Source organism: Brachyhypopomus gauderio, chromosome 19 (genome assembly GCF_052324685.1).
Source record: "Brachyhypopomus gauderio isolate BG-103 chromosome 19, BGAUD_0.2, whole genome shotgun sequence".
NCBI lineage: Eukaryota > Metazoa > Chordata > Actinopteri > Gymnotiformes > Hypopomidae > Brachyhypopomus > Brachyhypopomus gauderio.
This window is the reverse complement of record NC_135229.1, coordinates 15,644,998-15,789,176: the sequence shown is the minus strand read 5'-3', so window position 1 is coordinate 15,789,176 and position 144,179 is coordinate 15,644,998. Positions and strand designations below refer to the sequence as shown.

Below are 144,179 nucleotides of genomic sequence, written 5' to 3'. Positions count from 1 at the left end.
GTTTAGAACGCAATACTGCTCCACTCTGCTCAAGCAAGTGAATAATATAAAATATTTGGTCCCTCAATCCCGGGCAATCAAGGGCTTTTCGTGAGAAGGCGCAAAGATATAAGGCATTAGGAGATTTTTTTCAGAAAGGCCCATTAAGATAACCTGTTAAAACTTTGCAATATATAGCAATAAGTTTGCGGAGGGGGGTCAGAGAAATAGAGAGAGAGAGAGAGAGAGAGAGAGAGAGAGAGAAGAGATCGACCCATCCATACGTTCATCCATCGGGAAACAGATCAGCAAACAGTTCTGTGTGGTGATTGGACAGAATCGTGGGTGCCTGGTCTGTTCAGCCAATGAATGCCGAGAATCACTAGTTTGAATTTGAGCGCCAGTTGCCTGGAGACGTTACGTTCAGTTATTCAGAGTCGCAGGTAAAGACGAGACCGACTGAAGCACCGAAGCACCATTTCACGCCAAGTGTCTGTGTTCATTATCAACTGAAGGTATGTCTTAGTTTTATTTTATTTTTTTTAAAAATCGCTGCTTTGCCGGGAGTGTTTAATTATTTTATTATGAGTAGCATTCTGCCGACAAGTTGTTGTCTGACACGTTGTGTTATAGTTTTCAAACGTGTTTTAGCCAGTTTATTTTAATCTGTTCGTGACGTTTTTTATCACATTATTTAATGGTTGTTTATTTTCAAAACGCCCGATCTTAACGTCTTCACGTTTTCTCATGTTTCGTCCTGGAATTACAAGAGGCTCGTATTTGTTAAGGTAATACAAGGGAACTGTTTGGTCAGACAGTTGTGAAACGAAGTAGTTTCAATTTCAAGCATTTTCAAGTACTTTAGCCTAAATTCCAGCACTTTTCAAACCTGAAACACAAAGCAACATTAAAATTGGTCAGGTAAATGTTCCTTCCCGATTTTGAGGGGTGTTTCTTTATAATTCACATATCTACGGACAACACTGCAAAGAATGTGACGAGAGACGTGAGGAGTCGCGCGCTACGGTCAGTCTCGAAAGTATAAACATAGTTAAAATGAGCACAGCCAGGCCAAGTGTTTAATCAACTTTAAATAAATACTTTTAATGTCTTTTTTTTAGGTTGTACAGACAAACAGCATTTTACAGAGTATACCTAACTTTTAGAAAAAACTGCAAGTTTTTGTGCTTTTATGTTGGCTATGTTGCTTCTGTGATGCTGAGCTCTAGCTATAAAAAGTTTGTGCTATTACCAGAAAAGAGAACTTTTGTTTGTATTTTATTTTTTAACCTTATTTTTCTATTATTTACTTATGTTTTATTATTATTTATTACTAAATGTTGAGAGAACACAGCCTTGCACAAAATGTTTGCACTATTATTACTTGTACACGTGTTATCTAGTTTTAGATTTTAATCTATTGTTGAATAAACCTGCAAACTATTTGGAATTATTCTGGATTCATTACACAGTAAAAAACAAAACAAATTAACATGCTGCTGTTCAGAGAGACATTACATTTCTGTATTTGAATCTTAATTTATTGTGTTTCACATCGATATCAGGATATCCAACAATGTTAATGTGTTGAAATGTAAATTAATTAGACCGGCAGCCTCCTTAAAAATAACGCAAACCAGTATCCTTTGCCAGTGTGGTAGTGTTTTTTCCATGTATGGAATGAGGGAATATAAAAATAAGTCAGATCTTTCCCTTTTGTTCATAGCTTGCTTTGACAAGCTCTAAAAGCAGACAGCACTCAGTGGAGTTCTTTCTGACCCTACCGGTACTTGTCCATCCTCAAAGCAAAGTTGGCATCTGTGGTGCTCTTTCTTGGCATGACACCCTGCTGCTCACAAATAGTTCCCTCTTGTCTAAGTCTAGCTTCTACAACTCTCCCAGATCTTCAATGTGTGGCTCATCAACTTAATTCCATTGTAGCTGTTACAACTCTGTACATCACCCTTGTTCTTAAAAATGGGTACCAGCACACCTCTCCTCCATTCCTCTGGCATTTTCTCGCTCTCAACCATACCATTGAATAGTTGAGTCAAAGACCTCACTGCTATCTCTCCTAGAGATTTCCGTACCTCCACTGGTATGTCATCAGGTCCATCTGCCTTCCCTTCTTCATCCCCTCCAAAACTTTCTAAACTGTACTCTTCGTTCCATTTCATTCTCTTCATTCATTAGCTCCTCAAAGTACTCCTTCCATCTTCTCATCACACTCTCCTCGCTTGTTAAAACATTACCATTCCTATCCTTAACAAGTCTAACCCAGCGCCATTAACAGCTCCTCTATTAACTCTTTACCACATTCCTTCCTTCTTCAGTTTCCACCATTTGGTCTTCTCTGGTTTGACGTTTTTTTTTACATCATTCTACACACCACCATACGATGCTGTTTGGCCACGCTCTCTCCTGTCACAATCTTATAGTCTCCAATCTCTGTCGTGTTTCGTCTTCTACACAGAATGTAGTCTACTTGTGTACTCCTCCCTCCACTCTCATAGGTCACCCTATGTTCCTTTTTGGAAATAAGTGTTGACTACAGCCATTTCCATCCTCTTGGCAGAATCCACCACTATCTGTCCTTCCTGGTTCCTTTCCTTGACACCAAACCTACCCATTGCTTCCTCATCATCTGTTTCCTTCACCATGTCCATAAAGGTCTGTTACAATCACCACTCTCTCCTCACTGGAAATACTTTCACTTCATCTAGATCCTTCCAAAACTTCTCTTTTTCCTCTTCCTCACATCCAACCTGTGGAGCATAACCACTGGCAACATTCAATGTCAGACCTTCTACTTCTATCTTCAGACACATCACCCTATCTACACTTGTTTCACCTCTACTATGTTCTTTGCTAACTCCTCTTTCAAGACTAGTATGTGCACACAAATAAAGGCACCAGTATGAGTAATACTATTTCACTACTTAACTTGATAAACAGCTATGTTTTCTGGTTATGTATACAAACATTTGTATGACTTTTAAATGGTCCCATGATGAGCTTATGTGCAGACACTTTGAAAGTTGTTCCACTTTAAGCAATCACAAACTCCAATAAAAGCCTGGTCAGAAATGGATGGGTTTACTTTAGAAACTGAATAATGGGGCAAGAACTCTACAGCTGCAAGCCCTGTAAAAATGTCAAAAAGTCAAAACCATACACAGCTGCCAAAATCAGGCTCAATTCTGACCAACATGCCTCGTATCTTCCTGGATGTCAAACAAAACTGTCTGATATTTGGGGTTATTGTGATTTCAGAATTGTTTTGCATTTTACGTTACAATGTTAGGCATTCTAAATTGATTAAAAAGTGCACACGATGTCCCAGAATTACTATATAGCCTACAGGTTGCAGGTTAAAACAGAAACATTTGATTTTCTCTTTTCACAGATGCGGCAGTGGGCACTGGTTTAATGATGCTGTAACGATCTGCGCAAGGCAGAACAGGGAGGCGGACACAAACGCTGAGGAGAGCGAGATTTATTCTAAGGAATTCCAAAGACGTGGTCAAGGTAACAGGTGCGGGTCAAAACGGGCAGGCAATCCGGACATGAATTACAAACACAACTAGGAGGACTCACGGACCAGGCAGGAACACACGGAGATCATGGGGAAAACAACGAGATATGAAATGGAAAACTACGAACGTTAGAGATCACAAGGAACATGAATGCACAAAACAACCGATAACCAGACATGGGAAATACAAGGACTATACACAGGACTAGACTAGGACCAGGTGACAACACTGATACCAAGGGCGTGGAAGACAATGGGAAACCATAGAAACAGACAAGCTGGGCGGGACTAACGGGCAAGGAACTACAGACATGAGGAACAGGGAAACTGGAGTGACAGCTGGGAGAGGGGGCGTAGCTAGGCGCAATTCTTAAAATAATTTCAGCACCCTTACCATCTTACTGTTACTGTTGAAAATGCCTTAAACAACTGTGTGTAAGCCCTTTTATGATCTGTAACGATTATTGAAGTATTAGATTCTGTGATTGGCCCTTGTGCTTTGTATTAGCCAATTAAAAGTTCTTGTTGTAGAAGCATATTCAGTGTAGCTAAATTTTTCAAGTTGTTGATTTTTCTACTGGGTGTGTAAATGAAACAAAGAAACATTTTTCCCAAGCAATCCTAATCTGAATCTTTTAATTGGCACGTGCTGCTACAGTCCATACTACAAAATAAACTGAGAATGATATAAGATAACTAGTGCTGTTAGTTCACATTATTGTTTATATTTTAGAATCCCATTTAATATAAATCTTTTAAACTGCGAGAACATTGTAAAAATCCATAGTAACCATCTTTTTGTGTTTTTTATGTATTTTTTTGAGTCAGTTCAGTTGTCATGATTGTTGAAGTTCAACTGTCAAAATAAAGAGATTGAAAGTATGTATTATGGCTGAGCTTTTATTATTGCTTTTATTGTTTTGGTTAATGTTTTTACACTGTTTTAAATGTTTGTTAATTTATGTAAGTACACCATTCTTTTATCTGCTGAAATAAAAGGTAACTGTAAAATGTTCATGTAAGCGGGAATTTAAAGACCAAAATAACCACAAAAATATTTATGTTTACAGAAATGTATTGTAATATTGGTAGTTTTAACAGAAACTTAAGATGTTAATACATCCCAAGCACCGTAAATTAATAGGAAAGAGTAGCATATTTATTGGACCATTGGATGTTAAATTAAACACATAACTTTTGAAACTACTTTTATATAGGGTTAAAAATATATAATTTTACATTATTTTTGTGTATTTAAAAAGCAGAATCCAATTATTTTAATGTTGAAATCTCATTGATAAACAGTACATTGTAAGAGTTTGTGCGTTGATCAACCAACATTTAACAGTTATCCACTGTAAGTTTATAGGATATGAACATATATTCACAGATTACCTCTGTACTTTGACAAGTTAATTTGTAGATTGTTTAAATAATACCATGAAGTAACCTAATTATGCTGTTATTTTAACATTCTAGCTGTGTTTTCTTACAACGAAAATTTGTAATTTTACTCAAATTTGGCTGTGAAATTACAAAGAATAAATACAGGGGAAATCTGTAATTTTACAGTAATTCATTGTTGAATTATGTGTGGTATTTTACTGTAATTTTACGTTAACTGTTTGGCAACTTTTGCTGCCGGACATGTTACCGTTTTTTTTACGACTTTTTTTTTTTACAGTGTAGTAATTAATTTATACCTACAGTTTGAACTTGCTATTTTACATTGATATTTATTTATTTTTTATTTATTTTATTTAGCTGACACTTTTATCCAAAGCGACTTACAATACTACAAAATAGTAGTTACAATAAAATTCAGACTTGGCATAAAATGGATGATGATGCAGTGGAGTGTTTAAGGTCGCTAGAGCAGGTGCTCACTGAAGAGTTCAGTTTTTAGGAGTTTCTTAAAGCAACTGAGAGACTGCCCTGCTCTGATGGTCGAAGGCAGCTTATTCCACCATCCGGGAACTACAGAGGAGAACAATCTGGATTGCTTCCCACGAATGTTAGGTAAATCAAGGCGACGTTCAGTGGAGGAGCGTAACGGTCGGGCCGGAACATAAGGCTTTAAAAGCAAGTGCAAATAGGAGGGAGCCTGCTCTGTCATCACCTTAAAGGCGATCGTGCAGGCTTTGTGTCTGATACGAGCACTAACTGGTAGCCAGTAGAGCTCAACGAGCAATGGTGTGACGTGCCTGTTTTGGATAGTTAAAAACCAGACGGGCTGCTGCATTCTGGACCATCTGTAGTGGTTTTATGGTGCAAGCTGGCAGGCCTGTTAGTACAGCATTGCAATAATCAAGGCGTGAGATTACCACAGCTTGTACCAGAAGTTGAGTGGCGTGTTGCGTTAAAAATGGTCTGATCTGTCTGATATTATAGAGCGCATAGCGGCAAGACCGTGCAACATTAGCCACATGATGAGTGAATGAAAGCTGGTCATCAAGCATAACCCCAAGGTTCCTCACAACCTTTGATGGAGAAAGAGAGGTAGAATCAATCTTCAAGGTGAGGTTGTGCTGAACGGACTGTTTTGCAGGGAGCACCAGTTGAAGAGGTGATGTGTCTTCATGAGGATATGTCTAAAAGGCAATTGGATATCCGCGCCGAGATCGATGAATCGTCAGGTGGGAATGACAGATAAAGCTGAGTATCATCAGCGAAGCAATGGTAAGAAAAACCATGCGAGCGGATAACTGAACCCAGCGAGTTGCTGTAAATGGAAAAAAGAAGGGGTCCCAATACCGATCCTTGGGGCACTCCAGTGGACAGAGAGTGCTTAGAGGACAGTTGCCCCAGCCATGATACCTTGAAAGAACGCTCAGCAAGGTAGGACCTGAACCAAGATAGTGGTGTATCCAAGATTCCCATATTTGAGAGCATAGATAAAAGGAGGTCATGGTTGACTGTGTCGAAAGCTGCTGATAGGTCCAGCAGTATGAGCACTGGGGACTGTCCAGTAGCTCGGGCAGTTTTCAAGGCTTCAGTGACGGACAACAGAGCCGTTTCAGTGGAATGCCCCTTTTTAAAGCCAGATTGGTTTGGATCCAGGTAAGCATTCTGGGTTAGGAAATCAGAGACTTGATTGTACACTGCCCTTTCTATGAATTTGGAAAGGAAGGGTAGTAATGACACTGGCCTATAGTTATCTACCTGAGCAGGGTTAAGAGAAGGTTTTTAAAGTAAGGGTGTTACCTGGGCCTGTTTGAAGGCAGACTCACCACTGGAAAGTGAGGTGTTGATCATATGTGTAATAGCCGGAATAATAGTAGGTGCAATAGTTAGTAGAAGATTCGTGGGAATTGGATCAAGCAGACATGTAGTGGGGCGACTACATGTTAGGAGGGCTAGTGCTGCCTCCTCAGAGAGAGAATTAAATGAGGAGAGTGTATTTCCCTTGATCAAATGAGATGAAACAGAAACAGTGGATGGGTGTGTAAACTGGCTACTGATGGCTATCACTTTCCCAGTAAAAAACGAGGCAAATGTTTCAGCTGAAAGGCAGGTAGGCAATGGAGCAGCTGGAGGGTTCAGCAGTGATTTAAAGGATGTGAATAGTTTCCGACAATCAGTCTGTGAGTTGATTTTGTTGTTGTAGAAGTCGAGTTTAGTAGCTGTTAGGCAATCTGAGAATGAAACCAAGAGACGTTGATAGTTTGATAGATCAGACATGATATGCTTTTTATGCCATTTTCTTTCAGCGCTACGTAATTTGGAGCGTAGCTTCCGAAGGGACTCATTTTTCAGCCATGGCTGTGGCTTGTTAGTGCGGATGACTTTAGATGTCAGCGGACAGAATCTGTCCAAGCAGGAGCTCAACGAGGAGCAGAGTGTATCAGTGGCAGCATTCACACTGAGAGCAGTGAATGAGTCCAATGGAGGCATAGTATTGATAACCAGTGATGAGTATTTATCTATAGGGAGGTCACTGAGATGGCGACGGAAGGTGGTCATGGCTGGAGCAGCAGAGGCTGTTTGATGGATATTGATACTGAATTGAATGAAGAAGTAATCTGATACATGAAGAGGTGTGAGTCATTGTGTGAGTTGCTGTTATTGAGTCAGCAACACACCGACGTGTGAAAATTAAGTCTAGGGTTTTTCCAGCTTTATGAGTTGGAGGGCTGTGGACCAGCTCTAGATCAAAGGATGACTGTCAGGGTGAATGTTCATGTCTCCTAGAACAAGTACGGGACACTCATGGTTTGGAATGGAAGACAATAACATGTCTAATTCATTTATAAAATCGCCTAGTTGTCTCGGAGGGCGATAGATGACAATAATACCCAATTTGACTGGTGAGCTCACCAGTGTAGCGTGATATTCAAAAGAGGTGTATGTGGTTGGTGGTAGGAGAGTAGTGAATTGAACGCCACTAGCAATTAGCAAACCTGTACCTCATCCTGATGGACGAGGGGTGTGACTGAAAGAATAGTTATTGGAGAGTGCCGCCAATGTAGCAGTATTTTCTGGTTTGATCCAAGTTTCAGTCAGAGCCAGTAGTTGCAATGATAGATGATTTGCATAAGAGGCAATAAAGTCGGCCTTCTTTACAGCTGACTGACAATTCCATAAGCCCACAGAAAGAGTGGTAATAGTAGGAGGAGTGGACTGCGTTATTGCGTTACTGCCTAAGGTTCGCATGGTTTTGTTGCCTATTTGTTATTTTCCGCTTCCTGTAGGACCCGGCGATTATTGGAATGTGTTGATAGCACATAGCTGAGATAGTAAGGCTGCCTGCCTAGTTGGTGGCCTTGCTCGGTGGACTCGCAGGTCTTTACACAACAAGGTCTTCACACGAGGGGATCTGCACACAGCAGCTGACGCCTCAGCTGACGCTTTGGCGGTTTAGAGTGTGTAAATATGCCGTGAGTTACCGCCCCTTAGTTCAGCTTACTGTGAAAGCGTTTTTCAAAAAAATTGCGATGGAAGTTGCGGTGTGTTTTTGCTTTTTTGTGAGTACATTACAATAGGGAGTAAATGTTGTATGGTTTCCTCTATTTAGTAGTCCATTTTAATTATCTATTTACCTATTTATTCAGGGTTGCCAACTTTTCAAGATCGCTTAGAGTGAGATTTGAACCTGGAGGGGGTGGCGAACATTAATTGTTGACGGGCGGGGTTAGCGAACATAAGTTGTTACCGGGCGGCCTGTAAAATGGACACAAATTAAGTATTATATCGAGATTGATCGCCAGTGGTTGGCGCCAGAGCGAACTAGTAACTCATAGATATGGATCAGAGATAAATAAACTTTATCTCAGTTCAAAGTTTAAACTTATAAACTTTATCTCAGACCCTCGCCGCTTGCGTGCGCTGCAGTGACTTCGCGGGCTACCGTTGCATTGTGGGGAATGTAGTGTTTGTGCGTGCAAAACACCATCGGGCGGCTGTGGCCTGCGGGCCGGTTCTAATAGTAATTAAATATCATCTAGGGGGCCATAGATAATCAATTCGCGGGTCTGATCTGGACAGTTTATCCTCGCTTTCATGTAGTGTACCAGGATACTACTTTTCCCGATCTTTTTGCCGTTATTTTCGTCGCTGTTGCTGCTTTCAGTCTGCTCCTCTTGAACGTATATACGGAGGTAAGGCGGGAGTTTGTCGACGTCACATCAAGACGACATCAGTGATTGGTCAAATTTGTGGGAAAGTTGCGGTGATTGGCTGAAGTTGCAACACCGACCTGAATTTGCGGGATTTGCTTGAAGTTGCGTTGAAGTTGCAAATCGCAACATCGCGACTTTCTGGGGGGTCTGGACTATATATACACTATATATACACTATATTCATATATACACTATATATACACTATATTCATATATACACTATATATACACTATATTCATATATACACTATATTCATATATACACTATTAGGGCTGGGTATTGATTCAAATTCCAAGAATCAATGCGATTCCGATTCTGAAGATTAAGAATCGATTTATTCTTATTAACATTATTTAATCGATTCGATCCAATTCAGTTCGGGGTTGTTATTAAAAATGTATTTGAGCTGTTTCCTGACTGTGTACAGAAGCAGCATGTTAAAACTAGTATTACATCGATATTAATCAGCAAATAGTTACTGGTATTTGGTAGTTACTGATGGCTGGAAGACTGGTGAAAAGGGTCATCATAATTCTACCTTCAAGAAAGGTAATCCAGGACAATAAACAGAGGACATCTTTGAGGTGTCTATATCTGCAACAGTGGACTCCTACTGGGACACTAACCAGTGCATTATTATTATGATTGAAATAATTAAGAATTCACCTAAAAGCTATTGCTACCAAATGCATTTTTATTTTAAAAGTGCTCACACTTAATAAACTGAAAGTATAAAATGTAAACGTGTATTTTTCTTTAAAGTGCGAATATAAGAACAGAACTGTCACGTTACAGTCCCCGGCCCCTCCCTTTTGGGCGTGTTTACGTCGTCTGCGTCTGTGGATCTCCGTGGGTGCGGGTGCGTCTTGTGATAATCCATCTCACCTGGGGCTCGTCTCGTCATCACGTGGGGTTTATGTGGTTTGTCTATTTAATGTGCGTTCGCGCAGTGTCCTGTGCTCGTCGTTGGAGTAATACATGTTCGTTGTTAACGTGTTTTATATGCGCTGTCTGTGCTTCGGTAAATGTAATAAACGTAATGATTTGGAAAGTGCAAAGGATTCTGTCTCGTCCATCGCCTTGCGCCCAATGTTACAAGAACTGTAAAAACACTGGGTAAAATGTCAGTGACATGGACTAACTGTAAATAGTCACCGACACTGGATAAACTGTCCTGTTTTTAGATTGCCGATTTGACTATCATCGTTACCGTCACTGTCCGACGCCATGTTGTTTTACAGTTAGTTAGACCGAGCACGCCTGCATGAATTCAGTGACGAGGCGGGGGTAAAAGTTCACAAAAAAATCGATCTTTGGACGTACGAATCGATAATCAGATCATCATATGCGAATCGATTCTGAATTGGAAAATCAATTTTTTCAACACAGGCCTATACACTATATTCATATATACAGTGTATATTTAAAGTTGGCATGTTTTTTAAATCTTACTATAACTCTAGCTTAATCACTGATCATTCTTTGATAAGCACAAACATGTCTGAGTACTAAGATCATCAGCAGCAGGTGTGCAGACCCTGACCCTGTCACTTCCTACATGAAGACTGTTGTCTTGTTGTCCACTGAATCATAACTGGTAGTGATAATGTAGTCACTCCTCTTGCCCAGACAACAGTGAGTCTTTCTGGGCAGTGTCTCAGTGACTGGTAAAGGTGACCTGCTATGACTGGGTCTTCTATATTCCCCTGTGCGTATGCGTGTGTGTGTGTGTGTGTGTGTGTGTGTGTGTGTGTGCGTGTGTGTGTGTGTGTGTGTGTGTGTGTGTGTGTGTGTGTGTGTGTGACGGGCTTGGTGGTGGACAGGGAGACATGTCCACCTTCACCCAGAAACTGAGCTCTTGTGAATTGCAAAGGTCACTTGTGTATCAAGCAGATTCTACAGGGGAGAGAAATATGTTCTCAGTGTGACACATTTCCTTTGGAAAACATCCTTCAGTCAGACAGGCTATTTATTGTGTCTATATGAGACTCAGAGACTCACAGTGGAAACGTAACTGAATAAGTGCCTAACAGGGAAAGGTCATGTCCCCAAGGACAAGACTTCAGCTGGACTGTATGAAAAGACAAAGCTACAAATCAGAACTCTGTAGGCTTCACTCCGACATGCCACAAACACCAGACTGGCACATATCCCAACCTGCTTCATCACGCCACAGACCTTCAGACCATAGCACTTCAAATTACAACATTCCATGCTTTAAACATGCCAACACAGTACCTTTATTACGATAAGTCTGTGTCCACTGCACTTTGTATTGCTCTTGTCTTTGGAAACAAGTCTGGAGATTTGGCCTCAACTCCTGGGTGATTAGCAGAGGAGATTCACCTCCAGGAATCTCCCAGTCTTCAGTGGCTTTCTGAAGGCCAGAGCACCACCACACAGAGGAAGTATGTATGTGTGTGTAGTTTGTGTACTGTATGTGTGTGTAATGTGTGTACCACCATACAGAGGAAGGCCAGATTCAACCACAATCTCTCCTGTAAAAGCTCAACCACACATTTTTCTTTTATGTCAGGAATAAATGACCTCTGTATTTAATTACAGATCCTTCACTGAAGGATACATGTTCAAAAATAACAATATTTGCAATTTTTGGTAAGAATGTAAAGAATTGTAAATTAAAAGTATACTGGATCATTAGGAGAATGGCCTAGCAGTTTTGAGAACTTGGGAGAGAACAGAATTTGAATTTTGTGTGATTAAAATTTTAAATCCAACAATAGTCACACAAATGACACACATTCACTCACACATTCACACACACACTCACTCACACACGCATGCACACACACACATACACACACACACACACACACACACACACACACACACACACACACACACACACACACACACACACACACACACACTCCCTTCAGGGAGATCAGAAGACCAGCCTGCCAAAAGTGGAAATCAGCTAGCTTTCAGTTGTATTTTTGTGGCTAAGGACGTTTCTCTTTTTTGCAGTTTCTTTGGTCTTCATGACTTCATGACTGGGTCCCTCTGGACAACATACACTCACTGGCTACTTTATTGGGTACACCTTTCTAATACCGGGTTAGACCCCCTTTTGCCTTCAGAACTGCCTTAATTATTCATGACAGATTCAACAAGGTACAGGAAACATTCCTCAGAGTCTGGTCCATATTGACATGATAACATCACGCAGTTGCTGCAGATTTATCGGCTGCACAGCCGTGATGTGAATCTCTCGTTCCACCACATCCCAAAGGTGCTCTATTGGATTGAGATTTGGTTACTGTGGAGGCCAATCGAGTACAGTGAACTCATTGTCATGTTCAAGAAACACACTGTGTACACTGGGTACACTGTGGTCATAAAGGGATGGACATGGTCAGCAACAATACTCAGGTAGGCTGTGGCGTTGACACGATGCTCAGTTGGTACTAATGGGCTCAAAGTGTGTAAGGAAAATATCCCTTACACCATTGCACCACCACCACCAGCCTGAACCATTTATACAAGGCAGGATGGATCCATGCTTTCATGTTGTTGATGCCAAATTCTGACCCTAGCATCCGTATATTGCAGCAGAAATCAAGACTCATCAGACCAGGCAATCATTTTCCAATATTCTATTATTCAATTTTTATGAGGCTGTGAGAATTGTAGCCTCAGTTTACGGTTCTTAGCTGACAGGAGTGGCACCTGGTGTGGTCTTCTGCTGCTGTAGCCCATCCGCTTCAAGGTTCGATGTGTTGTGTGTTCAGAGATGCTCTTCTGCATGCCGTTGTAACGACTGGTTATTAGAACGACAAACCACATTCTGTGTTTGTTCAACTCAGTGTCCAGGCTGACATTCATTCAGGCAGCATCAATCTATCCATCTTTTCAGAATAAAAGAAAAAGAGAAAAGCATAATGAGAGAATAGTGAATAAAATGATGACAGAGGATGTTACGAAGAGCAGAAACTGACTGGATGTGAAACCCAACCACCTAGGGGCTATGTTGAGCACAGAAGAGCAACTGATCCCATTAACATAGCATGTTAGATATATGCGGCATGATCTCTGTCAGAATCTGTCAGCATTATTAGAATATGTTAATTACTTATTTCATTAGGGACGTTCATTATGGTGTGAAGATGTAATCATGCAGACCAGAGACACCTGGAAAAAGACCATTCGTGCCTGAAATTCTGACAGTTTAATTTCCCACTCTACCTCTAGATCCACCACCCAGCTCTCACACCTCAGCCCAGGCAACACTATCTCAGTTGGACTTCTTCAGGGCCTTCAAGAGAGTCAAAATAAGATAAAAAGTTATATATATATATATACACTACCGTTCAAAAGTTTGGGGTCACTTAGAAATGTTCTTATTTTTGAAAGAGAAGCAGTTTTTTTTTTCAATTTAGCTTACATTAAATGCATCAAAAATACACTCTATACATTATTAATGTGGTAAATGACTATTCTAGCTGTAAACATCTGGTTTTTAATGCAATATCTACATAGATGTATGGAGACCCATTTCCAACAACCATCACTCCAGTGTTCTAATGGTACATTGTGTTTGCTAACTCTGTAAGGAGGCTATTGGATATTTAGGAAACCCTTGAAAACCCTTGTGCAAGTAGGTTAGCACAGCTGAAAACAGTTTTGCTGATTAGAGAAGCTATAAAACTGACCTTCCTTTAAGCTAGTTGAGAATCTGGAGCATTACAATTGTTGGTTCGATTAAACTCACAAAATGGCCAGAAAAAAACAACTTTCAATTGAAACTCGACAGTCTATTCTTGTTCTGAGAAATTAAGTCTATTCCATGCGAGGCATTGCCAAGAAACTGAAGATTTCCTACAATGGTGTGTACTACTCCAATCAGAGGAGAGCACAGACAGGCTCTAACCAGAGTAGAAGGAGAAGTGGAAGGCCCCGCTGCACAACTGAGCAAGAGGACAATACATTAGAGTCTCCAGTTTGAGAAATCGACGCCTCACAGGTCCTCAACTGGCAGCTTCATTAAATAGTACCCGCAAAACGCCAGTGTCAACGTCTACTGTGAAGAGGCGACTCCGGGATGCTGGCCTTCAGGGCAGAGTGGTAAAGAAAAAGCCATATCTGGCTAATAAAAGAAAAAGATTAATACGGGCAAAAGAACACAGACATTGGACAGAGGAAGATTGGAAAAAAGTGTTATGGACAGATGAATCAAAGTTTGAGGTGTTTGGATCACACAGACGAACATTTGTGAGACGCAGAACAACTGAAAAGATGCCGGAAGAGTGCCTGACACCATCTGTCAAACATGGTGGAGGTAATGTGATGATCTGGGGTTGCTTTGGTGCTGGTAAAGTGGGAGATTTGAACAAGGTAAAAGGGTTTTTAAATAAAGAAGCTATCACTCCATTTTGCAACACCATGCCATACCCTGTGGACAGCGCTTGATTGGAGCCAATATCATCCTCCAAAAGGACAATGACCCAAAGCACACCTCCAAATTATGCACAAACTATTTAGAGAAGAAGCAGGTAGCTGGTGTTTTATCGGTAATGGAGTGGCCAGCGCAGTCACCAGATCTCAACCCCATTGAGCTGTTGTGGGAGCATCTTGACCGTATGGTATGAAAAAAGTGCCCATTAACCCAATCAAACTTGTGGGAGCGGCTTCTGGAAGCATGGGGTGAAATGTCTCCAGATTTTCTCAGCAAATTAACAGCTAGAATGCCAAAGGTCTGCAATGCTGTAATTGCTGGGAGCATTATTTGACAAAAGCAAAGTTTAAAGTAGAAAATTATTTCAAATAAAAAAATAAAACATTATTTCTACCATGTCAATGTCTGGACTATATTTCTATTCATTTTGCAACTCATTTGATAAATAAAAGTATGAGATTTCAGGGAAAACACAAAATTGTCTAGGTTACCCCAAACTTTTGAACGGTGGTGTATATATATATATATATATATATATATATATATATATACACACACACAATATATATATTGGAAAAGTCAATCAAAACTCAATCATAATCATTTGAGTCTTTGTGTTACCTTTGAACATTTAATTAAGTCCTGGATTGCAGTCAGGATTCAAACTACATTAATTCAAAATGCTTAAGACTGATCATGAGTACAGTGATAAATACATTTAAAGACACTTTCTGAAATACTAACAATATTCTTCCCAGCTGTCAGTGCCTATTGTTGTTTGGTACTGATGTTCCCAGTATCGTTGTATCTCTTTATTTCATTCCCAAAACTGTTCATTCAATCTCCACATCTCCTTGTCACTTGTGCAAACATCATTGCATTTCTCAATGTGTTTCACATTTTGCAAATGCTTTTGTACATTTAGCAAATAGTCATGATCAATTGTCTGTTATCCATCCATTCTCATCCGCTTATCCGGGTCCATGTCGCGGGTGCAGTAGTCTAATCAAAGAGGCCCAGGTTTCCCTCTGCCCAGCCACCTCTTCTGGGGGGATACCAGGCATTCCTAAGACAGCAGAGAGATATAATCTCTCCAGCGTGATATGGAACACCCCCATATCAGTATCACATTATAAAACAGTAGATGGACTGTTGCTAAATGCCTTTATTTGCTTGCTCACTTCATCGCAAAAAATTGCATAATCCTCTCCTTTGCTGAGAACAACAAACATTTCTCGACCTATCAGCAACCTCACAGCATTGTTTTACATCATCTGTCCTCAAATCTGTCTACTCTTGAATTCTGTTGTTTTCATTGGACCGCGGAGTGCTGGTGGCTTTGAATGACAGGTTTTCATTCAAAATATTCATTCTAAATATTAGATTATAAAGAGTATTAGAACATTTAATAAGTACTGTAGTACGTCCTCAGCATTGTTTAGGGTCTTAGCTAGCATGGTTAGCTTAGCTCTTGAACCCTTGGACATCTCTTGTCCTATTATTAACTTTTATGTTATATTATAAATTCATTTGGAATTTTCAAAAAAAATAAAAATAAATAAACCTTTGTTTTGCATGTTGATGATGGGCCAGTGTCTTGGGTCAGGGTGTGCCACATTTGGACAAGGGTGTGGCACTATGGACATTTAATGTGCAGTGTTGTGTAACTTCAATACTTACATGTATGGGCTCAATATTAATATATAATATAGGCCCTATTGAATCATAGATGGTATAATAGAAAACATTCTACATCACCAGCGTACATATACATTTTTGTTTTTTTTATATTTTTGTCTGTATTAGAGGCTCTCAAATGGATCCAAAATGATAGAAACATAAGCCTGGAGGTGAATCAATATGTTGGCCCAACTGTCTACTTCAGTTTCCTGAATGATAATTTTCCTCTAAATACACCTTGAAATAACTAGTGTTAAAGTGTACTAGTACAAATGGCTCAAAAATGTCCCAAAATGGGCTGAAAATGGCTTCCGCACAAAGAGGCTAACATAGTGTTAGCTAGGTTAGCTTCCCAATAGTGGTAGTCTGTTCCAAAACAAGCTGCTAAAGTCTGCTCAACTGCCATGTTCAGGGGCAGCTTACTAACACAATACATTGACATTACAAAATTTAGTTGGGATTTTCTAGCTGGTTCTAGCTGCTTGACTTTCTTGGCTCCCTGAAGCTTTTTTCACTGCAGTTGAACAACTCCCCTTGAAGTTGTTGCTGATTGCATAAATGGTTGAGTGTTGGTGGTCGGGGTGCATCATACAAACAGCACTGTCCTATGAAACCCTTTGGATGCAATGATGACTGCATGTGTATCAACCAGTCTGCTCTTCTAATCAGCATAACAGTGTGATGTCAGCTGTCCTCATTAACCTTTTCTTTTGATCTAATGAGATAATCATTGATAATCTTAGTATGGCTGAAATTCAGTGGAATTAAATCATTTTGTGATAACTTGTGCCATTCACAAAACTACAGCACACACCAAACAGTCTCAGCATGGACCACTGTGTTTGTGTTTCCTGTGATGTTGGTGTCGTTATCGTTGTTAGCTTGCTTTCTGTTTCACTGGTTTCGTTTTCCCTTATGAATGTGTGTATTTAAACATCTGTGTTTTGCACATGTCTGTTTTCTTTGCATTTGTTATTGCCACAATGTCTGTGTATGTATTCACATGAAATAAGTGTTGGCTGTCACCCCACTCTCTCAGCTTCCCCAGCCTTGCACTGTGACAGAAAGACCGACCGTTACAAAGGGAAGCAGAGAGCTCTGCTCTTCTATTGAACGTGGATTGTTACCGGGCCGGTGTAAAATGGACACAAATTAAGTATTATATCACGATCGCCAGTGGTTGGCGCCAGAGCGAACTAGTAACTCATTGATGTGGATCAGAGGTAAATAAACTAGATATTTTTTTTCGGCGTGAGAAATCGGAAGTGTGGCGTGAGAGCGTGTGAAAACGGTCATATGCGTGTGTCTCACGCTCAATCCGTGAGAGTTGGCAACCCTACACACACACACACACACACACATACATACTTACACACACATACACACACACACACACACACACACACACACAAAAACACATATCTACACACATACACACACCCCTACACACAAACACACATATACACATACACATACAAACACACACACATACATACACACGCGCACACACACACACACACACACCTACACATACACACACACACACACACACACACACACCTACACATACACACCAGCAATTACAATGACACAGAGGCATGTTATTGTCTACTTACAGTTTTTTACAACTGCTAACATGCGTTTGTCCAATCTGTAGTCACATTTTCAAAACTCTAAACACAGTAAACACCACATCACCACATCACATGGCTATACAAATAGTACAATTCATCTTGTTTTTGCACAAAATTTAACATGTTTCTATAATGCTTACATTTTCTATACACACAAGGTTACCCAATAACAAAATTCTGCATAACTTTTGTTTTATTTACAAATGTTTGCACACAGCATGTCAAAAATTAAAACCTAAAGTTCAAAACCTTAAATATTGTTTAAAATGTTTAAGTTCTGCAAAAACAAAGGCAGCTGAAAAGCTATTACTGTAATATACATTTTTTGCACATATAGATAAATGCTATTAAAAAAAAGTACAGTAATGTACCAGGTCAGAGTGGAACAAATATAACATTTGTCCTGCAATCTCAAGTGCTGGTTTGGTCCTTCACAAATGCCAGATTGGTCCCTATAACAGTGACCTCCTTCTTTCGTTTTTGAATGAACTCTACCAACAACTGGTTCCAGAAGCAGAAAGGGAACAGGTGGGAAGAAACACGAGGACATTTGTGATGGGACGATGTAGCATTCTGTCATTCTCATGTCATCACAAACTGGTTTATAGACCATCCAAGAGTGATGTCCCTTTTCCTCCCGCCCATCTCGCCTTTCCTCAACACCACTAAGGAACTTTTTTCAGTCTGGAGGTGGAAGGTGTATGATCATCGGCCCCATGACTAAATGTCCCTCCTGGATGCAATGGATCCCGGCTGCAGAGACATTTCAGCTGAAGACTGCCAGGGGTGTATAAGGCATACCAAGCTTTTCTATCCCAGATGTATGGCAAGGGCCAACATCAGATGTGATGTGGATGAAACATGTGGCCAACTACTGAAGACCGTTTAGATTACACATAACAAGACTGTTCAGTTTTGTATTCTGTTTTTTCAGAATGTTACTATAAAATGTCTGTTGTTTGCTGGGAGAGAGGTAAAATATTACATGTAATACTATTTCTGTATTGCCATCAAATGTTAGTTTTGTTTACAGTGGTTGTGCAGTGATTGACTATGTTCATCTCGAATAAAGCATCTGTGCTAGTGTTTGAATGAATGATTGGATACTGAACAAGGTTTGCTGTGTTTTAACAAAGTTTGCATTGTGAAATGCAGAGTTGGTATTTAGTTAAGAAAATGCGCTTTTGAACATGATATTAACTATTTGGCTATTTATATGAGGTAAATGTGTTGCTGTGTTTAGAGTTTTGAAAATGTATCAGAAGTATTGGGCAACGCATATTAGCAGTCATAAAAAACTGTAATAAAGTCAGCAGCTCCTGAATTAAAACATGTTTTTAGTTAATCATACTTTGAGTAATCTCATCACAAGGTGGACAGACCTGTTTTACCTGAACATAGAAATGCCAGCCACATGCCAGAGTTGCATGAGACACAAAATACATGTAAATAGTCTGGAAATTAAGCTGCAAAACACACTTGGACTGAATATCACTCATGGATATCACTATATAAATATATATTTCCACTGCATGCTGTCTTTCTCAAAATATTGTGTGGGGTAATTTGCTTCTGTCTAAGAAATGAGGTGTAAGAAAAGGGGCAAAAACATAGAACATAATCTTCCCTCTGAGTCTGTGGGGGATAAAGAACATCGCTACAAAAAAAAAAAACTGGAAGACAAATGGTTTTGTTCAGTGGGAACCAGACTCCATAAATCCCCACTTAATAGAGAGTGTGGAAGTCTGGGAAAAACAGGCAGATTCTCTGTGTTTGTCTCTGCCCACTAAGGGAAGTCATTCATTATGTGTCATAGTGAGTCAGATGATATGAAACCATTCCCACTGGACCCACCAGTAACCCACATCTACTGGGGCCTGGTTACCAGCAACAACATGGATATGATTTTACCAGTTATAATGTGCATATGATTATGTATTATGTTAAATGTTTATAAAAGCAGTGCAAACTGCGCTTACTGATAGGAAGCTATCATTTTGTTATACCAGACAAAAATAAAGAGAGTGATGTCATAGTGTAGTCCAGCAGAGTCCTGGGCAAATACCAGCATTCTACAACCCAATTACAACCCAATTACAACTCAAAAACCAAGGGCAGAATGGAGAGAACCACTCATATAATCACAAAATTTGATTACAACATACATTCTAGTATTAAATTAACTTGTGTTAAGCACAGTGTTAATTGAACTGTACAAACATACCACAGAGATACACCACATGCACCATTCAACAAATACATGCTTCAAAACACACAAAGAACTGTGCAGATGGAGACTGTACCTTATCTATGAGAGGAGCGGAAAACAAACTTATATACTCCATCATCTCAACATGGTGAAATCCCAGACACACAGGCCTTCTGGGTGGAGATATGAATTGTTATTGTTTATTTGTCATGGTCTCCCCTTGACCATCGTTATGTCCATGGCAACAACTTCCATGTTCATTTTTTTTTCTTATCTTAAATTGTTAGATTGTTGTCTTAAAGTCTTAGTTTTGTTCAGGAGTAAAATGTCCTTTCAGAAATATAAGCAATTAATACACAAACACAGTCACTGCCCACATTCTTTATGGTTTTATTTTTATTAAAACGTGTTCAGAAACAAGAAATTGTTCTTAAGGTTCTTAATGGAGTACTAATACTCATCACTGCCATATCTGAGGGTCTATTTTTTATCATTCCCATATTTTCTTTGTTTATGTATCTTTCTAATTGTTGTTATGGTGACCGGCGTCGGCCAGAGGAGGATGGGTTCTCCCCCTGAGTCTTGGTTCCTCTCAAGGTTTTTTCCTCATGCTCTTAGGGAGATTTTCCTTGCCACTGTCACCGTTGGCTTGTTCACTGGGGGCTAGGACTCGGACACTTGTAAAGCTGCTTTGTGATAACAACTGTTGCAATATAATTGCAATATAAATAATTTTTTATTGATATTTCAGTGGAACTGCATGTAAACATCAATTCCTTTTAAGGAGTTAACAAAGAATGAATATGTATTGTGATTTAATGTAATGCTTGCTTAATGCAAGTGCATGATTCTGGTAGTATAGTACAATACTTTAAAGCAGCATCTTGGTGTTTACAGTAAATGTTTATGCTCTTTGATTAAAAAGAGAGTAAACCATATGCCAGTGGTGCAAGAGTACACAGACGGTTTTTAACTTTATTATCTCTAAATGAAAAAATTAACCTCAGCAACAGTGTTCATCTTCAGACAATTTTGAAGGCATCTGAGGTCCTGACAGAATCTTGTTTTTGAAATGTTTAACATATTTGAATTTCTTTTCAATTTCTCTCTTTTGCAGTTCTCACGTCCACATATCCCTGTATCTTTATGAAAATGGAAGACGCTTCACAGCTATTTTGGAACCATCAGTTTGTTCCGGTTGCCATGGCCTTGGTTGGTGACAGTAAAATAATAAACTTTAATAATCATATAACACCTTTACGAGTAACTAATTGTTCTTTATAGTGATGAAAAATAAATAGAAGAATTAATAAGAATAAATAGAATAATAAACCATAGAAGAAACCATAACTGTAACTGAAGCTGAAGTAATAGATAATGAAGCTGTATGTTATAAATTAGCTCTTCCGATGCCAGTTTTTTTGCTATGGTTTTGCTATTCTTGCTCCTGAACGGGCAAGAGTTTGAGCAGCTTGTTTACTTGTAACCCCACAAACATGTACAAACACAAACTCTGTAGGGTCCATAGGAGAGTTCTGCAGACTTCTGCAAGGTTGGGAGGGAGGAACAGTTTGTGGGGTCTGTAGAGTTCTGCGAGGTTTATGCAGTAAACTCCATAATAGAAGAGAAACCTTTGGTTTTCACAACAGTGGGGTGAAATGAGATTTGTTTAAAAAAATATTGGACTAGGCTGTGATCTGGAGCTCCGTGTTGTTTCATTTAAAAGACACCAATCGAATTTGAAGTCATTAAGAAATCATTAATTATAAGAAGCTCTGAAAATTTTTGAATAGATGGACATTTACCTCACCACCCCAAGAGTTTAATTATTGTAATTAATTAAACTTATTAAAATGAATGAATTATAATAATTTAAATTATTGTAACAAACAGCTTCATTGAAACAAAAAAGAGCCTGTGTGTAGGTATGTTTTGTGTGTGTGTGTGTGTGTGTGTATGTGTGTAGGTAAGTTTTGTGTGTGTGTGTGTGTAGGTATGTTTTGTGTGTGTGTGTGTGTGTGTGTGTGTGTAGGTATGTTTTGTGTGTGTGTAGGTATGTTTTGTGTGTTTGTGTGTTTGTGTGTGTGTGTGTGTGTGTAGGTATGTTTTGTGTGTGTGTGTGTGTGTGTGTGTGTGTGTGTGTAGGTATGTTTTGTGTGTGTGTGTGTGTGTGTGTGTGTGTAGGTATGTTTTGTGTAACTGTCTTGCCTCTGCCCTTGTCAGTACTTAAGAATCTATAGCTTCTTGTTATGTGTATTCAATCCATCCCCTCTGTAATTCTTACCTTTCTAGCTTTACCTTCATTGTAGTTTTGTTAGACCACTATTAGCACTATGTCGTAACTCGCCCACTGAAAAGCTGCTTTTAGTTTTCCTAGTGATTAAGTTAGGTTATATTCCTTGGTGTTGAATCCTCCGGCGTAAGTCTACCTGTCTGTTTGTTGTGTCCTAGTTTCGCCTTTTTCCCATGGTTAATTTAAGCTGATCTGTTTGGTTGTTGGTTTAACGATTGCTTCTTTTCTTAGTTGTTGGTTTGTGTTTGCCTATCATTACCTGCCCCTCGCAATCTTCTACGGTCAAAGATTATGCGAAGTTGCTGTTAACTTTGTCCATTGCTTGTTATTGAGTTTCGGTATTATGTATCTTGTAACCTGCGTTTAAGATGCATTTTTTGTCTTGGTTGTATTGATGTGTCTCTGGTGCCTTGGTTTGTTTGCATCTTTGTTAGTTTAATTAGATTAATGTTTTTATTGCGTTTATATCCGTAGCCTTGTATTTTTAGCCTTGGTTTGTTCTTTTGGTTTATTTCTATCTTGACTCTTGTTTGTTTTGTTAGAATCGATTTGTTTTCCTTGCCTGTTTAGATTTTCTTATTGTCACGGTGACAGCTCCGGACCCTTCCCTGTGGTTGTGTCGTTGTGTCGTCTGCGTGCAGTTATGTCCATGTTTGTAGTTCCATGGGTGTGGGTCGTTTGTGAGCGTGTTCGTAGTCGCACCTGTGCCTTGTCTCGAGATCACGAGGGTATGCGTCAATCACCTATTTAATGTGCGTTCGCACAATGTCTTGTGCTCGTCTTTGTCTAAAGTTCCGTGCCTGTGTAAGTGTCGTGTGGATGTGCTTGCGCTCCGCACTGAGCTTATCATTGTCTGTGTAATTAAACGTTGTGTGTTGCACCTTTTGACGCTCGTCGTGCCTCCTTCCTTCAGGCGTCACACTTATATCCTGGTGTCTGTAGTATTTTTTATAGTTTTGTCTTATTTGTTTTGTTTCACATTAAGTCACTGGGTCAGCACAGTTAGCCTATAGGAGGCTCCAAGTTGTGAAATGTTGTTATCCAAGAGTTGTCCAGTCATGAATATGCCTCATCGTTCCTGTGTTATACGGGTTGGCGCGGTTAGCCTCCAAGAGACTCTGTTAATAAATTGAGCTTTCTCCAGCATTTGCGTCCGCCTCCGAGTTGTAAAAGGTTACAGATAGACTACCTTTTAAGGACGGAGTGAGTGAGTTTCCTCCTCTTGAGGAAAGAGTTTGAAAGAATAGAAAGAATGCTTCTATGCTGGTAGCTGTTGGCCCAGAAGTGCAGCCTACGAACATGAGCCTGTATAGCTTGCCAAGAACCTGTAGCTGTTTTTAAGCCCTCTGCCGAGGGCCTGTTCTTAATCCCCGGCAGAAGACTCCTAAGGCTTCACAACATCCAAAACTAGTGTCAATGGTGTAGCTCTGGAACCCTTACGAGGTACCATGAACTCCACAGCAGAGGATGCTCCTAGAAGTATCCCCACCGTAAATGGGTTTGACCCTAAAACGATGCCCTTGTTCCTTGGCCTTGTTCCTGAATATGTATTGGTCCCTGTGTCTGTGGTAGTCTCCTTACCTGTACTGGAGACTTCTCCGTTTGTTCCTTCTACACCCAAGTCTTTTACACCTGATTCTTTTCCGGTGTATAGTCAGTCCTAGTCAGGGTCTAGTCTAGTCAGGTTTCTGTCTGCCCCAATGTCCTACAGGTCCCCTTCAGCATGTTTTTGCATGCCCCAGAGGGGGGGGGGTACTGGTACTGGCACAGTAACAGAACGCCCCATGAATACCACATTGTTTGTCACGGATACAGCGCGCCCCATACTGGTCGCCCCCATATACAGTGGCAGTTGTCCTGTTGTTGTTGCAATGTGTTGATCCCTCAGGTGGGCGGGGCCTATGTTCCGCCTCACCTAACGGTCGTTTGTTTGTCTATATATGTGGTGTCCGTGCGTGCAGGTTGCCTCCCTGGGGTGCACGGCTACACCACCCACTAACCGCTCCCGGCTACCCTACCTCTCGGGGCTGCTAGGGCCTTCTGCTAGGGGTCACCCCAGCCTCCTGGGGAGTCAGTCCCTGGCGGGGGCTGCTAATAGCCAGGTGGACTCCTCCACCCAACCCAGGAGCGCCAGAGACTAGGGCCCTGGGCACCCCTTCAGGCATGGAAAATCTGCCACAGGAACACCCTAGTCACCCCGAGCCCGAAGGGGAGGGTCTCCGTCAGGAGACCCCACGCTGGCCGGGAGAGCCGCCTTTTACCACCAGGAACCTGCACACAACAGCACATTAACACACCAACACAAAACGCAAAAGTGATCCCCCTACCATGGGGGAGAGATCTCCTCACAGCACACCCAAGGCCTCCTCTCTATTTTGCCTGGGGGCTCCAAGGCAGGCCCCTCATGCAGTGAGAGGAAGGGGCACCCACCGGTTCGAGAGAACCCCCCACGTTCCTGGTCAGGGGCTTCCTCAGGAGCTTCGCCCGGACCACCATTGGTCCCCCCCCCAACACACATTTAAGGGGGAGAAGCATGTGTGGAATTACATAAAACAATTCATGCAACATGCTAGGACAAAACGAACATGAAAAGACAAACAGGAGATGCACTCACGCACTCGCTCACTCTCGTCCGTCATCACACACAGTTCTCACACAAACACACACACAAATTCGATGACTGACAAGCACAAATGCGAGGCAGTGCAGTCCCGCTTGAGGAGAGCATTACCAGAGTCGAAGGCTTTCAGTCACTGCCGTGCAACACACAGTGCACACACAAACGAACAATTACGCATGGCAGGACGAGCAGTAAACGACCCTGCTTCTCCTCTGCATACATACAATATGAAGAACAAACACCACACAGACAAACACCACGAGACATGACCATGAACGAAGGAGAAAGTAAAGGAGACTGGCGGCTTCTGAAGGGTGGCTGGTCATTCTGTGATGGGCAGGGAGAGCGACATAAAATGGAAGCGATCACGCCAAGTCTCAGGGAAAAAGTATGGTTTAATGAAGAAAGTGCGCAAAACCAAAAACCCATGACACAATCCGAATGAAGGATACAATGACCAGCGGTCAACTGGTACAAAGACAAGACATATATAGGCAAACAAACGACCCTCAGATGAGACAGATCGTAGGCCCCGCCCACCCGAGGGATTAACACAATGCAACAACATCAAAACATCAAAACTGACGCTGTGGACAGAGGCGACCAGTAGGAGGCCTGCTGTACCGAGACATCTATTCAATCCTTCCCCTCTGTAATTCTCTGTAATTTCTAGTTTTACCTTTGTTGTAGTTTTGTTATGCCCTATATATATAAATATTTATATATCGGATGATCCATAAAAGAGAGGAAAAATATACCAGGATTATTATTAATCATGCATTTAGCAGTGTCATGGTACAGCCCCTGACCCCTCCCCTTTGGGCGTGTGTTTATGTTGTCTACGTCTAGACGTCTGCATCTGTGGATCTTCGTGGGCGTGGATGTGTCTGAATGAGTTCATCTGTCTCACCTGTGGCTCGTCTCGTGGTCACTCTGGGATTATGTGGTTTTGTCTATTTAATGTGCGTTCGCACAGTGTCCCGTGCTTGTTTTTGTTTGAGTCAATCGAGATTAAATGTGTGAGTGTTCCACGTGCACTGTCTGCGCTATTTGTATTGTAAATAAAAGTGACGTTTGTGCAAAACTGTTGGACTCGTGCCTTGTCCATCGCCCTGCGCCCATCGTCACAAGCAGAGGTACTTGTGAAATTATTATGTCATAAACTTCCAAGCCAATCCAAGAAGCCTTAGTGGGAAAAACTAATCCCATAGACTGTATGTCATGATAATGAATGAAGTTCATCATTAACACAAAAGTCCCCCTGCAAATTATTAAAACACATCCAAACTTGAGTAATTGCAGAGTATTAAATAAAAAAAATGTCTAGACTGGGTTATACAGGTTTTTCCTGCATCAAGGTCATAGCATACCTTACTGAAATGTGATATGATGAACTCCTCCAGTGTGTATATCTGAGATAAACTGTGGACAGAGGCGGACGGAGTACTCAATTTCATTACTTGAGTCAAAGTACAGATACCACTGGTCAAATGCTACTCCGATACAAGTGAAAGTTGCATGTTCAAAATCTTACTTAAGTGAAAGTACTGAAGTACTTGCTTTTAAAAATACTTAAGTATTAAAGTACACCTTCCGTCACATTTGTAAAAAAAAGTTATAGTTTAAAAGTATTATACATCCTACCAAATCCTCTTTGGGCATTATAATCATACAGTCTTTGATAATAATCCATAAGGCATATTCCAATGATGTACATCATTCAGGTAGTGGTAGCAGAAAAGTTTTACCTACACTTTAGTTTAAGGAACAAAAACATTTTCTAAAACCACAATTCACTGATTAGCCTAGCCTAACCTGTTTAAGCAAATTATGTTACCATATTAAAAGTCAATAATAAAATGACGGTTTTCTCTCTTTGCTAGTTAGGTATTCAGTCATCCAATACAACATTATGCTACAGTCAATATTAACAAAGAAAGTAAAATTAGCAGTGTGGCATCTTGGTAGTCTAACCTTGCTACAACCTTTTGCAGTATGGCTAAAGCCCGCCAACTCCATGCCACCCAACATGCTAACAAACTCTTTTCAAACTAGAAATCACAGCCACATTAGAATTATTGACATTAATTCTACACTGACATTAGAATGGAAACATTATTTGACAAGATTCGATTAACCCACACGGTTTCCCTTATTGATGTTTCCGTAGTTTGAATTACTTGCCAATATAATGTTAACATTATTTATAGTGATCCTAGCAGACCTAGCAGTGGAGTGAGCAGGCAGTCATGTGCACGTGTGTATGTGTGTATGTATGTAGTGGTGTGTGTATATGTGTGCGTGTGTATGTAGTGGTGTGTGCACGTGTGTATGTGTGTATGTATGTAGTGGTGTGTGTATATGTGTGCGTGTGTATGTAGTGGTGTGTGCACGTGTGTATGTGTGTTTGTGTATGTATGTAGTGGTGTGTGTATATGTGTGCGTGTGTATGTAGTGGTGTGTGCACGTGTGTATGTGTGTGTGTGTGTGTGTGTGTGTGTGTATGTATGTAGTGGTGTGTGTATATGTGTGTATGTGTATGTAGTGGTGTGTGTATATGTGTGCGTGTGTATGTAGTGGTGTGTGTATATGTGTGCGTGTGTATGTAGTGGTGTGTGCACGTGTGTGCGTGTGTATGTAGTGGTGTGTGTGTGTGTGTGTATGTATGTAGTGGTGTGTGTATGTAGTGGTGTGTGTGTGTGTGTATGTAGTGGTGTGTGTATGTGTGCGTGTGTATGTAGTGGTGTGTGCACGTGTGTATGTTTGTGTGTGTGTATGTATGTAGTGGTGTGTGTATGTGTGCGTGTGTATGTAGTGGTGTGTGCACGTGTGTATGTGTGTGTGTATGTATGTAGTGGTGTGTGTATATGTGTGCGTGTGTATGTAGTGGTGTGTGCACGTGTGTGTGTGTGCGTGTGTGTGTGTGTATGTATGTAGTGGTGTGTGCACGTGTGTATGTATGTAGTGGTGTGTGTATATGTGTGCGTGTGTATGTAGTGGTGTATGCACGTGTGTATGTGTGCGTGTGTATGTATGTAGTGGTGTGTGTGTATGTGCGCGTGTGTATGTAGTGGTGTGTGCACGTGTGTATGTGTGTGTGTGTGTGTGTGTATGTATGTAGTGGTGTGTGTATATGTGTGCGTGTGTATGTAGTGGTGTGTGCACGTGTGTGTGTGTGTGTGTGTGTGTGTGTGTGTGTGTGTGTGTGTGTGTGTGTGTGCGGAGATGAGAGATGCTCCTGCTGGAGTCAGATGGGTTGACAGGCATGGCTCTAAATCAGCATCACACTCAGCTGCATGGCTGACACTCATAAACAGCCCCCACCCTCATTCCCCTGTCCATCACGTTCCTGTTGTTCCTCCCTCCCCACCACCCAGCATCCATGACACTGCCATCATCATAAGCAAACTTCTGTTCTCCTGCAAGATCAGAACAAAGACATATTTGTTAAATTAAATGGGTTTTTATTTGTTTGTACATGACCCGCCCCAGCTCTTGAATCAATGGTAAAAGTTTATGGGAGTGTCAGAAACACAGTGGCTTAAGCTGAACAGTGGTGTGGTACATCTTTCAGTGAAAAATCACTTAACTTTTAAATATATGGATCACTCCAAATGGTGCTAAAAAATGAACCAACTCTAAACCCCAGTGGAAGCAGCTAGGATCATGCACTCATGTCACTCTACATGGAGCCTCTCACCAGAGTCTTCACCTCCAGACTGTGGAGGTCTGCCATACGCTGCTCTTATATAGATGCTTGCTAGACGCTGTAACATTTCAAAGGTTTCTGCCTCAGGAACAGCCTGCATTGTGTTCCTGCCTAATCAGGGTTAGTGTACAACAGGCAGTATGACAGTAACATTGCAGATCACTCTAAAAATATATATTGATGTAGGTGTTATATTATTTAAGTTTGGCTTCATGCCACAGTCAAACCTTGGAAGAAAAACAGCTGCAGTGTTAATTCTGCAGAATGTAGAACCTGAACTCGCCCAGCAGGAGACTGCAGCAATCATGAAATTATTCAAAAATGGACCTATAGTTTTAAAGCAGTAGTGGTAAATGTCCTAATATAACCTTCTAATAACAAACAGAATCTAGAGCTATGATTTAAAGTCCAGCTAATGCTTCACGAGTCAGAGTGTTTTACTGAACTACTGATACTAAATACTACAGAATTAATAGATCAGTCCTCTGGACTTTTTCTAACCCTATGATTTACTTGATCCCAGGATTAGCAGGGAGGCTAATCCTGGTAAGAAATCTCAAATGAGGTGGATCGTATTGATGCTTAATGCAAATGGCCTGAAAAGAAGGGGTGGGTAAGACCATAACACTCCTGAAGGAATCCACTCAAATACACAATGTCAGTCACACAGTATGTTGTCCACTCATACACATGTTCACTGAAATCAATTAAGTAATTTGAATGTAATTGTACAGGATCTGAAGGCTTGTTGTGTGCTGATACAAGCAGGTGTGAGCAGGAGACATGCTACTTTACTTCCTGTTTATGACTGTTCCCACTCAGTGGACATGACAAATGTAAGACTAGCATGGTGCACACCCCCAATCTGTGTCTCTCTGTCAGAGTGGTATAGCTGTGGCCCCCTTCCACCACAAACAAACACACACACACAAACACACACACACACACACACACACACACGCAAACACAGTAACAACCCACAGCGTCTCCTGACAGCACCCGTGTCCAGGCCCAACGTGGCAGATCAAGGGTTTTGCATGCAGATTGTGTTGAAATTATGCGTGGCATGTCAGATTGTTGCATCGGGGTTTGGCGTGCTGTCCATGACATGTGTCACCGAGCCCCTGAATCTCTGCACATGCTAATGATGTGCGTCCAGCCTCCTCCTCCATCAGCCCACGTTAGGCGTGTGTCACAGCCCTCGTGTCTCTGTGTCTCTCGTACGAAGCCACTCCACAGAGAGAGAGAAGGACCGCACTGTCTGGCCTCACCAGAGCTCCAAGTTCACACTAGGAGTGGATACAATGTGACACACCCCAACCCCTTCCTTCTGTTACAGGCAACCCCACCACATATACATACACACATATGTACACACACACACACACACACACACACACATATACATACACACATATGTACACACACACACACACACACACACACACACACATATACATACACACATATGTACACACACACACACACACACACACACACACACACACACATATACATACACACATATGTACACACACACACACATATACATACACACATATGTACACACACACACACACACACACACACACACACACACACATATACATACACACATATGTACACACACACACACACACACACATATACATACACACATATGTACACACACACACACACACACACACACACACACACACACACACACACACACACACACACACATATACATACACACATATGTACACACACACACACACACACACACACACACACATATACATACACACATATGTACACACACACACACACACACACACACACACACACACACACACATATACATACACACATATGTACACACACACACACATATACATACACACATATGTACACACACACACACACACACACACACACACACACATATACATACACACATATGTACACACACACACACACACACACACACACACACACACATATACATACACACATATGTACACACACACACACACACACACACACACACATATACATACACACATATGTACACACACACACACACACACACATATACATACACACATATGTACACACACACACACACACACACACACACACACACACACACACACACATACATGGATGCAAGCATGTACACGTTTGCTTGTGTGCACACATACACTCATGCATGCACATGCAGAATGACCCGCACATGCACACACACCCACACACACTCTTCAAACTAAAGTGCATTTCTTATTTATGGCGCTTTAGGCTTTTTATGCAAATGCTGTATGACTTGTTAGAACATGTGTGTCTGTCCAGCTGTGTGTCTGATTGTAAATGACGTTACGCCTCAGCCTGATCTGAACCGTGTCTGAACCATGTCCACCGCATGCAATCCTGACCTTGCATAAGTTATTGAGATGTCAGAATTCTCTCATTGTGAGGGGGAAATATACTCTTTATATACATATTTATATTACTAAATATACTCTTGATATACATATTTATATTAAATATACTCTTTATATACATATTTATAATACTAAATATACTCTTTATATACATATTTATATTAAATATACTCATTATATACATATTTATATTACTAAATATACTCTTTATATACATATTTATATTACATGTAATCTTTGATGATCAGGATGAAATAGGATGAAAATGTCAATGACCAAATTCAGCCATTATCATCAGAACCAAAAATATTCAACGTTTTCAGTTTTGTGAAGTTTTATATTTTGCATTACATTATATAGCACTTTGCAAGTGACAATAACCATGAAATTCACCCATTTAACTACATAGTGAATCCAGCAAGTTTGCTTTATATATAAAATGTGTTAATCTACTGATGCATTAATCCCTTTTGTTAGGCTATAATCATCAAATAAAATGTATTTATGCAGCATTTTTCTAAGACAATGGCTACAGCATAAAATATTCTAAGGACATAAGAATAAATGCAATATACAAAAGAAATGTGGGAGCAACAGTGCATCAGGAATGCTGAGGCCAAGATATTAATTTGTATAAAAAAGAATGAGCACATCATTAAACAAGATTTTTTTTAATGTAATTTGAAATGTAAGCCTGTTCAATATATAAACCTACATGTTTAATTAAGCATGTTTTTGACATATAGAAGACTCAAACAAGTGCTGTATCAGAGCAGCAGACCTACACATATTACAAGTTTCAGAACTTGTCATCTTCACTGATTTGTCAATTTCATGGTTGTTATGGCAGTGAGGTGAGAAGAGAAACTCAGGCCGCTCTGTCCTGAGTGCTTCATCTTCCTGGACGGGACCCTCGGGTGTAGGAGCTCTGCCAGGACTAACACCTTCTGTGTCCTGTGTCTACCTTGAAAACTCCTCCCTGTTTATGCCTGTTCTACCTTCAGAGGGAAGCAGGGTGTATTTATCATTTATCATCTGCAAACCTGCAAACAGCTCTGATGCCCCACCAGAAGCCCTCATTTAGCTATTCAGCTGTGTCTTGCCTGTCCATGAATATTACAAACAGAAGTAGAGACAATGTGCACCTTTGGTGGAGCCCAACGGTCTTTTGCAGGTATTGTATCTGGGTGTTACAGTAATGTAGCAATAGTATGCTTAGGAGGACTCACATTACAGAAACTCATTGGACATGGGAAAGATCTTGATGGAACCAGTGTTTAGAAATAACAGAACAACATCTAGACATGAGTTGGCAGGATACACTTCTCACCCAAAGAACACTAAAGGTTTTCAATTACATTTATTTTATTTATTTTTGACATATATGTCCTGTCAGACATTCTGTGCATTTTCTTGGCTAAATACAATAATTCAGATCATAATGAATGAGTTCTCTACATCCTGATGTTGTCAGTTAACCCTCCAGATTCTCAATATTAGCTGCTGAAATGTCCTTTAAAGCACTCTTGGAGTCTGGGTATCCAGTTGGTTTCCGGTTTTCAAACCATTTTTGAATCCTACTGTTTTCCATACTGATAAATGAGTTACTTATTCATTTTGAAAATCTTCTTCATATTTATCTTCACATCCTTACTGGATATAACTTCTCATAACTTCGATACCAGCAACCTCCACAAGCCATCGGAAGACATTTTCCACCTTCAAAAACATTGATGTACATCTTAACTCATTATGTCTGAGTCACTTGTTGCTTGTGCTGAGTGTGGCATCAGTAATGGTAATTTTATATGAGAGAAGTGTAGATTAATCATTAACCTGATGGAGAAGATTTTGAATGAATGAATGAACGTTCAATTTATATAGCGCCTTTCAGAATACCCAAGGCGCTTTACAATCGTTAACACAGGTACAAGTCTCAGACATCCAATCACACACACCGGTGAGAAGCGACAGCCAAATGCGTACAGCGTACTCCCTACCGGGATCCACAGCCCCCTGGGGGACTGAATGGGGTGCAGGAAGGGGAGAGAGGACAGACCCTAGTGGCAGAGCACCATCCACCACTGGGCATACAAGCACACACACACACTCAGACACTACTTTTTATTGAACAGAGAGACACAGACACACACTCAGGGAGAATTTGTCAGGGAATGCCAATTTACCTAACCTCCATGTTTTTGGACTGCGGGAGGAAACTGGAGACCCCAGAGGAATCTCACGCAAACACAGGGAGAACATGGAAACTCCACTCAGATAGGGACTTGAACCCAAGACCCCAGTGCTGAGAGGCAAACGTGCTAACCACCAAGCCACCGTGTCGCACCGAGCCCCAAGTTCAGGCATTAGAGCCCTCGCAGCGGGGCGAATGGGTGATGTCTCGGCAGTATCGCCGTAGGGCTGAGACCGTTCAGCTCAGGTTCCCGTGTCAAACAGGTCACAGCTCTGACACATGAATGTAGCGACCCCCTTAGAGCCATTGTCAAGTGTATCCCGGGAGCTAGAGCGCCTGACATCAGGGTTAATCTAAAGGTGCTGGCTAAATGTAAATACTCAAAGGTTAGCACCAATGATGTGGGATTGAGACAGTCTGAGATCACAAAGGATAAGATTAAAGAGGTGTGTGAGTTAGCGGTGACGATGTCAGATTCCGTAATATGCTCTGGCCCAATTCCAGTTCAGCATGGCGCTGAAACCTACAGCAGGTTATGGGCACTACACTGTTGAATGCCTAAATGGTGCTCATAAAACAAAGTGGGTTATATAGATAACTGGACACATTTTGAGGGCAGGCCTGGCCTTTTGAAGCGGGACAACATTCACCCCTCTAGGGAGGGTGCTGCTCTCATTTCCAGTAGCATATCTGCTAGGATTAATAGTGGTAGTGTAGGAGTAGTTAATGGGGATTAATAGTGGTAGTGTAGGAGTAGTTAATGGGGATTAATAGTGGTAGTGTAGGAGTAGTTAATGGGGATTAATAGTGGTAGTGTAGGAGTAGTTATTGGGGATTAATAGTGGTAGTGTAGGAGTAGTTAATGGGGATTAATAGTGGTAGTGTAGGAGTAGTTAATGGGGATTGACAAACCAGAGCCAAGGTCAGGCAGCAGACAAACAGGCTAAACCGACTGTCTGCGCGCTGCAGGGAGACGTCACCTAGGTCACATCGGATTGTTTCCTGTTTCACCGGCGCACGGCCTCAAGCACGCACGCAAATGCGGACTCACGTATCGTATTAGCCTAGCTTAGCTATAGCCTAATACATCTACCTTAACAATAAATTTCTAAATTAGTGTAATATATTTACCGAGATTCATTTATTTTATCTCATTTTTCTGTTTTTTCCCTCTGCTTTTGTTTTTTCTGTTTTTCATGGCTAGCGCTGAGGAACGAGCTCTCGTCAAGCTTAGCTCGAAGCTGGAGAAGTTGGGTCGGTAGATTTGTAACAAAGCAGCTTTACAAGTGTCCCACCTGTGGGAGACATAGTACTAGGGGTTCATTGCTTAGTGGATTGGGGAGTGGCCAAAGGCGGAACCCTTGGCGTACCAATCCTTGGTTACTGAAGCTGGCTCCTAGGACATTAAACATAACCTCTCTGGTTGGGAAGGAGCCTGAGCTGGTGTGCGAGGCTGAGAGATACCAACTTGATATAGTTGGGCTCACCTCAACACACAGTTTGGGTTCTGGAACAATTTCTCTCGAGAGAGGCTGGACTTTATTCTTTTCTGGAGTTGCTCAGGGTGAAAGGGGGAGGGCTGGAGTGGGCTTACTTACAGCTTTTCCCCGGTAGACAAGACGATTGCTTACCTGCGCCTTCAGGTTGGGGAACGGGCTCTGACTGTTATTTGTGCTTATGCACCAAATGGCAGTTTGGAGTACCCGGCCTTCTTGGAGTCCTTGGAGGGGATACTGGAAGGTGCCCCTTCTGGGGATTCCATTGTTCTGCTGGGAGACTTCAATGCTCATGTGGGCAATGACAGTAGGACCTGGAAGGGTGGGATTGGGAGGAATGGCCTCTCCGATCTGAACCAGAGTGGTGTTCTGTTATTGGACTTCTGTGCTTGTCACAGTCTGTCCATAACAAACACCATGTTCGAGCATAGAGGTGTCCAAAGGTGCACATGGCACCAGGACACCTTAGGTCACAGTTCGATGATCGATTTTGTAATCATATCGTCGGACTTGTGTCCGTGTGTCTTGGACTCTAGGGTAAAGAGAGGAGCTGAGCTGTCAACCGATCACCACCTAGTGGTGAGTTGGATCAGATGCCGGGCGAGGATACTGGACAGACCTGGCAGACCCAAACGTATTGTGAGGGTTTGCTGGGAACGTCTGGCAGAGGAACTTGTCAGAAATGTCCTTAACTCCCATATCTGGCAGAGCTTTTACCGCATTACGTGGGAAGCTGGTGACATTGAGTCTGAGTGGACTTCCGTGCCTCCATTGTCCTTGGATTTCTGGCAACCACAGGGTTCCCGCGGGGTCTTAAAAAGTCTTAAAATGTCTGAAATTCAAAACTTTAAATTTAAGGCCTTAAAAGACTTAAAAAACAGCCAGATTTTCATCCAAGGTCTTAAATTTAATTTAGTCAGGTCTTAAAATTTTACCTTAGTTAATTTTAGAAAAGTGTAGTTTAATCGAAACGTCCGGAAGTCAGTTCTGTGTTGTCTGTGTTTGTGCGCGGCTACAGGTGTTGGTACGTGTTAATTAATTAAACTACAAAACCCATAATAACCGCAGGCAGGAAACGGCCCTTGTCGCGAAAAGCCTTCACGCAATTTTGTGCCTCATCCCCGCCGTCTTCGCTATCGTCAGTGCCGGGTCCCGCCGGACTCCACCGCAGTATCACTAGTGCTTCGGCTAATGATATTCGGGCTACATTAGGATAGAGTGACGGCAATGTTCCCTGGTTCGAATATCGCGAAAAAGTTTTCGTGTGGACTAAACAAATCGCATATATAGCTAGATTTGGCTTGGCAGACTTCATCAAGAGAGAGTTGATACGCTCTTACCGGGCCGTATGTGTTAATGTTCGATGAAAGCTTTAATTCAACCACAAAATCCAAACAGCTGGATCTTCATGTTCGGTTCTGGAGCAATGGATATGTGCAATCGAGGTACATGGGCTCTCATTTCATGGGCCATGAAACAGCGCAGGATCTACCAAAATTTATCAAAGTAAGTGATCCTTACTTATGCTCCACAGTCTTCTTTTCAATGTGTTAACCATTTATTATACAATTAGGCTACAATACAAAAACATCTCAGAACCATGTACTGTCCATGGCATTGAGTTAGAGAAATGTTTCAATGCATGCTAAATCCCAGCTAGAGGAAATAAAAATATATTTACTGTGTTAAATCATGTAAAATGTAAAAAAAAAACTATGCCCTGTAGATGGGTTATGTCATGTTTTGAAACATGTTCCACTGTCCCATGCTCTGTTTCATGGATTGCACATGGTTTTATTTACATTGTACTGATGTATTGCCTTTTAGTGGGCATATATACATAGGGTAAAAACAGGTAGTGTCCCAACGTTTTCAATGTTAACATTCAAATTCATATTCAGCATGGCTAGACAAAGTAAGTTGGTTTCATCGGGATAATAAATAGAAAAGAAGGTAGGGGGTTAAAAAAGTTTTGTGTGTTTTAAGATACAGATGGCCTGGGGAAAGAAAATTCTGAGCCTTTATTTAATTAGTTAATTTTATAATTTCATTTATTTCAGTAATTTAACCAAAATGTAACATTTAATAAATTTTATCAGCTGCAGGGTGTGAGGATTTTGGTCAAACCATGCCTTAGACATACTTGAAGATAGGCTGAGTCTACATGTTGTTAAATGTATAATGTGTGTATGATTATTTAATTTGATGGTGTACGTCTATCTTTTTATTTCTTATTTTCCAACAAGGAGGTGGAGGCAGAAAACATGCAAGAGGACACAACTGGCACACACAGACTCATATGTGACTGTCACAATGCATGGAGGTGTCACAGGTTCCCCTCACCAAGGAACTATTAGCATCTGTGGGTGCAGCACGGTCAAAATACTGACTCTTTCTGGATCAGGAATGAATCAGGAAAGAAAAGGAATCCCAGAGCCAGAAAAGAGAGCTGACTGAGCAGTCTTTAGAGGACCTTAAGAAAAGGAAGAAAAGCTTGGAAGACGTATCCACTTGTCTTGCTAGAGTGGCAGATTCTCTTGCAGAAGAAGCTGAGGGCAAGGCTGGATCCAAGATGGCTCAGCTCCTTTCCAAGTCAAATGCTGAGATTGGTACTGAAAAGGAAGAACTCAGAGATATGTAGGGTGAGGTTGTATGTAGATATGCTAGTGTTGTGTTGGTAAGGTTGCTTGGGTTGAGAATGTTACTATTTTGATTATCTGTTTTAATATTGAATTAATGTAATCCTGTAACTAAATTAATCAAAATAAAATGTTTTAAGAGTATCTGGGATCATTGGATTGTTTGTGGTAATATGTTGTGTTGGTCTTAAATTTCACTGAGAATGGTCTTAAAAGGTCTTAAAAAAGTCTTAAATTTAACTCACTGAAACCTGCAAGAATCCTGAACCAGCAGCATTCAGAAGGAATTGGCTAATAGGTCAAGGAGACCCAAGCCTTGCTTGAGTTCCATTATGCCAAGTGCATTGGGCAGCATGATACAACAGACTCAAAGTGACATCAAGGTTGACAGGTGGATAGGTGCGGTGGCTGCAATGTTGCGGATGCTGTACTGGACCATTGTGATCAAGTCAAGTCAAATTTATTTATATAGCGCTTTTCACAATACATGTTGTCACAAAGCAGCTTTACAATCGTATGGGCCCAGATCCCTAATGAGCAAGCCAGAGGTGACAGTGGCAAGGAAAAACTCCTTATGATGGTGGAGATTAGGAAGAAACGTTGGGAGGAGCAAGACTCAAAAGGGAACCCATCCTCCATTGGGTGGCCCGCTGGTGAAGAGAGAGCTGATCTAAAATGTCAATCTCCGTTCCAATTCTCACCTATTGTCACAAGGTTTGGGTATTGACCGAAAGAATGATATTGCAATTACAAGCAGCTGAAATGAGTTTCCTCCACAGGGTGAGGAGTACAGTCATCTGTGAGAGACTCGGAGTAGAGCCACCGCCCTTCCATGTAGACAGGAACCAGTTGGGGTGGTTCGGGCATCTGGTCTGGATGCCCTCTGGACGCTTCCTTACATGGTGAATGAACAGGTCAACATCACAGCGCAGTTTGCAGCAGTGGCTGGTTTCCCAAATGTGATGGGGAGCAGTTGACTGCACTCATACTGCTATAAGAGCTGCTTCCATCAGTCGAAAGCAATTTCATTCTCTAAATGTCCATTCTCTAACCATCACATTCAGCAATGAATGGGACATTCCCCATTTAAGTATTCATGATATAATTTGCATGGACCATTTATGGATGTGTGGGCGGTAAAGAGGTGGAACATGAGGCTTGTTCACTTGTGTACATTTTGAAGATTGTGGTGTATAACAGAAACAGCATTCAGGTGTGTGTATGCAAGGTTTTATAAATCGTATTTTTTTTTGCGTGCACGCACACATTCATTCCAGTGCCCGAAAAGACAAATGCTACATGGTCATGGAACAAAGCAACTACTTTAAACAGTAGATCAGCGCGACTATGTTAATGAGCTCAGCTGGTTTATTCCAACGTGGTCAGAACAAAGAGTAATGCAGCTGGCTTAATAACTAAAAATTTATGTGGTGTGTCTGAAAACGGGGAAGACTACAAGTTGTCAATTAATTGGATAAAGAAAAGATGGTGGCATGCACAGCAAAGAGAACTTCCTAATTTTATGGAAAATAATTGTAAATATTTCAATGTAGTTTAACATTTTTTCCAATTGTATAAAAAACTTTGTAAAATTGCAGACATTATTTGTAATTTGACAAAATATCTTTTATTTTAAGTATGATAATTTCAAGTTACACGCTTTTCTCTTTTTTTTTACAGAAAAAATACAGTATTATTTATACGGTATTTTTTGGCTTTTTAAAATTATATACAGATTCATGCACAATTACAGCAATTATCTGCAATTAAGCATTACGTTGATTATATAAAGGTTTATTTTTTTTGTTTTTTTGTCTGTAAAAACAAAAAAGTTTTTTTCTCTGTTATTTTAATCAAAATCTTATATTATCTATTGTCTTTTGGCGATGTGTTTAGTTGTTTGGCACTGCTTGTTGTTAGGCGTCCTCGTAATTCAGAGGATCCATTGATGTACAGGAGAAAAATGTACACAGATCAAAACATATAGAGTATATTAATATATTAATTTGCCACAGAACGTGATGGTAATTGATTTGACAAAAAAAAACATTTCTGCAATTGAAAATCATGATTATGATCATTTTTATGATGACTACAGAATGAAGAGTGACTTCCTAATGTCAGTTCAGAAATTAGATTTTTACATTGGCATATCTAAAGTATGTAACTGTAGTAATGGCTGTAGGAGATTTCTGTTGATTGTTCCATCTCTATTGATGTCTGTTCTCATTTTAGTTCTTGTGCAGTCAATGGCAATAGAAAATGTTTGGGTGCTGGACTTTTATAAGAAACATTTCTAAACACTGGGTCTATACTTGAAAATAACCAAGGAAATAACCTGTAACACACTGAGAGACAGATGAACTGATATACTGGTAGACGTACATTGTAATGGAACAGGCTTTTAAACTTAAAAAATGTGTGTGTCTATAGTTACACACTGGAATGAAAACACAACTTGAACAACCACTTAAATATAAACGTTATCTAGGGGCATAAACGTGATGTGAGCTCAACGTTAGTGATGTGTCGTTTGCGAGCCGGCTCTTTGAAGTGAACGATTGGATGGGAGCCGTTTTAGGGATCCTATTTGGGAGCCGCTTTTTCCTTCAGTATTGCACTTGTGCTCTGCAAGTGCCACAGTGCCACAGGTTTTTATTTGTCCTTCGGTGCCTCGCTGTCTCTCCCTCTCCTTGTGCGTATTGCTCTGCTTCTGCCAGTGGTAGAGAGCGGAGAGTTTATTTCCTCAGTCGGTGCCTAAGCTAAGTTTATACTGGGGTCTGTGCACCGAAAATGATGCAATCGCCCCTGCGTGAGGACCAGCGCAATGAACAAAGTTATGTATGCCGGGTTCATACACCTTTACAAGGTGGAATTCAAGCACTTGTACGTCACTTTTCAATATTGAAAAAGGCCATTTTCAATATTTCCCAGCACCTTAAACTTAAAATACAGTTACATTTTCAAGCACTTTTCAAACCTGGAACACAATGCAACATTAATTTTCGTCAGGTAAATGTTCCTTCCCCTGTTTTTGAGGGGTGTTTCTTTATACTACCACATATCGTTTCGGAGGACACTGCACAGAATGTCTCCACTGCCCGCATGTCAAGCGTGTGCTCCACACATCTGACCAATCACACGCAGCTTTCAGTTAATAATGAGGTGGGAAAACACTGAAAAAAAAAGTTTTTTTTTGTGGAAACGGCAGGCAATTGGCCAAGCTGTATTGCGTTCTATTTTGGTGCTATTTTGTGATAATTTAATAATTGGTTATAATAAAAGTTTTATTTATAAAGCATTGTTATGCAGCATTTTTACTCATCACAAGTGCTTAACAATGTCAATAATGAAACAAAATGTTGTAAAATTAGGTTTAAGCTATTAATTAATAATGTAAAAAATATATATGGGGAGCCGTTTGGGAGCCGAAAAGAGCCTGCTCTCCACAGTAAAAAGAGCCATTAGAGCCGCATCTCAAAATAGAGCCGAAAATCCCATCACTACTCAACGTGTTGTTTTTAACCATAATTGGTTAATCTGACTGTCATTCAGGAAACTGGCCAATGACAACTGTTTGCACCTCTCAGGTCATGTTTAAAAATTTCACTGAGTGTGCTGACGGTGGACATTACGGTCGGTCAGCCTACGATCTACTGTGGCTAGCTAGCTACCTGGATTATTTTACATCTGCCTGCCAAATTATTATTTTGAACGGGTTATCGTTGGATGATTCCACAAAATAAGATGGAAACGGGGCACAGAGGAAGAAAATTTAAGTCAAGCATTATTGGTGACATCAGGTAAGAAAACGTCCTTAATTTATGTAAGCCAACATTAGCTAGTTAACTAGCTAGTTAGCTCAGTCTAAAAACACATTTCACTTGAATGTTTCATTTGATAAAGATGTAAACAATAAAATATTAATATCTAATGCATTAAAATACTTTAATTCGGTCACTGTTAGAGCATTATTTAACCCATTATGTATTTATGTGGTAAATCAAGTCTTTGTTATAAGGTTAATTGAAATTTAGCTAACTAGCAACATAGCTAGTCTCAAATTCGGTCTCGGTCTCATTTTGAATTGGTTTCAAGGTGAGGTGAACCTTGAAATAGTTGAACTTTTTTCTGAGGTAACGTTAAGTCTAATTTGCTAGGAACGTCGGCGACTATTCTATCTGTAATGATTAATAGTCACATTAAAGCACATTATGTGCTTAACAGTTCAGCTTTCTCCATAGGCTACTATTCTATCTGTAATGATTAATAGTCACATTAAAGCACATTATGTGCTTAACAGTTCAGCTTTCTCCATAGGCTACTAATGTCGCATTTTGTAGTTGATGTAATTTCTACAATTTTTATCACTCTGGATCTGGATTTTGAGTGGCAGACATTAATGGGGTTTAAAAAAAAATCCGCCTCACGGATCTGCAGTGGCTGAATATTGTACCGTCCGCCAATGGGCAGCGTCGAGGGGTGGACTCTACAGGCCTCCCTGCAGGCCCCGCGGTGAGTTCCCTGTTTACCTGGATGTGTGTTGTATGTGTGTTAGTGTGTTAGTGTTCCCCTCCCTTTCCCCTTAGAATCAGTGTATTTGGCACTTGTTTATGCTTTTAGTGTGTTGCTTATAAAATAACAGTTCGCTAACGTTGGTGTCATGGCTCATTCTTGTCTTTCTGACTCGAGGCCGTTACAATATGTAATGAATATGAATAGACTTAAAACTGCAGTATTTTTTTTCAAAACCTTTCCAGATTAATGGAGAAAATCCTATGCAATTAAAATTCATGTTGCAGCTGGACCACTTCTCAGTTAAGCTAATGCAGATCTGCACTGAAGAAAGAAAGGGTGAAGGAGACCATTGGGATCATTGTGAAGATTTTGTCCATAGCTTTTTAACCCTTAGGGAATAAATGTGCTTTCTCATATGTTAAATATGTAAAGCAAAAAAATAATATGCACCAAATCTCTCCTACATTTTGTTTACTGTACAGAGCTAGAGCGCAGCACAGCCCAGAGCAGGAGCGCAACACAGCCCAGAGCAGGAGCGCAACACAGCCCAGAGCAGGAGCGCAACACAGCCCAGAGCAGGAGCGCAACACAGCCCAGAGCAGGAGCATCACAGCCCAGAGCAGGAGCGCAACACAGCCCAGAGCAGGAGCGCAACACAGCCCAGAGCAGGAGCATCACAGAACAGAGCAGGAGCATCACAGCCTAGCTCACAGTACAAATCAATCTGGCCATTATGTTGAGGTGAGTGACTCTCCCTGCTGCATCACTACACTGGATCTTCGGGATCTCCCACCTCCTGAATCCCTCTTCACTGTTTGTTTTGGTTTCCAAAGTCATCGTCATGATTCAACATAACAGAGAAGTCTGATCCCTTTTTGATGAAAGGGTTCATTTGAGTTTTCTTGGATGAAAACTGATGTCCAGATGTATAAACTTAACAAAGCTCTGTAGGTTTTCAAAGGGACTCAGATAAGGTGAACGTATCACATTTTTGTCTCTTTGAAAAAGAGTTTTGTTAACCTGCACACTTGTGCCCCTAGACATCAATTGTTTTCCAAGGATGAACTTTGAGTAGTAATTTCAATATAAATACATTTTCTACCTGCAAAGATTCAGAATGTAACCAAGTAAATGATGATTCAAAGACTTATCATTTATTCCAAATCATGGTAAATATTTCAGCTCATAAGAACTATAATATAATAAAATATAATGGCACAAAATTAACAGCAGCTAACTTTGGATTTTGACTGCAAATTTTAAAAGGGAAACTTTTTAACAGGCAGACTTCTGCTTTTCACTTCTCTGAGTGGCCAATGACCAGATCCTGCAGATTTCTTCTCTGCAATATATGGAGAATACGACCCTTTCTTTCACAGGAAGCTACCCAGGTGCTTGTACAGTCTCTCTTCATCTCAAAGCTGGACTACTGCAACTGCTTACTTACGGATCTTTCTCTATGGGTCATCAGTCCTCTAAAACTGATCCAGAATGCAGCAGCACGACTGGTCTTCAATCTTCACGTCACTCCAGTGCTGCATACATCAGATCTAAAACCTCGATGTTTGCCTGCAAAGCCAAAAATGGACCAACCCCTCCCTACATGATGGCCATGGTCAGAGCCCCATCCAAACCTTGAGTACTTTGAACCTCAATTACGGCTTGGCTTAAAACGCCATGCTTAAAGTCTCACGGAAAACAAACTTCAAGACCTGTCCTGGCTCCGAGATAGTGGAATGAGCTTCCATTGGTTGTCCAGACTGCAGAGTCCCCAGCAGTCTTCAAATGTAGACTGAAGACTCATCTGTAGAACAGACTAAAACTCTAGCACTTGTCATAATACTTTCCAATGTATGATATAGTACCTATGTGAATTTGCATTTCTTGTAGGTATCCATTTTAATTCCTGTAGTTTTGCAATATTCAGCCTAAGTTTTTGTGTACTTCTAGGTTTTTGCATTGATTTCGGTAGTTTAGTAGTATTCTGGTTTGAGGGTACCTTGAATTCTGACCTATCTTATGTACTATTTAGAATTAATTCTGTGAACAGATGGCAAAGCACTTCGTAAGGCGCTCTGGATAAGAGCGTCTGCTAAATGCCCTACATGTAAATGATGAGTGTATCTTTCATTTCACATCAGTGTTATGTGTTTGTAGTTGTGTTCAGGCTACTGATATTGGCGATAGAGAAAGACACTGAGTACAGTCCTGGGGATTTAAATGATTAAAAGTGATGATGGAGGACATTGAGGTGCTCAACATTGGTATAATATACTTTTTCCATTTGTATAAAATAACTTTGCAATTGTAACGTATTGACCAGACAGAGAGGGATCCAACTGCTGAAGTATACCGCTTTTATTCAAATGAGTCACGTTTACATAAAACGGCACGAGTATCACTAGCGCTAGGTGCAGTAACAACAGCAGCGTTTTCTTGGGGTGGTCGGGAAGGTCCAGGGTCATAATGAGAGGGCAGAATCCGGGAGGTACAGGAGGGCTAGACAGGAGGCGAGGTCTGAGGAGAAAGCAAGGGTCAAAGCACAGGAGATCGAACAGGTAATGGAAATGCTTGGTATGCTGCATGGGAACGGCAATACTTCGCGACGAGGAAGTGGTGGGAAGGTGTATATATGTGACTGAAAAGGGGGCGTGGTAATTAGTAGCAGGTGTAGCTAGGAGGGACATATCAGACGGCATTCCTTACAGCAATTTGCATTGCACATTTGAGTTTGTCCTGGAAGTCATGATGAATATGGACAAGAAAAATCTGTAAAATTACGGTATTTCTCTGCATAATTTTTTGTGCTGTCACTTTATTGAATGTGCTTAATCATAATAATTCAGGGAAAAGTTGTAAAATAAAGCTATTTCTCTGCAAAACTATTAGTGCTTTCACTTTACTGAAAGTGCTTAATCATAATAATTCAGGGAAAAGTTCACGTTATCAAACGCCGTTAACACGGATAACAGCCCACCACTAATATATTAGGGGTGGGACGCGATTAAAAAAATTAATCGGAAGCTTTGTAATTAATTAATCGCATTTTAATCGCATTTCAGTATTTAACATGAGAAATATTAATTTAAGTTTGAATGATGAATGAATCAATGAACATAATCATAAACTTCAACATAACATAAACATTGTTTATTTTTCCACCAGTCTACTACACAGACCAATAGATGAGTGCAGAAAACAGTTCAGAACACTGGAAATTCTGACCAAGATGAGCTGTGACACCAAGATAATTCTTGTTGCTAACAGAGGTCCAGTGATCCCCAGTCAGAGCCACATTTGTGGCGCTCTTCACAATAACCTGTTTTACTTCCCTTTCCTCATCATACAGCTGCTGGATTTTCTTTGACATTGTCTTTCTGGGGTGAGTTTCCCAAAACGTTGTTAGCGCTAAGTACTTCTTAACCTCGTACGTAAGAACGAGGACGGTAGTTCGTAACTTGCATCAGTTGACGCAATGTGCAGCGCTTCTTGTAAGCGTTTATCTTCGACCACAGAGAGCGAACAACACAAATAATGTGACGCGTCATGTATAAACGCGTACGGAGTCGCGCGCTACGGCCACTCGCGAAAGTTTTATCCAGTCTTAATGGTCCAATGAAGGCAATTTAAAAACCAGGACATTTCCTCACTTAAAAAAACCTGGGACAGGATGTGAAATACGGACGTTTGGTCACCCTATCGTACTAGGAATACATTTAGCAGCTAAGTTATCATTACTGACCTGCGCGTTAGCCCCAACATGCTTGCGTTGAGGTGGTAATGAAGGGTGGAAGTGCTCCTGTGATAAGTGAACTCCTTCCTACATAAAGTGCAAATAACACTATTTTTGTTTGTACTTCCATCTGGAAGTTTCTTATATTTAAATTTCCCATCCACCAGCGTAGCCTCTTCAGTCATCTCCATCATGCTCATCTTATTGTGCGTCCATATACAGTTGTGATCAAATTTATTCAACTCCCAATGCTGCGAAGGATTTTATGGAATTCAGTGCACATTTGTAATTGTGTTAATAATGAAATCTTACAAGGACTTGTTAAAGAACTAAATGCAACTAAGATAGCATCAATTTTTTTTGTCATAAAGTATTAAATGGCCTTTTTGTGATTTCTTCATTGACACAATTATTCAACCCCTTTACGACTACCACTCCTAAGAACAGAGGTTCATTCCAGTGTTTTCCATCAGGTATAGAAAACATCTGTGGATGTCAACGAGCAGCAATCAAGCATGATAAGCACCAATTAGGCAGATTTAAAAGGACTGTGATACTCAGCTCCTTCTAGACATCTACTGGTGTGTTTCCAAGCATGGTGAAGGCAAGAGAATGGTCCCAGAAGACAAGAGAAGAGGTTATTGCTCTTCACAAGAATGGCAATGGATATAAAAAGATTGCGAAGTTGTTAAATATTCCAAGAGACACTATCGGAAGTATCATTCGCAAGTTCAAGTTAAAGGGCACAGTGGAAACGTTACCTGGTCGTGGCAGAAAGAAGATCCTGACCGCGACTGCTGTGCGCTACCTGAAGCGTAATGTGGAGAAAAATCCCCGCGTGACTGCTAAGGAACTGAAAAAAGACCTGTCAGATGTGGGCACTGAAGTTTCAGCTCAGACAATAAGGCGCGCACTGCATAACGAAGACCTCCATGCCAGAACGCCCAGACGCACCCCCTTGCTGACTCCAAAGAACAAGAAAAGTCGACTGCAGTATGCCAAAAGTCATGTGGACAAGCCACAAAGGTTTTGGGACAGTGTACTGTGGTCAGATGAAACTAAATTAGAACTGTTTGGGACAATGGACCAGCGCTATGTTTGGAGAAGGAAGAACCAGGCTTATGAACAAAAGAACACCTTGCCTACTGTGAAGCATGGCGGGGGGTCAATTATGCTTTGGGGCTGTTTTGCTTCTAATGGTACAGGAAAGCTTCAACGTGTGCAGGGTACCATGAATTCCCTTCAGTACCAGGAGATCTTGGAGGAAAATGTGATGGAGTCAGTCACAAACCTGCGGCTTGGGAGACGTTGGACCTTCCAACAGGACAATGATCCGAAGCACACATCCAAGTCCACTAGAGCATGGTTGAACATGAAAGGCTGGAACATTCTAGAGTGGCCATCGCAATCACCAGACTTAAATCCAATTGAGAACCTCTGGTGGGACCTAAAGAAGGCAGTTGCAGTGCGCAAGCCTAAGAATGTGACTGAACTGGAGGCTTTTGCCCATGAAGAATGGGCTAAGATACCCATAGGTCGCTGCAAGAGACTTGTGTCAAGCTATGCTTCACGCTTGAAAGCTGTCATAACTGGAAAAGGATGTTGTACTAAGTACTAAAAAATAATGTCACTAGGGGGTTGAATAAAACTGATAATGATGTGAGAACAGTAAAGACATTTGTGGTTATTCCATCATAAATATTATGTTATGTTTGTCTAATTTATAAGTGCCTCTTTGATATAATTGTAAATAAGATGACTGAAATGATAAAAATCAATGTCAAACTGGCCAAAACACTTTATTTCAGTGGGGGTTGAATAAATTTGATCACAACTGTAATTTATCTGTCTGGATGTCGTGCACTGAGAAACATTCCACGGTGCAAAAGTGTCTCATGCGTAAAATGCGTAAATTTTTTTGTGCGTTAATTTTCCTGTAATTAATTAATCGAAATTAACGCGTTAAAAGTCCCACCACTAATATATATATATTAGTGGTGGGCCGTTAACGACGTTAACGGCATTCGTTAATTTGATACTCTTATCAGTCGATATAAAAATGATTGCCGTTAATCTATTCTTAAAGTTGGGTTGGGAACTGGGTCAAAATGGGTAAGCAAACTATGATGACTTTCAACTTGATAGTTTAGCTCGGCTGTATTCCTAACCAAATTGCACAGTAGGGGCAAGAACGAGTTTTCAAACCTGTGAATTACAAATCGTACGTGTGTTTACATGGATGCAGCCACGAAGTCGCCAGGTTTGCTTCATGGAAAATTCATTTTTAGGAATGTAAAGTGTTTCCGGAGCGGAGCTCGGAGTGGTCGTTTTCTGCATGGTCCTAGCGCTAGATTCGTCGCTATTGAAATATTTCTTTTTAACCGTTAAAACTGCAGAGGATGAAAACTGGCTTTTGAAAAAGTCCCCCCCAAATTACGTCCGTGAGGTTAAATGTACTAAATGTTGGCTTACATTTCAAATATCATGTTTAGCTGAATAAACATGTTATCAACCCCTTTTAATGTACAGTATGTAGGCTTACAAATTCATGTTTAACTGAATAAACCGTTGAACATGAGTAGCCTACATTTTATTGAGCATGTTTTTTTTCTTCAAGTATCAAAGTAGAACAGCTTTCTTAAGCAGTCATTGATGCATTTTGGAAACAGGAGATGAGCCCCTGGTCTAATGCACCCCTGGTCTAATGAGATTAATCTAGATATATATATATATATATATATATATATATATATATATATATATATATATATATATATATATATATATAATATATATATATATATATATATATATATACCTGTCAGGATCAATCCTGCCTCATTTAAAATAAAAAAAATAATCCAGAATGTCCAAGTAGTATAATACACATTTGCTTCGCCACTGCCCTACACGCCACGTCTACATGCTATTCAGTCTGGGTCTCTTTTCATGTATAATCTGGATGAGTGTTTGGGGTTTATATGAAAAACATTTTTTTGGAATTTGTTTTGGGCCTAATCTCCACTTTCATGTCTGCTGTGACTGAATTAATCTCCTAGATCAGGGGTACTCAACTGGCGGACCCGAACGCAGTCCTGTCCGGACCCAATCTCATTCCTGATTAACTGGATACGGACCAAAAAAAAGCATTTATTTCAGGGCTATTGAAAAAAACACTCCGTCATGAGTGTTACGTCCTCCCCCCAACAACTTACGTTCGCACCCCCCCGCTCAACAACTTACGTTCGCCACCCCCACCGCACCGGACCTCAGGTCCCAGGTATCTGCCGAAATTGGACCGCGGACAAATTTAGTTGAGTACCCCTGTCCTAGATTAACCCTAGGATTCCTTTAAATCTTTACCCTTGTTAATCTCACTGCTCTTCTCCTTGTTTATAGGTCCTGTGTCCTGTAAACCATCCTTGGTGCTATAACCTCTGATTATTAACTTTATTATTACACTGCAGTGACATGTTCAGGTGACAAGGCAAACAAACCATATATATACATTCTAGTATTGAGAATATGGCAATAACACACACACACACACACACTGTCACTGCAATGTGATGCATTAATTCAGTCACGAGAAATGAAAGTGGACATTTATCACACACTTTTTCTGTTCTATTATACATATGGAGTTTCTAAAGTGTAGTTTTGTTGATAAAATGTTACACTAAATTAATTAACATTAAAGATAGTAATGCAGTAGTAAATATATCTTACTATATGACAATGTGGAAAGAAGACAATGCATGCTTTGTATAATTTGGGTTTATTTTACAACTGAAGAAAATAAAACGTAATTGGCTCTAAAAAAGTTTTTTTTTAATTATTTTTTTTACAGTATTATTGATAAAACATAGAAATGTATCGCTATTGTGCTCACTCACACAACTTCATGCACCGAAATGGATGTGGGTTTAATTCATGTTTTTGTAAACCAAGTCAGAGAAGCTTTTAAAAAAAATTCTGTGGATCTACATCATATAACTATTTAAACTATGTTTTGTATTATATAAAATGACCATAGAAAAACTCAAGATTACACACATCTTACAATATAAAGATGCTAAGCTGGGGCAAATAGCAAGGATGTTATGTGATTTTAAATCAGACCATTGTACCAAGCTGTAGTTTCTGCTATGAGCTGAAATCCAAGTGGCACAACACCAAAATATTCTAAAGTGATAAACCAAAGAGGAATCCATGTGTTGTTCTTCAAGCATCTTCGCATACTCGAACACATCTCTGTTAGTTCGACAGCCATGAACCTGTTACGCTTATGAGGTTCAAAATGCAAGAAACATAGCAAACTTAGGTCGCCAAAAGATAAAAAAAACTGGTCATGCATGGATTCCAATTATTTTTAAAAAGCTCTGTTTATAAAATACGATTGTACTTAAGGTGCTATTTCAGTTTTCGGAATATTTCAGTCTCCATTAATATTTTCTATCAAGTTTCCTCTGTCCAATTTTTATGCCAAACTTGTCATAAAAACAGTAGTCATTATAAGAGCATGTAAAATGAAAATTAGTTTACCATCACTAAAAGACATGCACATATCAGACAAATTTAAATACAATTTTAAGAGTTAGAAAGCTTAGCAAAAACAAAAAAAAAAACTTGAGAAAAATGATCCAGTCAGGCAGTTTCACAACAAAAATTAACATTTTTGATGGCTCATTTCAGGCCCAGTGCAGAAATGTAGTCAGTTTTAGTTTAGTGCAACAAGATGAGTCAGTCCCAGCTGTCCTTTAACCCTGAGCACCTCACTGTTGCTCCTTTCCTAGTTTTTCTAATGGTGTGACAAACACCAGGTTGTCATCTGATGTCTTTCCATGTGTCTTGCTCAGATGTAGCTTGATCGCGTGCTTGTTAACAAATGTTCGGTTGCAGAGTCTGCACTGATATATGGAGTCAGGTGTAGAGTCGTCATGGAGTGGTGTTAAGCTCAGCAGAGGTCTGCATGGGGTTTGGTCTGTCATCATCATGGAGGCAGCCTTCTGCTCCTGGAGGTGCTGCACAGACAAACTGGACAAGTCTTTGAGATTGAAACCCAGATGAGACTCCAAATGGCTAATATAAGAAGAAGGTGTCCTGAACTGGGAAGCACAGTCTCCACAGAGGAACACAGGCTGACTGGAGTCCATGTTCTTCAGAAACTTTGTCCCACCTGTTCTTCTCAGCTGGTATTTCACATTGGCCAGCCAGTGGGAGACAGAAGTCATTGATAGGCCTGTAAATTTGCATATGTGCACACGCTCCTGAGGACCAAGATCTGTCATGGCATAGTGACCTTCTGGAGTCTTCCTCAGGCTGGAGGCAAACTGCGCTTGGAGAATGAGCAAGTGCTGAGGACTCCAGTTGGACTGACGGCCTTTCCGCTTCTGTGCAGAAGAGACGTCATCCAGTGGCTCCTCAAATGCACTGCTGTCTGCATCAGACTTCTCTGAGATGGATGAAGGAGTGGAGGATTTGGGAGTTAGGTGACCAGTGAGGTTCTTCACCATATCTGAGATGTCCATCAGGGCATTCTCCCGCAGGAAAGATACAGAGTCTGAAAGAGGTAAGCTAGGATGAAGAGTCCTGGGTTCATTGATAGTGTTGTTCATTACTGCGTGGCTACTGCTGCTAATGCTTCTCGGATCACTGTTGTTACTGTTACTGCTTCGGCTTTTGGACTTCCTCAGATCTATGGGCTGCTCGTTGTCTTCATAGAAATAAGTATTAAGTGGCTCATTTTGCTTATCATAAGCAGAGTGGTATGGAGACCTGTCCATTATGCTGTTGCTGATCCTGAATAACATTGATAAAGGATCAGAGGGAGGGTGGACTGGTTTGGAGGCTTTGGTGAGGTGGGAATTCATTACTGACTGTAGTGCACTAAGAGGGCTAATAAAAGATGCCTCAGGGAAGTGATCAGTTATGATCCCCAAATTGTTCCCATTAGTGATGGGCAATTTGCAGGATTCTGGGACATGTTTTATGTGGTTATGACTTTCTACTAAAGTCTCTTTAGGCTCTATTTTACACACAAACTCTGTATCTGTCTTTCTAGGGCTGTCGCTCCTTGCTGTAAGAGCAGGAGACACAGTACCTTTCTTACCTTTATTCTCCGTGTGCGGTAGTGACGGTGATTTGGCTGCACATGCTGACCTTCGGTCCACACTCACTATTTGTTCTTCTTTCTCTTTTTTCACAGAAACCTTTCCGGTGACCTTCTCGACCAGCTCCTCCATTGCTGACACATTGTTAAGGGAGGGAGGTGATGAGGGGCTGCACGGGGCATGGATCACTGACACAGGTTCAGACATTACTGTTCTGCTGCCACTAGTGATGGCTGGTTGCACCTGAACACTCTGAACTGTTGAGGGAGGTAAAGGTGACTTTAAAGATCCCTGAAGCTGATAGGCTGCGTGGATACTTGGGTACCCTCCCCAGGTGGGTGTACCTGTCTGTGCCTTGCTGATGGCACTGGACACTGTGTTCTCCAAAGACTTCAGGATGTCCATCCCACCTTTGGGAGTCCCCTCAAGATCTTCTTCTCTGAGGTACTTGTATGTTGTGGTGTCCATGTCTGATTTATCTTCAGACTCCTCTTTCTCCTCCTTGATGTTTTCCCCCACAAGTTCATGAACCTCCATCTTTTTCTCCTCTGTCTCTTTCTTTATCTCTGAGCCAGAGAAGGGGGGGGACACAGGTTGGGACGTAAGGCTGGGGACAGGCAGTCTGGTAGTAGTGGGAGGTAATGGGATTGACTGGACCTTCTCCTCCACCACTGCGTCAAATACAAGCTGCTTTCCCTTTTTGGAGGCAGTGTTTGTGACTTTAAGGAAGTGGCCGGTGACCATCATGTGGGCAGTTAGCTGCTGCAAGGTATCGTGGGAACTCCCACACTCCATGCACTTTAGAATCTGTGCCTTACGTGCCTCAAACTGCCATGTGTAACTAGCCCCATTCTGATATCCATATCTATTGTTGGGTGTAACATACGGATTAGCTGTTCCCTTCATATCTTTTCCAGCCTCTGTGGCTGATACAGCCCCACTGGAACCTGTGAGTGTCTCTGGTGAACAAGGGCACAGGGGATCTTGAGCAGGTCTTTTTTTGGTTGATGGTAATAGCTTGGTGGCCAGGGGCACAGGCTCTTTGAGAGGCACTTTCTGGTAATGCTTAGTCTTTATCATGTGAACACTCAGGTCCTGTAAAGACTCAAAGGAGTGCCCACAGTACATGCACTTCAGGACTTTCTGGGCATCCTCTTTCCCCTCCATCTCCATCAAGGAACGTTTGCGGGGCTTTGACCAGCGCTTACCACTGTCCTCCTCCTTGTCTTTGTTGTCGTCACGGTAATGGCCAGTCTCGTTCATGTGGACAGTAAGCCCTACTAGTGTGTCGTATGCTGCACTGCAATCTTTGCACCTGAACTTGCTTGCTCCAGTAAAAACAGAGCCATATAGTTTGTTGTTTTGCCGGTAGAGCTGAACTGTACTGAACAGACTGGGTTCTGGCAGTAGGTGGTAAGGGCTTTGTTGTAGTGTTTTGGCTAAAGCAGCCTGATGCCAGTCATAAGATACACCACCACCATTACTAGCACCACTGCTGCTAACTGGGGTGCCAGTGTTGCATTCTGAATTGCTCCCTGGAGTCCCATTAACGCTGCTGGCAGTAGAGGTGTTTTGATTGTGGTGGCTGCTCTCACTGGTGATGTCAGTGATGTTGGTAGGTGTGCTACTGGCTGTCTGTGTGGTGACACTACTAGAGGGTACAGGCTTGGTGATGTCCATGGCAAAGCTGGACCAGGAGGCATCAGAAATGAGGTTTGCATAGACAGCTTTCATCTGCGCCAGGCTGTCCCCTAGCACGTTTCTGTCCCCTAGTACGTTTCTGTTGTCCTTGTGTCTGGACACTTCTTCTTTTTCATGGCCCTCTTTTGATGAGGTACTCTTAAAATCTGGAATGTGATCGCTGGTGTCACTGAGTGGGGAAGCGTAACCTGCATCTGGGTTAGTGCCATTACTGTGTGAGTCACAACATGTCAGAGGACCTGCCTCACCATCTTCCTCTTCTTCATTGCACATATACTCTGCATCTTGGCCATCCATTGAGAGCCCATCATCTTGAAGGTGCTCTTCATCTAAGGTGGCGACCTTTATCTCGGCCTCTGGTACATAGGCTGAGGAAAGGAAAGAGGGAAAAGACATGGGAATCAGTCTAGCTACTGTATTAAAACATGGTAAAGACACCATAAATGTTTTCTAGATGGTAGAGAGAAGATGCAGACAATTAGCACAAAGCTTTCACTACTAATCAACCTCTGTGCATGCAAGATCCAGAGTCCCTCTGGTGCTTAGTGAATATTAATTCACACACAAATCAAACAAGCAAAAATGAACTGAAAGAGCAAAAGAGAAACAGAGGGAGTAACAGGGAGAGAGGAAAAGAGGGACAGAGAGAGATAGGAAAGAAGGAGGAGGGAGTGGGAAGAGAGCCCCAAGGTTCTTCCTTTATCTTTTGCCTGCATAGTGGGAACTGTGTCATAGATGCCAGCATTAGTACATCTTGATGAAACAGATGTGCTGTCAGCTTCAAACAGCCTGCTAAGCTGTCATATCATAATCTACTTGATGTATTTCACTGGCACCATTTCCTGCTGCCAGAATACTGGAGCAGCATGAAGAGATTCAGCAGCTGGATCTGCACACTACTGGTCGCCTCGCATTTACACACAAGTGTTCTCTATCATTTCAAAATGCTCTTCCATTTAAACATTCATTTATTAACATTTATTATTAACACACAGGACAATGAATGTCAATAATTAGACTTCTCAGGGAAACGCTTTATTTATTCAAATGCATTTAGTTTAAAACAATTGTATTACATTTTTTAGGACAAAACTCACCCCAATCACGTTTTGAATGTGTACTCTTAAAATATTTTGTGTAAATGCTTGCAACAGATGCCTGCAGAATCTATGAAGATGAGGGAATTAGAAAACATTCAGGAAATATTTACACTGTACTAGGCTTGTCCCGATCCGATATTTGGACTGGATCGGCCACCGATATTTGCAAAAAATGCGTATCGGTATCGGATCGGCAGGCACGAGAAAATGCCGATCCAGACTCCCGATCCAGTTTTTTTTTTTAAGTCCGATGCTGTGTTTTCGCCAGTGAGAGTAAAATCCGGTTTGCATTTTCCAGCACACCTTCAGCACACGAACATAGCATCTCCCCAATTTAGCTCAGTGGCGTCTCCTAACCATTAAGACGGCCATGTAAATTTGAAGTTATCGGTAAAAATGTCAGTTATGTGGGATTATTTTACCTTAAAGGTCGACAAAGACGAAGAGGTAGAGTGCAACATATGCTACAGTAAAGTCAAGCATTGTGGTAAAGTTATAAGAACTTTTAATACAACCAATCTAATCAAGCATTTAGCGAAATACCACCATAAATAACATGAGTTTCTAAAGAAAACCGACGACAAAAAGAAAGGTCTTACACAACTAACACTGGCAGAAACGTTTGCGAAGCGTGACAAACTGCCACTTTTTAAAAATACAATTTACTTTTATTTTTATTATTTGCACTTATGGCTTTTTAAGCCTTGGTTTACTGATGACATTTCTGTTTGTTATTTATTAGTGTCACGCTACGGTCCCCGAACCCTTCCTTTTGGGGCGTGTTAACGTTGTCTGTGTCTACTCGTCTGCGTCAGTGTAGCTCCGTGGGTGCGGGTGCGTCTTGTCATTATCCGTCTCACCTGTGGCTCGTCTTGTCATCACGTGGGGTTGATGTGGTCTGTCTATTTAATGTGCGTTTGCGCAGTGTCTTGTGCTCGTTGTTGTCTATGTCTGGACGTCGCATTGTATGTTGAATGTTTATCGTGCGCTATTGCGCAATCTAAGTGTGGAATAAAGCGTGACGTCTGTCGCAAACACGGATTCTGTGTCTCGTCCGTCTGTCGCCGCCCAGCGTCACAATTAGTATGTCTATTTTGAGTTTATTAATTGCTAAATAAACAGGTCATTTTCCTTACCAACCATTGTGTATTATTCAAACACACCTAATTCAGCTGGCTACTTGTTATCAAGAGTAAAACGCTATTCAATGTGAGTTTGACAACAAAGTAAGTTGGCTAAATAACTTTAAACTTTAATACATGCTCGGATAGGCCAGTATTGTTGTTGTCATGGTGACCGGTGTCGGCCAGAGGAGGATGGGTTCCCCCCCTGAGTCTTGGTTCCTCTCAAGGTTTCTTCCTCATGCAAAAAACTAGGGAGTTTTTCCTTGCCACTGTCGCCTTTGGCTTGCTCACTGGGGGCTAGGACTCGGCACTTGTAAAGCTGCTTTGTGACAACAACTGTTGTAAAAAGCGCTATATAAATAAAATTTGATTGATTGATTGATTGAGTATCGGAAGTGCAAATAAATATCGGTATCGGATCGGAAGTTCAAAAAGCTGGATCGGGACATCCCTACACTGTACATTTCAAAGGTCAAAAGTAGGCTTTATTGTCAATTCCTTCACATGTTCTGCACATACAAAGTAATGGAAATTACGTTCCCCACTTTTCTTCGGTGTTGACACAACAAACATTTCGACATATTTAGGACATAAAAGACAGTACGCAGGAATACAATGTAACAAAATAAACAAAAATAGATGCTAGAATTCCATTTTCTCACAATACTAATTGTAATTGTCACAGTAGGCCGGACCCACTTCACTGCATTCCAGCTCTCGTATCTCCCCAGATCCCAATCACATGCCTACTAATCATTCAATCATCACCGCTCATTATCCCGTCCCTCATAGCACCTGTCCCTCATTCCTCTAATTCCCTATTAAGCCCACAGGTCCTGCTGAACGTCGCTGTGCATTGGTTGCACCAACCTGGACCCGCTGTTGCACTTACCAAGTTAGAAGATAGAAGTGACTGCTGACTGAGTTTTAAGCACACTACTGCCCCAGCAACACTGCCCCTGTAACAGTGCCCCTACAACACTGCCCCTATAACAGTGCCCCTACAACACTGCCCCTATAACACTGCCCCTATAACACTGCCCCTACAACACTGTCCCTATAACACTGCCCCTATAACACTGCCCCAGCCACACTGCCCCAGCAACACTGCCCCCACAATACTGCCCCTACAATACTGCCACTACAACGCTTTAAGTTTTCTCCTTTAAAGCTCCTCAGTTACGGAATAGCCTTCCAGCTACGATCCGATATTCTGACACTGTTTCAATCTTTAAATCTAGACTTAAGACTCACCTATTTTATCATGCTTTCAGTTAATATTCTACTTGTGAAGGTGTGGGGGGCCCCCAGGCATTGAGACTTCTGATAATCTGAGATGTTGATGCTGTCATCCAGTTGTGTCATGGCATCACTCTAGTTATGACAATGACTTGGGTGTAAAGCAATGTCTCAGTGAGCCCCCATGACTGTGGTCACCTCCGAACCCCTCCCTTTAGTTATGCTGCTATAGATTAGCCTGCCAGAGCCACATGCTAATCACTGGCACATGAGCTATATATGTTTAAATCAATGGTGGTTTAAATTGATGTCCACACACTCAGTCTTGTATTGTCTATCTTTTTGCATGCTTCTACCTAAGACGATTCCATGCAAGCATCTACAAACACCTGGGAGATGGTCTGGCTTGCCAGTGGATGTGCTGATGCCGGGGTTGGATGTGCTACAGTATTACTGCACGAGGATGTGCTGATGCCAACTCCTACTTAAGGCTCACCATCTGCACTGATGGGACTGTGAATACTTGGCCTAGGAACTAGAACCACAACTATAACTATAGAACTAATGTTGGACCACAAATACGGACTTATGCTAACGGGCTGCTCAATGGAGGATGGGTTCCCTTTTGAGTCTTGGTCCTCCCGAGGTTTCTTCCGATTGTAAAGCTGCTTTGTGACAAGATGTTTTGTAAAAAGCGCTATGTAAATAAATTTGACTTGGACTTTAGCAATGCTCCTACAACACTGCCCCAACAACACTGCCACTACAACACCACCCCTACAACACCACCCCTACAACACCGCCACTACAACACCGCCACTACAACACTGCCACTACAACACTGCCACTACAACACTGCCCCTACAACACTGCCCCTACAACACTGCCACTACAATACTGCCCATACAACACAGCCCCTACAACACTGCTCCTAAAACACTGCCACTACAACATTGCTCCTAAAACACTGCCACTACACTGCCACTACATCACTGCCACTACAACACTGCCACTACACTGCCCCTACAACACTGCCACTACACTGTCCCTACAAAACTGCCCCTACAACACTACCACTACAACACTGCCCCTACATCACTGCCCCTACATCACTGCCCCTACATCACTGCCCCTACAACACTGCCCCTACAACACTGCCCCTACAACACTGCCCCTACAACACTGCCACTACATCACTGCCACTACAACTCTGCTCCTACTACACAGCCCGTACAACACTACACCTACAACACTACACCTACAACACTGCCACTACAACACTATCCCCTACAACACTGCCACTACAACACTGCCACTACAACACTGCCCCTACAACACTACCCCACAACACTGCTATTATAACACTGCCACTACAACACTGCCCATACTTGCCCCTACATCACTGCCACTACAACACTGCTCCTAAAACACTGCCACTATACTGCCCCTACAACACTGCAACTACAACTCTTCCCCAGCAACACTGCCCTTACAACACGGCACCTACAACATGGCCCCTACAACACAATCCTCTACAACACTGCCCCTACAACACGGCACCTACAACATGGCCCCTACTAGGGCTGAACGATTTTGGAAAATAATCTAATTGCAATTTTTTATCTATAAATTGCGATTGCGATTTAAAATCGCGATTTTTTTCCATTGTTCCACTTCAGGCCTGTGGTTGGCGCCAGAGCGAACTACTAACTTTTTAGTCTAAGACGCTCAATGCGTGAGAGTTGCCAACCCTGCAGGTATAGCAACTTGGCTAAAATATGTGCATGAGGGCATTTGGTAGCGCATATCCAGTGTGTTTAACAAAGCCATGAAGCCGGGCTTGTTCACTACATTAACGGACATCATGTCTTTCACTATGAACTCCGTTACTGCCCGAGTTATTTCAGCGTGCTGCTTCCAATTACATCCATAAGGAGTTACACTTTCAAACGGTTCGGTCAGTGAACCCTGTCTGCTGGGCCGCGGTCAAGCTATCCGCGCTTTCGCGATTCATCCGCGCTTTAATTCTTATTGCGCCTATATGCGTGATTTTACGGTATTTCGCTGCTCACCGCATACTAAAGCTGTATAAGCGCAGAGAAACACTTTTGCGTATTTGAAGATGCAGCACTGGTCGTTGGCATTTTAGCCTTACAAATATCATACGAGACTTTGTGGTGTTTTTTTTTTATGCTGAAGAAGGTTTGTAGTGTTATCTCGCGTCGTAGCAACAGTAGCAAGGCACGTTTTGCAGGGTACCTGACGTTGAGCAGCATCTTTTTAAAAGCCAAAGTAATTTCACACAACTGATGTGCTGCCCCTCTTTGGTATTAGACTTTCAGTTGTGTCAGCTTCTGTCGAGCCTGAAGCCATTGTGCAACAAGTTAAATTGCGCTGTGTTAACTTCACTTCTCCACCTCCCTGCCTCCTGCTCAGGTTTGCTCCGTTCGTCCTCGGCTCGGCTCGCTCCCAAGTCACGTGACCAGTTTAAATAGCAGCCTGTGCGATTAGACAATCGCGTTTTAAAAAATCGCAAAATTATCACAAATGCAATTAATCGTTCAGCCCTAGCCCCTACAACACAATCCTCTACAACACTGCCACTACAACACTGACATTTCAACATCGCCACTATAACACTGCTCCTACAACACTGCTCCTACAACACTGCCCCTACAACACTGCCCCTACAACACTGCCCCTACAACACTGCCATTATAACACTACCACTACAACACTGCCACTACAACACTGCCACTACAACACTGCTCCTACAACACTGCCACTACATCACTGCCCCTACAACACTGCCATTATAATACTACCACTACAACACTGCCATTTCAACACCGCCACTACTTCACTGCCACTACATCACTGCCACTACATCACTGCCCCTACAACACTGCCACTACATCACTGCCACTACAACACTGCCACTACAACACTGCCCCTACAACACTGCTCCTACAACACTGCCACTACATCACTGCTCCTACAACACTGCTCCTACATCACTGCCACTACATCACTGCCACTACATCACTGCCACTATATCACTGCCACTATATCACTGCCCCTACAACACTGCCATTATAATACTACCACTACAACACTGCCATTTCAACACCGCCACTACAACACCGCCCCTACGTCACTGCCACTACAACACTATCCCCTATAACACTACCACTACAACACTATCCCCTACAACACTGCCACTACAACACTGCCACTACAACACTGCCCCCACAACACTGCCACTACAACACCGCCACTACAACACTGACATTTCAACATCGCCACTATAACACTGCCCCTACAACACTGCTCCTACAACACTGCCACTACATCACTGCTCCTACAACACTGCCACTACATCACTGCCACTACATCACTGCCACTATATCACTGCCCCTACAACACTGCCATTATAATACTACCACTACAACACTGCCATTTCAACACCGCCACTACAACACCGCCACTACAACACCGCCCCTACGTCACTGCCCCTACGTCACTGCCGCTACGTCACTGCCCCTACGTCACTGCCACTATAACACTGCCACTACAACACTATCCCCTACAACACTGCCACTACAACACCGCCACTACAACGCTGCCACTACAATGCTGCTCCTACAATACTGCTCCTACAACACTGCCCCGACAACACTGCCACTACAACACTGCCCCCACAACACTGCCACTACAACACCGCCACTACAACACCGCCACTACAACACTGCCACTACAACACTGCTCCTACAACACTGCCCCCACAACACCGCCACTACAACACCGCCCCCACAACACTGCCACTACAACACCGCCACTACAACACCGCCCCTACGTCACCGCCGCTACGTCACCGCCGCTACGTCACTGCCGCTACGTCACTGCCACTATAACACTGCCACTACAACACTATCCCCTATAACACTGCCACTACAACACTATCCTATCCCCTACAACACTGCCACTAGAACGCTGCTCCTACAATACTGCCCCGACAACACTGCCACTACAACACTGCCCCCACAACACTGCCACTACAACACTGCCACTACAACACTGCCCCGACAACACTGCCCCCACAACACTGCCCCCACAACACTGCCACTACATCACTGCCCCTACAACTCTTCCCCAGCAACACTGCCACTACTACACTGCACCTACAACACAATCCTCTACAACACAGCCCCTACAACACTGCCTCTACAACACTGCCTCTACAACACCACCGCTACAACACTGCCATTTCAACACCACCACTACAACACTATCCCCTACAACACTGCCCCTATAATACTGCCCCTACAACACTGCCCCTACAACACTGCCACTACAACACAGCATAGATTGACCGACTCTCTCACCCACTTCTCAACACACTATTGAGGGTTATTTCAAATACATTAGTCTCACATGTCTTGTAGGACCAAAATCAGCTGCAGGTTCCTGCTGTCCAGCTACTCAAAAACAACGAAACAAACTAAACTGCAATTATATTATAGTAGTATATAGGAACCATAAAGGAAAATGAGAGATCAGAATGCCATAATCTCCTGTGTGCTCAGTTGTCATTCCTGTCCTCCGAACCAGGGGGCGGAGGTAATGAGAGAGAGGTTTAATAGAAAACTGACAGCTTTATTTCCTATTTTATGTTAATCAGAGAGCACATTACAGTCCTGACACAGAAGGCAGGTGATGAGGGTGGAGCATGAAGAAGCAGGTAATCAAGGGAGGCGGGGCATGAGGTCTGTAGATGAGATGATTAGTTTCTCTAGATATAATGTAGAAAAACCAATTACATTAAGTGAATATTTCGGTGTCCTTGGGGAGAGAAGGACAAACTGCATCTGTTTCCTAAACCTGAAGACTGCAGTGCTACACACTACATGTCTCAGTGTCATCATGTGCTCATGGTTCATTGTGTTTTGTAGAATATACCACATTATACACTATTTAGTGTAAAGAATATACCACATAGCACAACACCAAAGAAAACACAGTGCAGAGGGCCAGTGAATGAGAGACAGAATGAGAGAGGGAGAGAGAGAGAGAAAGAGAGAGAGAGAGATCCCTCATATTGGTAAGAAAAGGACATGAGAGGACATTTAGGTTATTATTCGTGCTTCTTTCACTCACTTAATACTCACATGCATGCATACTACACACACACACACACACACACACGTATATTTTATATATATATATATATATATATATATATATATATATATATATATATATATATATATATATATATATATATATATATGTATATGTAGGGGAGTTTCTCTCTCTCTCTCTCTCTCTTTACTATGTGTAAAGTCTAAACTGCATACTTCATTACACTTTGGTCTCCATTTCCTTTATCTAATTTAATTGAAATGTTTTGTTCATGTTTTGTTCAAACCATTACAAACATAGTATAGTATAGTTTGACCCACACACCAATAATAACACAGGCATCATCTGTACTGTACAAAATGTCTCATTTTGATTAGAGTTCTACATGAAAAGGTGAAAAAACTATATTCAGCATATACAGTGCTACTATTTATACAAGGCAAATATGCACACACACACACACCCTCACACACCTGGTTTTAAACAGTTTTTTTATATATCCTGAATGTGTGTGTTACCTGACCACAACACAGTAGCCTAGACAACATCTGCAGCTGCCCTCATCACCTAGCAACAGTCTGACTGATAGATGACCCCAAAGACGGATAATTACCGTAAATCACAAGAGCTCATGAAGAGGAAGGAAAAGAAAGAGATGAGGAGAGAAGGGAGGGAGGGGGGAGGGAGGGACAGAGGGAGGTAGGGATAGAGGTTCCTGAAGAATAAAGGACTTGTAGCTGTAACAAGACACCATGAGACCCACCCAACTGGCCATCCATCAAAAGTCACCTTTGTACACAGGTGCCAATCAAAGGCAAGACAACTCCACCCACCCACAGCATGGGGAGAGTGTCTGTAACTCACCACAGCAGTGAAAAAGTTGAAAAAAAGCTGTTTTTAGTAGAATCTACAGCTTTAAGTGGATCCAGCAGGCCCACTAGAACCATACAGCTCTGACTGCTTCTCTCGCCTCTCTCATGTACCACCCATTTAACCCTTTTGAACCCATTTCTCAAGTTTCCTAATCAATTTCACTTTTAGTCTTTTCATTTAATATGTGAATGGCACCACGTGTGTGGGTGTGAGAGTTCATGTGAAGAGTGATGTGTTTTCTATAGGTTAATATACAGGGTGGTCCACACTAATTTATATAATCTTTGAAAGCGCCGTGTGTGTCATGCGCGACTGACGCAATTCAAATTATTCTAATTAAGCGTGTTATTCTAATTAAGCATGTTATTCTAATGAAGCGCGTTATGTGTGCAAGGGGATGAAAAAAGGTGCGAATCATGAAGATCGTTCCATATCAGTGATTGAGTCTAGAAGAGAAGGTGGATTGTGTGAGGTCCAGCTGAGTGGCCCCCTAGATCACCCGATTGGCCCCCACTAGATTTTGGGCTATGGGGACATCTCAAGGACAAGGTCTACCACCACAGGGTCTATAACATTCCCGAGCTTCGGGCAGTAATAATAGAGGAATTCCATAAAATTCCACTAGACATGCAAAAAGGCCTGTGAGAACGTGAAGTTGCAACAGGAAGCTTGCAGCACCATGGAGGGCTGCGTGGTAGACCACTCCATGAAAACAGAGTGTGACTCACTTCTTCAATCCTTTGACATTACATTACATCATAGTTACATGCAGGTATTAAAATACATGAGACAGGAGTGCACACAAGTTTTCAGCTTGCGAGCTACTTATAAGATGACCAAGTCGGAAAGATCTACCTATTTATTTTTTAGCGGCGTGTGTCGATCGTTGACGGGGGGGTTGTGTGTGTCAAACCCTAGACATCTGTTAAGCATTGGTATGCGAACCTGCACACAACGCGTGTAATGTAGAGTAGGGAAGACCCAAATGCTGATTACAAAATAAGTAGTGAACTGAAACATCTGCCAAAAGGAATGCGGGAAAAGCGCCAAACAAAAAAAACCTCCATTAAAGGGAAGAACGGAGGAAAACACGAAACAGAAAGAGAAACCAAAAGATCACGGAATACTCGACGCGAGGAAACCAAAACAAAGAAACGAACTGAAGACGCCAGGAGAAGTAGCTGGCTCTCAAACCATGACTGGGCTCAAACAAAAAACCCTTCTCAAAATAACAAACAAAACTAGATAGAGAAATAACAGGGCTGGAAAACTTGAGAATGGCCAGAAGTGGCGAAGAGGTGAGCGAACTCGGAAAAATGACAACGAACAGCGAACAAGATAAGTACAACAAGGAGACTTGAAAAGCAAGGAGAGGCTGGCTGAAAGCGCATAGAGACGGCAACAAACAACTTAGCAATGAGACTCTGCAGCCGTCCTACTTAAACAGGAAGGCGAAGAGCTGTAGGTCATCATTGCTGATTGTGTGTGCGTGAACGTGTTTGTGAACCAACACCGGTCTGAGCGCGAGCGCTGGTCCGCGAACGAGTATTGGCCTGGGAGTGAGCACTGGCTTGTGAGTCCCCTCCTGTGGAGACAGGAGGAGCAGCTCCGGGTACAGCCCTGACAGGACCCCCCCCTCCAGGACCGAGTCCCTGCGGGCCCAGGGCAACAGCCCTGTCGCGCTGGAAGTTGCGGATAAGGTCAGGGCACAGGACACACGAGGCCGGGACCCAGGACCGCTCCTCCGGACCGTACCCCTCCCAGTCCACCAGATATTGATCCCGCCCCCGAACCCGGCAAATGTCAAGGAGACGGCGGACGGTGTAAACTGGACTCCCACCGACGATGCGGGGGGCAGGTGGCGCAGGGGCCTGGGGGAGACCACACAAGACAGGCCGGAGCTGCGACACATGAAAGACCGAGTGAACGCAAAGCGAAGGAGGAAGCGCCAGACGGTAAGCCACCGGGTTGATCTGCCGCACGACCTTAAATGGACCCAAGTAACGCGGGGCCAATTTCCTCGTGCCGCCACGGACAGGCAGGTCCTTGGTGGACAACCAAACCCGCTGGCCAGGGCGAAACAAGGGGGCAGAGAGCCTGTGCCTATCAGCATAGCGACGTTGGGCGGTCGAGCCTGACAATAGGGCCCTACGGGCACTCTTCCAAGCCAAACCGCAGCGCTTGACAAGAGCCTGGGCCCCAGGCACTGCAGCCTGTTCCTCCTGTTCAGTGAACATAGGCGGGGGTACCCGTTGAGGCACTCAAATGGGGACATCTTCAGCGACGAGTGCCACAGGGTGTTGTGGGCGTATTCTGCCCAAACAAGACGGTCCGCCCAGGAGGCAGGGTTAGCCGAAGCCAGACAGCGAAGGGTTTGTTCCAGGTCCTGATTGACCCTTTCGGTCTGACCGTTGGATTGTGGGTGAAACCCGGACGAAAGGCTGGCCTAGCCTTTTGAGCGAATTGAGGCCCCCTGTCAGACAGGTCGACAGGGAAGCCATGAGCATGCACAACGTGCTCTAAAAACAGGTGGGCCATTTCTCGGGCCGAAGGCAGTTTGGCCAAAGCCACAAATTTAGCTGCCTTGGAGAACCGGTCCACGATCGCTAGGATGGCGGTGTTACCCCGGGAAGCAGGCAACCCGGTTACAAAATCCATGAACACGTGGGTCCAGGGACGGGACGGAACCGGGAGCGGATGCAAAAGACCCAAGGTCTTAGACCGAGAGAATTTGTTGCTGGAGTACACAGCACAAGCGGCCACGTAGTCCCCTATATCTCGGTCCATACCGGGCCACCAGAAGCATCTGCGGACGAGCTTGGTGGTTCGCCGCGCCCGTGGGTGAGCACCAAAGGGAGAAGCGTGGCCCCACTGCATAACTCCCATGCGTTGACTGGAGGGTACGTACAGCCGCCCAGGCGGCCCCCCTCCTGGATCAGGCTCGGCAGCCAAGGCCCGTTTGACAGCCGTTTCCACGTACCACTGGATGGGGGCTATGATCTTTGCGGCAGGCAGCATGGTACTAGGAACCACCTGCGGCTCCCATTGAGGGGACAGGGCGTCCGGTTTGAGGTTTTTCGACCCGGGCCGGTAGGAGAGGGTAAAGTCAAACCGGCCAAAGAACAGGGACCACCTGGCCTATCTGGGGTTCAGCCGCCTGGCCTGTTGGAGGTAGGCCAGGTTTTTGTGGTTGGTCCAAACCAGAAAAGGATGTTTGACCCCCTCCAACCAGTGCCGACATTCCTCCAAGGCCATCTTAACGGCCAGAAGCTCCTTATCCCCTATGTCAGGTATCACCAAATGGCGGACCGCGGTCCGGACCCGAACGCCGTCCTGTCTGGACCCAATCACATTCCTGATTAACTGGATACGGACCCAAATGCCAAAAAAATTTTAACGGGAGACTATTATTTTCAGACGAGTGTTACGTTCACCACCCATTTGAGTGTTACGTTCAACCCCCCCCGCTCAACAACTTTCGTTCGCCACTCCCCCCCCACCCCCCCCCCCCCCCCAACAACTTTCTTTCGCCACCGCGAACCCGGACCTAAGGTCTGAGCTATCTGCCAAAAATGGACCGCGGAAAGATTTAATTGATTACCCCTGCCCTATGTCATAATTCCGTTCGGCGGGCGTTAGTCGGTGGGAATAGTAGGCACAGGGATGGAGCTTGGATGGGGTTCCTGTCCTCTGTGACAGCACCGCCCCGACTTCCTCGTTGGAGGCGTCGACTTCCACCATGAATGGGAGATCGGGATCAGGTATACTGAGGATGAGAGCAGAGACAAAAAGCGCTTTGAGAGCGTCGAAGGCGGTCTGGGCTTCGGGAGACCAGTTGAACGGACCACTCGACCGTTTAGTCAGTGCAATGAGTGGCCCGGCTACCGAACTGTAATTCTTTATGAAGCGTCTGTAGAAGTTAGCAAACCCCAAGAAACATTGGACTTGACACAGCGATGTGGGGTTAGGCCATTGAGCCACTGCCCGGGTTTTGCCAGGGTCCATGGCCAACCTATTCTGGGCTACCCTGAACCCCAAGAATGACACTTCTTCCACATGGAAAACAGACTTCTCCAACTTAACATATAAATGGTTCTCCAATAGCAGTTGGAGGATCCGACGCATGTGTTTAGTGTGTTCCTGGCGAGATCGGCTATAAATCAGGATGTCATCTAGATAGACAAACGCATAACGATCTAGCGCTTCGTGCAGTACTTCATTTATAAATCTTTGAAAAACCGCCGGGGCGTTCATGAGGCCGAACGGCATAACAAGGTATTCGTAATGCCCTGATGGCGTGATGAAGGCGGTTTTCCATTCGTCGCCTTCCCGTACTCTGACCAAGTTGTAGGAACTACGCAGGTCTAACTTGGTGAATATAGTTGCCTGCTGTAGAGCCTCGAAGGCAGCGGCCATTAGAGGCAAAGGATGATGGTCTTTTACCATTATTTTATTCAGGCCCCTGTAATCTATAAAGGGCCTTAGGCCCCCGTCTTTCTTCCCGACAAATAAAAAGCCTGCGCCAGCAGGGGAAGTAGATGGCTGAATGAGTCCTGCAGCAAGGGACTCCTTAATGTAGGCCTCCATAGCCCTCCGCTCGGGTACAGCAAGGGAGAAAAGCCGGCCACGGGGGGGACTGGTTCCGGGCAGCAGGTCGATAGCTATGTCATACGACCGGTGGGGCGGTAAAAAACCTGCCTGCCGTTTACTGAATACATCCCGGAGATCATGGTACTCAACAGGAACTTGACTGAGATTAAGGGGCTCGGGTGATCTTGTGTGGCTGCGGATGTTTTTTTGGCTTAAACAGGTACTCTTTCATACAGACACCCACTGTCTGACTGACAGGTTGAGCCAGTCAACCTCCGGATTGTGACCCTGTAACCAGGGGAGCCGAGTATCAGTTGAGTTTTAGGGGCACTAATGACGTATAGGGTGATACGTTTGGCATGCCCCCCAATTTTCATGTCTAACGGGATGGTTTGTTTGGCGATCTCCCATGAGACAAGCAAACGTCCATCAACCGCAGCCACCATGAGGGGCGTCCCTAAGTGTACCAGAGGTATCTGAAGGTCCTCAACCAGAGCGGCGTCTATGAAGTTCCCTGCTGCACCCGAGTCGACGAACGCGAGCAACCGGTGTTGGTCAGCTCCTCGCCATGACAACGCCACGTGGAGCGTGAGACCACACAGATGGGGAGAACTAGAATGGCCCACCGGAGGCCTCCCTTCTACCGGCGGACCTGCTCTTTTCCCTGTAAGCCAGGGCAATCAGCTCGTTTGTGCCCCTCTTTCCTACAATACAAGCAGCGACCCCCTAGCATGCGTGACTGTCTCTCTTGTTGTATCAGGCAGGTATGACCCAACAGCATGGGCTGGTCTTGTCTATCCTCTCTGACTATATGCTCCTCATGAACTGGGTTTGACGGCATATGAGGAGTCCATGGTCTGAGACCGACGCTGCTGCGTAGCCTGTTATCAAGCCGGACGGTAAGCGTTAGGCAGGAGTCTAGAGTGTCAGGGGGGTCACGAACGGCTAATTCGTCCTTCAAATCATCGTTCAGCCCCTCCTGATATGCGGCCAACAATGCTGTAGCACCCCACCGACTCTCGGCGGCCAGCGTCCTGAACTCCAAAGAGTAATCAGACACGGAACGCTTGACTTGGTGTATACGCAGTAACCGGGTGCCCACTACACCTCCAGAGGCAGGGTGATAAAACGCTTCCCGTATGGCCTGGGAAAACCGTTCATAAGACACGCACAGATCAGGCTGGTTCTCCTATACGGGTGTCGCCCAGGCTAGCGCTTTGCCTGAGAGGAGAGCGAGGGCATAAGCCACTTTGGCTTTGTCATTAGGGAAGCACGACGGTTGTTGCTCAAAAACAAGTGAGCACTGAAGCAAAAAGCCCCTACATTCCTCAGGGTCCCCAGTGTAATGTCTAGGAGCGGGCAGGGCAGGCTCTAACCGTGTCACGGCAGCAACGGTCTCACTAGAGCTGCTTGGGCTGACAGGATGTTGTACTGTTTGTGTGGTGGCCTGCATGACAGCGGTTAGGTTTTGTAGTTGGCCTAATATTTGTTGGAGTGTCTGTTCATGGTTGCCTAACCTCTGCCCTTGTAGTGAAACGGCAGTTCTCAAATCCACTAACTCCTGTGATGTAGCTGGGTCCATAGTTAAGGCTGAGTTGTTCTGTTACGTGTTGGTATGTACCAAAAGGAATGCGAGAAAAGCGCCAAACAAAAAAACCTCCGTGAAAGGGAAGAACGGAGGAAAACATGAAACAGAAAGGAATACTCGACACGAGGAAACCAAAACAAAGAAACGAACTGAAGACGCCAGGAGAAGTAGCTGGCTCTCAAACCACGACTGGGCTCAAACAAAAAACCCTTCTCAAAATAACAAACAAAACTAGATAGGGAAATAACAGGGCTGGCCAGAAGTGGTGAGTGAACTCGGAAAAATGACAGAGAAAAGAGCGAACAAGGTAAGTACAATGAGGAGACTTGAAAAGCAAGGAGAGGCTGGCTGGAAGCGCATAGAGATGGCAACAAGCAACTCAGCAATGAGACTCTGCAGCCGTCCTACTTAAATAGGAAGGCGAACAGCTGCAGGTCATCATTGCTGATTGTGTGTGCGCGAACGTGTTCGTGAACCAACGCCGGTCTGAGCGCGAGCACTGGTCCGCGAACGAGTGTTGGCTCGGGAGCGAGCACTGGCTCGTGAGTCCCCTCTTGTGGCGACAGGAGGAGCGGCTCTGGGTACAGCCCTGACAACATCAAATTGGCTACCATGTATGTCAATCAAAATACAACCGTCAGTGCAGATGAATGATAGCCTGTCATTCATCCACTACTTTTTAATGTCATGCAATCTACCCACACTTCCTTTGCGATCGACATAATGGGCACCCCTGACTTAAGACATACGGCCTTGTTAAAAATTGTATATGTACTTGTCAAAATCTCACTGATCCAGTCTAAACCCTTGATACAAAACAGAACAGAGAGAGAGAGGGGGACAGAGAGAGAGAGAGAGAGAGAGAGAGAGAGAGAAAGCGAGAGAGAAATATTCACAAGCCTCAGGATATATTTGTACAAGTACACACCATGTGCTCCGTCTTAGTGGAGAGTGTTGCCGGGTCATGGGCTTCTGTCGACACCTGATCAATATTTAACCCTTGTGGTCAGCAGTCACACACACTCACACACACACACACACACACACACACACACACACTCTCACCACACACACACACACACACACACACACTCACACACACAATCACACACTCACCACACACACACACACTCTCACTTACCACACACACACTCATTCTCACCACACACACACACACTCTCACCACACACACACACACCACACTCACTCTCACCACACACACATACACACACACACACTCTCACCACACACACACACACACACACACACACACTCACCACACACACACTCACTCTCACCACACACACACACACACACATACACTCACTCTCACCACACACACACACACACACACACACACTCACTCACTCTCACCACACACACACTCACTCACTCTCACCACACACACACTCTCACTTACCACACACACACTCATTCTCACCACACACACACACACTCTCACCACACACACACACCACACTCTCACCACACACACATACACTCTCACCACACACACACACACACACTCTCACCACACACACACACACACTCTCACCACACACACACACACTCTCACCACACACACACACACACTCACTCTCACCACACACACACACACACACACACTCTTACACACACACACACACAAACACACTCTCACACTCTCTCTCTCTTTTAAAGCCCTCTAAATCAGCTGTCTTTAAAATGGAAACCACCAGTGTGGCCTCACATTGAAGCTTGTGTTTTGGTGGAGTTCGTAATCTCCACACAGAGATGACCCACACACATGCACACATACACACTCACACTCTCTCTCTCACACACACACACATACTCTCTCTCTCACACTCTCTCTCTCTCTCTCTCTCTCTCTCTCTCTCTCTCTCTCTCTCTCACACACACACACACACCCACTCATTCTCTCTCACATTTTCATACATTTTCCTTCTTCTGATTCACCTCTCCCATTTGCCCAACCTTTCACAGTCAGTGTCTCACTGTAGTTTTTGTTACTTCCTGTTACTGAAAGTTACTGTTTATTTACATGTGTTCATATCTACTTTAATAGTCCCATGCACAACTTCATGTGATGAACCTTGGTGAGCATTTGATCTGAAGAAGTCAGTGATGCATCAGATTCTGAACCTTAACAACAGATGGAATGAAAGGTGTATGCATGGTTTTGCAGACACACAGTTTACTGAAGTTTTAATGTTTTACTAGTCAAATCCAGGAAGAGTGAGGTTTGATCCACCTACTGGGCAATAGAAACCTCGGCTTTGGTATCTGAGGATTGTGTGCCAGTGTTCAATATGAATTGAAATAAGCAATTGAGAACAACAGCTATATCACATTTAAGCACCTAATCCATTATCTGCTGATGACAAAAGAGGCATACAGTTCCTATTTGGGTTTGAACATTTCTGCATAATCACACTCAGTCATGAGGGTGTTGAGTTTAATGCTGGACAGAGAGCCAGACAGTCAGACAGACAAAAAGGAGAGACGTTTTAGGTATCAGTCTTTCCTGATGCATACAATCATCCACCCATCCATATACACACACCCACGCCCCATATACACACTAACACCCCATATACACACTCACTCTCACACCCCATATACACACACCCACGCCCCATATACACTCTAACATATACACTCTAACACCCCATATACACACTCAGACTCACACCCCATATATACACACTCACACCCTATATACACACTCTGACTCACAGCCCATATACACACACCCACACTAGAGTCCTGCACGGGTCCGATTTTTGAGACCCGTACCCACCCATATCCGCAGAGTACAGCACCCACCCGCCCGCGAACCCGTAGCTATTTCAAAGTTAAACCCGTACCCGCCCAGACCCGTTAATATTCTACCCGTTACCCACCCGTGCCCGTGAAAAATCACACAAATCGAAAGTATTCCTATAGAGCACTTTATTTTTCAATGCGCCTCTGAAAAACGTCAGTACAACACAAAATAAAATATAAGGTCGCTGTGCAGGAACAGTATGGCTATTCCTATCTAAAATTAGCAACTGCAAAACGAGAGGGAACAAATGCCAGTATAACAACTAAATAAAATCGCATAGGTTCACAAATCTATCCTAGGTTACTGTGCAGGAACAGTATATCGTCCACAATCCCAGGTTTGAGCTGCGTTCTGCGCTCTTGGATCACAAATCCTAAACGCTAAGTTCTCTCGTAATTTTCCTTGTTCTAGCACGGCCACCCATTTGCTTTGTAACCACCAAGCAAGCTACAATAAATGCCCGGTACTGCGTTATAACCAGCCTCTGCTCATGGAAAAGAACCGAAGTTTGGGTATTACCACAGAACAGGTGAAGAGTAAAGTTCAGCCCGCTCTGGCCAACGGAGCTACGGTATAAGTAAGCTCCCCTGAGCTTCGCCACCACCATCGGGAGGTGCTAATCAGGCAAAATGTAACACTATGTTCATTACGTAGCAAATAAAAGCCTACTAAAAATGACCACTTATTGAACTTACCCACCCGCATACCCACCCGTATTTTAACTTACCCGCCCGCATACCCACCCGTAAAATTTCGGTATGTGTAAAACCCACCCGTTTCAGCATCTATTTGCCCGTACCCGTGGGTACCCGTGGGTACCCGACCCGGTGCAGGACTCTAACCCACACCCCATGTACACACTCAGACTCACACCCCATATACACACCCTCACCCCATATACACACCCACACCCCATATACACACTCACATTCACACCCCCCATATACACACACTCACACCCCATATACACATTCAACCCCCATATACACACACCCACACCCCATATACAAACTCACAACTCATATACACATGCTCACACTGACACCCCATATACACACTGACACCCCATATACACACACCCACACCCCATATACACACTCACAACTCATATACACATGCTCACACTGACACCCCATATACATTCACATCCCATATACACACACCCACACCCCATATACACACTCACAACTCATATACACATGCTCACACTGACACCCCATACACATTCACACCCCATATTCACTCTCACATCCCATATACACACACCCACACCCCATATACATACCCACACCCCATATACACACTCACACCCATATACACACTCACACTCACACCCATATACACACTCACACCCCATATACATACCCACATCCCATATACACACTCACACTCACACCCCATATACACACTCACACCCCATAGACACACTCACATCCCATATACACACCCTCACCCCATATACACACCCACACCCCATATACACACCCACACCCCATATACACATTCACACCCCATATACACACTCACATCCCATATACACACCCACACCCCATATACATACCCACACCCCAAAAACACACCAACACCCCATATACACACTCACACCCCATATACACACTCACACCCCATATACACACTCACACCCCATATACACACTCACACCCCATATACACATTCACACCCCATATACACTCTCACATCCCATATACATACCCACACCCCATATACACACTCACACCCATATACACACTCACACCCATATACACACCCACACCCCATATACACACCCTCACCCCATATACACACCCTCACCCCATATACACACTCACTCTCACACCCCATATACACGCACCCACACCCCATATACACTCACATTCACACCCCCCCATATACACACACTCACACCCCATATACACACTCACACCCCATATACACTCACAATCACACCCCATACACGCACCCACACCCCATATACACACCCACACCCCATACCCACACCCCATATACACACTCACATCCCATATACATACCCACACCCCATATACACACTCACACCCCATATACACACACACCCACACCCCATATACACACTCACAACTCATATACACATGCTCACACTGACACCCCATATACACACTCACACCCCATATACACACACACACACCCCATATACACATTCACACCCCATATACCCTCTCACATCCCATATACACACACCCACACCTCATATACATATCCACACCCTATATACACACTCACACCCCATATACACACACCCACACCCCATATACACACTCACATCCCATATACACACCCACACCCCATATACACACTCACTCACAACCATATACACACTCACACCCCTTATACACATTCACACCCCATATACACTCTCACATTCCATATACACACACCCATACCTCATATACATACCCACACCCCATATACACACTCCCACTCACATACACACTCACCCCATATACACACACCCACACCCCATATACACACTCACATCCCATATACACACCCACACCCCATATACATACCCACACCCCAAAAACACACCAACACCCCATATACACACTCACACCCAAATACACATTCACACCCCATATACACTCTCACATCCCATATACATACCCACACCCCATATACACACTCACACCCATATACACACTCACACCCATATACACACTCACACCCATATACACACCCTCACCCCATATACACACCCACACCCCATATACACACCCTCACCCCATATACACACCCTCACCCCATATACACACTCACTCTCACACCCCATATACACGCACCCACACCCCATATACACTCACATTCACACCCCCCCATATACACACACTCACACCCCATATACACACTCACACCCCATATACACTCACAATCACACCCCATACACGCACCCACACCCCATATACACACCCACACCCCATACCCACACCCCATATACACACTCACATCCCATATACATACCCACACCCCATATACACACTCACACCCCATATACACACACACCCACACCCCATATACACACTCACAACTCATATACACATGCTCACACTGACACCCCATATACACACTCACACCCCATATACACACACACACACCCCATATACACATTCACACCCCATATACCCTCTCACATCCCATATACACACACCCACACCTCATATACATATCCACACCCTATATACACACTCACACCCCATATACACACACCCACACCCCATATACACACTCACATCCCATATACACACCCACACCCCATATACACACTCACACCCATATTGTCAGGGCTGGCCACAGCGCTGCCCCGCCCGTGATCACTAGAGGGCACTCGCGGTCCTCTGTCAGGGCAGGTCCGACCTCTACTCATACCATGACTACCAGAGGGCGTTCCCAGTCTATGTCACGTAATCAGCGGAGATGAGCCGCAGCCGATTTCATTCATTCTTAAGGAGGTTGGTTGCGGATCATCTTCGCTGAGTTGTTTGGTCCTTTCAAGCGGTCAGCCTGTTTCATGGTTTCCAGTGTGTTGTAATCTATATATTCTCTTCAGTGTTTCTTCTCGTCGCTTTCCCCTGTATTTTCGAGTGTTCACTCCTTCTCCCTTTGGGCCATTCTCAAGTTTTCCTCCCACTATATTCTTCCTATCTAGTTTTTTGGTTTGTTAGGAAGGGTTTCATTTATTTTGCTGCTTTTGGCTTGATTGCTAGTCCTTCCCTGGTTGTTTTCGTTACCTTACCTTGTCTCTCGTTTCTGCTTTGATATTAATACCGCGTTCTTTGGTTTGTTATTTCTATCGTTTTATTTGCTTTCGTTTTCGCGTTGATCTCTTTCCGCGTCCCTTAGTTGTGGGTTATTTATTTAGATTCTATTTTGCTGGTTTTCCTCGTCGCGTCGATTCCATTCCGCGGTTTTGTTTCCTGATAGTGAATTATATATTTTTTCTTATTTTGTATTTACCTCGCGTTGAGTCTTCTCCGTGTTTTCTTTTCTCTGTTTCCCTGTATTTATTCCCCTTGTGTTTATTTTCACAAGGGCGTTTTTTCTTTCCCTGCTTTTCCCGCATCACTTTTTGGCGGAGGCTTCAGTTCTTTATTTTGTTTGTGGTTTGGCATTTGGGTCCGTTTAACAAAACCTCAAGCGGTTTGTGCGCGTTCGCACAACCCCGCTTAACAGAACAACTCAGCCACAACATGGACCCAGCCACACTACAAGCTGTAGCGGAGCTGAGGACCGCTGTAGCTCAACAAGGTCAGTTGCTGGGTAGTCATGAGCAGACACTGCAACAGATATTAGGCCAACTCCAGAACTTGACCATGTCGCTGCAGGCTGCCACTCAGGCCACATCACAGGCTACCAGTGCTCCCCGTGCACCCGATCCTCCTGCTGTCACGGCACGTGTAGAGCCCGCCCTACCTGTGCCTAGACATTACTCTGGGGATCCGGAGGAATGCAGGGGATTTTTGCTCCAGTGCTCTTTGGTGTTCGAACAGCAACCGTCACGGTTCCCCACTGAGAAGGCTAAAGTGGCCTACGTGGTGACACTGCTCTCTGGAAAGGCTTTGGCCTGGGCAACCTCTGTTTGGGAAAACCAGCCTGAGCTGTGTGCATCATACGACCGCTTTGCCGAGGCCATGCGGCAGGCTTTCCACCACCCTGCCTCAGGGGGAGTAGTGGGCAGTCGGTTGTTGCGTCTGCGCCAAGGCAAGCGCTCCGTCTCTGAGTACTCCCTGGAGTTCAGAACTCTAGCGGCAGAGAGCAGGTGGGAGGCTGCAGCCCTGCTGGCAGTATTCCAGGAGGGGCTTAACGACGAGTTGGCAGTCCGCGAGCTCCCCGACGGTCTTGACGCATACATTAACCTTGCGGTACATTTGGAGAACAGGCTGCGGGAACGTACGCAGCGGCACAGGCCCCAGAGCAACAGCACCACACATGCCCCCAGAGTTAACCCCCCTGTCTCAAGCGGTGAAGCCAGGGGGGACAACGGGGAACAGCCCATGCAGATAGGAAAGACCCGACAAACCCCACAGGAGAGGCAGACGCGTTTGTCAGAGGGCCGGTGTATTTACTGTGGTGACCTGGGTCACAAACTCACCACATGTCCAGACCTGCAGGGAAAAGCAAAAGCCCGCCGGTAGACGGGAGACCTCCGGTGGGCCTCTCGGGTTCTCCTCCCTACACCAGTTTAACCCTCCACACAAACTTGACATGGCAAGGCACTTCCGAACATTGTCAGCTTGCCTTCATTGATTCAGGGGCAGCGGGTAACTTTATTGACGCCACATTAGTCAGGGACCTTGGGGTGCCCTTGGTCTCACTACAAAGACCGCTTTCGGTCGCTGCCGTGGACGGCAGGTCGCTTTCCTCTGGGGAGATCACTGACCAAACCATCCCCGTTGAGCTGTCCATAGAAGAACACGTTGAGCACCTCACCCTGTACGTCATCAGTGCCCCCAAGACTCCTCTTATCCTTGGTCTTCCGTGGCTTCAACGTCATAACCCCGAAGTAGACTGGCTTAATCTGACAGTCAGCCGATGGGGGCCTATGTGTAGACAATCCTGCCTCCTTACTCATAGGGCCAGTGCGCCCTATGGGCCGTCTGAGTCCATTGACCTAAGTCGGGTTCCCTCTGAATACTACGACCTTAAACAGGTATTCAGCAAAAAAAGGCTAACATCCTCCCACCTCACAGGTCCTATGATGTAGCTATTGACCTGCTACCTGGTACCAGTCCTCCCCGGGGAAGACTGTTCTCTCTTGCAATGCCCGAATGAAAAGCCATGGAACAGTACATCCAGGAATCCCTGGCGGCCGGTCTCATCCGGCCATCCACGTCCCCGGCTGGGGCAGGGTTTTTCTTTGTTGGTAAAAAGGATGGGGGGTTAAGACCATGCATCGACTACCGGGGCCTAAATAAAATCACCGTAAAAGACTGCCACCCGCTGCCTCTTATGGCCACCGCTTTCGAGTCCCTACAGCAGGCCGTGGTCTTCACTAAACTCGACCTTCGAAGCGCGTACAATCTGGTTCGGGTACGGGAGGGGGACGAGTGGAAGACAGCTTTTATCACCCCGTCCAGTCACTATGAGTACCTAGTCATGCCGTTCGGGCTCATGAATGATAATGAGCTGTTTTCCAACGGCTCATTAACGAAGTCCTGCGAGAAGCACTGGACTGTTATGTTTATGTCTACCTTGATGATATTCTAATATACAGTCGCTCGCAACAAGAACACGTCAAACATGTCCGTCGGGTCCTCCAGTTTTTGCTGGAGAACCACCTCTATGTTAAGTTAGAGAAGTCGGTTTTTCACGCCACTGAGGTCCCCTTTTTGGGGTTTATAATTTCACAAAACAAGCTAGCTATGGACCCTGCTAAAACCAAGGCCGTTGCTCAGTGGCCTGAACCCACAACGCTTCGCCAAGTACAGCGGTTTTTAGGGTTCGCCAACTTTTACCGCCGATTCGTCAAAGACTACAGCAGAGTAGCCGCTCTTCTCACCGCCCTTACCAGAAAGTACCCAGGACCGTTTGCCTGGACCCCTGAGGCCCAGGCGGCCTTCGATGCTCTCAAAGCACGTTTCGTGGCTGCCCCGGCTCCCTTTCACTGTAGAGGTTGATGCCTCGGACGAAGGGGTCGGGGCAGTACTGTCTCAGAGGTCAGGGATGCCACCTAAACTCCATCCCTGTGCGTTTTATTCTCACTGTTCTCACCATTCTTTTTATTTTATTCTCACCACTCTTTTATTCACACCCGCCGAGCATAACTGACGTTGGGGACAAGGAGTTGCTGGCGGTTAAAACCGCCTTGGAGGAATGGCGGCATTGGTTGGAGGGGGCCAAACATCCGTTCCAGGTATGGACCGACCATAAAAATTTGGCCTACCTCCAACAGGCCAAACGCTTAAACCCCAGACAGGCCCTTGGGTCTCTTGCACCCTCTTCCGGTACCCTCGCGCCCGTGGTCTCACGTCTCCATGGACTTTGTAACCGGAAGCCAAGTTCGTGGCATTGCCCAAGCTGCCTTCCGCTCAAGAAACGGCACGGTTGTTCCTGGAGCATATAGTTAGGGCTCATGGGTTCCCGGTCGACGTGGTCTCCAACTGAGGACCCCAATTTACCAGCCGTTTCTGGGCGGCCTTTCTCGGGTTGTTGGGGGCCAAGGCTAGCCTCTCCTCGGGGTTTCATCCCCAGTCCAATGGCCAGACCGAAAGGGTCAACCAGGACCTGGAGCAGACGCTACGTTGTCTGGCCTCCGCCAACCCGTCGACCTGGGCCGACCGCCTTGTGTGGGCAGAGTACGCCCACAACACTCTGTGGCACTCATCGCTGGGGATGTCCCCGTTCGAGTGTCTCAACGGGTTCCCCCCGCCTATGTTTGCCGACCAGGAAGACGAGGTTGCGGTTCCTGGGGCTCTTTCAAGGTGGTTCGGCGGGTCAACCCCATGGCTTATCGCCTGGCACTTCCTCCTTCTCTTCAGCTCCATCCGGTCTTCCACGTGTCTAAGCTTCGGCCGGTTTTGTGTGCTCTACCTAGGGCTCCGGTGCCTCCGGCTCCCCGCACCATCGGTGGGGGTCCTGCCTACATGGTTAGGCGTCTTCTTGACATGCGTAAGGTTTGGGGTCGGGAGCAGTTCCTGGTGGACTGGGAGGGCTACGGTCCGGAGGAACGCTGCTGGGTTCCGGCTTCGCGCGTCCTGTGCCCTGCCTTGATTCGGGAGTTCCGTCGCGACAGGGCCGTCGCTCTTGGCCCGCAGGGTCTCGGGCCTAGTGGGGGGGGCCTATGTCAGAGCTGGCTTTATTTTGTTTGTGGTTTGGCATTTGGGTCCGTTTAACAAAACCTCAAGCGGTTTGTGCGCGTTCGCACAACCCCGCTTAACACATATACACACTCACACCCCATATAAACACTCACACTCACACCTCATATACACACTCACACTCATATACACACTCACACTCACACCCATATACACACCCACACCCCATATACACACTCACACTTACACCCACATACACACTCACACTCACACCCCATATACACACTCACACTTATATACACACTCACACCCCATATACACACCCACACCCCATATACACACTCACACTCCATATACACACTCACACTCACACCCATATACACACTCACACCCCATATACATACCCACACTCCATATACACACTCACACCCCATATACACACTCACACCCATATACACACTCACACCCCATATACACAACCACACTCTTCACAACCTGTTTGTGTTGTGTAGCCACAAGCATTTGAATGTCAGTTGAAGCACATCTCTCTTCTACACAGACACCAATAATACAACAATGAGCTCTTTGTACCGTGTGTGGTTGGGATGGGGGGGCACTGCCTCCAAAGACTGCACGGAAAAACAAACACGTACTAGTAAAGCCCTACACTCAAATGTAGAAAAGCTCTATTCTCAAATTTAGTAGAAAAGCCATACACTCAAATGTAGTAGTAAAGCCATATCCTAACATGTAGTAGTAAAGTCATATACTAACATGTAGTAGTAAAACCCTACACTAACATGTAGTAGTAAAGCCATATACTAACATGTAGTAGTAAAACCCTACACTAACATGTAGTAGTAAAGCCATATACTAACATGTAGTAGTAAAACCCTACACTAACATGTAGTAGTAAAGCCATATACTAACATGTAGTAGTAAAACCCTACACTAACATGTAGTAGTAAAATCCTACACTAACATGTAGTAGTAAAGCCATATACTAACATGTAGTAGTAAAACCCTACACTAACATGTAGTAGTAAAGCCATATACTAACATGTAGTAGTAAAACCCTACACTAACATGTAGTAGTAAAGCCATATACTAACATGTAGTAGTAAAGCCATATACTAACATGTAGTAGTAAAACCCTACACTAACATGTAGTAGTAAAGCCATATACTAACATGTAGTAGTAAAACCCTACACTAACATGTAGTAGTAAAGCCATATACTAACATGTAGTAGTAAAACCCTACACTAACATGTAGTAGTAAAACCCTACACTAACATGTAGTAGTAAAGCCATATACTAACATGTAGTAGTAAAACCCTACACTAACATGTAGTAGTAAAACCCTACACTAACATGTAGTAGTAAAGCCATATACTAACATGTAGTAGTAAAACCCTACACTAACATGTAGTAGTAAAGCCATATACTAACATGTAGTAGTAAAACCCTACACTAACATGTAGTAGTAAAGCCATATACTAACATGTAGTAGTAAAACCCTACACTAACATGTAGTAGTAAAGCCATATATCTTAACATGTAGTAGTAAAGCCATATACTAACATGTAGTAGTAAAACCCTACACTAACATGTAGTAGTAAAACCCTACACTAACATGTAGTAGTAAAGCCATATACTAACATGTAGTAGTAAAACCCTACACTAACATGTAGTAGTAAAACCCTACACTAACATGTAGTAGTAAAGCCATATACTAACATGTAGTAGTAAAACCCTACACTAACATGTAGTAGTAAAGCCATATACTAACATGTAGTAGTAAAACCCTACACTAACATGTAGTAGTAAAGCCATATATCTTAACATGTAGTAGTAAAGCCATATACTAACATGTAGTAGTAAAACCCTACACTAACATGTAGTAGTAAAACCCTACACTAACATGTAGTAGTAAAGCCATATACTAACATGTAGTAGTAAAACCCTACACTAACATGTAGTAGTAAAGCCATATATCTTAACATGTAGTAGTAAAGCCATATACTAACATGTAGTAGTAAAACCCTACACTAACATGTAGTAGTAAAACCCTACACTAACACGTAGTAGTAAAGCCATATACTAACATGTAGTAGTAAAACCCTACACTAACATGTAGTAGTAAAGCCATATACTAACATGTAGTAGTAAAACCCTACACTAACATGTAGTAGTAAAGCCATATATCTTAACATGTAGTAGTAAAGCCATATACTAACATGTAGTAGTAAAACCCTACACTAACATGTAGTAGTAAAGCCATATACTAACATGTAGTAGTAAAACCCTACACTAACATGTAGTAGTAAAGCCATATACTAACATGTAGTAGTAAAGCCATATACTAACATGTAGTAGTAAAACCCTACACTAACATGTAGTAGTAAAGTACTAAGATGTGATATTTAAGTCACACTGTCATCATCTATTTGTGTGTGTGAACCATGACAGTGGGTAGGTGAGAACACATCATCCCAAAGACAGGAGTTCCAGGTCAAAGGGCATACCGACACACAGGAGTGCCAGGTCAAAGGGCATACCGACACACCTGCAAACCAAATTCATATTAAAGACACAACAAACACAGTTTCACACACACATATTATATATATATATATATATATATATATATATATATATATATATATATATATATATATATATATATATATATATATATATATATAAGAGGACGGAGTGAGGGTAAGAGGGCCAAACAGGAATAGAGAGATATCATTATTAGAGATTGTGTTACATAGTACTTAAGTTCTTAGTACATAGTTTATTTTTTGTTTTGCTGATTACAAAATTAAACTGCAAAATGGGTGTAAATGTTTTCCTGAATCGCAGAGAGAGAGAGAGAGAGAGAGAGAGAAAGAGAGAGAGGGGATGCAGAAAAGAACCCACCGGAGGTCATCATTCTGCCACAAACACAAAAATACCTCCAGTAATAATAAACAGGGGCTTTCTAGGGAGAGAAGGAAAAGAAACAACAGTGTCTCCCAGTGTTTAAGATAATGAGTCAAATGCCATCAAACATTCTGTGCATGGAATCGTTTCTTAAATTGATTACAGGTATACTATTATTATTATTATTATTATTATTATTATTATTATTATTATTATTATTATTATTCACATTCTACGTTATAAAGAAGTTTTTCTTTGTTAGTGTTTTCAATGCTTAAGTGAATTTATACAAATGAATAAACAGAATAATGTGTTGTTGACAAAGAAATACATACCTTTTTCAGAACTAAATTGCATGGACAACACTGTCCTGGATGAAAATGTTCATAGCAAAGAAAACATAATGGAAACAAATGTTATTAAAAGAGAATTAGTGTGTGAATCAAGTGAATGAATCAGGTGAATGAATCGGATGATCTGTTCTATAGACCTTTATATCTGCTCTGTTTGGTGTCATAGCATTTTTTGTACACAGCAGGATCCATTTTTCATAGTGTGTGTGTTTTTATGGGATTTCTGATGCAAGCATTCTCTTAGCGGAGCAGCGTTAACGGTGGCGTTAGTAGGTCAGGCTGTGGCATCATGAGTCCCACACTAACCCTTGAAGCAACTGAATGTTTCTGATGGCAGCTATTGCTGGTATCTCATTATGCAGGGACATGGAGATTATTTTAAAACATGGGCTCCAAACATGGGAGACAAACCCATACAAGCACACACACACACACACACACACACACACACACACACACACACACACACACACACACACACACACACACACACACACACACACACCAATAATAAACTTCAAAAGATTCTTAACTGGCACGCTGTTTACCTTAGACAAGAACAACGCTACCAGAAAATCAGTGCAGCAGACAGAGAGAAGCCCAAGACAGGTTGTGTGTGTGTGTGTGTGTGTGTGTGTGTGTGTGTGTGTGTGTGTGTGTGTGTGTGTGTGTGTGTGTGTGTGTGTGTGTGTGTGTGTGTGTGTGTGTGTAAGCGGGCCATGCTAGAGGACAGAACACATATCAGGGCCTCTTTTTTGGCAGAGGTTGTGTAGGGAGAGAGCTGCATGCTTGGGGATGTGGAGTTGGGGAGGTGGAGTTGGGGAGGTGGTGTTGGGGAGGTGGTGTTGGGGAGGTGGTGTTGGGGTGGTGTTGGGGATGTGGTGTTGGGGAGGTGGAGTTGGGGAGGTGGTGTTGGGGAGGTGGTGTTGGGGAGGTGGTGTTGGGGTGGTGTTGGGGATGTGGTGTTGGGGATGTGGTGTTGGGGATGTGGTGTTGGGGATATGGTGTTGGGGATATGGTGTTGGGGAGGTGGAGTTGGGGTGGTGTTGGGGAGGTGGAGTCGGGGTGGTGTTGGGGAGGTGGAGTTGGGGAGGTGGTGTTGGGGAGGTGGTGTTGGGGAGGTGGTGTTGCGGAGGTGGTGTTGGGGAGGTGGTGTTGCGGTGGTGTTGGGGAGGTGGTGTTGGGGAGGTGGTGTTGCGGTGGTGTTGGGGAGGTGGAGTTGGGGAGGTGGTGTTGGGGAGGTGGTGTTGGGGAGGTGGTGTTGGGGAGGTGGTGTTGCGGAGATGGTGTTGGGGAGGTGGTGTTGGGTAGGTGGATAGAACTCTCGTAGGCTTTGTGCTACGTGTTTCCCAAGGCCCCCGGCTGCCACTTTGATAAATGACACGTGTCATTCTGTCAGCCGGTGACAGTGCAGCTGGGAGGCCCTGTGATGTATGGCTCTGCTGGAAAAGGAAATCAAGTTTTCCTCCCACCCTCCCTCCTTCACTCCCTCCCTCTCTCTCTTCTTCTCTCTCTCTCCCTCTTGCTGTCTTTCTCTGGCTCACTTCTGGCCTGGACCGAGAATGTAGCCTTTTAATACAAGGCTTCAAGTTCCTTCCCTTTACCCCACCTCACTCAAAGCCTGGGACATAACCACAACACTCACACTGCTGCTGGCTGGAGCTGGCTCACTCTCTACCTCCAAGCCTTGTGTTAAGAGTCACTCTCTACCTCAAAGCCTTGCTTTGGAGTCACTCTATAACTTAAAACCTTGGGTTACAGTCACTCTCTGCAGTATCCCATTTAAAGATTTATCCTTAAGAGAACAGATGTGTCACAGTTACAATTAGGGCTCCAAAAATTTGGTTAATTTCATAGAACAAGTTTATCAAAAACAACAAATTTCACAGATTTTCAAAGAAAAATCCCACATTTCACAAACTTCATTAAATAAAACTACATAGTAGAACACTAGGATAGTAACTTGCCACACTAGTCTGCCATGCTAAATTCATGGCCTTCTTTAATGTGGGAGTGGTCAGGAGGCAGTGTTAGATTTCATACTCGAAATGAAAATACAGTAGAACCCCGGAACTCGACGCTAATTCGTTCTGGATGGAGTGTCGAGAAGCACCAACTAACGCCAACTAGTGGCATATAACTGGAGTTCCGGGGTTCTACTGTACTTTAATTTATTGTCTCAATGTCTCACTACCATGCTAATGTTCTCTGGATTAGGAAGCAGAAGGTCAAACATTTGAGTTACATTCGTAGCTAATGCAACTTTTAGGAAATCCTCCGTCTGTTGTTCTCACTTGTTCTCACACTCCACAAACGCATTCTCTCTCTCTCTCTTTCTCTTTCTCTCTCTCTCTCTCTCTTGTTCACTCACTACAATAACACCACACCAAGATGTGTAACTACTGAGAAAGAGAAACAAGTGGATCAAACAAAACCAGGGTACTACTCCACTCAAAGAGGTCATGACAGTACAGTGACCCTGCAGTGACCCCATCAGCTGGAGCAGAAAGGCAGACATTTCAAACTCTGAAGAACAAGAAGCACTGCCTTAGCACACAGTGCTGCTCCTGCAGACAACAGCAAACAAACTGCATACTGGAGTACAGTATACTCCCATTTACCACCACAGTGTACTGAAGTACAGTATACTCCTATTTACCACCACAGCATATTGGAGTACAGTATACTCCCATTTACCACCACAGTATATTGGAGTACAGTATACTCCCATTTACCACCACAGCATACTGAAGTACAGTATACTCCCATTTACCACCACAGCATATTGGAGTACAGTATACTCCCATTTACCACCACAGCATATTGGAGTACAGTATACTCCCATTTACCACCACAGCATACTGGAGTGCAGTATACTCCCATTTACCACCACAGTGTACTGGAGTACAGTGTACTCCTATTTACCACCCCAGTGTATTGGAATACAGTATACTCCCATTTACCACCACATCGTACTGGAGTACAGTATACTCCCATTTACCACCACAGCATATTGGAGTACAGTATACTCCCATTTACCACCACAGCATACTGGAGTACAGTATACTCCCATTTACCTCCACAGCGTACTGGAGTACAGTGTACTCCTATTTACCACCACAGTGTATTGGAATACAGTATACTCTCATTTACCACCACATCGTACTGGTGTACAGTATACTCCTATTTACCACCACAGCGTATTGGAGTACAGTATACTCCTATTTACCACCACAGCGTACTGGAGTACAGTATACTCCTATTTACCACCACAGCGTATTGAAGTACAATGTACTCCTATTTACCACCACAGTGTATTGGAATACAGTATACTCTCATTTACCACCACATCATACTGGTGTACAGTATACTCCTATTTACCACCACAGCGTATTGGAGTACAGTATACTCCTATTTACCACCACAGCGTACTGGAGTACAGTATACTCCTATTTACCACCACAGTGTATTGAAGTACAATGTACTCCTATTTACCACCACAATATGAGGCCATCAGCTCTAAACACACTATGTTGGAATGACAATGCAGTTTCTTTATTTTCTGTTAAACATTATTTCTATGAGAAGTCTAAGAGAAACTGTGAGATGTTGATCTAGATTGCCGACAACCTGCTTGAACAGGTTGTTTCAAGAACTTATATAGTACACACTTCTACATACAAACAAACATACACACATATTGAGGGCAGGACCTTTGATGAAAGTCTAATGGTGAGAAGGGCAGGGCTTGGAACTAAGGGGTGGAGTTTAGTTTCTGACTTAGTTTTCTCTTGTTCATACATATGGCAAAGACAGTAAAAAGAAAATACTGGTGAAAATGTAATATGGAGTTGCCTCCCATTTATTCTGTAGCAGTCCGGCCTCACTCAGCGCTCCAATCAATATCAAAGGTGCTCAATGGCACCAAGTGCAGAGCTTGTCAAACCATGTCATTATGGACATGTCATTATGGACATGTCATTATGGACATGTCTTTATGGACATGTGATTATGGACATGTCTTTATGGACATGTCTTTATGGACATGTCTTTATGGACATTGCTCTGTGCACAGTGGCACAAAGTTAGTTAGTCCAAAATGTCTTTGCATGTTGTAACATTTACATTACCCTCCATTACATTCAGACCTGCGGGTCTAGCCCAGTCCCTGAACAACAGCCTGCTCCATTATGCCTCCACCAATCCTCACTGTTGGCACTATGCATTCTAAGATTGAGTATTGTCCTGGCATCTGCCAAACCCTCCATCAGACTGCCAGCAAAGTATGATTCATCACCCCAGAGAAAACATTTCCACTGCTCCAGAGTCCAGTGGCAGCACACTGGCACACCACACCAGCTGATGATTAGCATGGTGCAGACTAGGCTAGCCTTATCCACACATGACATCCATTTCATGACACTCTTATGTTGGTCCCAGAGGTGGTTTGGAACTCTGTAGTGAGTGTTGCAACATGCTGGCACCGCTCAATGAGTTGGTGTGGTCTACGGCTTTGTGGCTGAACTATTGTTACTCCTAGCTACTTGCATGTCAAAATAAAAGCACTTATAGCCGACTAGAGCAAATCTAACAGGACAGAAATCTAATGATCAGACTTCTGGCAAAGGAGGAGTCCTAAGACAACGTGAAGTTCAGTCTGAACCTTTCCTACTGTCAGTGTTTCTCTGTGGCTCTACACCTGCTAGAAAAGGATGTGTCTAAAACACCTGAACTCAATCATTAGGACAGGTGTCCATATATTTTAGCCATATGTATATGTGTGCAAAGTGATTTGCATGTATTATTTTATAAATTATGGCTAGAGATTGCTGGAAAAGAAAAGGTTAAGGTTAGTGATAGTGTTAGGGTTAGTGTTTAGGGTTAAGGTTTAGGGTTTAGGAGTTAGGGGTTAGGATTAGCAAGTAAAAAGAACAAAAAGTGAAGAAAATGGTTCTTTGAGGATGGAAAGAAAGATCATATAAGATCATGAAGATCATATATTTGAACCTGAAGCTGAGCCCACACAATCCAGGCAGCCCATCACATCTTTAGGCAAATAAAGCCCCAAGCTACATACATCAACAGCACATGTGATGACAGAAAAGACCACAATGACATCACGAGCACAGTACCTGTAGTTACTAGCAACAATGTGCTTTCTCCTTCTAAGGTAATTGGGATGTGGCCCTTCTAAGCTTAAATGAAGGTTAGCACTGTAATTAGCTTCCCAGATTGAAGCCTACTCTATAAATTCACTAGAAGAGCTGCACTGAATACATTATAGAATTATCCAAACGCAAAAACAGAGCACAGGTATTGTGTGTATGTGTGTGTGTGTGTGTGTGTGTGTGTGTGGCCACTGGTCTAGAAATTCCACAAGGGACCACCTTCACTAGAGCTCACTGGGATAGCAACAGGAGTGTTGTCACTGCCTCTCTCTCTCTCTCTCTCTCTCACACACACACACACACACACACGCGCGCATCTGTCACACAACATCATGACATATACACAAACAGACACATACACCAATAAGCAACTTCTCTCCCCTTCTTACTGCTGCATCCTATCACGGAGGCTGAGGCAGGAGGCCCCACACACACACACACACACACGCACGCACGCACGCACGCACGCACGCACACACACACACACGCACGCACGCACGCGCACACACGCACGCGCACACGCACACACACACGCACACACACACACACACACACACACGCACGCGCACACACACGCACACACGCACGTACACACGCACGCACGCACACACACACACACACACACACACACACACACATGTGGCAGTTAACGCAGCGCTCTGCCCCGCTGCCTGTGCCAAATGCTCATTTTTCCTCTCATTTACGGCCACTGGCTGCGTGATGTCCCCCACTGCCTCAGAGCACACACACACACACACACACACACACCTGAGGAGACGAGGAGCTCCTGAGAGATGAAAAGCAGTCACACACCACACACACACACATACAACCACACACACACACATACAACCACACACACACACACACACACACACACACACACACACACGCTTCTTTCTCACAGCTGAAAAACAGGAAATGCAATCCTGCATCTTGCTTATAAATATACCTTCACCTTCCAGCTAATACCACATGTACAACCCACCGTCCTCACACCCTGAGCTCCTACACAACACTATCCACACACTATACACACATTATACACACACACTATACATACCCCTGTCCATACATTATCCAGACACTATACACACACTATCCACACCCCCCTTTTTACACACTGTCCAGCTCTTGTAATAATGTAGTTAAAATACAGCATCCATCAGTTCACAAGAACCTGAACAAAAATGACCAAAACTCCAGAGACATATGCACATATACTGAACACCAGCATGGGTGTATATACACACACACACACACACACACACACACACACACACACACACACACACACACACACACACACAAGCATGCATACATACACGTTTTGGAGACTAACAAAGGGACAAGGGTAATGTGGTGTTTCTTTTACAGGGACAGCTGGGGAGGGCAGACAGGCGGGGGGGCGGCACCACTGCACTGAGCAGTAATTCTTAATTGACACCTGTCAGCGTAATGGCTACAGTCACAGCTGCTACGGGAGAATCTGTCCGTCGTCCTGTTCATCTGTCAACTTTAATACCCTTCCTGCAAACCACCTCCCTCCACCTACCCCCATCTCCACACACCACCTCTCTCTCCCTCCACCTACCCCACACACCACACCTCTCTCTCCCTCCACCTACCCCACACACCACCTCCACCTACCCCCACACCACACCTCTCTCCCTCCACCTACCCCCACACCACACCTCTCTCCCTCCACCTACCCCCACACACCACACCTCTCTCTCCCTCCACCTACCCCACACACCACCTCCACCTACCCCCACACCACACCTCTCTCCCTCCACCTACCCCCACACCACACCTCTCTCCCTCCACCTACCCCCACACCACACACCACACCTCTCTCTCCCTCCACCTACCCCACACACCACACCTCTCTCCCTCCACCTACCCCCACACTACACCTCTCTCCCTCCACCTACCCCCATCTCCACACACCACACCTCTCTCCGTCCACCTACCCCCACACCACACCTCTCTCTCCCTCCACCTACCCCACACACCACACCTCTCTCTCCCTCCACCTACCCCACACACCACACCTCTCTCCCTCCACCTACCCCCACACCACACCTCTCTCTCCCTCAACCTACCCCACACACCACACCTCTCTCCCTCCACCTACCCCCACACCACACCTCTCTCTCCCTCCACCTACCCCACACCACACCTCTCTCCCTCCACCTACCCCCACACCACACCTCTCTCTCCCTCAACCTACCCCACACACCACACCTCTCCCCCTCCACCTACCCCACACACCACACCTCTCTCCCTCCACCTACCCCCACACACCACACCTCTCTCCCTCCACCTACCCCCACACACCACACCTCTCTCCCTCCACCTACCCCCACACCACACCTCTCTCTCCCTCCACCTACCCCACACCACACCTCTCTCCCTCCACCTACCCCCACACCACACCTCTCTCCCTCCACCTACCCCCACACCACACCTCTCTCTCCCTCCACCTACCCCACACACCACACCTCTCTCTCCCTCCACCTACCCCACACCACACCTCTCTCCCTCCACCTACCCCACACACCACACACCACACCTCTCTCTCCCTCCACCTACCCCCACACCACCTCTCTCCCTCCACCTACCCCCACACCACACCTCTCTCTCCCTCCACCTACCCCCACACCACACCTCTCTCTCCCTCCACCTACCCCCACACCACACCTCTCTCCCTCCACCTACCCCCACACCACACCTCTCTCCCTCCACCTACCCCCACACCACACCTCTCTCCCTCCACCTACCCCACACACCACACCTCTCTCCCTCCACCTACCCCACACACCACCTCCACCTACCCCACACCACACCTCTCTCCCTCCACCTACCCCACACACCACCTCTCTCCCCCTCCACCTACCCCCACACCACACCTCTCTCCCTCCACCTACCCCCCCACACCTCTCTCCCTCCACCTACCACACACCACACCTCTCTCTCCCTCCACCTACCCCACACACCACACCTCTCTCTCCCTCCACCTACCCCCACACCACACCTCTCTCTCCCTCCACCTACCCCCACACACCACACCTCTCTCTCCCTCCTCAGCTCTACAGGCCTGTTTCGTAATGAGGCAGAATCAGAGCACTTTGGTACAGTGGATGGAGAATGATCAAGACTAACTTCACACTAACCCCCCTCCACACACACACACACACACACACACACACACACACACACACCAAGCAAGAGAGAGAGAGAGAGAGAGAGAGAGAGAGAGAGAGAGAGAGAGAGAGAGAGAGAGAGAGAGAGAGAATGGACACAAAGAACTTGTGCCTAACTAAAACTGTCTTGTGAGAGTCTATTTGTTGTAAGGACCCTTCTGTTCCCCCTTGATGGAATGTTATAAGTTATTAAGTTACATCTTCCTCTACAGCACACAATGAACAAACTACATTAATAGACAAAATACTGCATAATTTATGTTTTAGCTGTATGAAAAAGACTGAACCTCTGCTCTAAAATAAAAGCAAAAAGCAGCATGCTGCTAGAGAAATCTGGAGAACTCTCTCCTAAATTGTTAAATCTAGAGAACTATCTCATAAAGTGTGGACTACACTCTGTTAATCCACAAGTGAGGAAAAACACATCATGACAAGAATCACCAGTAACACCTTATTCTGAAGTTTCCTTAACTAACATTATTTATGGCGCCACTCAACATTAACCATGAACTTTAGCATTAAGCAGCCATGACTAATGTTACCAAAGCAACCTAAACCATTAATTCAATACTGCACATTCATGTCATATTATGTGTTTTCTTCCTTGTTACCTTCTATAGTTTAGAAACAGTGAACACTTTCTTTTTTCTTCCCTTGTTCGAAGGGAAGACTGCTCATCAGTCAGTGTATCTGCAGCAGCTCTGAATCTTGTTAAAGTGGTAATTATTTTATGAACATTATTTAGCGCTCAACATAAAATCTTACCAAATCATTAAATAACATCTATTGTCATTCATTTATTTACTTATTTGATACATTTTTAGTAATTTTAAATATATTTTCATATATGGTTAATTTTCATATATTTTCATTTCAGAAAAAAATCATCATGAAAAGTTCACAGGGTGTGAGTAAAATAAAACCCCCAAAGACTTTTCTTATTCTTATACCATTTTGCAAACATGTTCATTAGCCTTCCAAACAAATTATTTCTAATTAGCAACTCAATATAATTCCAGCATTGTGAATCTCCGAACATAGACCTTTTGTTGAGAGTTGATCAAAGAGAATGTTAATTAGATTGGGTCTCATTTCTGAGGCTACGGTTCTTTGGCATTTATCTGTGTGTGTCCATCTACACTCGTCTGTCAACACTGTCCACCGTGGCTGTGCTGCCATGTTTGCTATCTGTGATGATTCAACACTCTTTCCCTCAAATAAATTCTATAGTTTGTGTAACCGATAGACCTGCAATTCATTTTTCAACTATCTGCACTCTACAAATACACACTGACAACACATACTAACTACACACATTGAATGCACACACTTACTACACAGACTACACACACAATACACACACTGAATACATGCACCCTGCATATAGTGATGATTGTCACATAACGCTAGCTGACACAATAATGTCACTATGTTTTTGTAACTGTGATTTAGCTACTTCAGAGATATAATTCTTAAGATATTTTGTCTACTGTGTGTGTTTTGTACACACACACACACACACACACACACACACACACACACGAAACAAAAGATTTTGTCAGGTTAGAGAGTATAAAGAATACATGCTGTATTATTTTAGGAGAAAATTATATTTAATATCACACATACAGCACACATACTCACACATATACAGTATTCAATTATATGATTAATGAGCACAATAATCTTGCACAAATGCACTGGTGCCCAACAGCTGCAGGAGCAGTGGGAGAGTCTGTATCCTCTTAAAGAACAGAGCACTTCAAAAGAAGAGTGAGGACCAGAGAGAAGAGTCTCAAGAGCATGAGTGCAGGCTCACATCCACCAGCCCCTTCACACATGCTATTTACTGTTGTAGTCAACCAGGCAGAGTGCAGTGGGGTCGGATTCAGACTGAGTTAATCAAGGTAAATACAGGAAATCAAACTTTGGCTTTGCTTTTCTGTAGGTAAAATGTGTGAATTAAAAGGCATGCACACCACTAACAGTACAAAAGCACTTAACAGACAACTATATGAGATTTCAGCAGCTGGGGTCAAACAAAGATATGAGTACTGTTATCAACGCCTAGCAAAGCCATGCACTAACACCCACACTATACTGAAAGATCACCAAGATCCCAGCTGGAATCAGGAGTCAACTCCTCCATGACATCCAACATTTATTCATTTATTTCACACATATAAGAATTCAATTATAAATTAAAATTAAACATTTATTTCTGATTCTGCTTCCATATAAAAAGAAAATATTTTGCAGTCAAATTCTATACTAAGTGCAATACTACAAAACAAAGATGATATACACAAAATGTGCTTAGGAAATCTTACTGAAGAATACTTAAGCAAAAAATGGAAATGTGTGGAAGGAAAAGTGTTTTATTTGCGTGAGTAGCCGACCATGAGGAACCCTTCTGCTATTCCCACTGCACACAGAGGACATGGTGAGGTCAGAAACTGTCTCAGTTACATCATTAGGCAGCTAGTAAAGTTCATTTGTCACTACAGACTACATGGGCTGAAGATAAAGGTGGGGTGATATGAACCTGATTACATCAAGCACCTGTCAGGGTACAAATGCACTCAATTTGTCAACATTAATTGTTAAGGTCTGTCACAAGTCCATGAACCTAAAAGATAATTAAGTGCATCTAATGAAGAAATGTGTTTCTTTATGTCTCCACAACCATCCCACAATAATCATCTACAGAAAACAGGGAAACTGGGGGATCCACATTAAATAAAGAGAAGCCTAATATGACCGCCCGCACCTGCCCAATCCGACCACACACACACACACACACACACACACACACACACACACACACACACACACACACACACACACACAGTAGTTCCTAACCTCCCTGACTCCCTTTAGCATAGATAAAAATCACCAATCTAGATGTGTAAACATATAAAACCACGACAATGCTGCTACAACTAATAATAATCAGAGTATAACTATAAGAGAAATAAACAACAAATAAAAATTCAATCTGAAAATGTTAATTATTTTTTTATTCTCATGGGTACAAAATTGAATTATTTAAAATGATTTATGCTTTACATTGTGCATACAAAAGAAAAGCAATTGTAAAAATGTTTACATTGAAATTAGTGCATTAAGAATTACCCTCATTTTGCAGACTAACAATTCTTGCAGTAAGTGAATTTTGTGCTGTGTTTTCACTACGAGAGAGACTGTTTGTAAGTGAGCTGTCTCACCTGCCACCTTCTGACAATGTGCAGTTGGATCAATATGAACATGTGGACTTACACAGTAACCCGCCACTTTCACTCATCAGTCTGGCCGTTATCTTGCAGGGATTGTTGTGTAATAAGCCCCACCCACCCCCTCGCTGGACCATCAGTGATTGGTCAAAACATGTTTGTCCTGTATCCAAATCCCACTGCAACATCTCTATAAATATATTTATAGGTGTAAATGTATTTTGTTCAGTCTGATTCAGAGCCAGAGTGGCTAATCGGGAGATTCGGGAGGATTCCCGATGGGCCGGCTCATGTCAGTCTCTAGTTTGGGCCGATTGGGAGGGAAAAATAATTTTGGGCCGGATTTGGGCATGAAACTCCCGGGCTGAAAAAGTGTCCCACTCCGGCCCTGGTCTGATTGTTAGTTCCTAAGTTCATTCAGCAGAGGTAGAAATCGGTGCACATGCATGTTTACATTTGTTAGACGAGGATGAAAGTGTCCAAGTCTAGAATACAAATCAAATGTGATTGTGCCAACGGTAGAGTCTGTAATCAAGTGTGATTGGGCTGACAGTAGTGTCTGTAATCAAGTGTGATTGGGCTGACAGTAGTGTCTGTAATCAAGTGTGATTGGGCTGTCAGTAGTGTCTGTAATCAAGTGTGATTGGGCTGACGGTAGTGTCTGTAATCAAGTGTGATTGGGCTGACGGTAGTGTCTGTAATCAAGTGTGATTGGGCTGACGGTAGTGTCTGTAATCAAGTGTGATTGGGCTGACAGTAGTGTCTGTAATAAAGTGTGATTGGGCTGACAGTAGTGTCTGTAATCAAGTGTGTTACAGACCCAGACAGACCGAGCATGGTTTCTTAAGTTGGAATATAGATGACCAAATGTGAATGGACCTGAAAAAGCAGAGGAAACAGTCTGTGTGTTAAAGCGTAGTTGGAGGTTAGAGGGTTATTATCCTTCACACTACTGCTAAAGCCTATTAGGGCAATCTCACGGTTTCTCTCTTACACACACACACACACACACACACACACACACACACACACACACACACACACACACACTCGAGGTGAGTATTCCTTTTACTGAAGATTTTCTTTTATGGGGGCAGAGAATTGTCCTTTGAGTGGCTGAAGCTGTCAGGTGCATGACCGTATCCGAACAGAGATTTATTAATGTTTATTACGGATGAATAGATCAAAGGCCGCCACGTGACAGGCGATCAATCTCGTATCAAATCAAGAATGGCAATCCTCTAATAAAACAAGAAAAAGAGAAGCAGTTCACACTGGCTCCATTTCGTCCCGTCTTTCCACGTAAATAATTCAGTCTTTCTCAGTCTCACTTCGCTTGGGCCTCACGTTTAACGTTAAAGAGGAGTTCGGCAAATATGGAGGAGTTTTGCCATATGAGGTTCACACACACCAGCGTCCTACAACCCAAACTGGACGGTGAGAAGTGTGTGTGTGTCTGAACTGTTCGTCTGGGTCATAGTGACACAGTGCAACTCTCATGGTCCACTTTGCTCAACTGCTCACGCAAGTTTTCTGCTGCTTACTTGAATACGACACGGGAAATAAAGATGTAAAGCTTATATTGTCCCAAAACAAGTTAGAAGTGGTGGTGAAACATCGCGCTGAAGCCGCAGATCTTACCTGCAGATCGCCTCGGTTCTTGCTGCTTTCTCCTCGGCATGGTCACTCACCCTCCCCGCCGCTCTTCTCATGCAGGAATGACATCAACTGTCAACCGAATAAAGAAATAAATATCCTGAAACTGAAGTTTATGGACGAGCACTGTTCTTTTCTCGCTGATCGACCTTATTTCTTGGGTTTATCGGTCATCCAAACTTGACCACCGCGACGAATTATTAACACGTGCGTACCTACAAATCCTAAACAATCCAGAAAATATGAAGGAAAATATGAAGAGAGAAAATTAAAAATGAATTTCGCCAACTCATCAGAGGCCGACTGGTCATCTTCTGGTGGAAGCGGGTTCACTCACTGCCTTTTAGCATCGAGAAAAGATTATAATCTCCACGTTATTGTGCTACGACTTGAAAATCAACATTATAAAATAAGTTATTCCAAAACTGAAAAATAACTTTTACTGTTTTGTAGTTACGTGTCCTCTTAAAAAAAACTCTAAAAGTGAGAGAGCAGTGTGGTAGAAGTACACGGGCGGTGTGGTGGAGGTCAGGCCGTCAGCAGCGCCTCACACCCGCCGACACGTCGCTCCTCTCCCGCTCGGCTCCTCTCACGCTGCCGCTGAGGAACCGTCCACATGTGAGGGCGTGAAGACGGAGGACCACGCGTGATACCACCGCATATGAGAAAGAAACGAGACGCATACATCCACCCTCCGATGTGGAGACGGGCTAATTCCTGGTGAAACTCCTGATGGAGCGGCGGTGTGGACGCGCTTCAGACGGAGCGGTTCTCCTCTCACTCCTCCCTCTCTCCCTCACTCCTCCTCAGTCTCTCCTCCTCACTCTCTCCTAAACCTCCTGTCAAGCTTCTCATTCTTCTGTTTCCTACATCATGGTCACAGAAGGTCCTACATAAACACACGGACATCTATTTTCGGTTACTATATTTTCTTGTCAACAAACATGGGTTAATATTTCAGCAGCAGAACTCTAGAAACACTCATGTAGGTTATTCCCATGACCTGTTTGGTAAATATGCTACATTTGAATAAAGTCCATTTGAGGATGTTTAATAAGTTAAAGCATTTTATAATCTGATTTACGTGTAGTGGCGCTAAACGTCCCTGGTGCAGTGAGGAGGCTCGTTTATCTGGAGCCTCATGAAGCGCAGCAGCGTTTAGGAGAGTCGCCGGTAACGGACACGGTCTCGGTCTCGGTCCGTTTATTCTCATCTTTTCAGCGGCGTTATTGCAACACCACTACGCTAAAGCGAGATCGGGTTTGAATCTCAGGATTGATTGGTTACTCCTTACCAGAATGGAAACCACCAAGTTGACAGGAAGAGGAGGAACCGCGCCGCCGTACATCAACACAGGTCGGGCTGTTCCGTTTGAGCTCCGGTTTATTAGTCGGGCGGGTTAAACTGGCAGGACCGAGCACGTTTCCACTGACATTTGCTTTTAACACTGGGCGAATGGCGGCAGTCACAATGGGGCTAACAGGCCAAAAGTGTTCACGGTGGTTTGGATCAGTGTTGGGCGCGATGTGCGGCTCGGTGCTGCGGGGCTTTCAGCGTCGCGCTCCTCCCGGGACTCGTCTGATACCGAAGCGCTGTATTATTGATATGTCGTACTCCACGCACTTTATGGACTTTAAAGGGTCGTCAATACCGAGTTCTATGAAAAAGCTGGTTGTAACGAAAATAAGCCACAATTTTAGAGATGCGGTTTCCTTAAACACCGTCCCTGTCCCGACACCCGGCGACCGCGACTTGCTTATTAGAAATCGGTAAGTTGGTACGACGCGGCGCCTGTAAAGTTCAGCCCCGTTGCCAAAGGACTTTATGGTCGCAGCTAAGCAGCTCAAAGCTTGCTGTGCTCTTTCAACCCTCGAAGGAATTTAGACTATTAACATATATTATAGCTGCGTTTTTGGGACAGCACATTTCCTCCGAAAAGGCAAGATCTACACATGTCTATCCAACCATGTGTTAGCTTCATATATTTAGACCCCGGACAAAAAGGTGACCTGATTTGTATGGTGTGGCATTCTAAACTAGTCAAACAGAGATTTAATTAATTTCTAACAACTTAGTAATTGTACCAGTCTGGCATGGGATAGGACAACATGTGAAGGTGTCCATTAGCAGACTAATTTTCCTATTGGTAAAACCCTTTAAATGTTTATATACCGTAGATCTGTTATACTTTCATTGTATATTGTAATTGTATATGTCTGATAGTAATCTAACCAATTATTACAAATTGTATATAGACAATCATTTGATGATGTAGAGCTCCTTTATACTATTGAGATTAACTGTAAGTTTGGTAAAGCCTTAGTGTGTAAACAAGAAAAAGAAACCTGTTTGTGTATTACTGGTTTACTAGTTTACTGGAATATTATAATGTTGCCATCATTTTCCCTGGGGATGGTGAACCTTCTCTGTGAAATGACGGCATGGCTTCAGGTTTGCATCTGAACCAAGCAACAGCGCTTAACGTTTGTGAAGACCGAGAGCATCTTCAAAATCAGGAGCTTTTCTGCTTGTTTGCAGTGAAAATCTGCAGCACTGTCGCTTTGATAAGGGCCTCCATGTTAACACACTTGCTCTGCTGGTGAATTTCAGTCACAAGGATAACAAAGCCACATTATATCAGAATAATCATTTAGATCTCCATCACCTTTTATAACAACCTTCTCGCCAAATACATTTAATATTATGAATATTATATTGTAAAATCAATTTTGTCTCAAAAGTTTGATGTGTAACTGAACAAAATGTCTGATTATTAGATGTCTTTGTTTTAGAGAACACACAGCATCAGCATTAGTATATCTGGAGAAAACTGATTTAGAAAAAAAATTTTAATGTATTTTTAATCTTATCTGTCAACATATTAGTATCTAGTGTTTTAACATTGAAGTTTGTACTTTCATGAAATAGAAATAAAGTAGACATTACTACTATTTCTCATGTAGGGTTAATACTGTATTTTATAATTGTTATATTATGCACCTTGCGGCAAACTAATGATGTGAATTAAAATGTGTGGAGATTTGATATAGTTCAGAACAATTCATATAAAGGTTATAATTGCACATGCTTCCTAATGTAACTCATGTTTGTCTTTTTATTTTTAGATATGTGGGCATAAATGCATCTGATATCAACTACTCAGCAGCACGCTATGACCCCTCCGTGACCCCACCCTTTGATGTAGGGTTTGAGGGTGTTGGGACGGTTGTTGGCTTGGGTCTGAGTGCCAGTGCTCGGTACACTGTTGGCGATTCTGTGGCTTACGTCAGCAATGGCGCCTTCGCTGAGTATGTTGTAGTTCCCAGCAAAACAGCCGTCCGGGTGCCGGCGGCTCAGCCAGAACTGTTGGCACTGATGGTGAGTGGAGCGACCGCCCACATCGCCCTGCGGCACCTCGGGGAGCTCGTCTGTGGGGAAACTGTGTTGGTAACGGCTGCAGCTGGGGGAACCGGTCAGTTTGCTGTGCAGTTTGCCAAAATGGCCGGCTGCCATGTGTTGGGGACCTGCTCCTCAAATGAGAAGGCGAGATTTCTGAGGACCATTGGCTGTGATCGACCAATCAACTACAAGACTGAAAACCTGGCTAGCGTATTACGCGAGGAGTACCCTAATGGGGTGGATGTGATTTATGAGTCAGTAGGAGGTAGCATGTTCGACCTGGCAGTGAATAGTCTGGCCACTAAGGGTAGACTGCTGGTGATTGGTTTCATCTCCGGCTATCAGAGTGCCAGTGGCCTACAGTCTGTGAGAGGGGCCACTCTACCAGCCAAACTGCTTCAGAAATCAGCCAGTGTGCGTGGATTTTTCCTGCCTCACTTCTTGTCACACTACAGTGAGTCTTTGCAGAGTATGCTGCAGCTGCTGGCTGTGGGGAAACTGGTGTGTGAGGTGGATGTGGGGGACCAAGACAGTGGAGGTCGTTTTATGGGGCTGGAGTCCATTTACAGGGCAGTTGACTACATGTACAGTGGCAGCAACCTGGGCAAGGTAATTGTGGATTTGGCCCCACCCACAAACAGCCAGTTATGAGCCAAACTAGAGACTCACAATAATTAATTAATTTACTAAGAACACTGAGTTTTCATATATATTTTGAAAAATGATTTGCACTACAGTGAATCATCAACACCATTAAAATGAACTAATGAAGACAATCAATCCATGGGTTTCTTTGATGTTTTAGGATAAAGTGTCATTTCAGGATGTTTCAGTTATTATGCATGAATGAATAAATAATATTTGCATTTGCATTGTGGCTGATTATTTTTAATAAAAAAGAAGAGTTGAAGAGATTTGTTTGAATTCGCTTTTTCCTACTCTGGAAATTGCGATTCCATATTTGTCTAGACACATGCAGCTATGGACCAGGTCCACCTGGCCGTGCTGCGCAGTGAAGGTGAAAGGTCATTTCCTGCTCAGTGAAGGTGAAAGGTCATTTCCTGCTCAGTGAAGGTGAAAGGCCACTTCCTGCTCCAGGTGTCTGCTTGGTGCACGTCACTGTGGGAACGGCTGTGCAGGTGTGACCCCAGCAGGCAGCTGAACAACAGACACCCAGCACTCGACAAAAAGGCACTGAAGCTGGACTCCATCATCAGGTTAATGATCTGTCTGTAATAGTGTGAAAGACAATGCCTGCAATAGCATAGTAAATCTTTTAGGTCACTAAATACACTTGTTTCAATATAGTTCTACAAAAGTTTTCAGAACCTGTTAATGTTTTTACATTTGTGCCATTTGAAAATCTTTTACAATGTTACAAGGCAAAAGTCTAATAAAAGGTCTCAAACACATTAATGAAAGCTTCCCTGCCACTATGTGTCTCTTCAATTAGCTCACAAGACGCTGCATTGGCCTTATGGGACACCACAAGTTCAGTTCTTGCTGCAAATATTCTATAGTGGTGTGTAGGGCCAATCCAGCTCTAGCAGGATCAGTAGTAGTAGTGTTATTCAGCACTTCGGTACAGATACAATTATATTTTTTCTTGAAACATTTTTCAGAACTTGCATAAATTTGCAATTAGAACTTAAATATCTGAAACAATGTGAATACAACTTATCCTCTTTTTTTTTTAGTTTAGAGTTTATTTCAGTTTTTAGAGAAACATGTACATATACATATATATAAACACATGTACCCAAATGCATTTACATAAAAAAGAAAGAAAAATAAAGTAAAATAATAATATTTATTAAATAATAATGGTTATAATGGTAATTACAATAACCGAAAAAGGTATAGTTTGAAGCATTAGCTTATATTGACTACCGTTTTAGATCAAATATATATATATATATTTCCAATTATGTTATTAATAATACACTTTACTTATCTACAGAACAATCATACATTACTATTAAAAATCAATATCAAGTTATACATATATACAATTATTTACCTTTATTATAAGTATCTATTACCTTATTTTTAAGCATGTTTTAAAATTTGACAAATGAACTGCACATTCTTATGTCCTTGTCACAACTGTTCCACAAGTTTACACCTTTGACAGATATACATCTACTTTTTGCATTAGTTCTTACTCTTATTTTTATAAGAGGAGTTGTAGCTCCTTGTCCTCATACCTGTTCCTCTAAGTTCATATGTAGTCGCTTTAGTTTCAAACAATTTCTGAATTGTCACGGTGAGGCGGCCCTCTACCGGTTGCCTCCGTCCACAGCGGCTGTTGTTGTTGTTTTGTTGCGTTGTGTGCGTCCCTCAGGTGGGCGGAGCCCGTGATCCATCTCACCTGAGGGTCGTTTGTTTGCCTATATATGTCTTGTATTTGTACCAGTTGACCGCTGGTCATTATATGCTTGATTCGGATCTACTCACGGGTTTTTGGTTTGCGCATTCTTCATTAAACCATCCTTTTTCCCTGAGACTTGGCGTGATCGCTTCCTTTTTATTTCGCACTCCCTGCCCGTCACAGAATGACCAGCCACCCTTCGGAAGCCGCCGAGTCTCTTTTTCTTTCTCCTTCGTTTGCGGTCATGTCTCGTGGTAAGTGTTCGTCTGCGTGGTGTTTTGTGTGGAGAGCTCCGCCGTGTTGTGTGTGTGTGTGTGTGTGTAGCACGGCAAGGACTGGGCAGTCTGCCCTGGGAAGGCTCTTCATGTCCGTTGTCTGTCTGAAGAGTTTCGCCGTGCGATTGTGTTGTGTGTGGCACGGCGAGGACAAGGGCGTTTTCCCTGGGAAAACTCTTCTTGTTGTGTGAGTGTAAAGTGTGTACATGTAAACGGGCGTCTGGGTCAGTGTGTGTGCTCGTGGTGTTGAGTGTTTAATGTTTTGTGTGTGACGCGGATGCCGCTCCTCACTGTCGCCTCGCTCCCCGTTTTGTCTTGTGTTTCATGTGGGGAGCGACTGCGAACACGAGCGGCGTTTGAACCGAGCGCGCATGTGTGGGTCTTGTCCGTTCGTTGTTTGTACACCGTTCTGTTTGTTTAGTATTTGCATGTGTGTTTTGTCCTCGCGTGCATGTGACATGTTGCGTGTAATTCCACGCATGCTCCTCCCCTTAAATGTGTGTTTGGGGGGGGGGACCGGCTGTGGTCCGTCGGAGGGCGTCGGTGGGGCGCGTTTGTGTTGTATGTTGGTGTGTGGTTGGGTGTGTGTGTGTGTTTTCTGTGCAGGTGCTTCCCCCTGGCGGTGTCGTGGTGTTCCTGGACCTTGTGGGGGTCTCCACCTGGCAGGAGCCCCCTTATGTTGTGGGGTGACCGGAGCCCGGTCATAAAGATCCCCTCCCTAGAGGGCTGGGGCCCCCGGGTGTTTGGGGACCATGGGGCTCCGGTCTGAGAAGCTCCTGCTGATGATGGAGATCCTCCCTCCTGCCTGGGGTGACCAGGAGGCCCTTGGGGCTGCTCCCCCCTGGGTTGGGTGGAGGAGTCCACCTTGCGATGAGAGGCCCCGGGAGGGGTTGGCTCCCCAGGAGGCTGGGGTGACCCCTAGCAGAAGGCAGGGGTCAGCTCTGGGAGGAGGTAGGTCCAGGAGGTGAAGTAGCCACACCTTGGAGAGGTAGCCTGCACACACACACATACACGAGGGACGAGAAAGGAGCCGTAGCTCCTCGTCCTCACACCTGTGGGGCTCACTGGTTGAAGGCCGGTTATATGTAATTCAGTTACAGTTACTTCTGGAAAAATTATTAAGAATTACAATTTTACTTACATTTTAAAAATATAAACAAAAACCTTTGCAAAATATTGAATGATATTTTTATTGCTTTGCGCCCTATATCGCCGTTAAAATATCTGCATATTTTCCATTAAGTGCATACACCCCCGCCTCCCACTGAAAAATGGTTTGATCCAGCGACCGTAGCCGGCTGGTACCCGCCCAACAGCGGGAAATACAGTGGTGGATAGTTAAAGTAAATACAGAAATCTGGAACGCAGAAAAGAAAGGAAAAACATTTACCTGATGAATTTTAAGGTTTGAAAAGTGCTGAAATTTAGGCTAAAGTACTTAAAAATGCTTGAAATTGTAACTACTTCGTTTCACAACAAATATCTATCTGACTGAACAGTTCTCTTGTATTACGTTAACAAATACGAGCCTCTTGTAATTCCAGGACGAAACATGAGAGAACGTGAAGACGTTAAGATTGGGCGTTTTGAAAATAAACAACCATTAAATAATGTGATTAAAAGCGAATAATTTTGAATTTCGAATATTGTTATGACCTTGTCTTTTTGTGTTCGGGAGAAGTTACAGGGAGTCCAGTCCATGTTCCACTCCAGGAATCCCCCGAAGTCTCCGCCCTCGGCTTCCTAGTATATAAGGAGGAAATGAGAGGATCCCTGTTTGCGATTCAGCCTTGCTGACCTTGTTAGAGATTGTGAACTTTGAGATATTGATATACTGTGTATGACCTTGTGATTTGGATTTTCGTGCTCTTTTGATATAACTGTATAGAGTTATGTATATAGATATATGTATATTGGTGGTTTGTGTGTGCACACGGTGAGTAGGAAGTGGCTGCCATTTTGTTTGGGTTGTGGGTTTGTATCTGTTTGTATATAGGGAGTCAGAGTAGTGTTGTCTTTTGTTTAACCCTGTTAGTATAGTTATGTCTGTTTCTTTCTAGTATGGTTTTTGTTAATTGTTTTGGCCTGGGTCACTTCTGATGTTTGTACCTGTGTGCACTTTGTCCTGTAAATATATTCTGTTTGTGAACATTTGTAAATACACCAATACTTTACATTTTCTTGAATCACTGTGTCATCCATATTCCACCCCTTCACACCCCTGTTACGGCCTAGAGCCGTGCCTGGGCACGAGTCAAAACACAAGCAGGATAAACTGCAGGAGAATCACTTGCCATGGATCTAGATATGCTCTCTGAAGGGCAATCAACCACTATGGGCAAAGGAAATATACTGCTACCTGCGATATCATTCCCGAGAATGAACGAAACACCACTCACCGGTAGGCCTGTGTTGAAAAAATCGATTTTCCGATTCAGAATCGATTCGCGTATGATGATCTGATTATCGATTCGTACGTCCAAAGATCGATTTTTTTAGTGAACTTTTACCCCCGCCTAGTCACTGAATTCACGCAGGCGTGCTCGGTCTAGCTAACTGTAAAACAACATGGCGTCGGACAGTGACGGTAACGACAGTCAAATCGGCAATCTAAAAACAGAAGGACAGTTTATCCAGTGTCAGTGACTATTTACAGTTAGTCCATGTCACTGACAGTTTACCCAGTGTTTTTACAGTTTTAAAAAGTTTAAAATGTTCTTGTAACGTTGGGCGCAAGGCGATGGACGAGACAGAATCCTTTGCACTTTCCAAATCGTTACGTTTATTACATTTACTGCACATAAAACACATTTACATAGAACATGTGTGACTCAAACAAAGAGCACAGGACGCTGCGCGAACGCACATTAAGTAGACAAACCACACAAACCCCACGTGATGACGAGACGAGCCACAGGTGAGGATTATCACAAGACGCACCCGCACCCACGGAGATACACAGACGCAGACGAGTACACGCAGACAACGTTAACACACGCCCAACAGGGAGGGGTCGGGGACCGTAACGTGAGAGTTCTGTTCTTATAATCTCACTTTAAAGAAAAATACACGTTTACATTTTATACTTTCAGTTTATTAAGTGTGAGCACTTTTAAAATAAAAATGCATTTGGTAGCAACAGCTTTTGGGTGACTTCTTAATTATTTCAATCATAATAATAATGCACTGGTTAGTGTCCCAGTAGGAGTCCACTGTTGCAGATATAGACACCTCAAAGATGTCCTCTGTTTATTGTCCTGGATTACCTTTCTTGAAGGTAGATTTATGATTACCCTTTTCACCAGTCTTCCAGCCATCAATAACTACCAACTACCAGTAACTTTTTGCTGATTAATATTGATATAATACTAGTTTTAACATGTTGCTTCTGTACATAATCAGGAAACAGCTCAAATAAATACATTTTTAATAACACTAAACCCCGAATTGGATCGAATCGGATCGAATCGATTAAATCGGATTAAATCGAAATAAATCGATTCTTAATCTTCAGAATCGGAATCGGATCGATTCTTGGAATTTGATTCGATACCCAGCCCTACTCACCGGTAAGGCAGGACTAACAGCTACACGTATCATGCCAGCGATACCATCCATGTGGAGGTAAATGTTGTGTAAAGGAAGCCTACGAACTCCTAATTCAATGCCTTGAACTAAGACATCTTGGCCACTGTATGTGTCCTCTGACAAGGGCAATACTGTATCCAACAGAAGGGACACTGCAGCACCAGTATCATGCAGACCTGTGATGGTTTTGCGTGCTGGATCAGACTCACATAGTGAAACTGTACCATCAAATAAAAAAGGCTCAAATACAGAGTCAGCACTGGAAGAAGGGACTTTAATATTTGTGCAATGTACCTTTTTAGCTGAACGTGCATTTTTCTTCTTAAGAGCTGGACAGTTCGCTATAATGTGTCCTTGCACATGGCAATAGAAACATTCACGCGAGTCCGGAGAGGCAGGTGCTTCGGTAGCTACAGGACTCACCGAAGTCCTTGAGCGGAGTGAGTGAGAAGTAGACTCACTGCAGAGAACAGGTGTCGTAAAGACAGTTCTATGAGTTAACACAAACTCATCAGCACAGATGGCAGCATTCGACAACGTACTAACTTTATGCTCATTCAAATACATCACAACACTATCTGGCAAACAATTTTTTAACTCTTCAATCAGAACTAGCTCCTTGAGCTGTTGCAGGGAAGCAGGCCCTTTGACAGTCTCGCTGGGGCCCGGGACAAGAAAGATTCATGTGCCCCCCCCCCTACGCGAAATTGACGTAATCGCAGTGGCTCCGCCCGTGCGCGAGGGCCTCGCGCGCTGTCGGTTCGCGAGGTCGTGCACCTCTCGAATTTTGTAACTTCGCGCGCGCCGCGCTTCAGCGCGATGGACAAAGTCATGTTTGCAGGGTTCATACACCTTTATAAGGTGGAATTCAAGCACTTGTACGTCATTTTCAAGGTCCATTTCAATATTTTCCAGTACGTTAAACTTAATTAAGGTAAATATTTATACATATATTCGAAATGATTCAAAATAATTCGCTTTTTATCACATTATTTAATAGTTGTTTATTTTCAAAACGCCCAATCTTGTCTTCACGAGAACTGTTCAGTCAGACAGCTATTTGTTGTGAAACGAAGTAGTTACAATTTCAAGCATTTTCAAGTACTTTACCCTAAATTCCAGCACTTTTCAAACATGGAACACAATGCAACTTTAAAATTCGTCAGGTAAATGTTTTTCCTTTCTTTTCTGCGCTCCAGATTTCAGTATTTACTTTAACTATCCACCACTGTATTTCTCGCTGTTGGGCGGATACCGGCCGGCTACAGTCGGTGCTGGATCAAACCATTTTCCAGTGGGAGGCGGGGGTGTATGCACTTAATGGAAAATATGCAGATAGGTAAAAAACATATATATTTGAGCCATTGAGCTTATTATGAGTACATAATTTTATATTAATGAAAGATTTCAAGATTATTTAAAAATTATAGACTTTAAATAAAAAATAAATTGCTGGGCTCTTTGATGGGCCCCCCTGGCCCTAGGGCCCGGGACAACAGACCCGGTTGTCCCCCCCTGTCGACGGGGCTGCCCACAGCAACCCCGCACATCAAAATATGACACTCAAAAAGGGGATAAAAGACAAGCTAGAACACCCGAGTGGTCCACTCCTTGGCCACAAAATAACAAAAATAACAAAAAACCAATAAACAACCTCGTAGTAAGCAACCCGTGATATATTAGTATAATGTTAGCCGATCACATCCAAGCATCCAGATCCCAACATAGAGAGCAATTAAACAAACAACAGGTGACTCAGCACTACACTAACTGTCTACTTTCTCGCAATTATAAAACAAATAAAATAGTTTTAATTTAAAAGGGGAGAAAACAATGGCCCGCAAGCACCAAGCGACGCGCTCCCACCCAAGAGAGCACGCCGCTGCCGACGCCAACACAGCAAAGTCCCGCAACCGAAGTGCTCCAACTGCAAGCCAGACAATGTTACTAATTACTAACAGACCATGCTTCCACGCGGTCAAGAACCATCAGCTACTAGTGATAAAACCCACAACCTACCAGTTGATTCAGTTACACTTATTCTTCCGTCGCCCTTCGGTAGCCAATCCAGTCAGCAAACCAGCACGAACCAACTCTTTCCACAGCGACAATGCCACACCAAACCAGCATTCTTCTGCCTTAGCCCAAGTGGATCTAATCCACTATCCCTATTGCAATAGGGAGTAAATGTTGTATGGTTTCCTCTATTTAGTAGTCCATTTAAATTATCTATTTACCTATTTATTCAGGGTTGCCAACTTTTCAAGATCGCTTGGAGTGAGATTTGAACCTGGAGGTGGTGGCGAACAATAATTGTTGACGGGGGCGGGGTTTGCGAACGTAAGTTGTTACCGGGTGGCCTGTAAAATGGACACAAATTAAGTATTATATCGAGATCGATCGCCAGTGGTTGGCGCCAGAGTGAGTTAGTATTATGGATCAGAGATAAATAAACTAGATTTTTTTTTCGGTGTGAGAAATCGGATGTGTGGCATGTGAGCGTGTGAAGACGGTCAAATGTGTGTGTCTCACGCTCAATGCGTGAGTTGGCAACCCTGATTTATTTATTTATGGGTATTATGCTTCTTATAAAACCCCTGGTTTTAATACTTCAAGCAATGATTTTATTTCTCTTACTCTATGTGGTATGAAATAGTTTGGGCAGGAATGATCCCTCTCAAGATTTTGTATGCCCCGCCCCCTGAAACACAGGTGTTGGGACAGAGAATGCACAATGATCCCTCTCACTTTCTTGAAATGATCCCTCGAAGTGCAACAGCTCGGTGGCAGAAATGGACATTCCCTCTCTTAAAAGACAATGAAAAATCACTTGGAGTGGATGGGCTGGTGCTAGAAATGTTAAACTTGTTGGAAATACATGTATGAACCCATCGTTGTGAAACAATAAAACACTGAAGAAAAAAAAAACAGTTTATCCCCGCTTTCATGTAGTGTACCGGGATACTGCTTTTCACGATCTTTTTGCCGTTATTTTCGTCGCTCATGCTGCTTTCAGTCTGCTCCTCTTGAACGTATATACGGAAGTAAGACGGGAGTTTGTCGATGTCACATCAAGATGACATCAGTGATTGGTCAAATTTGCGGGAAAGTTGCGGTGATTGGCTGAAGTTGCAACACCGCCCTGAATTCACGGGGTTTGCTTGAAGTTGCAAATCGCAACATCGCGACTTTCTGGAGGGTCTGAGCAGCAACAACATTATGGACTTTCAGCCATACCACATATGTAACAGATTATTCAAAGGTCAAAGTAAACAGATAAGTCTTTAGTCGAGTTTTAAACATTGAGACCATGTCTGAGTCCCGAATAGAGGCAGGAAGATTATTCCACAGGTGTGGAGCTTTAAATGAAAAGGCTCTTCCTCCTGCTGTGATCTTTTTGATCCTAGGAACAGTTAATAACCCTGCATCCTGCAAGCGAAGTGAACGTGCAGGGTTGTAATGTTCAATAAATTCACTAAGATACTCTGCACCTAAGCCATGCAGTGTTTTATATGTTAATACAAGTATTTTATAGTTAATACGGAACCTAATTGGCAGCCAGTGTAATGACGATAGTACAGGACTAATGTGATCCAACTTTTTAGTTTTCATTAATTCTTCCCTTAACCTAGGATATGTGCCCAAACAATTAAAATGCGCTTTAATTAGACCCTTGATTAAAAAACATAATCTCGATCCACAGATTCTAGCCAACTACAGACCAATTTCTAATCTCCCATTTATCTTTAAAATTCTAGAAAAAGCAGTTTCCAATCAGTTAAACCATTATCTCCAATCAAATAGTATCCATGAAAAGTTCATAATGATTTAGACTGAACCACAGCACTGAAACAGCTTTAATCAGGGTAGTGAATGATTTACTAATATCGTCTGATAATGGGCTCGTCTCGTTCCTTACACTGTTAGATCTTAGTGCAAATTTTGATACTGTAGACCACAACATTTTGCTGGATCGATTAGAAAACACGGTAGGTATTAAAGGAGTTGCACTCTCCTGGTTTAGATCTTATTTGACCGACCGCTTCCAATGTGTAAGTGTTAATAATAAAACCTCTAAATCTGTGCAGGTTAAATATGGTGTCCCACAAGGGACAGTCCTAGGACCACTTCTATTTACACTTTACATGTTACCCTTAGGCGAGATTATGCATAAGCATGACATCAGTTTCCACTCCTACGCAGACGACACCCAACTGTATTTATCGGCAAAACCCTGATTTAGGTGTAAACAGTAAAATCGAGAAGTGTGTAGAAGAGATAAAACATTGGATGGCGTGTAACTTTCTAGCACTAAATCCGGATAAAACAGAGCTAATAATAGTTGGGTCTAGGGCAGCGAGAGACAAGATACGTAATGTAGCATTGAATTTACATTCTTTTACTATAACCCCCAGTGCAGATGTAAAGAACTTAGGCGTCACAATAGATCCAGATCTCTCGTTCGATACACACATTAATAATATAACTAGGGTAGCGTTCTTTCACTTACGCAACATTGCTAAAATTAGAAACATATTAAATACTAGTGATGCGGAAAAACTAATCCATGCATTCATATCCTCTCGTCTAGATTATTGCAACAGTCTTCTAGCTGGATGTTCTGGTAAATCAATAAACAAACTCCAGCTGGTTTACAACGCAACAGCACGAGTTTTAATCATATTAGGTAAGGGCCCTGCAATAGCTGGGAATAGGTCTTTATCATATCAAACCAACTCTTTTAATTCCCATTCCACTCTATTCAGAAGTTGTTCTAAACTTTGTCCAGAGCAATATAAATTGGTATCCACAAATAAACAGTGTTGGGAACATTACTTTAAAAAAGTAATTAGTTATAGTTACTCACTACTTGTTCAAAAAAGTAACTGAGTTAGTAACTGAATTACTCTATAATAAAAGTAACTCGTTATCAGGGAAAGTAACTATTTGCGTTACAGTAAAAAAAAAGTTATATGCCAATGAATAAGGATTTTTTTGAAAAAGCAGTTTTCACAGTCAGCTGAAATGAGTAGATCAGAAAGGTGTTTAACTTTTGATATTTATTGCACATCCACAGACTGGTGCAGGATAAAATCCTTTAAAATCCCAAATCTTTGTAAAAAAAAAAAAAAGAAGCAAAAGTAAACAGTTACACTATATAAAGTGCATTTACATCTATCAAATTAAATTAAATTCTCTCAACCTGAGACAACTGGTTTGTTCCCAACAGAAGTAAACTTAACAATAAAACCTCTATTCTTATTAAATAAATCAAATACCCAATCTGGTAGACATTCAGGAACTTGTACTTTCTTAAATAATGTTTATATCGCCACCTTGAAAATGCTAATTTTTCTTTGGCTTGCTCCTGACTCGCCATTTCGGCCTCTTCTCCGTTTGTGTCCGTGTTGTGTCACTGGCACGCGTGTAAAAACACAGTGTCTAATTGGCTACCATAACGCTGCCTTGGCCAATCGCTTACTGACTTGTTAAGTTAAACAGGTGTTACACCGAGAACTGTGACCTATCGAGATCTGTTACTCCTCACTAGCCTGGGCAGCGGTCCGCTCGCATTACTGTTAGTATATCAATATATAGTAACGCACCGCTTTTAATGACCAGTAACGTCAACAGCGTTGTAACGACAGGAAAAGTAATTAATTATATTATCCCGTTACTGACAAAATGACGCAGTTACCTAACGCCGTTATTCGCAACACTGCAAATAAGACACAGTTCATGAATTCAAATAGGCCTACTTTACAGATGTCATTTATGTACAATATAAACAATTTTGGTCCTAGTTCTGATCCTTGCGGAACCCCACATGTGATCTTGAATAGATCAGATTGAATATTGTTTATTTGTACATATTAATGTATATCTTCTAGGTAACTTTTGAGCCATGAATATGCTAATCCTCTAATCCCATATCTCTCCAGTTTATTCATGACTAAGTCATGATCTATAGTGTTAAAAGCCTTCCTTAGGTCTATAAACACCCCAACAGTATACTCCCTATTATCTATTGCAGTGGAAAACTCCTCTACCAGTTGCATCACTGCCATCAATGTCAACCTATTTGCTCTAAATCCGTATTGATTATCACTTAGTAATCTGTGTTTATTCATAAAATTATCAAGTCTGACTACAAATAGTTTTCTAAAATCTTTGAGAACCGAGTGAGCAAAGAAAAATGCCTATAGTTGGAGAGCTTGTGTCTGTCTCCATTTTTATATATAGGAATGATTTTAGCTGTTTTCATTTTATTGGGAAAAATACCTGTCTTAAAAGATTGGTTGCAAATATGTGTAATTGGTTTTACTGTGCATTATATAGTATTCTATAGTATAATGACATCAATTTCAGTCCATTCAGTGGATTTTTTGTTTTCGAATTTATTTACAATATCCAAACTTTCCTTTTCCTCAGTTCCCCTAACAAAGACGGAATGAGAGGTTTTGTTGATATCTTCACCTATTTCTTCTGTATTTCCCATAGAGAATGAATTGCGGAACATTCCGTAAGGGAGATCCCCACAGGCTCACACAACACACGCACGGAACCTCTTCTCTCCCTCACTCCCTGCAGCAGTATTAACTGTATAACTCAGGGGTCGGCAACCTTTGAGACATGGAGTGCCAATTTTAACAATGAGTGTGCCGTGCCAAGTAGTGAGTGAGCGAACGCAAGTTGTTGAGCGGGGGGGGGGGGGTTGTGGCGAACGTAAGTTGTTGAGCGGAGGGGGTGGCAAATGTAAGGAGTGGGGTGGGTGGGGTTGGGGTAGTGAATGTAAGCGGGGGTGTAAATGGACACAATTATATTGCAATTATTTTATATCGCGATCGATCACCAAGTATAAAGACCTCCACTTAGCAGAGCGTTGAGGAGCAATTTCGATGGGAGGATCGTGCTCTCTGTCTGAGATTTTTTATTACTAATTTTTTTTGCTGATGCTGGTCCAGCGTGTTGCGTGCCATTGATTATGCCTGCCATAGGTTGCCGACTCCTGGTATAACTGAACAACCACTCAATTTTAACTAACCCACAACCAATTACCCCTCAACAGTAATTGCCCCATAACAGTAATTACCCCACCACAGGTAAATACCCCCTCAACAAAAAATCCACATCTAAACAAGCTTTTAACATAAATTACACAGTAATCTTAATAGCCATCAACAACAATAACCCCAACAGGTCAATAACCCCTCAATGTCAACTACCCCACAGCCAATTACCCCTCAGCAGTAATTGCCCCAAACAGCTAAATTACCTCTTAACGTCAAGAACCCCATTAAACTAATAGCCTTCAACAATATCAAATACATCTGCATTAACTACCCCAATGCCAATAGCCCCTCAACAGTAATTACCCCACCACAGGTAAATACCCCTCAACAAAATTTCCACATCTAAACAAGCTTTTAACAGGAACTAGTAATCTTAATAGCCATCAACAACAATAACCCCAACAGGTCAATAACCTCTCAATGTCAACTACCCCACAGCCAATTACCCCTCAGCAGTAATTACCCTAAACACCTAAACTACCCCTTAACTGCAACATAATTTAATGATGATAACATTAAAACAACCTTTAACATTAGGTCAAATTCAAAATTCAGCGTTTCAGCTGCTTTACAAGCCAACTTTGTTCACAAACTTTGCCTATCTAGTTATATTTAATCTCCACTTCTTTTGTTCTTAATTTAAAAATTTTCTTATATAGTAAATTTTTCTTTCTACATGCTTTAGCAATCTCCTTCGTGATCCATGGTTCGTTTGCATTTTTAGTCCTTTATGTTAGTATATTTAATGGACAGTTTTTTTCATATAACATAATGAATGTAGACAAAAATGCCTGATATGCTTTGTTTGGATCATGATTTGCATATACCTCTGTCCAGTTTTGTTGCATTAAGTCCATTTTAAGGGCCGTGATAGTGTGACGCTGTGGCGCTGGAGGAAGGACGAGACACGAGTCCGGTCTTCAGAGACAAACAACACTTTTAATGGCACGAAGTAGCGCTTACAGCACACGTAGAACATAAACACAAACGTGAACGACTCTAACAAAGACAAGCACGGGACACTGCGCGAACGCACATTAAATAGACAAACCACATAATCCCCGCGTGATGACGAGACGAGCCACAGGTGATTCTGATTAATACACGGACACAACCACAACCACGAAGATACACAGACGCAGACGACTGGACGTAGACAACATGAACACACGCCCAGAGGGAGGGGTCAGGGCCTGCACCGTGACAGAGCCCCTCACCAATGGCACTACCCATCCCGGGGTGCCAACAGAACTGAATGCCCCAAACACACGCCGATGGGCGGATCCGGAGCCTTCAGTCCTGTGTCAGGGAGATGACCGCCCTCGGTGGGGAATCCGCCATGAACAGCCTAGAACACCCTCCCTGGGAAGACAGGGGAAAACACGTTAGACACAAAACATGGAACATTCACGAAAACACAAACAGGAACATTTAGGAACAGAAGCACAAAAGGGAATAGGGGATTCGGGAGCAACACGGGGACAGATACAAACACTGGAACAAGAAAACATGAAAACTGAGCCAGGCTTCGCGCCTGTAAGAGCTGCAGTGGGCGGTCTCTCTTGCGCTCCTGCCGCAAACCCTCCACTGGGAGCAGCACGACTGGCGGATGCCCCTGCAGTCCTCTTGGTAGGCATGCGACCGGTCTCTTCGCGCGCCCTCAGGGTGTGCGCGGTCGGATACGCCTACCGACGCTCGCTTTCTGGTCTCCGCGCGCCCCACAGAGGGACTTCACCACCGCATGGTGGAGACTCCTCTGGTCTGGCTGCGGGTGAGGGTTCCTCAGTCTCCATCCCCTCCTCCGAACCACCCTGACTCCATTCCATGGGTTCCTCTGGGGTGCAGCACCGGGAGTCCATCTCGCTCCCCTCGGAGTGAGAGGGATGACCGCTCTCCTTCCGCCCTCCTTTCTCCCTCACAGTTCCTCCAGAACTCTCCAAGGCAGGCAGGCTCACCTCCTCCTCCTCAGTGTATTCGGACGGCGGAGGACTCGCTTCATCCTCACGATAAGCCGGACGGTTGGAGCACTCGGACGGCGGGGGGCTTGCTTCCTCCCCATAGTACTCCGTAGGAGCCAAATACAGCGAGGGGAAGGGCTGACCTCTTCTTCACCCTCGCCGTAGTACTCGGTAGGTGCCGAGTACACAGACGGTGGTGGACTGTCCTCTTCCGACTCTTCCCCCTCAAACTCCTTCTCGGGGGGTTTTGGAGTCATCCCCGCCGAGCAGAACTCAAAGGACCCGACCATCACTGGGGAGGGGTCTCTGGTAGGAGAGGGGTGTCTCTTTCTCCAAACCCGCACTAAATAAAGGCTAGAAAATTCGATCATATTAGTCCCACTCTCGCGGCATTATACTGGCTTCCGATTAAATATCGAATTGAATTTAAAATTCTGTTAACCTATAAGGCGTTAAATGGTCTTGCCCCACAATATCTGAGTGAACTCATTGCTCACTACAACCCATCTCGCCCTTTGCGGTCCCAAAATGCTGGATTTCTCCTAGTTCCAAAAATTTGTAAGACTACAGCCGAAGGCAGAACTTTCTCTTTTAAAGCCCCTCAATTATGGAATAGCCTTCCAGCTCCAATCCGAGATTCTGACACAGTTCCAATCTTTAAATCTAGACTTAAGACTCACCAATTTAATAAAGCCTTCAGCTAATATTCCCCTTGTGTAAGGTGTAGGGGCTCGGGGGCCCCCAGACATTGAGATTTCTGGTAATCTGAGATGTTGATACTGTCATCCAGCTGTGTCATGGCACCACTCTAGTTGTGACAACGACTTGACTGGAAAGCAATGTCTCAGTGACCCTCATGACTGTGGTCACCCTTGAAACCCTCCCTTTAGTTATGCTGCTATAGATTAGCCTGCCGGATTACATGCTAAACACTGGCACATGAGCTATGTACGTTTAAATTGATGTCTAATTCAATTGTAATTGATGTTTAAATTGATGTCCACACACTCAACCTGTATTGTCTATCTTTTTGTATGCTTCTACGTAAGATGATTGCATGCAAGCACCTACAAGCACCTAGGAGATGGCCGGTGTATGTACTAATGCCGGGGTTGGATGTGTCATTTCCACAAGAGGACATGCTGATGCTAGCTCCTACCTTAGGCTCACCATCTGCACCGAAGGGACTGTGACTACTTGACACTTTTTGTCCACAAATACAGACTTGTGCTAACGGGCCGCCCAATGAAGGATGGGTTCCCTTTTGAGTCTTGGTCCTCCCGAGGTTTCTTCCTATTCTTCCTAACTCCCATCATAGGGAGTTTTTCCTTGCCACTGTCGCCTCTGGCTTGCTCATTAGGGATCTGGACCCATACGATTGTAAAGCTGCTTTGTGACAACGTGTTGTAAAAAGCGCTATATAAATAAATTAGACTTTTGACTCTATCGAGCCCTAAAAGTGAACACCTTGACTGAGCTGAGTTGTTTTATGTTGTACATGGAACGCCTGTCCTTTCAACTATTATAGTTCATGACTACATCTCCCTTTCTGTTTCCTTCTTTCCCCATCACAGCTGCTATGATGACCAAGGATGTGGCAGTGTCAGTGAGACACAGGGGGAGGTGGCATCGCTCATCGGGTTGTGATAGGAGCCTCCTGGTGACAGTGGTCATCAGCAGAGCAAAGCAAAAGAACCCATAACCATTACATGACAGATGGCCAGGAGGACGACCAGAGACAGGAGGGAGAGGTGAGAGAGGAGAAGAGAGGAAGACTGGGAAAAAAGGTAGAAAGAGACATGAAAGTGGGGGAAGTGTGTGTGTGTGTGTGTGTGTGTGTGTGTGTGTGTGTGTGTGTGTCTGTTAGGACACTGAGAAAAGAGTGTTTTTATGATGTAGACAAATAGAGGTCATGTGCACACCCAGAGCCCAGACAAACAAACACAATAAATGCTCCAGATCTCAAAACAAAGCAGCCAACATAATGACTGCTCCAGATCTCATAGTAAACCAGCCAATATTATAAACGCTCCAGATCTCAGCACACTGAGACAGACAAACCCACACTACATCTGCTCCAGGTATCACTGTTACACATACAATTGGGCTTTCAGTCAACCAGTTCAGAACTTGAAATTACCTGAAAATTGAGATACACTGCTGGTTTCATATTTCTTAAAAACCCATATTGCCAAAAGTATTCACTCACTGATCCAAATTATTGGAATTAGGTGTTCCAATCACTTCCATGGCAACCTAGGCATGCAGAATGTTTTTTACAAACATTTGTGAAAGAATGGGTCGCTCTTAGGAGCTCATTGAATTCCAGCATGGAGCTGTGATACGATGCCACCTGTGCAACAAATCCAGTTGTTTCCTTGCTCCTAAATATTCCACAGTCAACTGCCAGCTGTATTATGAGAAAATGGAAGTGTTTGGGAACGACAGCAACTCAGCCATGAAGTGGTAGACCACGTAAACTGATGGAGCGGGGTCAGCGGATGCTGAAGCACATAATGTGAAGAGGTCACCAACTTTCTGCAGAGCCAATCACTACCAGTGTTGGAAACGTTACTTTAAAAAAGTAATTAGTTATAGTTACTCACTACTTGTTCAAAAAAGTAACAGTAAGTAACTGAATTACTCTATAATAAAAGTAACTCGTTACCAGGGAAAGTAACTATTTGCGTTACAGTAAAAAAAAAGTTATATGCCAATGAATAAGGATTTTTTTGAAAAAGCAGTTTTCACAGTCAGTTGATATGAGTAGATCAGAAAGGTATTTAACGTTTGATATTTATTGCACATCCACAGACCAGTGCAGGATAAAATCCTTTAAAATCCCAAATCTTTGTAAAAAATAAAAGCAAACGTAAACAGTTACACTATATAAAGTGCATTTACATCTAACAAATTAAATTAAATTCTCTCAACTTAACAATAAAACCTGTATTCTTAATTAAATAAATCAAATACCCAGTCTGGTAGACATTCGGGAACTTCAGGTATTTTCTTAACTAATGTTTATATCGCCACCTTGATAATGCTAATTTTTCCTCGGCTTGCTCCTGACTTGCCATTTCGGCCTCTTCTCCGTTTGTGTCGTGTCACTGGAGTGCTGCGGCACGCGTGTAAAAACACTGGATCTGATTGGCTACCATAACGCTGCCTTAGCCAATCGCTTACTGACTTGTTAAGTTAAACAGGTGTTACACCGAGAACTGTGACCTATCGAGATCTGTTACTCCTCACTAGCCTGGGCAGTAGTGATGGGCAAATGAAGCCTCTTGAAGCAATGAAGCTTTCCAACCCTTTGCTTTGCAAAAAGGTTCATTACTCGAGGCTTCATTCATCACTCACTAGTGACATCTGCTGGTGAAACTGTAACAGCCTCGTCATTCAGTTGGATCATACTTTCAAAAATTTGTAAATGCAATATTGTCACAAAGTTTCCATCAAACTCATGTTTAGTAACAGGAGAATCAATTAAATCATACTTAATTGTCATGTTTTAATTATTAAAATGATTTGTAGCCAATCTAATCCTTGACCATTAGTGGTTGTGTTGGGTTTTCTTGTATGTCATGAACGTATTTGACAATGAAGATATGTTGTACTTTACTATATTGGGAATTGAGTGGTTGTTGAGGCAGACTGAATATTTTGAGTTAGAAACTGATTTAAAAAAAAACAAAAATTTGTAAATGCAATATTGTCACAAAGTTTCCATCAAACTCATGTTTAGTAACAGGAGAATCAATTAAATCATACTTAATTGTCATGTTTTAATTATTAAAATGATTTGTAGCCAATCTAATCCTTGACCATTAGTGGTTGTGTTGGGTTTTCTTGTATGTCATGAACGTATTTGACAATGAAGATATGTTGTACTTTACTATATTGGGAATTGAGTGGTTGTTGAGGCAGACTGAATATTTTGAGTTAGAAACTGATTAAAAAAAAAACAAAATGTGTTTTAAATAATTACTTCTTGGGGGTTCTAGATCTGGTTTGGTAGTCATGGCCTGGTGGTTAGGGAAGGGAAGTAGTTATGGAACTGGTCTTGTAACCGGAGGGTCGTGGGTTCGATTCCCAGACCAGAGGCCATGACTGAGGCGCCCCTTAACCCTCAATTGTTCACTTATATAAAAATGAGATAAAATGTAAGTCGCTCTGGATAAGGGCGTCTGCCAAATGTAAAATGTTTTTAACATTACAAATAAGGTTTGCCTCTTCCAATGGTTTTTAGTCTGTTTTTGATGTGTGAATCTGATGTACATCCTGATCAAACAAAAAGAATTTAGAACGTTCCAGATTTTAAATTTAACCACCTTCTACAACATGAAGCAACAGGGTTCATAGCGCTTTTATTTTGAAAAACGATACGCAAAATGAAGCAATGACGTGGCCGATGTACTGCGAGGCCTCGTTTGTTGCTGATCACGTGATTTTGCTCAATCTAACACAAGCTCCGAAGCGGGGCTTCATCGGACACGCCCCTTTTTACTCGGTACACGCTTCGAAGCGTAGCTTCAGATGTCCCATCACTACTGGGCAGCGGTCCGCTCGCATTACTGTTAGTATATCAATATATAGTAATGCACCGCTTTTAATGACCAGTAACGTCAACGGCGTTGTAACGACAGGAAAAGTAATTAGTTCTATTATCCCGTTACTGACAAAATGACGCCGTTACCTAACGCCGTTATTTTTAACGCCGTTATTCGCAACACTGATCACTACAGATATCCAAACTTCATGTGGCCTTCAGATTAGCTCAAGAACAGTGTGCAGAGAGCTTCATGGAATGGGTTTCCATGGTCGAGCAGTTGCATCAAAGCCATACATCACCAAGTACAATGCAAAGCATCGGATGCAGTGGTGTAAAGCACACTGCCACTGGACTCTAGAGCAGGGTTGAGGTGTGTTCTCTGGAGTGACGAATTGTGCTTCTCCATGGACAAGTCTGGGTTTGGTGGTTGCCAGGATAACGGTACTTGTCTGACTGCATTGTGCCAAGTGTAAAGTTTGGTGGAGGGGGGATTATGGTATGGGGTTGTTTTTCAGGAGCTGGGCTTGGCTCCTTAGTTCCAGTGAAAGGACATACCAAGACATTTTGAACAATTCCATTCTCCCAACTTTGTGGGAACAGTTTGGAGCTGGCCCCTTCCTCTTCCAACATGACTGTGCACTAGTTCACAAAGCAAGGTCCATAAAGACATGGATGGAAGAGTCTGGTGTGGATGAACTTGACTGGCCTGCACAGAGTCCTGACCTCAACCCGATAGAACACCTTTGGGATGAATTATAGCGGAGACAGAGAGCCAGGCCTTCTCGTCCAACATCAATATGTGACCTCACAAATGCGCTTCTGGAAGAATGGTAAAGAATCCCCATAAACACACTCATGAACCTTGTGGACAGCCTTCCCAGAGGAGTTGAAGCTGTTCTAGCTGCAAAGGGTGTACTAACTCTATGGATTAGGAATGGAATATCATTTAAGCTCATATTTGAGTCAAGGAAGTGGAGCAAATACTTTTGGCAATATAGTGTATCTATCCTCTCTTTCTGCTGAGGTACATCTACTCCAGGTGTCTGTCACAATATCCCAGTCCTTGGCCTCACAGTTCCCATGGCAATGCCCCCTGTCTATGTTTTCTTCCAATGTTTTACTTTACATGTGTCTAGTGTTTGTTCCCTTGTTTCCACGCCATGTTATTAGTTTCACCTGTTTGTTTTTATTCCTTGTTTTGCCTATATTTTTTTTGTGTATTTATATTATGTATTTATACCCCAGCTTGTTGTGTTTCCATTTGTCAGTTATTGTTGATCTGGCCTGTGTGCTATCTCGTTTTTCATGTATTGATCTCTAGTATGTATATAGATGTATATCCATCTCGTGTTTTCTTCTCTAGCAAATATTTTGGGATAATGTATTTTTGTGTCCCCCATTACCCCATTATGACCATGTGAAAAAAGTTTTCTTGCGAGTTCTGAAAATGTATTAAAATAAAAAAACTAAGAAATCACATTTACGTAAGTATTCACAGCCTTCGCCATTAAGCTCAAAATTGAGCTCAGGTGCATCCTGTTTCCACTGATCATCTTTAAGATGTTTCTACAGCTTAAATTGAGTCCACCTGTGGTAGATCCAGGTGATTGGACATGATTTGGAAAGGTACACACCTGTCTATATAAAGTCCCACAGATTACTGCATGTCAGAGCACAAACACCAAGTATGAAGTCAAAGGAATTGTCTGTAGACCCCCGAGACAAAATTGTCTCGAGGTACAAATCTGGGGAAGAATGCAAAAAAATTTCTGTTGCTTTGAAGGTCCCAAGGAGCACAGTGGCCTCCGTTATTCCTAAAAGGAAGTAGTTTGGAACCACCAGGACTCTTTCTAGAGCTGGCCGGCCATCTAAATTGAGCGATCGGGGGAGAAGGGCCTTGGTCAGGGAGGTGACAAAGAACCCGATGGTCACTCTGTCAGAGCTCCAGCGTTCCTCTATGGAGAGAGGAGAACCTTGCAAAAGCACAACCATCTCTGCAGCAATCCACCAATCAGGTCTGTATGGCAGAGTGGCCAGGCGAAAGCCACTCCTTAGTAAAAGGCACAAGGCAGGCCATTTAGAATTTGACAAAAGGCACCTGAAGGACTCTCAAACCATGAGAAACAAAATTCTCTGGTCTGAGACAAAGATTGAACTCTTTGGTGTGAATGCCAGGCGTCATGTTTAGAGGAAACCAGACACTGCTCATCACGAGGCCAATACCATCCCTACAGTCAAGCATGGTGGTGGCAGCATCATGCTATGGGGATGATTTTCAGCATCAGGAACTGGCAGACTATTCAGGATAGAGGGAAAGATGAATGCAGCAATGTACAGAGACATCCTGGATGAAAACCTGCTCCTCTTGACCTCAGACTGGGTCGATGGTTCATTTTTCAGCAGGACAACGACCCGAAGCACATAGCCAAGAGCCATGTCTGTTGTCCATCTAATCAACTGGTCAATGAGTTCCAGAACCTTTTGTCATCTTTTAACTTGACTCAGTCTGTAAATATGCCCACTCATCAAAACAGGCATACTTTGGATCTCGTTATTTTATATGGACTTCCAGTATCCATAACAGAAATATGTGACATTTGTATATCAGATCATCTTCCCACTATGTTTGAGTTTACTGCTCCTGTATCTATAAACCAAAAGCCTCACTCCAGCCTCATACCGTCGCACTATCACCTCCACCATGGCCAGAGAGTTTGATGCTGCTTTCATGGACACAAATTTTTACATACAGCAAGAACTTTGATACGATTGCTCCATTTAGGTTTGTCATGACCAAATCTAAGCCAGATCCCTGGTTGAATGATTCAACCCGTGCCCTTGGACGTTGCTGTAGACAAGCCGAGCGAAGGTGGAAAAAGGACAAGCTACAAGTTTCACTGGGAATCCTGAGAACTTGATGACTATCAAAAAGCTGTTAAAGGGGCAAAATGTCAATACCTATCAAATGTCATCTCAACTAGCTGTAATCGTCCCCAAGTGTTATTTAGAACAATCCAATCTGTTACAAGTCCATCTAGCAATGTTTTGAGAAGTGTATCAGAGGCTACTTGCAATGAATTTTTACAATATTTCATAGACAAGGTGGCCTCTGTTAGACAGAGCATTGGGACTGTAGCTGTTGATTTTGATGTGTCCCTTTACTGTGAGCTCTGCAACATTTGATATGTTTGAGCCAGTATCTCTATCCCTGCTGTCTGAAGTGGTTCAAGGAATGCAACCTACCAGTTGTCCACTATTATTCCATCTAGGGTGTTTAAACAGGTATTTAGCATGGTGGGACCAAGCATCCTTCCATTTATTAACAGCTGTCTCAGTTCAGGATCTGTTCCAACTGTCTTCAAGCATGCTGTGGTCAAGCCTCTTCTGAAAAAACCCAACCTGGACCCAACGGTGCTGTCAAATTTCAGACCAGTGTCCCATCTAATGTTTCTGTCAAAGGTTTTGGAAAGAGTGGTACTCCAACAGTTGCAGCCATTTTTGGAGAATAATCTAATTTTTGAGAAATTTCAGTCTGGTTTCAGAACACAGCACTGAATCTGCATTTCTGAAAGTTCAAAATGACATTCTCCTATCTCTTGATGCAAAAAAGAGATTAGTAATCTGTGCTATTAGTAATGTTGGACCTTACTGCAGCGTTTGATACCATGGACCACTCTATCCTCCTGGCACGTGTGGCTCATCATGTGGGCCTCCAAGGATCTGTACAATGGTGGTTCAGATCATATCTCACTGATAGAACCTTTTCTGTGATGATTAATGATTTCTCCTCCTCATTAGCCTCTCTGACCTCTGGTGTCCCACAGGGGTCCATCCTGGGCCCAGTTCTGTTTAGTTTGTACTTGCTTCCATTAGGATCATTCATTCAAAAGCACAATATTTCATTCCATTTGTATGCAGATGACTTACAAATCTATTTACCCACTTGGCCAAACTCTATAGTTGCCATGGAGTTCGTCCAAAGGTGTATGAGCGACATCAAACTCTGGCTGTCTCAGAATTTCCTCTGTCTAAATGAGAGCAAGACTGAATGTATTCTATTTGGCGCAATGCACCTGCTTGATGCAGTCACACCTAGTCTGGGTGCTTTACATCCCCACTGCAGTCAATTTGTTACAAATCTGGGGGTAAAGTTGGATTCAAGTCTGAAATTTGACCTTCAGATAAATTCTGTTGTGAGGGCAAGTTTCTTTCAACTGCGCCTCCTTACCAAAGTAGGGGTGTATTCAATTAAGGATTTTCATAGTCAAATCTGATTCGTCAGCTTTTCCCTTTAGTCGACTAATAGTCGAATCGGGTTTATTTTTATAATTTTTTTTAGAGCACCTTAAACGGGATCCCGGTCTAATTCAGGACTTTTTTCCTCTTCAAAGTAAAAACCTAAAACACTCAGATAAATGAATAAACATGGTAGGTTGGCTTTATTCAGCTTTTATTTATTTATTTATTTTTTTTTTTTAAAAACGTTAGAGAACATTAACCGTCAGTGCGCATTGCGCATATCGAACTGTCAGACAGGCACTGTGCAAAATGTCAAAAATATTTAAAATAAAATATGCCTGCCTGAAAATATTTAAAAAATGCCACACAACAGCAAAAAAATACAAGGAAAGGTTCAAGTAACGGGGTTTAAAAGCAAACAACAACAACAAATGTTTATAGGCCTACGCGATGAGACGCACTGCGATGAGACGACACGACACAACTGAAACGACAAACGTTTCAAACTGAAATGACAACAACCAGCATGGCATACCATTTAAAACGCGAAAAAAAAATTCGCGTTTTAAATGGTATGCCATGCTGGTTGTTGTCATGCGAAATGAAAGACGTTGATGACATAACTTGCACTTTACTTTGTTTGATTCATCTTTATGTTTTTCAAAATACTGCAGTTTTTTAGTAGCCATTATAATCTCAGCAGATGCTGCGTATTCTGTAGCGTGTTCAGCTCCGCTCGTTTGGATTGTGCAACAGCAGGGTGTGATTTATTAATGTGTAGTAAGGAAGATGCCTATTGTTAACAAACATCATTTAAAAATATTTATTAACAGAAATTAGGATGATTTTATTTGACAAAAGGCTATATATAATGAAAACAAAGACATTTAATGTAACAACTAATTCTTAGCTGCATCTTTGGGCACCCCCATGCAGTTAGAATTGTACATTCAACTATGACGTTCATAGTCGACTAGGGGGTATAGTCGACTATAGTCGAATCAGCGACTATTGCAGGTCACCCCTATACCAAAGTAAAACCTTTTCTGAACAATAATGACCTTGAAAAAGCAATCCATGCCTTCGTTAGTTCACATCTGGATTATTGCAATGCACTGTACATTGGACTAAGTCAAGCATTGCTCCACCACCTGCAACTGGTTCAGAATGCAGCTGCCCGGTTTCTTACCAACACTCGTAAGCATGATCATATTACTCCTGTTCTTTACTCTCTTCACTGGCTCCCAGTAAAATTTAGAATTCAGTTTAAAATCCTGTTGTTTGTTTTCTGTGCAGTCCATGGACTTGCACCTCCCTACATATGTGACATTATAAAGTTACATCGGCCTGACAGAGAACTTCGTTCAGGTGGACAATATCTACTGGAGGTACCACGGTCTAGGTGTAAGCAGTGGGGTGATAGGTCTTTGGCGGTAGCAGGTCCTAAATTGTGGAATGCCTTGCCTACTGTTCTACGTTCCATCACTGATTTGCCAATATTTAAAGCCAAACTTATAACACACTTATTTAGGATGGTTTTCAACATCTAATTATTCGCAAATGGTATCATTACCAACTGCACACAGACTAAATCGTTAAGACTATACTAATTTATTTTTAATTCCATTGTGTACAGCACTTTGGTAAACTTTGGTTGTGTAAGGTGCTATATAAATAACTGATGATTGATTGATTGATTATGTTACCGTGTCTAGTCGTATTATTTGCTTTGTTGGTATCTTACCTGTTTCTATATCATTAGCATTTGTACTTTTATTTGTTACTGTGACTTTGTTTGGTTTAGTAATTTAAATCCTCTTCTGCGCTTGCGTCATACCGCTCATTCTCTCTGTCTCTCTGAATCTCTCTCTGACTGTCTCTCTCTCTCTCTAGTACTATTTGTTAGTGTCAAACTGTTGCTGAGTCTCGCCTCATCTCAGCTATCGCGGCCCCTCCCCAGTCACCCTGGGCAGACATTATTGTAGCAGGTTTTGGACACAATCATCAACCCTACACTATGACCAGGAATAGACTTTCATTGCTTATTTATTTTGTGGTGTCCAGAGGATCCAGAGGAGGATAGCGCCCCCACAACAGGTGCATGTTGATCAGAAACAACACCTAATAGCCTAATATTCTCACCTGTTCCTCCTAGCCACACCCACTTCCCAGCTATTCATATCCACCTGCGCCCACCTGCGCTTCACTTCCTCATTTTGATGTATTGCCAATGATGTTGCGTACTGAGTGTTATCTCTGCCTGTTGATTCTCCTGTGTACCGACCTCTGCCTGTTCCCTAGACCACATATCCTGCCTCGCCGTCAGGTACCTCGCGGACTCTGCCAACAAATTACGACCTCGGACCAGATTGACTACTCCTACATAGCTACACAAGCTAACCCTCGTTCATCCATTACTAACTCGTGCATCACCATTGTACCGATCTTTCAAAATAAAAGCATCGTGCTTCTGCACAAGGATCCCTCTCCGTTTCGTTATTCCGTTACAGTAGGGCTTAATTTTTTGCAAGTTTTAGACTACTTAGTCTGAAAGCCAAAACCAGTGCTGTATATCTCCGCTCCTCTTCCTCATTAAAATGAAATAGATAATCTATATTAATATTACATTTGATCAATCAAATGATGTGGATCAAAAATAGAAATTCCATACCGGATCAGTAGAGGCCCGGGTTAACAACGACTGCCACTGGAGGGATCCTTGTGCTGTTGTCCAACAGGGCATTAGCAGAAATTGGACTACTGTTGGGACAAGGAGGAGGAGGAGAGGGGGGAAGAGGGTTCTGAAGCTGAAGGAGAGGAGGCAGAGCAGGAAGGTGGAGGTTAGAGTTGGTACGTTGAATGTGGGCTCTATGACAGGTAAAGGGAGAGAGCTAGCCTATGCGATGGAGAGGAGGAAGATAGATATACTGTGTGTACAGGAGACCAAGTGGAAGGGGAGCAAGGCCAGGAGTATTGGTGTTGGCTTCAAACTCTTCTATCATGGTGTAGACAGGAAGAGAAATGGAGTAGGGGTAAAATTCAGGGATGAGGTGAGTTAGGTACTGGGTAATGGTGGTGGTGTTCTGGATACCTGGGATGAGACTTCAAATGTAGTGAGGGATGTGGCTAGGAAGGTACTTGGTGTGACCTCAGGACAGAGGAAGACAGACAAGGAGTCATGGTGGTGGAATGAGGAAGTTCAGGAAAGTTTGAGAGGAAAGCAGTTGGCTAAAATGAATTGGGATTTTCAGCGAGATGAAGAAAGTAGACAGAGGTACAAGGAGATGTGTCGTAAGGCAAAGAGAGCAGTGGCAGAAGCTAAAGAGAAGGCATATAGCAAGCTGTATGAGAAGTTGGACACTAAGGAAGGGAAAAAGGATCTGTACAGATTGGCCAGACAGAGAAACCGTGATGGGCAGGATGTGCAGCAGGTTAGGATGATAAAGGATAAAGGTGGAAATGTGTTGTCTGGTGAGGAGTGTCTTGGGAAGGTGGAAGGAGTATTTTGATGAATCAAGAGAATGAAAGGGAAAGAAGGTTAGAAGAGGTAGAGGTTGTGAATCAGGAAGTGCCCCAGGTAAGCAAGGAGGAAGTAAGGGCTGCAATTCAGAGAATGAAGTGTGGTAAGGCAGTTGGACCGGATGATATTCCACTGGAGGCATGGAAATGTTTGGGGGAGACAGCAGTGGAGTTTTTGACTGGGTTATTTAACAGAATCTTGGAAGGTCAGAAGATGCCTGAGGAGTGGAGACGAAGCATAATGGTGCCGATTTTCAAGAATAAGGGCGACGTTCAGAGCTGTAGTAATTAGAGGGGAATAAGGTTGATCAGTCACAGCCTGAAAATCTGGGAAAGAGTAGTGGAAGTTAGGCTTAGAGGAGAGGTAGAGATCTGTGAGCAGCAGTATGGTTTCATGCCAGCTAAGTGCACCACAGATGCTATGTTTGCTATGAGAGTGTTAATGGAGAAGTATAGGGAAGGACAGAAGGAGTTACATTGTGTGTTTGTTGACTTAGAGAAAGCTTATGATAGAGTACCGAGACAGGAGCTGTGGTATTGTATGAGGAAGTCAGGAGTAGCAGAAAAGTATGTGAGAGTAGTGCAGGATATGTATGAGAGCAGTGTGACTGCAGTGAGATGTGCGGTAGGAATGACAGACGGGTTTAAAGTTGGGGTAGGTCTACATCAGGGATCAGCCCCGAGTCCCTTCCTGTTCGCAATTGTCATGGACAGACTGACGGACGAGGTTAGGCCGGAGTCCCCTTTGACTATGATGTTTGCTGATGACATTGTGATCTGTAGTGAGAGTAGGGAGCAGGTGGAGGTGAGCTTGGAAAGATGGAGATATGCTTTGGAGAGCAGAGGAATGAAAGTGAGCAGAAGTAAAACAGAGTACATGTGTGTGAATGAGAGGGCAGACGGTGGACAGGTCCAGTTACAAGGAGTTGATTTGGTGAAGGTTGACGAGTTTACCTACTTAAGGTCGAGGGTACAGAGTAATGGAGGAAGTGAAAGAGAGGTAAAGAAGAGAGTGCAGGCAGGGTGGTGTGGATGGCATAAAGTGTCTGGGGTGATCTGTGATAGAAGGGTGTCGGCTAGAATGAAAGGAAAGATCTATAGGACAGTAGTGAGACCTGCTATGTTGTATGGACTGGAGACAGTGGCACTGACAAAGAGACAGGTGAGGGAGATGGAGGTGTCTGAGATGAAGATGTTGAGATTCTCATTTGGAGTGACGAGGAAGGATAGGATCAGAAATGAGTTTATTAGAGGATCAGCACATGTAGCATGTTTTGGAGATAAAGTTAGAGAAGCGAGATTGAGATGGTTTGGACATGTACAGAGGAGGGAGGAGAGGTATATTGGTAGGAGGGGTTGATCAAGGGGTTGATCGCACTGGTAGTTTGGTTAGAGGGATTTTTCTGGCCTCCCAGCAGACATTGAACATAATGTCCTAAGATCATGCACCTGCCTAAAACAAAAAAAACAATTAGAGAAACAAGAGCGCCACTTAAGAGCATAGTCACAACACAGCCGTTTGAACTCGTTTCTATTGATTTCCTTCATTTGGACAAATGTAAGGGTGGGTAGGAATACATCTTGGTAATCATAGACCATTTTACCAGGTTCACCCAAGCCTATCCCACAACATCTAAGTCTGGTAAAACTGTGGATGACCGCCTTTTCAATGATTTCATTCTGAGGTTTGGCTTTCCTTCCCGCATACACCACGACCAAGGTGGTGAGTTTGAGAACCAACTCTTCACGCAGTTAAGAAAGTACAGTGGCATAGCAGGATCAAGAATGAGTCCTTATCATCCCCAAGGAAATGGACCGGTTGAGAGATTCAATCGAACATTACTGCAAATGTTAAGGACTTTGACAGAGTCACAAAAATCAAACTGGAAAAATCAAACATCACATTATGTAACATTTGAAGAACTGTACATCTAAATTATTTGGGTAGTAATAATTGCTTTCTTTGCTCTAGCCTACGGCACAGGAGACTATCCTCATCCACTACTAGCTTATTCCACTCTTAGCAGGCGCTTAGTGGCTGGGTCCAACATGCACAGCTGTTTAAGGGAAGGTCTCTCCCCTGAATTAATATAATCAACGGTGGTCCCTATTTCACTGTCAGCCCTTTGAGCTTGCTGTAGTTCTGTCTTTGATAATAGTTTAATGGGGGAGGTGCCAATCTCCTCTCCTTCCACGCATCGGGCAGCCAGCGCCATTGCCCATGACATTTCAGAGCACTGTTGAGCTTCCACGGCTTGAACTGTTGCACTTACAGACTCTGCTGGTAGTTGTTCAGTACATTCCCTCATTATCGCCTCAATGTCTGTTGGCATGCGGGATAAGGAATCGGCATCAATTTTTCCCCTCTCTGGCCGATACCTAATTGTAAAATGAAAATCAGCCAACTCAGCAACCCATCTACAGCCAGTAGCATTAAGCTTAGCTGAAGACAACACATAAGTCAATGGGTTAATGTCACTGAACACAGTGAAGGTTGGAGCGTAGTACAGGTAATCCCTACATTTTTCACTAACTGCTCACTTGAGAGCCAAGAACTCTAACTTTCCACTGTGCAAGTGGTAGACTTTCTCTGAACCAGTCAAAGTCCTCAAACCATAAGCAATTACTCTTAGCTTGCCATTTTGTTTTTGATATAGCATCGCACCCAACCCGCTATTTGAAACATCTGTGTGAATAAAGGGTTGAGAAAAATCAGGAAAATCCAAGACAGGTGGTTGAACCAGACAGTCAAAACCCACATGCTTTACGTTTGTTCTGTTTTTCTGTTTCGTTTGCACATATTATACAAGTACTTGAAAATGCTTGAAATTGTAACTACTTCGTTTCACAACAAATAGCTATCTGACTGAACAGTTCTCTTGTATTACATTAACAAATATGAGCCTCTTATAATTCCAGGACGAAACAGGAGAGAACGTGAAGATGTTAAGATTGGGCTTTTTGAAAATAAACAACCATTAAATAATGTGAATAAAAAGCAAATTCTTTCGAATCATTTCGACTATATGTATAAATATTTAACTTAATTAAATTTAACGTGCTGGGAAATATTGTATATTTAGTGCAATAGTGCACTTTATCAGTGTCACGTGTGTTGTTTACATTTTTTTGTTTACAATGTTTGCAAATGGAAAATTGCAATATCATTCATTAAAATCTGCTTAGAAAGAAAGCTTTGTAGCCCCAAAATTATTGAATTTTTTTTGGATGGAAGATCGTGATAAAAAATCTAAATAGTGATTTTATGCAAACAATTTTATGATGCAATTTTTTTCCCATATCGCCCACCCCTAAATTTGCATATTAGGGAATTTTGTGGTGACTCTTTATTGCGCTGCACTTCAGTAGTAAGCTGTTTATACAATTCTGGCGCTCCCTTTTCCTGATAATGAATGGAAGCGGAGAATTCGTCTGAGATTGGGCAAAGTCAGGCCTGTTTTTCCTTCCAAGTACACAGCAAATTCGACAGACACAAAATAACTCTATGGGAGTTAGTTTCAACACTTTTAAAGTGTCTATATGGGTCCACACCCCAGGGTGTTATTTTAACACTTTTCAAAGTGTTGTAATAATTACACTGCAATAGTTATTTTTAACTACTTAAAAGAGTTAAAATGTACCACTGTGCAACACTACTCAGTGTTCAAACTTTTCAGCACCAGAGTCCAGTGTTATAAACTGACTACCTTACAGTGTCAATTTTTTCTCAACTGATTTACCATGCTGACATTGATTTGCATACTGCAGCTTTGGGTGTGCAATTAATTCAATTTAGCTTGAAAAATAGAATCACATACTACTTGTTTTATCATTTATTTCTCAACATGTGCACCACATAAAATAAAACCATTCAAAATACTGAATGACATTCTCATATTTTCAACATATAACAATATGGCACTATGCAAGCTCTGTTATCATTCTCATTGGAGAACTGCTTGTCAAAGGATCTGAAATATGTAAGCTGATCTATACAAATAACAGAAAGTACATCAAGTCTCTCCTCAATACAGTATCCATTAAAGTGCTCATCAAAGTACAGTGTCTTAACATTACCAGCTAGTATGAAAGCATGCTCTTCATGTATTATTATATTACAGATTTTTTTGAACTCCGGCAGATCATATGATCCAGTGCAAACAAACAAATTAACTTCATACTCAGAACCATAATTTTTGACCCAGTTAGTAGTTGAAACATCAGAAAATTCCTCCAATTGTAATGTTTGTCTAAGTAGTTCTCCCCCCTCCAAGCTAGAGAGTTTTCGTGTTCTTATAGGACCAAACTCAAATCTCTTGAAATAATAGTTCTCATAGTGAAATGCCAGTTGACGCTGATGCTGCTTTACTAAAGATTTTATGAGATTTTTGAAATTTTTCACAGATTTTTTGAAAACACGGTGTTTAGCCTCAAATCTCATACACCAAACATGTATAAGAGGGCCAATTTTTTTATACACCGTGGATAGTGTATCATCAGGTGGTGTTTTGGAATCAATTTCCTATCAGGATATAGTAATTTGAACATATTATGGTGATCACATATCAAATGTTTTAAATAACATATCATTCCATCAGTTACAACTGGGGAAAACACTATGTTTACTATCTGTATCAAAAGTAGTAGTAGTTTCCAGTGACTGTTATCCCTTTCAATGACATCACCAAATATAAGGGGAGTGTTGCGCAGAACACACCATGACTGGACTGCATTCAACCCCAGGTGTTTGCTATGGTCATCCATCTGTAAGCCACTTGGTTTGTTTTTGCGTTCTGGGTAACCATAATTAAAGCTCTGTATTCGGTCAGACAAAGTGTTAACAGAAACATAACCCTGTTTAATAAGGTAAAGAAAAAGCAGCTTAAGTTCATACTGTACAACACCCTCTAACAAATCATGCATGATGTCAACAGCATAGTTGTCAGAACTATGGAAATACTGTAAAGAATTAAATACACAATTCTTTTTGACACCAAATACTAAAGGTTGAGCAGGATTTTCATTTAGTACCTTACAATGTTCAGTGTGAAGATCTTTTGAACGAAAAATTACATCAGGATGATCTTCTGTAAATACAGACTGTATGTCCTCCTTACTAGTCAAACAAAAACAAAACCTACAGAAATGTGTTCCACTGAAGGATTCCACAAAACCCAACACATCATTTAAAGCAAGGTTATCTCCTGTAATTTGAATCACTGAGCCAAACAATGGTTTTTCAATGAAAGGAAGCTGTATTCCTTTTGTTTCCAAGATTTTTAGATCATTAATAAGAGGCTTTAATATTTCTTCAAAACCATATGTCTTCAAATCACTAGTGTAAAAAAGAGTTGCAAGGTGTATATTCATTAGCACAGAGTTACATTTAGGTGGAAGATTTTTTAAAGTAAAATATACACCGCCAATTTTGTGCACACCCTTCTTGGACCCTAAAGGATTAGCGGTTTCAAAATCATCATAGTAGATCAATAGCTGTAGAGCATACCTCTCTTGTGAGAATAGGGAATGATTTTGGAAATATGAACCATTATTAATGTCCTTGTAAATGCCCTTTTCACCAAGTTTGTCCTGCAAGAAGCTTTCTCTTATTTCCCTGTTTTTGAAAATGGATTTGAGAGTACCAAGAATGGGCACATACATATACTTGTCTGTTACAGGGAACTGGCCGTATATACCTGTAGTTCTATCTCTTCTTACATCCATTCTCACCCCAATGACATGCTCTTCGGGTTCAACTATTTCCCACCTTTCATCAAAATGTTTTTGTCTCTTTGCTTCTGTGTTCAATTCTGAGAAGGGATTGTCTAACTGATCAAAACAGGACTCTATTTTTTTACAAACATCTGAATCCTTTTCTTCAGGAGAAAAGTTTTTGAGAACTGCCTCTCGTGCTTGATTGTGAACATCATTAACAACTTCTTCCATTGAGCTAACAATTGTTTGGACAGTGCTTTCAGAGATACCTGCTGCTTGCAAATGTGCAACAATTGAACCACACATAGATGACAACTGAGACATACCATCAGAACTCTGTAAATGAAATGCTTCTGAAGTGGCAACAGAAGTTGAATTACTTGAAAACTGCACCTCATTTTCATTCTGTGTAGTGACATACTGGCTAGTATCCACATGGGGAACTGTGTTGTGCCTGTGTACATTGTTAAGGTGCTTTCTAAAGCCAAAAGATAAAGAACACCCTTGCTCTCCACATTTCAAACGTAAACATTTGCCAGGATATAAACCATGGCGAAACTTTAAATGCTGACAAAGGAGTGAACAACTATTGTGGTGCACTTTACAAACAAAACATGTGAACATTATCAAAAAACCGATTAGTGTTGCTGCAGTAGTCTTGCTCTAAGTTCCTTAACACGGGGGCTCTCTTTGGCACTCCCAACATCAATGTTATACACTGTGGTCTGCACAAATGTATAAAAATTGTTCAGAGCTTCATCATAGGAGAGACTGAAGACGTAGTGAGCTTTAAAAAGCTCATCAAAAGCAGCCACTGACGTTTGAGCCTTGCATGGGACAGCCTTCTGGTCGATGATAATGTAGAACTTTAAGATTTTGTTCTTTTGCTCACCAATGCAGAGAAGGAAGGGCTGTTTCGTTTCAGCTTTCTCAAGGAAGGTAGTAAGACTGGCTCCTTCCTATATGTTAGAAATATAGGACATGTTACATGTCAATGCAAGTAGAGGTTTTCATGTAGTGAAGACACATTTTTACTGGTAATACCATTACATCATTAGACCCCCAATTGCAAATGAAAAGTATTACAAATGAAATATATCCCATTATAACCTCTAAGTGGAAAACACACCACATTCCAATGTGACCTGAGGAAAAAAATCAAACACTACATACTGGAAGTCAAGAATCGGAGACGAGGAATGTCAAGGAAACGAGGAAACTCATCCAGGACTGAAACTGATGCATCTGTATCATGAACCAGCTTCTGCCTATGCTGGAAAGTTTCTCTCATTTTCTCTTTGACTACAGACTCATCTGTTGAGTGCCTCATTGTAGATAAGGCCTCGCGGTACTCGTCACCAAACAGCTGTTCAACATGTAACAGAGCTTCACGTCTGCTTTTTGGACTCTCCTGATAAGAAGGCCTTGAATGACTAGGGGTGCCAACAGACAAGTTGCGCTGAATCGTCTTAATCCTCCATGCTAGGTAGCCAGTATTACCCACAGGATCGTAGTAGTGTTCCTGTTTAGAATGCAAACCAATCACATTTTTTAATCCATCAAGAAACTGATAAATCCCAATTATCAAGACACAGCAATTTTGGTCTTCAACTAAACAGCTGACTTACATATCCAGTATCAGAGTACGGATCTTGAAGGTATGGAAACAGGGTCACAATTCCCAGTGCATAACTTGTTCGTGTACTTGATGGTGGCATCCTCCTTAAAAGAGAAACAATTTTAAAAAATGACAATTTCACTGTGCATATGCTTAAATTTAATAGATGTATTATTCAAATTCACTTGAATGTCTTACCCATGCATTTCAATCATATCACCAACCAGGATGTTCACCATTTGTTTCCGTTTTGCATCTGTTAGAGTCTTAGTCTTGTCGTACTCCATGAAGATTTCTTCACCCTTTGTATTGGCTTTGAGGACTGCTTCAACCATCTTCAAAAACATAATTCAATGCTATATTAGGTCATCTAATCAATATTAATACACATTTGATTAAACTTAAAATTAGATGATGTTGACATCAAAATATGTTTAATGAATTGTACACGTCTTGCTTGTTCCCGATCCATAAATTCTATTGCCCTCCTTCTCTTTGTTGATTGAAGAATGACTGTGGAGTCAGATGAAGTGGACGACAGTGGGGAAAGTGGAGTGTCTGACACAACAGAGGAAGCTGATTTATGACTAACAATTTGGACTTCCAGATCTAGGAAATGAGAACAAACAAAAAAAAAATTGTAAAAGTAGAAATTAAAATTCCCCATCTTGCACTCTTTGATTCAGGGTAGGCCCAAGACACACCACAACCTGATTAAAGACAATGAATAAATACATTACGAAAATGAATAAACACACTACAAAAACCATTCTTTATTAAGGTATATATGTTTTCTATATTTTTATGAGCAAATTTGTTCCAGTTATGACTAAATAGGCTTACTTGTTTGTATAAAGGAGACCTTGAAGTTCAGTACACCTGACATCACAAGCTCCTCGAAGATATCTTTATCTACTTCTGTTCCTGATTCATCAGTTAAGATGAGCTGACCCTCACTCAGACATTCAGGTTGCAGACAAAATTTCATGGTTACTAGGACAAAAATGTTGCATTAAGTAACCCAAGCATAGGAAACTACTAGAAATTGTACTATATTCAAAACATCAACTTGTTATTTGATTAATTAGCACTAGATTAATTAGCAACCACAATAGATTAATTAGTGATTTGTCTTACAGAATTGTCAAAGTGCAACAGGATTGTAATATGTATGCTGGTTATATACTTGCTGTCACGGTGAAGGCTCCGGACCCTTCCCTGTGGGCGTGTCATGACGTCGTCTGCGTGCTGTTATGTCCATGTTTGTACTTCCGTGGGTGTGGGTTGTTTGTGAGCGTGTTCGTTTGTTACACCTGTGCCTTGTCTCGAGGTCACGTGGGTCTGTGTAACTCACCTATTTAATGTGCGTTCGCGCAGTGTCGTGTGCTCGTCTTTGTCTAAAGTTCATGCCTGTGCAAACATCGCGTCTGCGTGCTTGCTCCGCTAGTGCTGGACTTTACGTGTTTTTTGTTCATTAAATGTTACGTGTGCATCGCAAAGACGCTAGTTGTGTCGCATCCTTCCTCGCACACACCAGCGTCACAGAAAGACGAGCCGTTACAGATGCCCGGATACGCCAAGCGTGCAAAGGGGAAGAAAAACCGACATCACCACGGTACTTCCCCAGTGCGGCGGCGCGAAGTCCCCATCGCCGTGCAGACGATGGAGCAGGACCCGTTCTGCGCGTACATGCTCCGCGCTGCGCAGGACGCAGAGGACGCAGAGACGGCAGAACACTTCTGCCAGACCGCGGTCCGCGTGTGGAGGGAGAGAAAGAACCCCGCGTCCGTGGACCTGCCACCCCGTGCAACGGGCACCTGCGAAAGCGAGGAAGACAGCGCACTTCTCCCGGTCTTCCCCGAGGAGGAGGAGACCGGTGAGCCATTTCTGGTGGGTACGGGCGCCTTGTCCCTCACCCCTCCCGAGGATGAGTTCGGGGAAACGGACTCTCCAGGCGAGGAGGAGGACGAGACCTACCCCCCATCGGAGTGTTCAGAAGCCACCCTGGACTACGGCAAGGCGGAGGGAGACGACGAGGCATACCCCCCATCGGTGTGTTCCGAGTCTACTCTAGACTACGGGGAGGGTGATGAGGACACCAGCTCTCTTCCCTCCAGCCACACGTTCTCTGCAGAGCGACACGAAGTGGAGGTCGACGTCAGTCCTCCCCCTTCCGTATTCTCGGCTCCTACCGTATACTACGGAGAGGGGGAGGATGCCAGCCGCTCTCCGTCTGTGTGTTCATCACCCTTCGGGAGTGAGGACGAGAGCGAGGGGGTGGAGAGCGTCTCGGGACGTTCGGGGAGTACGGTGCACCTCAAGAAGGAGGTACCCCGGTCCTCCTCAGCGGCAAGCAGCATGGCCTGGTCCCGCTGCCCGACCCCGGAGGAATCCATGTCGCTGGGTCGGAGCGTCTCCGAGAGCGAGGAGGAGATGGAGACGTCAGGGGGCGAGGCGAAGGCATCTCCAAGAGAGCAGGGGGGTCCTGGTGTAGCCAGCGCTCCAAGGTGGGTGCGTCACGTGCCCTTGGAGCCGCCGTGGACACCAGCCGGCGGGCGGCGTAAAGCCAGGACTCCAGCAGCGCCCAGAGGGAGGACTAAAGCTCCCCGAGGGAAGCCCCCTGCAGCAAGGCCAGCGGGAGCCCCGAGCGGCACAACGCGCGCGCGGAGTCGGAACCCTAGGACCGGAGAGGCTCCGCAGCCTGTACCGCCTGCGGCGTCTAAGCCTCCAGGAGGGACTCCGCTGCCTGTTCCGCCTGCCGCGCCCGCCCAGCCTGCTTTCCCTGGAGGGATAGCGCCACCGTGTGCGCTTTGGCAGGCAGCCGGAGCGATGCCATGGCTGCCTGTCCCTATATGTTTGTCTATTCCCCTGTGTCTCCCTAATTTCCTTTTCCCGTTCGTTCCTCTTGTGTTTCATATGCCAGTGTGTGTGTTTGTCAGCGTGCCATTGTTTAATGTTTTCTCCCCTGTCTTCCCAGGGAGGGTGTGCTAGAGCTGTTCGCGGCGGTTCCCGCCATCGGGGGTGACGGCTCTCGGAGGCTCGTGATCCCGGCGGCTCCGGACCTGCACCGTCGGTGTTGGTTCGGGGCTTCCCGGCTGCGCGGGACGCTCCGGGAGTAGCGAGCCCCTGGCGGAGGGTTCTGTCACGGTGAAGGCTCCGGACCCTTCCCTGTGGGCGTGTCATGACGTCGTCTGCGTGCTGTTATGTCCATGTTTGTACTTCCGTGGGTGTGGGTTGTTTGTGAGCGTGTTCGTTTGTTACACCTGTGCCTTGTCTCGAGGTCACGTGGGTCTGTGTAACTCACCTATTTAATGTGCGTTCGCGCAGTGTCGTGTGCTCGTCTTTGTCTAAAGTTCATGCCTGTGCAAACATCGCGTCTGCGTGCTTGCTCCGCTAGTGCTGGACTTTACGTGTTTTTTGTTCATTAAATGTTACGTGTGCATCGCAAAGACGCTAGTTGTGTCGCATCCTTCCTCGCACACACCAGCGTCACACTTGCTTGCTATTATTCCTTTTCGCAAATAAAAATACTTACTGTCTTGAAGAAATCTGTTGTATTCCACGCCTTCATCGGACTGCAGAATTTTTACGTATTTTTGTGTTCCTCCATACTCCACCTTAGCTAGCATATCTTAGAGGGAAGAAAGTGAATATTGGGATCATTCACCAAAATGTAATCAGCATTCAAATCATTTACCACACGTTGTGAGACATGGCATAAAATTTGGTTTAAAATCATTCACCTGGACACCTAAAAATAAATACCAGTTGTGGATGGCAAAAATCCATTATCCATCCACGATGTTTACCGCGCAATCCCGCTAGGGCTCACGGACCGTAGCTGCTACGGCAGCACATACTCTAGAATTGGAACACTATCTGTTCTATTTATCCATAATTTTATGCCATAGCAATATTTTTTACAGTTTTGTGAACTATTAAAAAATGTTACGGCCCGAAATGACATACCATGTTTTATATATTTTACCCTTCAGGCGAACTATTCTAGTTAGCTAGTTACCTAAAATGTTTCAGCTCGAATTGTTTAAAATGTTCAACGAAGTTTGCACAGAATTCAACACCTCGACGAAGTCCACTACCACACACAATAATTAATTAAAAAAAAACCTGTAATTAATGATACATAAACCAATTTTTCAGAAATTTGACAGAAAGCAGCACTTACTGATTTGATTTGTAGCCTGATCAAGGTTAATTAGCTGTCCAGGCAAAAAGCAAAATGGCGGTCTCCTCCTCAACGTCTGTTCATCAAACGTCTAGTGCCACCTGTGCTTTATTTATTTTACTGGTACATGGAGCGATGAATTAAAAATGATAATTAATCCAGCGTCAAAAATCTGTGAAAAGTGATGCTGGCTACTTTTCTCTCATTACATATAAGTAGAATGTGAGTTGAAGATGAACGTGAACTTGGCCTGGTTCAAGCTTATACTTTGCTCCACGTGGCTGGTGTGTGTGTGGGGTCCGTATAACAGACGGAATATTTACCCAAAATTCTCCGCCGAAACTGAACAAATACAGTTGGGTGTAAAATCAAATTTGCGCTAAAATGAGTATCAAGTGAAAATGACAGCCTATTAAAGGTTTAACTATGTGTATTGTCCCTCGAGCTAGCGAACACGTCACAGTTGATATTATGGACTATACGTATACATAGAGTACACATTAAACAATATTTTAATGAAATAAATACATTGGCACTCATAAATCAATATATTAAGCATTAACTTACCGATTCACACAGGAGAAATGAGACACAGCTAACCAAGAAACAACGTACTATGGGTGGGGTTACTCATTTAACACTCTAAAAGCGTAAGATAGTTATTTTAAAGGAGGGCTTGTTTAACACTTTATTTTGACACTGGTTTTTTTTTCAATTGAGAGTAAAACCACAGAGATGAGACTCTATTCAGAGTTGGATTAACTCGGCCAATAGTCAGATTGACTCTCTACTCTCAAATATTTCATCAACACCAAATATTTAACTCTGCTGATTTTGCTGTGTAGCTCCGCAACTGTAGCCCTGGTGTGATTGCTATAATTACTGCATCAATTATTTCCTGATCTGCATAACCCTTGCTCAGTCCGGTTTCAATCTGACGAGCCCAGATTCCCCAATTTGGCCAATAATTTTAAAGTCTTTATACCACCCAGGCTGCACGATCCGCCTTTGTTCATGGTTTGGAGAGCGAACTGACAATCTCAGGCATTATTCGGGTTACGTTCACAACTGTTGGGTGATCGTCATTGGAAAGACCAGCGATTTCACTCTGTTTCTGTGTTAATGACTGTTGTAAGCAACTTTTCTTTTTCGAGTCTCACTGAGTCTCCGATAGCCGTGTCCACAACAGGAGTAACTACCAATTCATACAATTTGTCCTTGATGATTAGCAGTTCGGTCATACCCCCTCCTCCAAATCCTCTTACTCCTCCCTTACTAGGTGGTTACTAACTAAGGATATGAGAGACAGGTAATTATGGTTGGCAAATCCTCGCTAGAGAGAGAGAGGGAATTACTTAGTGGTATGAGTTTCTCCCTGGACAATTTGCAAATGATTTCCACAATTTTGTCTTGTAATTCATTAAGCGCTTCCATTACTGCAGTGTGAGTGGACGGTATTGGTGTGGCTGGATGCTAGCTTTATACTGATCAGTTTTTGCTGCCCTTGGCACACCCTGTACCTCAAGTGCTTGCAATAGTATTTCAGCAGTCTGCTTCAACTCCACCTCAAACAACTACCTCACTCTGCTGCTGCTGGGTATTTAGTAAGGATGGATGTAGTTAGTAAGTAAGTAAAGTAAGTAAGTAAATTTTTATTTATATAGCACATTTAAAACAAAGTGATGCACAATAAAAAAAAATCAATCAAAATCTTTTTTATATAGTGATTTTTACTATATAATAATATATATATAGTGCTTTTTGTTGTCACAAAGCAGCTTTACAAGTGCCAAGTCCTAGCCCCCAGTGAGCAAGCCAAGGGCGACAGTGGCAAGGAAAAACTCCCTAGTTTTTTTGCATGAGGAACCAAGACTCAGGGGGGGAACCCATCCTCCTCTGGCGACATCGTTCACCATGACAACAACAATTTAAACAGAAAGAAATAAAGAAAAGGAAAAGATGTAGTAATGTCCATCATGGTGTAGGCTTATCCGGTCAGGCAGTAGGTGGCTGGCACTGGATAACTCGCTTGTCTCTCCTCATCTCATTTTTCCTCGAGCAGGTGGGCAGCCATGTGGAAAAAATAAAACAGGGAAAATTAGCTCTGTATGAGGACATATACAGGACATATGATATTATAAACATTTCTGGAGTGTGGCAGCAACTCCGGCATTAAGTTAAACTATTACAGCCTAGCTAAAAAGGCAGAACCAGAAGGTAACACAGGCTTGGGGGCATTCTGAGACAATGGCATCCATCCACTGCACTGTCAGGAGCAAGCCCGTGCAGTGCTTTATATGTTAATAATAGAATTTTAAAATCAATACAGAATTTAACTGGGAGCCAATGCAGGGCTGATAGGACTGGTCTAATGTGCTGAAATTTTCTAGTTCTGGTCAGAACTCTGGCTGCGGCATTTTGAACTAGTTTAAGTTTATTTAGATTCCTATTTGAACATCCTGACAGTAGTGCATTGCAGTAGTCCAATCTAGAGCTAACAAAGGCATGCAATTTTTTCTGCATCATCCTGTGATAATGCATTTTCTAAAAAAGACATTTCCACCCCCTAATCACCCTGTCGCAAACACAGAACAAACATTAACATTTACACAATCCTTAATCCACAGTTTGCCAGCTGCCAAATGCTAAAGAATAAAAGTGTTTAAGTTTGGATTTAAAACTCGTCACAGTCGGTGCATTTCTGACATCAGTTGGAAGTCCATTCCAAAGCCTTGGTGCAGCAACAGTGAAGGCACGATCCCCTTTCTGTTTAAGACGAGATCTTGGAACTGTTAGAAATGATTGGGTCGAAGACCTTAAAGCTCGTGAGGGCACATACATACAGAGCATGTCCACAATATATGCTGGTGCAAGTCCATTTAAGGCTTTAAAAACCATCAATGCTATTTTGAACTGGATTCTGTAATGCACTGGGAGCCAATGCAGGGATGCCTAAATTGGGGTGATGTGTTCTCTTTTTTTGGAACCAGTTAATAATCTGGCTGCACTATTCTGAACCAACTGTAAGTGTGACAGTTGCTTCATTAATACCAAAATACAGTGCATTGCAGTAATCCAATTGTAACGAATTAATGGGCTAGCGTGACGCAAATGCAAGCCAACAGAATATTTTAATAAATAAAACAGGCAATGAACCACACAAGAAATATACAAGATAAAGCGGTAAGTAAACTAAGAAAAACACGTGATAGACCAAACCGAGAACCTACAAGGACAACTCAGAAGACAGAGCAACATGCCACAACAGACCTCGATAAATACAACGACAGACCTCAATAAAAACAGAAACACCAAGACGTGAACCTGATAAACAGGACAGGAACACAGCACTAAAACACAGACACATGAAACACTATCTCTATAAACATCATAACACACGTTGAACCAGGACAGAATAAACAAGTGAACACGAATACATACATGCAGGCATGCACATGAATCTATGAGAAGGAGACAAGCTACTACTACTGAACCTACCGGGGAAACCAACTGATGGGGAGAAGTGTACACAGGAATAAAAAAATAATTAAACAAAGAGAAACAAGACCAAGACAGGGAAGACATACTAGAACTAACCCGACCAACACGAGGGAGAAGTGAAGGGAAGGCACAGGCAACAGGACGCTGAATGCGGAGAGGAAAAAGCACAAGGAAGGACAGGGACATAGCAAACACAATGACCGACAACGAGCGGATAAGACAGAGGGGATTAAATACCTGGGAACAGGGAGGAGAAACGAGACACAGGTGAGGGCACTAAAGACGGGGGCGTGACCAACACAAGGGAAAGCACAGAAACGGGGAAACTAGGCGGGACCAGGGAGGAGGGCGGAGCAGGACCTGACACCAATCTAGATGTAGTAAAAGCATGAATGACCTTTTCGAGATCTGAAGTACTAAGAAATGTCTTTAATTTGGAGATTGTTCTTAGCTGGAAAAAGCAACCCTTGACTATTGCATTAATTTGCTTCTAAATTTGAATTCCGAATCGAAAATAACCTGAGTTTTCAAAAAGGGATTTAAAGAGCCTAGATTTTCCTTTAGATGATTAGTTAATGAAGGAGGCCCAAACAGAATAACCTCTGTTTTACTGTCATTCAATTAAAGAAAGCTTTGAGTCATCCAATTTTTTGAGTCTATCTAGGGGGTGATGATTCCCAGGTTTCAAAGGTAAGTACAGTTGTAAATCATCCTGTAATGCAGCTCGCGCTGCGGAGCGAGGAGACGGACACAAACGCTGAGGAGAGCAAGATTTTATAAAGGGAATACCAAACTCAGGGTCGAATAGGAATGCATGGGTCAAATCCGATAGGGAGTCTGAACATGAAACACTGAGCGACATGACTGAACACTTGGAAAACAAAACACGGGTAAAACGCAGAACAACTGAAATGAACAGAAAACACAAGGCGATTGGGCAGCGAAAACAAGACGTACTCACAGAACAGGAAAACGGGCTGGATACAGAAACTGAGCACAGAATGAACAAGGAGAACAAAACCACAGATAACCAGACTGGGGATTCACAGGGACTAACTAACACAGAACTAACAAGACACAGGTGAGGACGATGATGACACGGGCATGGCAGACAGACCAAAACCGGGGTTACAGACAAACAGGGCGGGATCAATGAGCAAGGAAAACAGACACGAGGGAACCCAGAGTGACAGCTAGGAGAGGGGGCGTAGCCATACGTGACACATCCGCATAACAATGAAATGAGATTCCATGCTTACGAATAATTTGACCAAGGGGAAGCATATATAATGAAAAAAGAACAGGGCCTAAAATTGATCCTTGTGGAACCCCAGATGTCACCATAGTAGAGGTAGAAAAGTATTTGCCAATGCTCACTGAAAAGGTCCTGTTTTTAATATAAGAGGTAAACCACATTCTTGATTCCAACACAGTATTCCAGGCGTTCGATGAGTAAATCATGGTTGACAGTATCAAATGCAGCGCTCAAGTCCAGCAAAACCAAGACTGAACAATCTCCAGAATCAGCATTATATAAGAGATTGTTGGTAACTTTTAAAAGAGCAGACTCTGTGCTGTGAAATGCCCTATAGCCTGATTGAAAAGTCTCATAAATTTTGTTGCTGTCAATGAAACAGGTTAGTTGAGTTAAAACAGCTCTTTCTAAGATCTTAGACAGAAATTATAGTTTTGATATAGGCCGGTAGTTACTCAGATCCCCTGTATCCAGATTATGTTTAAAACACTCAGGAACTGTGCCAGAGGCTAAACTTGCATTTATAATTAACAAAACATCGGGGCCAATTGTGTCAAAACATCAGGGCCAATTGTGTCAAAGATTTTCTTAAAAAACCAAG

At 43.1% G+C, this 144,179-nt stretch overlaps 3 protein-coding genes, 1 long non-coding RNA gene and 1 pseudogene across 9 annotated transcripts; 3 read left to right on the top strand and 2 right to left on the bottom strand.

Moving 5' to 3' along the window:
• Positions 1–35,604: 35,604 nt before the first annotated feature.
• On the top strand, positions 35,605–37,176 carry LOC143483249 (uncharacterized). Its single transcript, XR_013122450.1, has 2 exons — positions 35,605–36,313; positions 37,054–37,176. It is a non-coding gene; the product is annotated as an uncharacterized LOC143483249 (long non-coding RNA).
• Positions 37,177–49,511: 12,335 nt separating this feature from the next.
• LOC143482832 (teashirt homolog 1-B-like) lies at positions 49,512–97,701 on the bottom strand. 6 transcript variants are annotated; one of them, XM_076981383.1, is made up of 3 exons: positions 97,624–97,701; positions 96,315–96,401; positions 49,512–53,879 (listed from the first exon to the last, which is right to left on the bottom strand). In XM_076981383.1, the coding sequence occupies exons 2-3, from the start codon at positions 96,352–96,354 to the stop codon at positions 50,473–50,475; spliced, it is 3,447 nt and encodes a 1,148-aa protein (XP_076837498.1). In that variant the 5' UTR covers positions 96,355–96,401; positions 97,624–97,701; the 3' UTR covers positions 49,512–50,472. The 6 variants fall into 6 exon arrangements, 5 of the variants coding, with proteins under 5 accessions (XP_076837498.1, XP_076837497.1, XP_076837499.1 ...); XM_076981382.1 differs by lacking the exon at positions 97,624–97,701 and adding an exon at positions 96,545–97,584; XM_076981384.1 differs by lacking the exon at positions 97,624–97,701 and adding an exon at positions 96,839–97,584.
• Positions 97,692–100,598, top strand: LOC143482834 (prostaglandin reductase 3-like). The gene is made up of 2 exons (XM_076981387.1): positions 97,692–98,098; positions 99,455–100,598. Exons 1-2 carry the CDS (start codon positions 97,785–97,787, stop codon positions 100,377–100,379), a joined length of 1,239 nt encoding a protein of 412 aa, XP_076837502.1. The 5' UTR covers positions 97,692–97,784; the 3' UTR covers positions 100,380–100,598.
• Positions 100,599–121,232: 20,634 nt separating this feature from the next.
• Positions 121,233–121,897, top strand: LOC143482745 (uncharacterized; annotated as a pseudogene).
• Positions 121,898–133,948: 12,051 nt separating this feature from the next.
• On the bottom strand, positions 133,949–135,239 carry LOC143482744 (uncharacterized). Its single transcript, XM_076981250.1, has 5 exons — positions 135,085–135,239; positions 134,835–134,971; positions 134,647–134,740; positions 134,192–134,540; positions 133,949–133,977 (listed from the first exon to the last, which is right to left on the bottom strand). Exons 1-5 carry the CDS (start codon positions 135,106–135,108, stop codon positions 133,949–133,951), a joined length of 633 nt encoding a protein of 210 aa, XP_076837365.1. The 5' UTR covers positions 135,109–135,239.
• Between the last annotated feature and the right edge of the window lie 8,940 nt (positions 135,240–144,179).

Excerpts from the sequence above, each read along its gene's own strand:
- LOC143482832 (XM_076981383.1), bottom strand. The coding sequence starts at position 96,354 with ATGCCGAGGAGAAAGCAGCAAGAACCGAGGCGATCTGCAG. Across the intron at positions 53,880-96,314 it reads AGAACCGAGGCGATCTGCAG|CCTATGTACCAGAGGCCGAG; the intron begins GTAAGATCTGCG and ends TCCTTTCCTCAG.
- LOC143482834 (XM_076981387.1), top strand. The coding sequence starts at position 97,785 with ATGGCGGCAGTCACAATGGGGCTAACAGGCCAAAAGTGTTCACGGTGG. Across the intron at positions 98,099-99,454 it reads GACTTGCTTATTAGAAATCG|ATATGTGGGCATAAATGCAT; the intron begins GTAAGTTGGTAC and ends TTTTATTTTTAG.
- LOC143482744 (XM_076981250.1), bottom strand. The coding sequence starts at position 135,108 with ATGGATCGGGAACAAGCAAGACGT. Across the intron at positions 134,972-135,084 it reads ATCGGGAACAAGCAAGACGT|ATGGTTGAAGCAGTCCTCAA; the intron begins GTACAATTCATT and ends ATGTTTTTGAAG. Across the intron at positions 134,541-134,646 it reads CGTACTCTGATACTGGATAT|GAACACTACTACGATCCTGT; the intron begins GTAAGTCAGCTG and ends CATTCTAAACAG.